The sequence below is a fragment of the Mustelus asterias genome, chromosome 13 (assembly GCF_964213995.1).
Source record: "Mustelus asterias chromosome 13, sMusAst1.hap1.1, whole genome shotgun sequence".
Classification (NCBI taxonomy): Eukaryota; Metazoa; Chordata; class Chondrichthyes; order Carcharhiniformes; family Triakidae; genus Mustelus; species Mustelus asterias.
Window position 1 is genome coordinate 75,457,896 of NC_135813.1, and position 144,179 is coordinate 75,602,074.

The following is a 144,179-nucleotide window of genomic DNA, read 5'->3' on the forward strand; positions in this document are numbered from 1 at the left end:
TCCGCTGCCACTCTGCCTGAGATCAGTGAGGCGGAAGGGGGGAGGGGCCCCCGTTTGGTCTGGGTGGCGGAGGGGGTGGAGGGGATAACGGGGTCAGTAATGTTGTGGGGGTGGGGCAATGTCTGTGGGGGCCAGGGGAAGACATTCTCTGGCCCGGGAGCAATGTGGCAGGGGAGCTGCATTCTATCATTGTTTTTTGAGCATGCGCAGTTGGAGGTGCCGATTGGAGTTGCAGGATTTTGGGCGCGTTAAGCCCCGCCCACAGGCTTCTGCAGCGCGATTTGGAATCGCTGATATTTTTTCAGGCGGAGTGCATATGGGGGTGCCTGAGAACGGGTCTAAAAGTCGGATCTAAAACACTCCCAGTTTCAAGTCCGCCCAGCACTTAGAATCAAAATGGTAAAATAGGGCCCATATCGCATTTCCTATCTGTACATAGCTGTGCTTTTCCTACATTACAGCAGTGACTACACTTCGAAGGTACTTGGCTGTAAAACAGCTTGGAGGTAAACTGATCATAGAATCCCTACACTGCAGAAGGAGGCCATTCAGCCCATCGAGTCTGCACCGACGACAATCCCACCCAGGCCCTATTCCCGTAACCCCAAATATTTACCCTGCTAATCCCCTAACACTAGGGTCAATTTAGCATGGCCAATCAACCTTATCCGCATATCTTTGGAGTGTGGGAGGAAACCGGAGCACCCGGTGGAAGCCCACGCAGACATGGGGAGAACATGCAAACTCCACACCGACAGTGACCGAGGCCAGAATTGAACCTGGGATTCTGGCGCTGTGAGGCAGCAGTGATAACCACGATGCCACTTTGCCACCCTAATGATGAAATGAAAAGCATTATATAAATGCAACTTTATTTAATTCTTTCCTTGCCTTCATCCTGTTTGCTACCTTTCCTTATTAGAAAGGAGGGCTGCTATGTTGTACAATGCACAATGTTATCAGGGTTACCGTTTTGCAGTGACCAGCGGTGAAATTCTGTTCTATTACAAGGCATCCTAACGTTTTTATTTCTGCTTTGAGAACTAAATTCCTCCACAGTTCATCTTTCGGCGTGGACTATAACTGCTGCAAATTCCAGGCCAATATATAATGATTAATATATAATTGCTCAAAAGAAGATATCTTAAGGGTGTAATCAGAGTTCAGAATATACTTAGAAATTGCCACCACTCTTATATCTTCTTAATTAGATTTGCAAGACAGTCTCAGGTATCCATCAGTCTCAAAGTAATTCAGGACGATGACAAGTTGAGGTTGAAATGAAGACCTCGAGGATATCTGTGCAGAATCCAAATATAATTAGAAAGAAAAACTCCGACCTACAAAATTTTCAAGCATTCGCTTCTTGCACATTTTTTTTTTACATGCCCCTAAACACTGGAATTGAAACCATGTTTTTAAAATGGTATCGTAATATGGATTCTCGAGATAAACTCTGCATTAATCTAGTAATCCTAATGAAAAAAAACACACGTCCTAATATGTTAATTTTATTTCAAGGCCATTAATTTCACATTTAATTTTTATTTTTCAGTCTAAAATGTCCACGTTCAGTCTATCTGTTGGAACGTTAAAGATCTTGGACTCTCTCATCTTTTATCTATGTGTTTCTGGTGAAACTTACAAAATGAAATGTATTAACCACGTTTCAAATAAACCGGGAATGAATTGCAGTCTAAAAATAATGTGTCCCATAAATATATGCCGATAGCCAGCACATTTTCATTAATCGAAATGCAATTGTTCTTTTTAAACTTTTATTTCTCAAATATGCAATTAAAGTTAATGCATCACACATATGTTTCCAGCAGTAACACGATAGGTTATGACAATGTCACATTGAGTTGAGTTTTTAGGAGGGAATTGTAACATAATAGTAGCCTGGGACTGGGACTGGGTGAGGTGGGGGTTGGGCTGAGGTAGGGGTGAACACAGTAAGAAGTCTCACAACACTAGGTTAAAGTCCAACAGGTTTATTTGGTAGCAAAAGCCACTCGCTTTCGGAGCGCTGCCCCTTCGTCAGGTAAGACTTACCTGACGAAGGGGCAGTGCTCCGAAAGCTAGTGGCTGTTGCTACCAAATAAACTTTTTGGACTTTAACCTGATGTTGTAAGACTTCTTACTGTGTTTACCCCAGTCCAACGCCGGCGTCTCCACATCATGAGGTAGGGGTGGGCAGAGGCAGGCAATAGTGGAGCGGAATCTGTAAGTAAGTCTATCAGTGGCATTTTAATCCAGCCATTGTCTATGCATATAGGATTTTGGAGTTTCCCAAACTATTAGAGTGGGCAGATGTGATGACAATGTGCATGAGTTAATTTCAGCAGCACTATATAAAGGAAACTGCAAAGCTGACAGCTGATGGATTGTGGAGGTGGGGGCGACAGGATAGTTAAGTGTAAAGTCTGCGCCTCACTTCACTGATGTCTTGCTGGGTCTAATGCAGGGGACTGCCAGGGTCCCCAGAATGGCACTCAATCCATTGACAGAAGGAAGAAACGGGCTACAGAAAACAAATCAGTCTGGCCAGAGATTGCACAAGAGGTCAGCAGCTGGGTTACGTTGGCACAGTCATGGATTCAGTGCCACAAGTGGTCTAATGATAGGAGGGACAAGTATGTTGTCACATTCAACTCCATCCTCTGATTTTGTGTTTAACATCCCTATCCCATCATTCTGCCTTCTCAAGTCTAATGCAGTATGTCACTCCTCACACCAGCTTACCTTTGATATAGCAGTCCTTCTATGTGCACCTACCTCCTCACATCACCATCAGGCCATTCACCACTGGCACTCAGCCTCGTCTTTAAGTAATGTCACACCTATCTCTCCTCAACGAATGCTCTCTATTCTAATATTTCACACAAACCATTACTCTCACACACAGGAGTCTTCTTTCCCCCTTTGCGGGAGGAAAGAGCACAGAGCACCAGGGAGAAACAGTAACATAAGAACATAAGAACTAGGAGCAGGAGTAGGCCATCTGGCCCCTCGAGCCTGCTCCGCCATTCAATAAGATCATGGCTGATCTTTTTATGGACTCAGCTCCACTTACCCGCCCGCTCACCATAACCCTTAATTCCTTTACTGTTCAAAAATTTATCTATCCTTGCCTTAAAAACATTTAACGAGGTAGCCTCAACTGCTTCACTGGGCAGGGAATTCCACAGGTTCACAACCCTTTGTGTGAAGAAGTTCCTCCTCAACTCAGTCCTAAATCTGCTTCCCCTTATTTTGAGGCTATGCCCCCTAGTTCTAGTTTCACCCGCCAGTGGAAACAACTTCCCTGCTTCTATCTTATCTATTCCCTTCATAATCTTATATGTTTCTATAAGATCTCCCCTCATTCTTCTGAATTCCAATGAGTATAGCCCCAGTCTACTCAGTCTCTCCTCATAAGCCAACCCTCTCAACCCCGGAATCAACCTCTGCACCCCCTCCAGTGCCAGTATATCCTTTCTCAAGTAAGGAGACCAAAACTGTACACAGTACTCCAGGTGTGGCCTCACCAGCACCTTATACAGCTGCAACATAATCTCGCTGTTTTTAAACTCCATCCCTCTAGCAATGAAGGACAAAATTCCATTTGCCGCCTTAATTACCTGCTGCACCTGCAAACCAACTCCTTGAGATTTCTGCACAAGGACTCCCAGGTCCCTCTGCACAGCAGCATGCTGCAATTTTTTACCACTTAAATAATAGTCCATTTTGCTGTTGTTCTACCAAAATGGATCACCTCACATTTACCAACATTGTACTCCATCTGCCAGATCCTCGTCCACTCACTTAGATTATCTATATCCCTTTGCAGACTTTCAGCGTCCTCTGCACACTTTGCTCTTCCACCCATCTTAGTGTCATCTGCGAATTTTGATACACTACACTTGGTCCCCAACTCCAAATCATCTATGTAAATCGTAAACAATTGCGGTCCCAACACTGATCCCTGAGGCACACCACTAGTCACTGATCGCCAACCAGAAAAACACCCAGAGCACCCAGAGGTGCTCCTCCAACAATCTCACTATTAATGTTTGCAGAGAGGGAGCCATTGAACATCGATTGAATCTCGGCATGCCTGGCCATTGGACATAGGAGCCTTCCAGCTACCTGGTGCTGGAATGAAATATCAGACGCCAAATAGCACACTGCACTCACTCAGGTTGACTTGATATGAAAGTAATTTGAAGTGATCATTGTGCACGTAATCATATGTGAAATATGATTACTTGCACAATGATCACTTCAAACACTCTTATCTTGGTGGTTCTAATTCATGCCTTTAATCTACCACTGGGTATTCAAGTGTCCTAGGAGGACGATGATGATTCCTCAAAGCTGGTCACTCAATCTGAGGGTGCATAGTCACAGACTCATGCAGACCATGTGCACCAGCTCAGGTACTCTCACTTCAGTGGAACCAGTCAGACGGGTCGTTCGCTTTTCACTGGTGATGCACACGGGTGAACAAGAGCTGATAGGGACAGGCACAGCAGTGAAGGATCTGCATCAGTGGCTCTGCTTGACTAGGCACAGGCTCTGAGCCTCACAGACTGTCAACAAACAGGCTGTGTCTGGAGCAGTTGTAAAGAATGTGCCAGTGAATATGGAAGGGAGCCTCCAAATGAGTCAAAGCTCCTGAAGTGCATCTTCAGCATGCTGATTGTTCGCTCACTAACACATCGGATTGTCATATGGCTTTTATTGTGGTGCTCAGTCCCAGGCCTGATTGATTAGATTAATCACAGTTGGCATCAGCCATGTTTTAAGAGAGCACCACTTGAATCGAAGCAGTAAGTCTGCTTGGAGATGGGAGCTGGCCATGGAGGCTGGACAGCCACAGGAAGAAAGAATCATGGCAGCTGCCTGGGAATCTTGCATACCCCTTTGTATGGTCGTATACCGGCTGTAAACTGATGGAGTAGAAGCCCTGTGAATCACGAAAACCCCTGAGTGATCTAGGGTGCCTGGTCTGTCAATGATGAGCACGTTGTTTTAATAATACAATACAGGAGGAAACCATCAATCCATCATGGCTTAGCTGGCTCTGTCAAAGAGCAATCTAGTTAGTGTCACTCCTCAGCTCTCTATACTATTTGCCTCAAACACTCTCTGTAACAGAGAATTCATATTCTCACCACGCTCCTGGGTGAAGAAGTTTCTTCTGAATTCCATGTTTAATTTTTTGATGACTATCTTATGCTGATGGTCCCTAGTTTTGCTCTTCCCCGCAAGAGGAAACAGTCTCTCTGTGTTTATCTATCCAAACTTTTCATTATTTTAAAGACATCTATTAGGTCCACCCCCGCCTCCCCCTGTCCCCCTACCACTAACTTTCTGTTTGAAAGTAAAATGAGATGCAGCCCATTCATCCTTTCTTGATAGAAATAACCTCACACTTCTGTTTTCATCTTTGTAGATCTGTTTTGTCTCCTCTCCGCTGCCTTTTTTTAAAAATACCCTGTTTCGAAGAGTTTGGAATGGACAAACCAACTGTAATGAAGTTTATGACAAGGAAGAAATCTCGAAGACTTAAAGCAATATTTATTGTGCTCCCTACAAGACCCCGAGCAATTGAATGTGAACGTAATGTCAGTCTGGATGAGTCACATTCCTAAGATGAATCGGGTCAGGAGCGAGATAAAGCCAGAAATTCAGCTCTTCGATGTGGGTTTGTATAAGGCTATCTTTATGGTATATATGCTATCAGAAAGGGCTATAGAGAGGAACAAAGGTGTTTTCACGTGTTTTATTGATTGTAGTAAGGCATCTGATAAGGTGAAGCATGAAGAACTGATAAGCATGTAGAGTCTCTTGAACTTGAAGGTCAAAATCTGAGAGAGATAAGGAATCTTTATTGTGAACAAGCTGCAGATGTAAAAATTGAGAATGATCCAAGTGATGTTGTGAAGATTAAAAGAGGGGTCAGACAGGGGCGCGTTTTCTCCCCTCATCTAATCAATTTGTACAATGAAAATATTCCAGGAGAGATTGAAGACCTTGCTGGATTATTAGTTGGAGGTTCCAACCTGAATCATATAAAGGTATACCGATGACACCGTTCTTATTGCTGACTCTGAAGAGAAACAAAAAACAGACTTTGGATGGAATAGTGAGAGAAAGTGAGAAGAAAGGGCTGAGCATAAATTGTAAGAAAGCAAAATGTCCGGTAGTGTCCAAACAGGAAATCATACCAGGATGTAAGATCACAGTGAAGAATGAAAAAGTCACACAGCTGGACAAATTTTGATACCTAGGATGGTTTCAAAGCATCGAACAGGAAATGTGATGAAGAAATAAGAAGGAGGATTGGAATGGCCAATGATGCATTTCACAAGATGAAAAAGATTATAATCAACTCAAAATTAGCCACGAAAACAAAGCTAAGAATCCTGGAATGCTGCACCACTCAAATTCGGACATATGGAAGCGAGTGTTGGATGGTCAGTGAAGCAATGCAGAGAAGCTGCAAAGTTGTGGTTTCTGAGGTGATTGCAGATATCTCAGACAAGTCACACTACCAATGAAGAGGCACGAGTAAAATCTGAAAGCAAATGAATCCCGCTGACCAAGGTCAGGAAAAGACTGTTAGAATTTCTTGGACACAGCAAGAAATCATGATTTAGAAAGTCTGATAGGAAAGATCGATGGTGAAGAGGTCGAGGTAGACAAAGAAAGATCTTTCTAAAGAACTTTGCAAACTGGATGAATGCGCCACCAGCAAAGATTATCCATGTACCAAAGCAAGATTAGCACAGAGGACCATGGTCTCCAACACTCTCTGAGGGAATGGTAACTGAAGAGAGAAAATACCCGGCATGGCAACTATATCGTGATGTGGAGATGCGGGCGTTGGACTGGGGTAAACACAGTAAGAGTTTTAACAACACCAGGTTAAAGTCCAACAGGTTTATTTGGTAGCAAATGCCATTAGCTTTCAGAGCGCTGCTCCTTCATCAGATGGAGTGGAAATCTGCTCTCAAACAGGGCACAGAGACACAAAATCAAGTTACAGAATACTGATTAGAATGCGAATCTCTACAACCAACCAGGTCTTAAAGGTACAGACAATGTGAGTGGAGGGAGCATTAAGCGTAGGTTAAAGAGATGTGTATTGTCTCCAGACAGGACAGCCAGTGAGATTCTGCAAGTCCTCCACTCCATCTGATGAAGGAGCAGCACTCTGAAAGCTAATGGCATTTGCTACCAAATAAACCTGTTGGACTTTAACCTGGGTGTTGTTAAAACTCTAACTATATCGTGCATAGGTTCAAGAGATTGGACAAGTCCATCTCCTACATGGCTGGCATGAAGTCACAAACATTTCAGATTAAGGGCGGATTCTTACCGAAAAATGGCAAAGTGTCAGGATCTGACTGAAAACCAACGTGTTTCTCTCCCGAGAGAAAAAAAGGGAGACGTGTTTCCCGCTGTCATGTTGAGGGGCGGGGCCTAAACACGCTGGCAAAGCCAGTTGCACTGAGATCGGGCTGCCCCAGTCAGACCTAGAAATAACTTCCCCCCATGACGAGGTCTCAGGGGTTAGCCCCCTACCTCGATAAATGCCATAATCTCCCCAGCCCAGGATCAACACCGGCATCCACCCACCCACAATCAAACACTGGCATCACCTCTCTCTCTTCCCCCATCCCCTAACAGTCATCACTGGCAACACCCTCTCTCGCTTCCCACAAGATCACCAGCAAGGAACGGGGAAAATCACGGAACGCGATCTGTCCAAAGCGAATCACATTCCTCAATTCTCTCCGGATTTTCATCCTGTGTTGCTGTTCTCGTTGAAGGCGAACACAGGCTGAAAATTGCCCCTTTCTGTCTTCATCCCTAAACAGAGAGGCCGCTTTCATTATTATATTTTCAATTTCCAGCCGTTTTTCGATGTTCTCTTTTATTGGATTCCTGTTCTTTTTATCTACCACTGAATGGTCTGAAGTTTCCTGGATATGTTCCATCTATCTTCTTAAATATATATGTATAATATCAACTGTCTGCATGTTCTCTGGCACTACACTTTTCTTCTGATGAATTATTAACAATGTGTAATGGCGATTCTGTTATCCTTTTCTGTAGATTCTTTCAAAATATGTGGAAGCAATTTGTCCGGACCAGGGGTTTAATCCTCTTTAAGCCTGACTACGGTTTATTTAATATTTCTCCTCTTCTTATTTCAAATGAGGTTTTACCATTTTTAAACCCATCTTCCGATGTCTTGTCTGTCAGATCCTTCTCCCTGGTAAGACCAAAAGCAAAGTAATTATTTAATACTTTGACATTTTCACTATCTGTCTATCCCTCAGCGGCCCTATTCCCAGCCCCACTATCCTTTTGTATTTATGTGCCTGTCAAAATATTTCGCTTCTTTTCTTATTTGCAGTCCCTTGATGATTCAATCTCAACCCTTCAATCTATTAAAACATCCTCTTAGCTTTCCCTGCTCTAAGAAGACCACAGCTTTTCCAACCTATCGACGTAATCCCTCTCATTCCAAACCTCTCCTGTTCACTCCTTTCCAGGCGTACATGCGGGGATACATAATTGATTAAGTTGCGCAGAATCAGACGTGACAGTTCAGTTGCAGCCAAAATAATGTTTTCTATAGGTTAAGCATTATTTCTTCTCTTTTGTACTCGATGCTCCTGTTTATAAGGCCCAGGATCCCATTTATTTCATTAATTGGCTTATTATTAATTCATGGGACATGGGCATCGCTGGCTAGGCCAGCATTCATTGCCCATCCCTAGCTGCCCGTGAGAAGGTGGTGGTGAGCTATCTTCTTGAATCGCTGCAGTCCACATGCTGTGTGGGTTGACCCACAATGCCGTGAGGGCCAGGTGGTCTGTCCGGTTTCATTTCTTTGTTAAGACATTGCAGCGATTGATACAACTGAGTGGCTCGCCTGGCCATTTCAGAGGGCAGTTGGACGTCAATCTCGTTGCTGTGGTTCTGGAGTCACATGTAGGCCAGACCAGGTAAGGACAGTAGATTTCCTTCCCTAAAGGACATGAGTGAATCAGATGGGTTATTCTGACAATCGGCAATGGTTTCATGGTCATGATATTTAAATCCAGATATTTTTTAGTGAATTCAAATTCCACCATCTGCCGTGGTGGGATTCGAACCCGGGTCCCCAGAACATTAGTTGAGTTTCTGGATTAATAGTCTAGCGATAATACCACTTGGCTATCGCCTCCCCCTAGCTTTGTAAAGCTGATCTGCCACCATCAAAAATTTATACACAGACACCACCTGCCTGGCCTCCAAGGTTCTTGCACCCCATTTAAACATTGTACCAATTATTTTGAATTGTCTATGTTCATTCTTCCTCCCAGAATGTATCAGCTCGCACTATTCTACATTGAGTTTCTTCTGCCATGTATCCACACATTCCACCAGCCAGTCTATGGCTTGGATTTTCCGATCCGTCCTGTTGCTGGCAGGAACTGAAAATTTGGAGAGGCAGCCAAAAGTCCATTGACGTTTGGAGGGAGCAGGAAATCCTGGCCATATGCAGGAGCCTAAAGTTCTGCTGTATGTCTTTTTGAACTCTATTACTAGCTTCCTCGCTGCTTGCTACATTTCTAATTTTCATGTCATCTGTAAATTTGAAAGTTGTCCCCTGTATCCCCATGTCTAAGTCATTGATGCACATCTAAAGCAGCTTATCATACTGGAACCTGGGAAATGTCACTTTATCTCATTCCAGTCCAGAAAGCAGCCATTCAGCCCAACTCTCTGCTTTCTATCCCTTAGCCAATTTTATATCCACACTGCTACCATCCCTTTTATCCCATGAACTTCAATTTTGCTAACAAGCCTATCATGTGGTATTTTAGCAAGCACCTTTTGAAACGCTATGTGCACGGCATCAACTTCACTGCCCTAATCCATCCTCATTGTTACCTTACCAAAAACCTCAATCAAGTTAGTCAAACATGATTTGTGCTGAACAAATTTATGCTGATACTCCTTTAATTGTGCATGTTTTTTATCCAGCTGGCTGTTAATTTTCTCACAGATTATTATTTTTAAAAGCTTCTCCACCTCTGAAGTTAAACTGATTAGCCTGTGATTGCCAAGTTTACTGTTCTCCCTATTTTGAACAGTGATGTAACCACTGCGCTGCAACCCTACAGTCCACTGGCACAACATCTGTGTCTGAAGAGAATTGGGAGAGTGTAGCAAGCACCTCCACAATTTACTTTACTTCTCTCAACAATATTAATGCATCCCATTCAGACCAGGTGACTTATCCACTTTAAGTACTGCCAGCCTTTCCAGTACCTCCCCTTTATCTATTTTAATTTAATCCGGCAGTGTTTTAACAGCCCCTTTGCTTATGTTGGCTTTGGCTTGATAAACAATGATGCAAAATATTCATTTATTGAATATATCAGCCATACCTTTCTCCTCTTGGGACAAAACAATCTCCATTGTGGTCCCTAGTCAGTCCCCCCATTCCTCTCACAACTATCTTACTGTTAATATGTCAGCAGAAGAACCTTGGCTTATCTTTATATTAACTGCCAATCTATTCTTGTACTCTCTGGCTTTTTCATTCACTCGGTTCTTGTTATATTCAACCTGATTCTCCATTGTTTTATCAAGCTGACATCTGTCATATGCCCCTTTTTTCTCCTTTTCGAACTCTTTCGTCATCCTGTGAGCTTGGCTTCCCATTGCAGGAACATACCAAGATCGTCCCTGAACTATTTCCCCTATAAAGGGTACCCACTGCTCTTCTACATTTCCCCTAAGCCTGTCCACCATCTACAAGGCACAAGTCAGGAGTGTGATGGAATATTCCCATTTGCCTGGATGGGTGCAGCTCCAACAACACTCAAGAAGCTTGACACCATCCAGGACAAAGCAGCTCACTTGATTGGCACCACATCCACAAACATCCACTCCCCCCACCACGACACTCAGTAGCAGCAGTGTGTATTATCTACAACAAGGGTCTCCAAACTACAGCCCGCAGGCCACATCCGGCCCGCAGTTTGGAGACCGCTCCAATGTCTTTTATTAAACAACAGTAATCGTTAGTGCGAAATGTTACTTGTCTCAATCCGTGTTGGTCATTTAGGTTAGCTATATATATCCCAACAAAGTATTCCTGCTCAGTGAGAATCCCGGCATCTTTATGATAAATGTCGTCCAACAGTAATTGTGGGTTGGAATTCAGAACACGGTAAACGCAATGATGTAATTCAGCGGTCTCCAAATTTTGCGGGCCGGATGTAGCCCGCTGCAGGCCGGATGTGGCCCGCGGGTCATAGTTTGGAGACCCCTGATCTACAAGATGCACTGCAACAATTCACCAAAGATCCTTAGACAGCACTTTCCAAACCCACGACCACTTCCACCTAGAAACACAAGGGCAGAAGCTGCACAGGAACACCACCACCTGCAAGTTCCCCTCCAAGCCACTCACCATCCCGACTTGGGAATATATTGCCATTCCCTCGCAGTTGCTGGGTCAAAATCCTGGAATTCCGTCCCAAAGGCATTGTGGGTCAACCCATAGCACATGGACTGCAGCGATTCAAGAAGTCGGCTCACCACCACCTTCTCAAGAGCAACTAGGGTTGGGCAATAAATGCTGGCCAGCCAGCAACGCACATGCCCTACGAATGCATAAAAAAGAATTCTGCCCACTTTGACTTCTATTTATCCGGGTCAGATGTCTTCTCAATTCGTTGAAATTAGCCCTCCTCTGGTTCATTGTTGTTTTCCTAAATTGTTCCTTATTCTTTCCATAACTAATCCAAACCTTATGATTCCATGATCACTGTTTCTGAGGTGCTACCCCACATTGTCCACTTGACTCATTTTATATCCTAGGACTAGGTTCATCAATGTCTCCTTCCTCGTTGGACAGGAAACACTGATCCTCGACACACTTCAGAAAATCAATCTTTCCCCCAACCCTCCCCATCTCTGTCTTTATGACAATCATGCTCCATTTAATATTGGGATCGTCAAAGTCTCCTATTATCACCGCTCTGTAGTTAGTACACTAGATTTATTTTCTTGTGATGAAACGCAACATTGTTGACGTACATATTAGTTTATTCATAATTTTAACAATTTATTCTGAGGGCGAGATGTCTTGATTTCAGACATAACCCATGTTGGATACATTTGCAATGCACCCCAAATCAACTTCTATTATTCATAAATGCATTATTCATCCTGTGATAAATAATGAATTAGCAAAATAATATGACCTATTTGTTGGGCTGTAGAGAAAACCTACCACATGCTTCTGATGCAGTCGTCTGAAGACATTAAGGCAAATTGAATGGAGAGGGCAGCATATATATCTGAGTGCAGCTCTTGCAAATTTGGACAGGACGTGTAAAATGCTGCCACCACAGCCACTTCATAGGCGTTGCTTACAGTTAACCCAGCTGTCCTTCCTCATACCAAGAAAAGGAAAGTACTCCAACATTATTTCAAGTCCCAGAATTTCAAATGGCGGAACCTTCATTCGTCTTTGGAAAGATCAGGATCAACTTAAATTCTGCTTGTTGTTTGAATCCAAATATAAATTTGCCCACCGCTCACTGGAGCATACAGTCCATGGACTTATCCTGTGCCAATCCAACATAAACCCTGCCAATTTATTTTGCAATCTCAACAATCCCCAGGTTCAATTTCATGAGATATCTGACCTCACCGCAGTTGCCTGAGCTGTTATATGGCCTCATATGTAGCACGAAAACAAACCTGCAAATTCTCAACTTCAGGTTACTTTATGTTCATTTATATTATTTGATTCACAATCATAAATATTTAAATAAAATTGCTCCATTCCGTATAAAACTTTTTAAAATATAGGAAGAATTGGTCACAAACTTCTAGTTGGATTTTCTCATTTGTCCCTTCATCAGTGTAAAGATAAGAGCAACGTTCGCCCCTTACCTTGTTCTAGTCTTACTCTTCAAATTAAAGCAACTTGATTAGAATTAAATCACCTATCACCTATAGTTAAAAATTCAATCAGATTATTTTACAATGAAGAAAGCGTCTCTAACAGCAGTTACAGTTCTTAGCAAAAACATACATAAATAGAAACATTGAAACATAGAAAAACTACAGCACAAACAGGCCCTTCGGCCCCACAAGTTGTGCCGAACATATCCCTACCTTCTAGGCCTACCTATAACCCTCCATCCTATTAAGTCCCATGTACTCATCCAGGAGTCTCTTAAAAGTCCCTATTGAGTTCGCCTCCACCACCACTGACGGCAGCCGATTCCACTCGCCCACCACCCTCTGTGTGAAAAACTTCCCCCAATCATTTCCCCTGTACCTGCCCCCCAGCACCTTAAACCTGTGTCCTCTCGTAGCAGCCATTCCCACCCTGGGAAAAAGCCTCTGAGAGTCCACCCGATCTATGCCTCTCAACATCTTATATACCTCTATCAGGTCTCCTCTCATCCTACGTCTCTCCAAGGAGAAAAGACCGAGCTCCCTCAGCCTATCCTCATAAGGCATGCCACTCAATCCAGGCAACATCCTTGTAAATCTCCTCTGCACCCTTTCAATCATTTCCACATCCTTCCTGTAATGAGGCGACCAGAACTGAGCACAGTACTCCAAGTGGGGTCTGACGAGGGTCTTATATAGCTGCATCATTATCCCTGGACTCCTAAACTCAATCCCTCGATTGATAAAGGCCAGCACACCATACGCCTTCTTAACCATCTCCTCCACCTGCGGGGCAGATTTTAGAGTCCTATGGACCCGGACCCCAAGGTCCTTCTGCAAAACTTCTGCAAGAATTTCTATTTAGAAATATATTGTTCAATGAGCACTGGAATGGTCAGCAAGTGTAATTTGGTGTGAATTAGGATCTCTGCAGCCGAGATTAGGAATGATCTGAAGCTTATGGAAGATGGTAGGTGGAGGACAGCTAGAAGAGTATTGGAATAGTCGAGCCTGGTGGTAAAAATGCCTGGGTGAGGGTTTCAGCAGCAAGTGAGCTAAGGCAGAGACAGAGTGGGTCAGTGAAAGAGAGAGGTGGAAGTGGGTAGCATGGTAATGTTGTGCTGGCTGGAAGTGCATCTTCGGGTCAAATACAACACCAAGCTTGTGAATTATCTGGTTCAGTCTCAGAAAGTTGCTGGGTTTTTTTAAATTTGATTTATTATTGTCGCATGTATTGGGATACAGTGAAAAGTATTGTTTCGTGCGCAATACAGACTAAGCATACTGTTCGTAGAGTGCATAGGGGAGAAGAAAATGAGAGAGCGCAGAATGTAGTGTTACAGTCACAGCTAGGGTGTAGAGAAAGATCAACTTAATATGAGGTAGGTCCATTAAAAAATCTGACGGCAGCAGGGAAGAAGCTGTTCTTGAGTCAGTTGGTACGTGACGTCAGACTTTTGTATCTTTTTCCCGATGGAGGAAGGCGGAAGAGATGAGATAGAGCTGGATCTTGGATGCACAGGGAATAGTTCCAAAAGTTAGCAAAAATTCAGAAATATTTTTTAAAAAGAAAAAGATAGTAACAAATTTCACATATGCAGACTCATGAAATGGGCAAAATCCATGGCAGATTACATTTACTTCAGTGAAATGTTACATGATACATTTCAATAGGAAGAGAAAGAGAGGCAATGTAAACTAATGAATACAATCACAATGTGTGTGCCAGAACTGAGACATGGTGGCACATGTATGCAAATCTTTGAATATGGCTGAACAACTTGAGAAGGTTGTTAGGAAAGCATGTGGAATCCATTGTTCCATTAATAGAGGCATGGAATACAAAAGCAAAATGGTCATGATAAACATTTATAAGACAATGCTTACATCTCACCTGGAGTATTGTGTTCACTTCTGGGCACCACATTTGAGGAAGGATGTGAAGCTCTAGAAAGGGGACGGGGCGAGATTCACTAAAATGGAACCAGGGACGGGAGATTTCAATTATGTGGAGAAAAGATTTGACAGAGGTTTGCCAAATCATGAATGGGTTTGGTAGAATGAATAAGGAAAAATTTCCCAATGACAGACAAGTGTACAACTGGAAGACACTTATTTTGTATGGGTATCACGATGCAGAGTGTAAGAAGGACCACAAGTAGGCCTCAAAGGATTAACAATGGGAGCTCTTTATTGAAGGTGTGTGCTGTTCCACATTCAATCCTAGACTGACTCCCTGTGGCTAAACAAGTTGCTAATCCCTGGGGCCACATGACCCACACTCTTAAAGGGGCAGCTTGCACCCCAACCTACATATATCGCAACACCGATTTAAGATGCTTGACGAAAGAACGAGAGGCACCTTGGGATTTTTATCATGCAGAGTTTTTGTGATCTGGAACTTATTGCCTGAAAAGATGGTGAAAGCAGATTCATTAGTGACTTTCAAAAGAGGATTGGGTAAACTTTTGCAAGGGAAAAGAATTGTAGGTCTATAGGGAAAGAGTGGAGGAGTGAGAGTAGTTGGATAGCACTTTTAAAAAGCAGACACAGATACAGTGGGCCAATTGGCCTCTTTTTGTGCTGTATCATTCTATGGCCAGGGTTTTACAACCCCGCCATTGTGTCTCTCTTCCCCGACAGATGCGACAGGCCATTTAAATTCCCGTTTATTTTGGTGGGACTGTATTATTCAGCCAGCGAGACGGGCCATTTAATCCTGGCCCACAATTCTATGAACTTATGTTTCTGATTCATCTCCATGGCCTGACATCCTTCCTAAGGTAGGTTACCCAAAACTGGACATATTGAGAGCAATTTTGAGCCCACACTCTCCGTCTGTGGGAATGGCATCGCATGCTCAAAATCCAGACGGTGCAATTCACGCTGGCAAGTTTCTGAGTTCTGATCTTTCTAGTCCCTCGCCAGTGGAGTTGCATGAAACATGCCAAAAGACCGCAGAAATCTCATTTTAATACATTGATTTGATTTGATTTGATTTATTATTTTCACATATATTAGCATACAGTGAAAAATATTGTTTCTTGCACGCTGTACAGACAATGCATACCGTTCATAGAGAAGGAAAGGAGAGTGGAGAATGTAATGTTACAGTCATAGCTCAGGTGTAGAGAAAGGTCAACTTAATATAAGGTAGAACTATTCAAAAGTCTGATGGCAGCAGGGAAGAAGTTGTTCTTGAGTCAGCTGGTATGTGACCTCAGATTTTTGTATCTTTTTCCCAAATGAAGAAGGTAGAAGAGGGAATGTCCGGGGTGCGTGGGGTCCTTGAGTATGCTGGCTGCTTTGCCAAGGCAGTGAAAAATGTAGACAGAATCAATGGATGGGAGGCTGGTTTGCATGATGGACTGGGCTTCGTTCATGACCCGTTGTGGTTTCTTGCAGGAGCCATACCAAGCTGTGATACAACCAGAAAGAATGCGGTCTATGGTGCATCTGTAAAAGTTGGTGAGAGTCATAGTGGACATTCTGAGTTTCCTTAGCCTCCTGAGAAAGTAGAGGTGTTGGTGGGCTTTCTTAACTACGGCGTCAGCATGGAGGGACCAGGACAGGCTGTTGATGATCTGGACACCTAGAAACTTGAAGCTCGCAACAATTTCTACTTCATCCCCATTGATATAGACAGAGGAATGTCCTCCACTACACTTCCTGAGGTCGATGACTATCTCCTTTGTTTTACTGACATTGAGGGAGAGATTATTGTTGTGGCAGCAATTCACCAGATTCGCTATCTCTTTCCTGTACTCCAACTCATCATTGTTTGAGATCCGACCCACAACAGTGGTGTCATCAGCAAACTTGAACATCAAGATGATACTAGCATGTCATTAGCAAGCAATCTATCCAGGAATTACCTCCTCACTAGATATTCACCGGCCGCCAGCATGACGTCATGCCGACATCATTTACAACAGCTCTACATTAGCGTGAATCTGGTGCCTTCATCTCCGAGGGGGAGTTCGGAGATGGATGCTCAGGCAGCCAGCATTCTCTGGGGTGTGCACTGCTCAGGGGGCACTGGAGAGGACTTGGGGGAAACAATTAAGTGCAACCTGGGGCTGAGGGTGGGAGTCCTACGAGTGTCATATCTAGGGCAGGGACAAGAGTCACCTAAAGGCCTAACCACCCCTTGCTTTAAAGGGGTTGAGAAGGCTGGTAGGAAGGCTGAAGAAGTGGTCTTTCTTATTGGAGGCTGGCCAGAAGGTGGGAGGGCTTGAAAACAAGTCGCCCAGCACTGGGGGCGACTGTGAATTTCCTGGGTGGGGTCCCATGCGAGGCCGGGCAGGAGGACACAGCAGGGGAATCAGGAATGGGCTGCATCTCCCCTCATGTGGCCTGAAGGGCCTCACACTCGGGGGAGGATGGCTGCAGTGTGATTGGAACCCACACTCTGGCAGCGGTGTGAGGACAAAGGGGAGAGGCTGCCCAGATGTCCAAAGCCAATTGTCAGGGATGCTTGCGTGGAACGGTAAATCTCAATGGGTCATGGAAGGCTGCTCAACTCTGCACCTCTTGTGACCTGGGGAAAACAGGGTGCCCTCTGGGAATGAGCTGGATATGCTAATTGCTGGCCTCGCATGATCCTTAGACAGCACCTTCCAAACCCACGACCACTTCCATCTAGAAGGACAAGGGCAGCAAATAAATGGGAACACCACCACCGGCAAGTTCCCCTCCAAGCCACTCACCTTCCTGACTTGGAAATATATCACCGTTGCTTAGCAGTCGCAGGGTCAAAATCCTGGAATTCCCTCCCTAACGGCATTGTGGGTCAACTCACAGCATGTGGACTGCAACATTTCAAGAAGGCAGCTCACCACCACCTTCTTAAGGGCAACTAGGGATGGGAAATGCTGGCCAGCCAGCGACGGCTATGTCCCACAAGTGAATTAAAAAAAATTCAGCTGTGCCTTGTCTGCCACAAGAGGAAGACACTTGGCTGGTGTGCAGCCAAAAAGCACTGTTGATTAGTGGAGGCCAACTTTTAACCTTTTGCAAGCATATGTTCCAAGCATTGAGTTGACATTCCCAGTAAGGCTGCAACATCGCACAGGTAACACTGATGTGCCCGCTATGCAAGGCATGATGATGATGTCTATCATCACATACCCCTATCGAGGGCAGGGTGCATCGGGAGGTCCCCCTTCAGGATGCAAACACTGGTCACATGTAGCCACTCGACTGCCCTCTAATGTGATGCCAGGTTTCTTTGGAGTGGTGGTGGGGAGGGGGAGGGGGGGGAGGGGGGGGGGGGGGGAGGGGGGGGGGAGGGGGGGAGGTGAGCAGGGAGTGGTGCTGGGGGAATGTGGCCGTTTGATGCCACTGAGACCCTGGTGGGTCCATGGACTGCATCCTGTTGGAATTGACAGGGACCAATGTGGAGATGTGGCTATAGTGTCTGAGTGAAGGTGTTGAGGCACCGACTGAGTGTGGTGTGATTGGGTGGTAGGCCCAGAGGAATTGTAGGATGAAGGTTGGGACTCTCTGGCAAACCCTTATAGCTCACTGTGGTGTTCTCTTCTCTACAGTGCATGGTCTGGAAGATCATGGAGCCTGTTGAGTTGGCTATCCTGCTTATTGGCATAGAGCACTGGCAGAGACACCGGCGGGCCATGGCACTTGGCCAGCACCAGCGCCCTGTGGAGGAGGGTGAGGCTGGGTCTGTCGCTATTCCAAGAGCAGGACTGCAGAGCGTACCAGCCGAGGCTATTCCAACACAGGTCATCATACCTGTAGATGTTAGTGAATCAGTGCCATAGAAGGCTGCATCTGTCCCGGGGGACAGTGGATCACCTCTGCCAGACCCAGCAGGAGCTGGTACCACATGGAATGGGAGGACATGCACTGTCTGTGGCCCTTAAACTCACACAGCCACTCTGAATCTCAATGGAAGTTGCTCATTCCAAGTTGGCACATGCGACCTCTGTGGTGAGCCAAAATGTCCAGGCCATGGGCTTCGTCACCTTAGCAGGCTTGCCCCAGGTGCAATGTTCACTTGACTGCACCCTGTGCACTCCATGGCACCATGCGGTGCCATTCAAGGACCTCAAGAGATACTGTTCCCTCACTGTGCAGTTCATCAGAGGGTCCAGGCCTGCTTTTGGGCAGTGTAGATGTTTGACCTCTGCCCTCCTCAATGTCAGGGCATGGAGGTGGATAGGGAGAGTGTCGGTGGGAGTGCTGATGTTTAAGTTGGTGATGAGGTGTGTAGGTGTGGGGCTTGGTAGGAGCTGGAGTGTGAGGAGCATAGCAGCTCCTGGGAGAACATGGTGATTGTGGTGGGGGGGGGGGGGGGGGGGGGAACCTTGTGCCTGGTGTTGGCAACCCCCAAGGTGGCTGAGTGAAAGAAAATGTTGGGGGCGCAATGGGCTGCAGTGGAAGACTGGGGGTGGTTCACTTATCCTGGCTGAGCGAAGAAGATCATTTATCTTCTTCCGACACTGTTGTCCCATCCTCTTCTGCAACGTGCTTGCACTGACCAGGGCTACCACTGCATCCCGGGTGGGTCGTCTCCTGGAGCGGGGGTAGAGTGTGTCTCCCCTCTGCTCCGCTCCATCCAGCATCCTGGTGAGGGCTTCCTCTTCTTGGCTGCCAACCTCTGCAGTCGTTGTGGAACAAGTGCTGGGGAGCCGTTTATATGCAGTTCCCCAGTGCTTGCAGCAGCTAAGTTGTTGCAGGGTGGGTGAATCAGAGGGAGCACGCCGCAAGTGCAGCATGATACTCATGTGCATAAAAATTATTGCTAATGAAGCAGAAGATTCGGTCCTAAAACACACTGGTGCTATCAACGGGAAACACTGCGTTTTTCACTGCAGCACCAACACAGTCATCTTTTAGTGAGATTCCGCCCAATATTCTCACTGTGAAGTAAGGTAAAGTTTATTTATTAGTGTCAAGTAAGCTGACATTAACATTGCAATGAAGTTACTGTGAAAATCCCCTAGTCGCCACACTCCGGCACCTGTTCAGGTACACTGAGAGAGAATTTAACATGACAAATTCACCTAACCTACACATCTTTGGACTGTGGGAGGAAACCAGAGCACCCAGAGGAAACCCACACAGACATGGGGAGAACATGCAAACTCCACACAGACAGTGATCAAACCGGGAATCAAACCCAGGTCCCTAGCAATGTGAAGCAGCACTGTGCCACCGTGGCTTAACCGATGGTGTGTTTAGGTTTAATGTTACCACTTTGTTTTTGGGATTGATGTTAAACCAAGCATCCGGTTTGGTTTTCTTAAACAACTTAACCAATTTGCCCTCTCAGTCTGAAAGCCTTTGTATTTGAATCTCTAAAGCCTCTCCATTCTTTACTCTTTTTACTGTTTTGCCTTCCAAATTTTTAAAGAAGTGAAAATTGTGACACTTGTGACAGCTTTGATAGTTGCCACTTCTAAAAATTCAATGAAATAATGAGGCAAAGTTTCCTGTTAAAAATGTGCTTAATAAGAAAATTTGCAGAAAATGTTTACATTGTCAGACTAAAAATAGTCTGAAAACTGCCTCAAAATTTTGTTCGGAATATTTCGATTTGGTTTGATTTGATTTATTATTGTCACATGCATTAGTATACAGTGAAAAGTATTGTTTCTTTGCACGCTATACAGACAAAGCATACCATGCATAGAGAAGGAAAGGAGAGAGTACAGAATGTAATGTTACAGTCATAACTAGGGTGTAGAGAAAGATCAACTTAATCTGAGGTAGGTCCGTTCAAGAGTCTGATGGCAGCAGGGAAGAAGCTGTTTTTGAATACACGCAGAACCGAATTCAAAATCTGTTCACAATCAATACAATTTGAAGATTGAGGTGTACTTTTAAGTTGAATTGGTCACTAATTTACTTCTCATAAGCATGGCTCAATATCATATTATTTAATTTTAAGTTCCTACTCTTCTGGGTTAAGCATATGGTTATGCTATTTTGTTTGTCGGGGGAATTAGGATTTCTTGTGACCTTTTCCCCTATCTAATAGAAATATTTAAAAATAAAACACACTGGTAACCCTTCCTAAACATATCAATGTTAAAGGAACACCAGTTCAGATCAGTCTCTCAAGCATTTATTACAATATTTAGGATAATATAATTTAACTGTAGAAGTATTGCAGGTCAATTAAATAATGTGAATCAAGTATTACTATTCCTGTCAAATGACTGGCTCATAGTTTAGAGATGGGCATCCAAATAGGTCTTTTGACTGGTCTATGTCATTAAGCATTATGGGTGAGATTTTATCGCCTCGCTCGTCCCAAAACCGTAAAGTCCCACCCGAGGTCAAAGGACCTTCCTATGCTTCACCTCTCGCCTGCTCCGATTCCCGTGGCACCCGGGATAGTAATATTTCGGCCTATATATCCCAATCCTCGCCTTAACTCAAATTTATATCAATTCCGACAGTGCAGAAAGAGGCCATTCAGCCCATCGAGTCTGCACGGACTCTCCGACAGAGGATCCCACTCAGGCCCCTTCCTGTAACCCCACATATTTACCCCGCTAATCCCCCAACCTACACATCTTGTGACACCAAGGGGAAATTTAACAAAGCAAAACCACCTAACCTGCAGATCTTTATTGCCTTCTTACTGTCTAAATTATCCTCATAGCGACTTTAATTTTTTAACAGCAAGCAGATAACCCATCCCTATTTATTATTTAATGTTCTAAGAATTAAAGACTTGACTTTATCTGGAAACACATATTTATTTTTTGCCAAAATTGCATTGATCCTGGTTTTAATCTCTTCCTAACCTGGCCAGAAACAATGCTGGTGGTTCAGAAAAATCTAAAACCTGGTCGAAAAACATTGGGATGCATCACAAGCTTCGAGTTGGGTATGACTTGTTTCCTAGTTAGCTTGCTCATTCTAATTCCACTTTGGAAAACCAAGTATGTTACTTCCAAGCATCATTGAAATTGAGTATTACACCAGAGAAGGGATTCAGTGATTTTTTTCATCAGATGAACTATGATCATGAACTGGAGAGATAAAGACAGATATCTCTTCAAGCCTGCCAAACAGCATGGTGACAATAGAATTTGGAGATGATCATGGGTGGCACGGTGGCACAGTGGTTAGCACTACTGCCTCTCAGTGCCAGGAACCTGGGTTCAATTCCAGCCTTGGGTCACTGTCTGTGTGGAGTTTGCACATTCTCCCCGTGTATGTGTGGGTTTCCTTTGGGTGCTCCAGTTTCCTCCCACAGTCCAAAGATGTGCAGGTTAGGTTGATTGACCATGGTAAAATTGACCCTAGTATCAGGGGCATTAGCAGAGTAAAGAAGTGGGGTTGCGGGAATAGGGCCTGGGTGGGATTGTGGTCAGTGCAGACCTGGCCTCCTTCTGTACTGTAGGGATTCTATGATCTATGACCATTCAAAGCTCTGAGAACTATTACCAATCTGAGGTTTTAAATATTGCTATGTTTTGGGACCTGTAATTTAGTGTAAAAAAGAGGAATACAAGGGTTATGTGATTTGTTCAGACAGCACACCTGGGTGGCTTTCTTGTTAAGGGGAGCCAAGGTTGTTTTGCTAGGAAAAAGCAGCAATATATGCACACTATAAGCAATAATCAGGGCAGTGTGTTGATGGTGAATAGACAGTCCATCTCTAGGTCACAGGGAAGTGTTAGGAATGTCAGGTTTTGTAAACTGTTATGCTTTAAACTGTCTTTAATTTCAATGTAGAATTGAGTTGTGAGTTTAAAGAATAACTCATTAGCATTTCTACCTGAATACAAGGCTCGTGTGATTCACATTGTCATGGAGATAGGCTTTGAGAAGGGAAGAGTACATAGGAAGCCATTGCAGGATCGAGTTACAGGTTTTCCTAAAAATGTCACTAAACATCATACATGGGTTCAATCTACCAGAATCAGAGAGAAAGAGAGAGAGCAGAGAGATAGAGGCCTTAAGTCTGTATGGTTCATCATGCAAAAATATTGGTGCATATCCAAGTTTGTGAGGATTTAAGCAAGACTGGAAGATTTACCTAGCTTTGACTAGAGGAAGGGATCTCTAGGTTAAGCGTCACTGTGAAAGCCAGTTTGGAGATTAGAATTATCTGACTGGGAAAGGAAAAGAAAGTAAGCAGCCCTCAGGAGCAAAGAACCACTTTAGGCTGTCTCCGGGGGACTGAAATGGTTTCCTTAAGGGAGAGGGTAAAGTACAACAGTGAGGGGAAATTTTCAGTTATGTGAAAGCATTAAGATATCTTTCTGTAGTTCAGAGTATAAATTATGTATAAAATAGTATTTAGTCAATGTTGCCTTTAATTTATTACAGTAAATGTCTTAAAACTTGAAATCTTATGCAATTCATTAAAATTGGTCACTAGGAATCCAAATTTATTTTTGAAACTCATAGATCTGTCGGGGAATCATAACAGGAGGGAAGCATTTTAAGGACTACAGGACAGAAAGCTTCACGGATCCTCATTTATTGAGTGCAGAATGCTGTCTTAAATAAAAGTTAACATTGTGAATAAATTGAAAAAGAAAATCATCTAAAAGTATGATTTTAGAATCCCGAACAGTGTAGAAAGAACATTCCACCCAGGACCTCTCTCTGCCCTATCTCATAGCCCTGGTGGCACAGTGGCACAGTGGTTAGCACTGTTGCCTCACAACGCCAGGGACCCGGGTTCATTGTCTGTGCAGTGTCTGCACGTTCTCCCCACGTCTGCAAGGTTTCCTCCAGGTATTCCGGTTTCATAGAAATCATAGAAATCATAGAAACCCTACAGTGCAGAAGGAGGCCATTTGGCCCATCGAGTCTGCACCGACCACAATCCCACCCAGGCCCTAACCCCACATATTTACCCGCTAATCCCGTTAACCTATGCATCTCAGGACTCTAAGGGGCAATTTTTAACCTGGCCAATAAACCTAACCCGCACATCTTTGGACTGTGGGAGGAAACCGGAGCACCCGGAGGAAACCCACGCAGACACGAGGAGAATGTGCAAACTCCACACAGACAGCGACCCGAGCCGGGAATCGAACCTAGGACCCTGGAGCTGTGAAGCAGCAGTGCTAACCACTGTGCTACCGTGCCGCCCACAGTCCAAAAGATATGCTGGTTAGGTGCATTGGCCATGCTAAATCCTCCCTCAGTGCACCCAAACAGGCCCCAGAGTGTGGCGACTAGGGGATTTTCACAGTAACTTCATTGTAGTGTTAATGTAAGCCTACTTGTGACTAATAAATTAACTTTTAAAACATGGCTAATCCACCTAACCTGCACATATTGGACAGTAAGGGGCAATGTAACATGGCTAATCCTTATCAACTGCACATCTTTTGGATTGTGGGAGGAAACCGGAGCACCCGGAGGGAACCCACACAGACATAGGGAGAATGTGCAGACTCCGCACAGACAGTGACCCAAGACCAGAATCGAACCGGGGTTGCTGGCGCTGTGAGGCAGCAATGCTAACCACTGTGCCACCCATTTTTCTTGGGTTTTAGTCTGCCCGCTGCCTTCCCACATTTACAATCCAACTGGAAATGACTTTCTCTGTTGGTTCCTCACCTCCCATTTTGATATATCTGTGCCGCTTTGAATTGGGAAGAATCAAATGTCCCTTCTAGTTCTGATCGATTGAGATGGGGGGGGGGGGGGTGGTTAATAATATTGGGGGAGGTGATAATATTCTGCCTCCACCTCAGTTAAAAGGACATTTCAATCCTGCTGTATAGTTCCTGTGACATGTTTCCTCCCCACTCTAGGGACTGGGCTCCCCTACCAACCTTTCCTGAAATAGAATTAGATTTGTACCTTAAAACACACAATGAGAGAAGGGGGGTACATTTCTCAGTCGTTGGTCATTTAATTGCATCCATGGAATTGGTGATCCGATTGATCTGAATTTGATCACCAGTAAATTGGGCTTGAAAATGAATGACTGGTGTTTTGGAAAGCCTCGGGTGCTGCTGTGAAGAGTAGGGTGGGCGGGGGGAGCCGCTGTTAATGAAACCAGAATTCGGGAAGCTAACTACAGATCAAGTAAGTGTGGACCGCTGAGCTGCCGGTTGCGAGCTGACTGATTCAGCAAGCCGCTCTCCCCGGTTCCCTTCCAATGTCACAGAGCGTTTGTCTGAATGAAGCCACGTGTCAGAGAGTGTGGGGGAGCGGGGGACGAGGCAGACAGGGGGTGCACGGAGCTCGGAGCTCCTGGAATCGCAGGGAAATGATTGCAGCGGGCTCCCTCATGCCACACCATCATGTCTCTCGCTTGGCTCCCGTGTGCTGATGCACTGGAAGTGACAGCAAGGCGAGGTTCCTTCAAAGTCGCCGCATGAAGAGCTGCCCGAAGAATCTATCCGTGCTGGAGATTTCAATATGCCAATGCACCCGGTGACTGCGACTTTAATGTACAGGGGGATTTACACCATCCCTGATATTCTCAGCAACCAGGACCCTGTGGACATACCTGAGGATGAACTGGAAGGTTAGTGTTATCCACATCTCTCTTCACACACTGTGTTAGCTACCAGGACATGTTTGTTTAGGGTTTTTTTTTGCTACACCAGTCTAACGGCGTTTGTCAATTCTTGAAAACTGTTGCTGGGAGAGCGAACCCCGCTCTTTTCTCTGTACTTGGGGGGGGAGAGGATTCTGACTGTGGAAATGTGTTGCTTGTGTGAGACCCAGCAGACAGTTGAATGATGGAGTGAGTGCGTTAGAGAGAAGATAAATGCCACCCTCGCCCCCTCCATCAATATTGCCAAACACAGATGGGGCGAATGAAAGCAAAAGCAGAGCTAATAGGAAAAAGGGGGCCGAGTGTCTGGGTTTGGGGTGGAGCTCATTTCTGCTGCTATAGTTTCCACTTGCCAATGGTGGGAGGGGGCACCGACCCCCCCCCCCCCCCCCTCCTCCCTTGTCCATACCCCAGTGCCATTGCTTTTTATTGTTGGGGACGGTGTGCTGCCTTACCTTGAGGGGGCTGAGCTGGGCAGCTTGCATTGGAAGGCTCGATGTCCCTCGCCTCAGACATCAATGTCCCTCGCCTCAGACATCAATCACCCTCCCAGATAATCTAACAGAGATTGAGAGCAATTCCCTGGATGCATTAACAGCCCTTGTTGTGCCAACGTGCGAACGTGTTGCCGGATCTCTGGATTCATCTCTTCCGCACGCTGGGTAACTTTAGACAGTCATGGGATATTTGTCATGGGTTTAAAGAGGTTGAAATGGTGAGATCTCACACTCCAGTCGCCCCATTAATAGTCTGCTGCTAACTATGCACAGGAATATCTGGCTAGGTCGCTTACTTCTTAGAGAATTTTGTCACGATCCGTCCCCTGAATTAGTTGCACACGGATCTGACCCTGAATCTGGTTTGTTTAAAAGTCAACCCGAGACCATTGGCAAGGAAAAGGAGCCGCGCTATGTGGCTGCTCTCTGTGTCTTTCACTTAACTTGCCGAGAACCCCAACATTATGAATGAAGCAAAGTGCCCCCGCGGGGCCATAAACCTCAAATGTGACTGTCTGTAAACCTCGCTTCTCCCAACAGAGATCCGCGAGGCGTTTAAAGTCTTTGACCGCGATGGGAACGGGTACATCTCGAAGCAGGAGCTGGGGATGGCGATGCGATCGCTAGGCTACATGCCAAATGAGGTGGAACTGGAGGTGATCATCCAAAGACTGGATATGGACGGTAGGAGGCAGAATGCAACTTCTTGCATCCCGGCACCCTCTCATCGGGGTGTCAGGATGATCACAATAACCGCTGCCTCAGATTTAAGCACATTGCAATTGGGCGAGATGGTATCACAGGGAGTCTGTTTGCAGTTAGCTCCAGCAGAAATCATTGGTCTAAGATATGGCTTCCTTGTTACCTTCAGTTATTGGGAAAATGTTGGCAGAATTCCTTTATTCCCCCTCCCTCTCTCTCTCTCTCTTAAACCCTGGTCTTCTGCTGCATCAGAATTAGATCCCATCTCATCCTGAGATTCCATTACATACAGCCAAGTGGGTTGTGGAAAGGTTCACATATAAAGATAACGGGGCTTGGGGAAGCAACAGGTTTCACATCAAAAACTATCAAATTAATGAAACTAAACGCAATTTCAAGTGCTGCACTATACCCTAGTGTTGAGCGAACTACATAGTAATTCAGGTGGAACATAATGCACCATACTACCACTTTAAATCCATGCACTCCAAAGATGTGAAGGTTAGGTAGATTGGCCACGCTAAATCGCCCCTTAGTGTCAAGGGGATTTGCAGGGTAGGTAAGTGGGGTTACGGGGATAGGGCTTGGGTGGGATTGTGGTCGGTGCAGACTAGATGGGCCGAATGGCCTTCTTCTGCACTGGAGGGATTCTATGATTATCTGGTAGGTAAAATTGGCTCTTTCTAATGGAAGCAACGGTGGCTGCCTGCAATGTAAAATGCCAGAGTGACTGCTTTCCTACGGCCAGTATTGAGGACGTGGATCCCTAGCTCAGCGACCGAGGTGCAGTGAAGTGTATCTAGGAGGGTGTGGAGGGCGGAGAGTGGTCTTGCTGGAGGTACAACAACCTCAAGCACTTTGAATTGTCCCCATATAATCTCCTCACGTTCCGAGTTAATTGCCCAACCCCGCTGCACATTGAGTTTTTTGAGAATTCCGTCAAGGGATTGACTGGGATTTTAATGTCAAGGGAATAGCGAAGGTGATGGAATTAGTCTCGGAGAAGGACTGTGTAGTATCCTAATGACCGAGGAAAGGGAACCTGAATTTACACCATTGCTCATCAGCTCTGAGCAGCAAATTTGACATCTATTTGATTGTATTTAACATGTTCCCTTTGCCTCTACCTCAACAGAGGGCAACTCTTACGTGCGTCAGTATATACCTATTCATTTTTTTAATGTTGTGTTTTCCAGAAACTTGTGTATATATTTGCGATGTTTTTTTAAAGGATATTATTATAGCCTGTTCATGAGCTGGGGGTAATCTGTTATATCGAACTGGTTGATAGGATAACATCAGACCGCTCTGTACGTCGCAAGGCAAATGGTAGGTGAGGGCACATACCCCTCCCCCCCCCCCACTGGAAATAAAGGGTGAGGTTTGTTGAGGGGGAAATTCTGTTATTGGTCAAAATTAAACTTCAGATCAAGACAACTTAAATTTAAGTGTCACAAGTAGGCTTACATTAACACTGCAATGAAGTTTCTGTGAAAATCCCCTAGTTTTTTATTAGTGTGGCAAGTAGGCCTACATTAACACTGCAATGAAGTTACTGTGACAATCCCCTAGTTGTGTCCCAAGTAGGCTTACATTAACACTGCAATGAAACTTCTGTGAAAGTCTAGTTTTTTATTAGTGTCACAAGTAGGCTTACATTAACACTACAATGAAATTTCTGTGAAAATCTCCTAGTTGTCAGTCTGGTGCATGTTCGGGTACTGAGGGAGAACTTAGCATGGCCAATGCACCTAACCATCAGTCTTTTGAATTGTGGGAAGAAGCTGGAACATCTGGAAGAAACCCATGCAGACACAGGGAGAACGTGTAGACTCCATACAGACAGTGACCCATGCTGGGAACCGAACCCGGATCCCTGGCCCTGTGAGGCAGCAGTGCTAACCACTGTGCCACCCTACTGGTGGGTGTGTGGTAGGAAAATAACACTCCAGAGGAATGAGCTCTTCTTTATTGGGCTAGATTAAGGTTAAGACCCTTCCTCAAAGAAAGGGAAAGAGATGGGGAAGAATGTGCACAAACTGAAGGCAGACTTGGTGATGGATGAATCACAGCATGCACTGCATTGACTGGAGATAATGGGAATCTACAAACCACAGGGAAAATGAAATAGAGATGGATTGGGAAGGACACTGCCAGGATGGGGTTGTGCCAACCCAGAACAGAAAGCAAGATCAAAAAAATCCAACAGAAAGTTCTGTCCCACAGTGAGGGAAAAATCCACTGCATCTTCTCAAATTGAGAGATAGTAGCAGTTACAAACCAGGTAAGTGTGAGCGGTACATCAGAAGCTCAGCCACCTCCCACATTTGAATATCAATGCTTTCTTCAGGAGAAGTGAATGTCGAGTGGGATCATTGGAGACCACGATCATCCATGATCATAATGAATAGGGGAACAGGCTCGAAGGGCCAAATGGCCTCATCCTGCTCCAATCTTCTATGTTTGTATGTTTCTATGAGACAGATCTGTGAAAGTGAGAGTTTGCATTTCTGTAGCATAATTTTTAACATTCACAATGTCCCAAAGAGCTGCAGAATCAATGAATGACTTGTAAAATAGATTTGTTGTACAACAGTCACCAGAAGGGGTGAATTTGTACACCCCAAGCTCCTAGAGGAGAGAAGCGATTAGTTGACCCGCTTTAGCTGGCATTGGTTCAGGGATGAGTGCTGGGCTGCATGCTGGAATAGCTCCTTTTCTCTTAGGAGAACGTCGTTGGATCTTCTGCTTCCACCCTCGGTTTGACAAAATTTACCCCAAAACACACCACATCTGACAGTGCGGCACTCCCTCCGTGCGTGCTGCACCAAAACATGCTCCAGTCCTGACCAGAGGCTTGAACATTCATGATTCAGATGCAGAGTGCTGGCACCACGCCAAGCTGATACATTCAGTGATAAGGCATCCACTCTGTAGAAGCTGGTTCATGTATCATTGTAATTCAGTGAATCGCACAATCCCAAATTATTTTAACCTCCATTCTAGAAATTTGATGGTATAAATTTAAAATGCTACTTACTCATACTTACCGTGCGGACTTTCTAAGACGTACATTCATCACGAATCAATTAAATAAAAATTGCTTCAGCTTTTTAGAAGTCGGAGGCTCGCGTCTTTTGAGTGACTGAACAATAATCTACTTAATGTAGCGAGCAACCAGTGATATTAGGAGCATTTACTCAGATGCCAAGACATAACTCTCAGCCTCTCTCCACTTGGTAAAGGGAACGCATGGAAACATCAGAATGGATTTTGCGTCCTGAGGCACTTGCGCCTCCTTTACATTAATAACCGACATTAAGTAGATTATTGTTCAGTCACTCAAAAGACATGAGCCTCCGACTTAAAAAAAAACTGAAGCAGTTTTCATTTAATGGAATCATGATGAATGTATGTTTTAGGGAGCCTGCAAGGTAAGTATGACTAAATAGCATTTTAAATGTCTATTATTGGCTCACAGGTATTTGAACCTCCTTCATCATTGATGTGGAGATGCCGGTGTTGGACAGGGGTGGACAAGATGAAAGGTCACATGACACCAGGTTATAGTCCAACAGATTTATTTGAAATCACAAGCCTTGGGAGCGCTGCCCCTTCCTCAGGTGATGTGGAGAGAGGTGCACAGGCACAGAACATATAGGCAGAGTGACAATAGCCCCACACTCACAAGTAATTGAGTGTCAGGCTATTGTCACTCCGCCTATATATTCTGTGCCTGCGTGCCTCTCCCCACGTCACCTGACGAAGGAACAGCGCTCCCAAAGCTTGTGATTTCAAATAAACCTGTTGGACTATATTCTGGCGTTCTGTGACCTCTCATCTTGTCCTTTATCATTGGCTCCCAGGTAGAATCACAGAATCCCTGCAGTGCAGAAGGAGACCATTCAGCCCATTGAGCCTGCACCCACAACAATCCCACCCAGGCCCTAGCCCTGTAACCACATGTACTTACCCTGTCCCCTGACACTAAGGGGCAATTTATCATGGTTAATCAACCTAACCCGCACATTTCTGCACTGTGGGAGGAAACTGGAGCAGCCGGAGGAAGCCCACGCAGACACGGGGAGAATGTGCAAACTCCACACGGATAGTCACCCAAGGCCAGAATTGAACCCAGGTCCCTGGCGCTGTGAGGCAGCAGTGCTAACCACTGTGCCACCGTGACAACCTACTTTACTATTGGCTCCCAGTTATTTTTGCATCCTTTATTGGCTCCCAGATACTTGCATCTCCTTTATTATTGGCCCCCAGTACTTATGCCTCCATTATTATTGGCTCCTTCCCTGCCAGGTTCCCCAATACAACACCACCAGCTTTCTTAACTATTCCAAAGTGAGGCGGTAAACGCTGCAGCCCAACCTCCTCCAGAACTTGATGCCGCATAATTTATGAAGTGGCTAAACTTCACTGCATGCACAACACCTGCTCCTAGTAATTGGCTGAAAGACGTACTGCTGGGTTAAACCTGCATTGGAATTTGTTAAACGATCTTAATGCTGCTCAAAGTGTCTTAACATCTGGACTGCTGTTGGCAAGTCACTGTAAAAAGATGACCAGATTTTACTCACTGTACTTTTTTAAAAAATTAAAGCAAAATACTGTGGATGCTGAAAATAAAATCAGAAAATGCTGGATAAACCCAGCAAGAGAGAAACACAGTTAACGTTTGCATATGGCCCTGCTACAGGTCTGTTTCCTCTCTCCTCAGATGCTGCCAGATCTGTTGAGTTTATCCAGCATTTTCTGTGTGCTTTTTTTAGAAGGTAGTTCTGGCTCTACATTGAAAATTACAGGGAGTAATAGGTACCCTCTGGAAGATAATTTGCCTTAAGCATGATTTGAACATGGCCAGAAATCTGATCAACTATTTGACCTTTCACAAATCCAGCATTGTTTGAATTTCAATTGATGAAGGTCAACACAGGAGGGCATTCTGCAATTCTACCAGTGTACCTAATTTGTTTTTTTTGCCCCACTTGTGCACATGCATTATAAATGAACCTGTGGGCATATGATATTGAATACAAGTATTTTTCACTACGATGCCTCATCTCCCTGGTATTGTTTCCTTGTGTGAGTTCATCGTCGAGGCAAGCCATTTAAGGGATTGCATTCTTAACTTTTTTAATCTTAGGAAAAATATAAACATGACTATAGATAGAAAGTGCAAGGAGGACATTGGTCAGTGTTTGCTGCTGTGTTGAGGATTCCTGCTTTCAATTAACAAATATCAGCAATTTCCTTATTAGTTTTGCTTGCTGTAGACTTGCCGAAGGTCATTCTTAGTAGCATAATTAAATAAAAATACAACATTTTAATCAGTCAGACCTGATCTTAATATGCTTAGCAAATAGGAACATTTTGAAATATCACCAAGTTTGTGGCAGAAATAAATAGCCCACAAGAATTTTTTTTTACCGGCACACATAAGGGTGGCTGCCATTGATGGATATATTGCAGTGGATGAGATGCCAGCCCAGGAACATCGGAGCAATTTTAACCTAAAGAGAGATTTGCATTTATATAGTGCTTTTCAGAACCTCAAGGTGTCCCAAAGAGCTTTACAGCCAGGGAAGTACTTCTGAAGTGCAGTCACTGTTGTAATGTAAGAAACACAGCAGTCAATTTGTGCACAGCAAGCTCCCACAACAGCAATGTGATCATTTGTGATGTTGATTTGAAGGCGAGGCATTGGCCAGGACACTTTGGGTAACTAACTCCCCTGCTCTTCTTCAAAATAGTGCTTTGGCTTCTTATACTTTCACCTCCGAGAGCAGACGGGGCATCACATCCAAAATACAGCATCTCCAACAATGTTGCACTCTCTCAGTACTATGCTCATTGTTAAACTTGATTTCTGTGCTCAAGTTTCGGGAGCTGACACGATTGAGTCAGCTGCCTGTTTTACACCTCCCCTGATTCATAATAATAGACCGTAAAATCAGATGGATGTAAGACAGACAGCCTACTCCATCCTATCCATTTTCTGCTCGACAATTTAGGTTAAAACTGGCCCCTAAAAGAGTCCATAAATGAAGGAAGCAGATAATAGCTGAGGCAGTTATGGATTTCACAGTTGAGTCATTTAGTGAGCCATAGAGGTGTAATGTATCTGTGGACTCATATTTTTTACAGAGGCTGGGACTCAGAAATGTGCACAATGATCTGGAGAGGTAGTAACCATCTGCAATAGATTATCACTGTCAATGAAAGGTATTATTGGCCTCAGATGTGATGCTCTGAGTAATTAGGACAGTTAATCTTTTTACATTAGTGCAATGTAAAACCTCAGACTGAGTTAAGATTACTAAGTTGTACTTTGGTTGTGCTGTATGAGTGTAATGTGTCTTTCTGGAATATTTACAATGAATTACGTAGATGTGGATTCAAGACCATGCAACCTGACAAGTCTATGTTGATGTTTATCCTTCACATAGCAACAGTCCGAATCCCATGTGTACATCATTTTCCATTATTTTTTCTTCACCCTAAATGATAGAAACAGAGAAACTAGAAGCAGGAGGAGGCCATTCAGTCCTTCGACCCTGCTCCCCCATTCACCTTGATCATGGCTGATCATCAAATTCAATATCCTGATCCCCTCCTTTCCTCCCATATCCTTTGATCCCTTTAGCCCCAAGAGCTATATCTAATTTCTTCTTGAAATCAAACAACATTTTGGCCTCAACTACATTCAGTGGTAGTGAATTTCACCAAATGATCTTTGCTTCAATCATTAGCTCTAGTCGTGCATGTTGCGTCTCAGAAACCCTTGTTCCTCCTCATCTCAAATTTAATCCTATATTTAGATCCTCCCACTTTGAATCCCAAAGTTACTGAAAACAATTTAGGTACACTTATCCTTCTTGAGTTCTCTTCTCAAAGACAGGTCTGACCCACAGTGTCGCGATCTCCACCACAGATGGGGAAAGAAGGCAGATCCCAAACCAACCCAGCTGGAACAAGGATCAAACTCCATTGCAGTTGGCATCAATCTGATCCACACTGGCCATGCAGCCAACTGAGCCAACCAGCCAACAGAATCGGACAATCGACCGCCTCATTCTCCCAAAGTCCAAGTTGCTGTTGCAACATGCACTTTCACACACATGCATGCATGTTGTAGCCTGGATCTATGCATAGTGATAGAGGCTCCAATTCCTTTCTAATACATGGATGACGAGGAATCTCTCTCACTCTTACCACCTATCATTGGCATATGTTGGAAGGATTTACAAGTTGCTACTCAAGCAATGTGGCCGCATTATGAACACACATTTCCTGGCCCTGACATGGGACTTGAACTCAGTGGCAGGGACATTATCCACTGCACAAAAATACCTCCCATATGTTTATTTTATCCCTTCATAACTTAGAACAGTTCGATCAAATCATCCCTTCATCTGCACTGTTCCCATCAAATCCACTCATGTTTTTCCAGTTGGATTCATATTCTGCCCCAGCTGGAGTTTTGTTTCCAATCCTGGGCACCACTCTCTTAGGAAGGAGGTGAATGCTTGAGCGAGGGTAGAAAAGAGATTTACTAGATTTACCAGACATGAGGGATTAGTTACATCGATAGACTGGAGGAACTGGACTGTTCTTCTTAGAAGGACAAAAGGCTAAGAGGAAATTTGATAGTGGTGTTTAAAATCATGAAGAGTAAATAATGAGAGAGCAGCTAAAGAGAAATGTTTCCAATGGTTGAAGACTTTCAGGGAAGGGATTTAAGGGAATTGGCAAAAGAACCAGAGGCAAGGTGAAAAACATGTTTCACGATGCATGATTAAGATTTGGAATGGATTGTATCTCAGGGGTATTGGATAACTGTTCAATTGTAGCCTTCAAAAGGGGAAAGGATAAATACTTGAAGGAGAATACATTACAGTGATATGGGAAAGAGCCAGAGTGTGAGACTAAACTGGATTGCATTTCTGTTGCAAATCTATGATTCTATGATTTGGATTTTCTCATATTAGACCTACTGTTCAATAAATAGAGGAGATTGGAAACAGGAACGACAGTCAGCAGTAGGGAAAATGCTAGAATCCATTATTATTGAAGCGGTAAAACGGCACTTGGAAAATTGTACTATGATTAAACAGAATCAACATGAAAGGGAAATGTTTGACCAACTTGTTTGAGGTTTTGAGAGTATAATTAGCAGGGTAACTAAGGGGGAGCCAGTAGATGTAGTATATGTGGATTCCCACAAAGCATTCATTAAGGTGCCACATGAGAGGATGTTAGACAACATTAGGGCTCATGGGACTGAAGGTAATATATCAATATGTATTGATTGATTAGTGGACAAAAACCAGAGTAGGAATAAATAGGTCATTTTCAAAATGGTCAGGTTAAACCAGTGAAGTGCTGCAAGGATTAATGCTCGGGCCTAAGGTATTTCCAATGTATATCAATGACTTTGATGAAGGAAACAAGTGTAATATTTTAAAGTTTGCTAATGATGCAAAGCTAGATGGGAAATTAAGCTGTGAGGAAGACACAAAGAAGGTGCGTTGGGATATAGATTGATTAACTGATTGAGAAAGAAGGTGACAGATGGATTAAAGACATTTCGGTAGGAAGAAGAGAAAAGAATAGTACTTTTAAAAATTGAGAGATTTGATGATTGAAATGTTGGTATTCAAAGGGAGCTTGAAGTCCTTCTATACAAATCACTGAAAGCTAGCGAAGAGGTACAGCAAGCAATTAGTGGGGAAAATGCATGGGATTATGGTGATAGGGCGGAAGGGTGGGCCTAGGTAAAATGCTCTGTCAGAGAGTCAGTGCAGACTCAATGGGCTGTATGGCCTTGTTCTGCACTGTAGGCACTCTATGATTGACCGGATATATATTGATAGAAGTTGGGAATCAGGAATATGAGGAAGGGACCAGGAAAATGGTGGTGTAAAAGTTCAGTTATGATCTAATGGAGGAGGTTCAAGGGGTCAGTGATGTACTATGCATTCTTATGTTCAGACAGACAGCATCCTAGTTAATCTGTGTTCTGTTCTATTTATACTGTCAGCATCTTCTTATAGTATGGAGCCCAGTACTGACGTCGTCTTAAGGTTTCATAAAGATCATTACATCTTGACATTTCCATTTCCATGGCTCTTGCCATAAAACTCAGTATTCTATTAACTATTTTACAGCCTTATCCACTGAAAGTAATTCCTTAGCATATAGTGAAGATGAACCATCAAATCTCTCTGCACTTTCATATCACCTAGTTTTCCAATATTCATTTTATCGTTATTCTGGTTTTTTTTGTGAACACATACATTTACTGACATTAAAGTTAGTCTGCCAATTTTGCCCATTTTCACCAATTTATCCATATTCTCTTTTGGCTCTCATTGGTCCTCAGAATTAGTTACTGTGCCTTAAGTTTAGATACCGTTCCCTCTAGCTTGGCTTCAAAATTATTGATTAGACAGTGTCATCCCGGAACTGAACCCTGTGAGACACCACTAAACAATTACAACCACTCAACAGGCCGTAACTGCTCCTCTCTATTCCCTCCCTTCTAACCAGGTTTTAATCCAATTTGCTACTTTTTTGCTCATCTGTGACTATCCCTGATGCACCTATATCTGTACTGGGGATCTCCTGTACTGAAGTTGACAGTTTGCTGTTTACAGATGCCCCTATTGCCTTTTCAGGGTTACCTGATGACACAGAACTGTTGCCAACACGAAGATCAACTTGCAACTGTGTAACTTCACATGTGCTACAACCAGAAAAGCTTTCTTCACTGAGCATAGACCAGCAGGCATCAATGAGATCTCAGAATCCCTCTTTATGAGATAGAGTCATTGAGGTTTACAGCATGGAAACAAGCTCTTCAGCCCAACTTGTCTATGCCGCCTTTTTTCTGCTACTAAGCTAGTCCCAATTGCCTGCGTTTGGCCCATATCCCTCTAAACCCATCTCACCCATGTAACTGTCCAAATGTTTTTTAAAAGACAAAATTGTACCCGCCTCTACTACTACCTCTGGCAGCTTGTTCCCGACACTCACCACCCTCTGTGTGAAAAAATTGTCCCTCTGGACCCTTTTATGTCTCTCCCCTCTCACATTAAACCTATGCCCTCTAGTTTTAGGCTCCCCTACCTTTGGGAAAAGATGTTGACTATTTAGCTGATCTATGCCCCTCATTATTTTATAGACCTCTATAAGATCACCCCTAACACTCCTACGCTTCAGGGAAAAAAGTCCCAGTCTATCCAGCCTCTCCTTATAACTCAAACCATCAAGTCCCGGTAGCATCCTAGTAAATCTTTCCTGCGCTCTTTCTAATTTAATAATACCCTTTCTATATCTTTTCAATCTTCATCCATCAACCATTTCCCAAGCAAGTTGAAGCTGCCATAACAGTGCCATCGGGCAAATTTTTGAACCCGCATTGGGAGTAAGAGCAGAGGATGATGGTGCTAAAAATAGTCCCACCACCAGTTGTAATTTCTAAACGACTGGTGTCAAGCAACAGACACTTCACAATGGCCATTGTGCCTGTCTCCTGGCTCCATCTTGTCCCTAGACCATTTCTGCTGAGGCAGTATGGGGGGTGAGGTGGGGGCGGGGGGGGGGGGGGGGGGGGGAGCGGTGCAACCTGTAATGGGTAGCCTATCCGGCTCATTAAGGACCAATTCAAGTAGGCAGACTGGAGTTTTCCACTCAGCCTCCAGGATCCACAGGCAACAAGGGTCTGATTAGGCGCCTGGAAGCAACTTGCCCATGAGGTAGCAGAGGAGTTTAGTGCTCCAGGTAGAGCTAGAGTCCCTCCCTAGTGTGCATGGTGCAGCAGTAGCCACAGGCTGCCCTGTAGAAGGGTGCTCCATTAATACTGGTGGTCAGTGCAAAATCCAGTTTCCTTTTTAGTTTAAAGTTTAAATAAATTTGGTGAGAGGGTGCCTCCATTTCGAAGCATCTTCTCCCTCACTTTCCAATGTAGCCGGCAGTGCTTCTGAAGCTGGAAGGCTTCTGGCCCTCTAGCTTCTATAGCCTGCCCACCATCCTTAATTGGATACTGAGTCCACCCTCTGGCCTTTAATTAACTGCCCCCAAGAAAATCATAGAATCAATTAATCATTTCTTCTCACACCTTGTGACCTTCTGACCTACGCTTGAGCCTGACAACGGTGTTCAGAAGCAGGGATAGAAATTTCTGCTCATAGATTCAAATCCCCAAAGCTGCTGATCAGCAATTGGAGCATTTGTGGGAAATGTTTCTACTATGTCAGTGGCTGAGTGTCTTGTGTCTCTACTGCAAATGCCTCATGGCAGACTTAATGCAGATAATCATTGCCCTGTGAAGTCACTCGTGGGAGTTGGCAGTGCCTATCTGCATGATTAATTCCATGCTGTCCAGACTAATTTCATGTACAAGTAACAAAGCGACTCCTCCGTCTGCCCTCATGCTCCAATAACAGCCTTCATTTCAAAGGTCTGTTCATACAACTCAGGAGGGACATTAAGCATCTGAAACCTCTGCCCTGAACTGGACAAGCTCAGTAACAATTAGCACCATCCCCTACAAGTGCTCTGCTTCTTCATAGCTAATTCTGAAGTTTAAGTTTATTTATTAGTGTGACAAGTCGGCTTACATTAACATCGCAGTGAAGCTACTGTGAAAATCCCCTAGTTGCCACACTCCGGCGCCTGTTTGGGTACACTGAGGGAGAATTTACCATGGCCAATGCACCTAACTAGCACATCTCTTGGACTGTGGGAGGAAACCTGAGCACCCGGAGGAAACCCACGCAGACACAGGGAGAATGTGCAGATTCCGCACAGTCAGTGACCCAAGCCAGGAATTGAACTCAGGTCCCTGGTGCTGTGAGTCAGCAGTGCTAACCACTGCGCCGCCGTAAGGTTCTGAAGGTTGAGTTGGTTTTTGCCTCAAGTTAGGATGGTGACTACTTTCTGGTGCATAGCATGAGTCCGATTTAGCTGAGCAGTGGCAGTAAATGATGCAGTAAATGATGAGTAAATAAGCACATGTCCGAAAGATGTGCTGGTTAGGTGCATTGGCCATGTTAACTTCTCCTTCGGTGTAACGAGGCACCGGAGATTGGTGACTAGGGGATTTTCACAGTAACTTAATTGTAGTGTTAATGTAAGCCTATTTGTGAACTAATAAATAAACTTTAAACTTAAACCTTCTCCCTGGTGCTCTGTCACATGTTTCAGCATGATTACTTCACTGGGAGAGAATGGTGTGATAGTGGGAGCGACTGGTGTGATTTTTCAATAGCTTATTAACTTTTTACCATGAGTTATGTGCTGTCTTCCAATATTCACAGACTCTGTGCCTTCATAGAATCCCTACAGTGCAGAAGAGGCCATTCAGCCCATCGGGCCTGCACTGACTCTCCGACAGAATATCTTACCCAGCCCCCCTTCCCTGCCCTATCCCTGCAACCCCACACATTTACCATGGCTAATCCATCTAACCTACACATATTCGGACACTAAGGGTCAATTTAGCATGGCCAATCCAGCATACCTGCACATCTTTTGGACTGTGGGAGGAAACCGGAGAACCCGGAGGAAACCTATGCAGACACGGGGAGAATGTGCAAACTCCACACAGTGACCCAAGCCGGGAATTGAAAGGGTCCCTGGCGCTGCGAGGCAGCAGTGCTAACCACTGTGCCACCGTGCCACAAGAAGTGGCACAGTGACACAGTGTTTAACACTGCTGCCTCACAGCATCAGGGAACCAGGTTCAGTTCCGGCCTTGGGTTTCCTCCGGATGCTCCAGTTTCCTCCCACAGTCCGAAGATGTGTAGGTTAGGTGAATTGGCCGTGCTAAATTCTCCCTCAGTGTACCCGAACAGGCACCAGAGTGTGGTGACTAGGGGATTTCCACAGTAATTTCATTGCAGTGTGAGCATAAGCCTACTTGTGACTAATAAATTAACTTTAACTTTGAGGTTGTGCAATCAAAGAGATCAACAGTGGCTCACTCAAACAGCTTCATTGTCTAGAATTCCAACATCTGTTCCATATCATTCCCAATGATTGTGTTCATATTTCTTCATGGCCTTACAGCAACACTTGCAAACTTCTAACAACTTCAGATTTCCATTGTGTGTATAGATATCCCATGCTGCTACGCTATTCACGCAGTACCTTTGTGCTATAATTTAAGGCTTGCAACTCCTTTCCCACTGTCATGGGGTGCCCCTGACAATTGACACAGACTGCACCATGTCTGCTATATGCTCTTCTGCATGTCGCCTCATTTTCATGCTTGGAAGTCATTCTCCCTCATACCAAAATGCGTTATTGCAAAGCTCCGTGCTAGCTTTCTCAGAGCTTGATCTGTAAAATTAGATTTTCTCTGCGGCCACGGTCTATGCCCATTGCATGCTCCACAGCTGAATGACTGAACATTGTACCATTCTTTCGAGTAGGCGATTGCTTTCAGTTGCACCTGCCTGGGCTCACTTGTGCTGAGTAACTCATCCTGTGATGGTCGCCGTAATTCTTAATTAGAACTATGTAAAAGTGCCAAGCTATGTACAGGAGCTTAGGAAGGAATGAGGGAGGAAGAGAACACCTTCAGGATTGAGAATTCCCTTTCTCCAGCTGAGCAGCTGCAGACACCAAATCATCAGAGGACCTAGAAAAACTGGCAGAGCAACTACAGTTAGGAAATGATGGCATTTTTAAGCACCAGCAGTTGAGTGGAGCCCAATTAAGCTCAATGACGCCATGCTGTGTAATGCATGTGTGTAAAGGAAGGAAAATAGTCATATGCGCCACTGTGCTGGCCTTTAGCCTTGCCATCTCCCAATCTGTGTGCCTAACCCAATGGGGTTGATTCTGGTGTCTTCCATTGGAGTGAGAATTTGTAACATGGCATCTTTACTATGCAAGTTGGGCCTGCAGAAATTGTGGGAGTGGAATAGTTTATGGTTGTGAAAAGATTGTGAAGCTGTGTGAGGTGGCTTAGCATAGTGTGTACACAGAGAGGAAGAAACATTATGTGCACATTATGAACAGCAATCGGACATTGGTGATCTATTGATAACCATGCTATGTTGCAACCCAAGGTGACTTTTTTATGGGGAATAATTGCATCAAAAGCCACAGAAAAAGGTAAAAATTGGAATATAATAATGGAAACGTAAATGCTGGACTGTTTGCTCCCAATATCTTACTATTAGAAATCTCTTTATATCGAGATGTCCAGCTAATAAAATAATTTATTTTTGAAAAAAGCTAAGCCATGATATTCCAATTTGTTGTGCAAAATTTACTGTTGGTGCAAATGAAGTAACTTGAATGTTGGTATCAGTTTTAAAGATATATCTCATCTGTACTGTTTTCTGGTGTAGTTCTGAAGACTGTGACCTGACTGTTTTTAAAATTCTTTTCCCAGACTCTGTTCAAGTGGTTAAATTCGTTAGAGGTGAACTTTGAGATATAAATCCCTACTTGTAGTTCGAACAGTTTATTATATATTTAACACCTTGTTTATTTTTATTCATTCACAGGATGTGGCCATCTCTGGATAGGCCAGCATTTATTGCCCATCCTTAATTGCCAGTGAAGTAGGGTCTTGTGTCACAGTGACTAGTGTCCTTGTCTCTGAGCCAGGGGAGGGAGTGAATGTTTGTGGATGGGGGTGCCAATCTAGCAGACTACTTTGTCCTGGATGAGTGTTCTTCTTGAGTGATGTTGGAGGTGCATTCATTCAGGCAATCATATTCCTGACTTGTGCCTTGTAGATAGTAAACAGGCTTTGGGAGTCAGGAGGTGAGCTACTCACCACAGGATTCCTAGCCTCTGACCTGAACTGGTAGCCAGTATTTATATGGCTAGTCCAGTTCAGTTTCTGGTCAATGGTAACCTCCAGGATGTTGATGGTGGGGGATTCAACGATGATAATGCCATTGAATGTCAACAGGGCGATGGTTAGATTCTCCCTTGTTGGAGATATTTTCTGTCACTTGTGTGGCACAAATATTACTTGCCACTTGCGAGCGAAAGCCTGGATCTTGTTGTTGTATCTGAGGAGTCATGAATGGTGATGAACAGTGTGCAATCATCAGCAAACATCCCCACTTCTGACCTTATGACAGAAGAAAGATAATTGAAGAATCAACTGAAGATGGTTGGGCCTAAGACACTCTTGCAGTGATGTCCTGAAACTGATATGATAGGCCCCAACAACCACAACTATCTGCCTTGTAGTAGGTGTGACTCCAACCAGCAGAGAGTTTCCTCCCTGATTCCCACTGACTCCGGTTTTGCTAGGGCTCCTTGATGCCACACTTAGTAAAGTGTTGCCTTGATGTCAAGGGCAGTCACTCTCACCTCACCTCTGGAGTTTAGCTCTTTTGCCCATGTTCGAACCAAGGCTGTAATGAGGTCAGGAGCTGAGTGACCTGGGCGGAACCAGTGCTCCAGTGTTTTCAACATGTATATTTTTTGGGATATGCCAGCCATATCATTTTATTACAGGAAGCCAAATGAATCCTATGTATTAATTTTCACTTATTTAAGATAGAAAAGAATGACAGAATTATAAAGGACTACATGAGCAGGTCTGTCAATTTAACTGTTTAAAATTGTGTTCAAATGTTCACATGTTTTAGGGTAAGGCTTGCAGAGCAAATGGCAAAATATTTGACATTTATAGTTTGATGAGAAAATGCTTCAAAGGTTAATGGTGAATCATCCATAGATTGGTAAGATTGTACAGTATTATCCCAATTTAGCTAAACTCAAAATTCAATTCATTTGGATCAAATAGCTATATTTCCATCCACTGAGTTAGTGTTTGTTCAACCAAAAAAATATATATATTGAGTAAACATGGTGAACAGGATTGATGGAAAACAATGACAAACGTTCCTCCTAATTTTTACCATTTACCCTGAGACTTCCTCCCATGTGAAAATGTGTTTGGGAAATCATCAGTGGGAATGTTTACTTGGTGAGGACTATTAAATCTTTACAGCTGATTTTCATGTATCGAGAAATGTCAGGTCAAGATCTTTTGTCGCACTGAAATATTTTATGAACATAAACAACAATGATTTAAATGAGTTCAAATAAATTCGTTGGGCGTGATTAAGCCTGCTATTCACACTATGCTCCCGCTGCAGCGAGGGGGTTCAGAGAATTTGGCGGCCAGCCAAATCTCCGTCTACTGCTGTGGGATGTGAAAATCCCGCTGGCGTGAACGGTGGTAAGATTCCGGCCATTGATTTTGTGGTTTGCATTTTATTCCCTATTCATTGTAAATTTGTTTGCATGGACCTTCTACTTTAATCAGTCATAGAATCCTGCAGTGCGGAAGGAGGCCATTTGGCCCATTGAGTCTGTATCAACCACAATCCCACCCAGCCCTTTATCCCGTAGCCCCACATATTTACCCTGCTAGTCCCCCTGACACTGGCAATTTGGCATAGCCAATCAACTTAACCCGCCCATCTTTGGACTGTGGGAGGAAACCAGAGCGCTTGGAGGAAACCCACACGGACACGAGGAGGACGTGCAAACTCCACACAGACAGTGGCCCGAGTGATTGAAATGATCCCAGTATGACATGAACATCAGAGAGCTTTTTGTTTTATGTTTTTAAAAACCATGGAATATCAATGGTGCAACTATTAGCTTTCTTTCTATTATAGTTGATCTTTTCATATCTGCCTTTCTGGTTGTGAAAACAATCAATGTTATATATTATTTTCTCCAACTTTGAGCTAATGGACCATAACCCTTCCAGCTTAGCTATCGAATGCTAAAATTTCATTTCTTATTTGCATTGATGCTATTCCTTCAAGTATATATTATACATCTGGCATGTCCTCAAATAGCTTTTACTCGTGCAGATATTTTTTGCAAGGTTATTACTCCCTTTATTTCATGGGGTAAATTTTCTGGAACAGCCCGTCGCAGGGATCATTGCGGGTAGGACGGAAAATTTGATGGACTATTTAAAAGTCCGTTGACCTCGGGTGGGAATTTCTGGTCTTGGGGCAGGCGTGACTGAAAAATCCAGCCCTATGTCTCTGTATCACATCCCAAAACAACAGAAATAGGTGCAGGAAGAGTCCCCCATGGCCCATCAAACCTGTTCTGCCATTCAATAAAATCATGGACGATTTTGGGCTACAACTCCATTTTCCCCATATCCCCACCTATTTCTCATATCCCTAAATTCCCTGCGAGACCAAAACTTTTGTCTATCCTAGCCTTAAATGTATTTAACAATGGAGCATCGTGACGTTAATATACCATTAAGAGCTTTTAAAAATCATGTTCTCTGTAGCTCTCAGCCCTCATTTTTGCCGGGCTGTCTGTAAGAGTCTTTTTATTGCTGCTTCAGTGGTTTAAATGAGGCTTGTTTCTTTTTACTCTGGGTTGTTTTATGGCCCTGCATTGTTAGGAGGAACATCATGGGTTCTGGTCAGTTTTATTTCCTTCCTCGGGAATTCAAGGTTTCGATTTTCTGTTTTTGTCTGGCAGCAGTGCTTAGTTTAAAAGGGAGTGGACATCAGACTGAAAGCAGTGTCTCTCTCTCTCTCCCTGGGTTTTGGAGGTTCTGTTAGTTAGCTGAAAGCAAGGTTTCTTCCCTTCCTGCAGTAGAAAATCTACTGTTGTGACTTGACCAGAGTCTCTCCCTGATGTTCTGGGAAGCTGTTCTGACTTCAAACTGTTCTGAGTGTTTCAAGAGAACTACAGCATTCATCCAAAGGACTCAGTTCCAGTATCACACGAGCATTAGTCTTTGCTATGTTAAACCTGTGGAAGGGTCTTGTTTATGGGATTGGTTTGATTGGAACATCTCAGATATATTTGTTAAGGGTTATACATTATTGTGGTTGTTTTGTTTTATTTGTAATTGATAACAGTTATTGTTAATATTCTTACTATACATGTTAATCATATTCTTAAATAAACTTTGTTTGATGAAAGTTCCCTAGTGGGTCATTTGAATCATACCTGAGGTGAAACATATCATGCTTATCCTAGCCAAATTCAAGATGTAAAACATATGATCCAGGCGGGCTCCATAAAACACTTTGGAGTTTCTGACCTGAACCATAACAGCATCTATAACCCTTTAGGGTAGAGAATTCCAAAAATTCACCATCTTTTGTGTGAAGTAATTTCTCTTCATCTAAGTCCTAAATGACTGGCCGCTGATCCAGAGACTGTGCCTCTGTTTTAAACACCCCAACCTACAGAAACAATCTATATCTGCCATATCAAACCCCCTCAGAATTTTACTGTATTTATTGCTAGGCAGCACAGTGTTACAGTGGTTGGCACTTCTGCCTCACAGTGTCAGGGACCTGGGTTTGATTCCCAGCTTGGGTCACTGCCCGTGTGGAGTTTGCACATTCTCTCCGTGTGTGGGTGTGTTTCCTCCGGATGCTCCAGTTTCCTCCCACAGTCCGAAAGACGTGCTGGTTAGGTGCATTGACCTTGCTAAATTCTCCCACAGTGTACCTGAACAGGCGCCAGAGTATGGTGACTAGGGGATTTTCACAGTAACTTCATTGCAGTGTTAATGTAAACCTACTTGTGACACTAATAAACAAACTTAAACTTAATGTGGTCTCCTCTACATTGGGGAGACTTAATGCAGACTGTGTGACCACTTTGTGGAACACCTTTGTTTTGTCAACCTGTCCCCAACCTTCCAGTCACTTGCCATTTTAACTCAGCATCTTGCTGTTATGCCCACTTGTCTTTCCTCAGCCTGCTGCAATGCTCCAGTGATGCCCAACGCAAGCTGGAAGAACAACACCTCATCCTCTGATTAGGCACGCTATAGCCTTCTGGACTCAATGTTGAATTCAACAACTTTAGACTTTCTTCTCCATTGTGACCCCCTTTTTGTTTTTGGTTTCCTTGGTTTGTCCCAATACATCCCCACCCCTCCCCCAGCCAGCTATCGCTTCCTTGTTTTTCAGTTTTGCTTCTGAGTACTGACTTTTGTTCTGTTATTAACAAGATAAGAGGTCACACGACACCAGGTTATAGTCCAACAGGTTTATTTGAAGTCACAAGCTTTAGGAGCGCTGCTTCTTCGTCAGGTGAAGTTATTAACACATTTTGCTCTCTTATCTTTATGCCACTATTAGCACTTCTTCAGCCTGTAATGCCACCATTTACACCCCCTTTGTCTTATGTCCATGACATATTTGTTAATCTCTCCTTAGCTCCGACCTATCCCTGACCTTCCATTCTGCCCCACCAACCTCTCCAACTATAAAATACATTACATTTTTGTCCTCCTTCAGTTTTGTAGAAGGGTCATAACAGATTCAAAACATTGGGGGGAATTCTCCCGTCCCACTCGCCACAGGAATCGTAGCGGGTGGGGGGGGGGGGTGTTGCGGACCATGCAAAGGTCCATTGACTTCGGATGGGATCCTCCGGTTTTGGGGCGAGCGAGGCTGCAGAATCCCACCCATTAACTTGGTTTCTCCCTCCACACATGCTGCCAGACCTGCTGAGTTTATCCATCGTTTTCTGTTTCCATTTCAAACTTAGACCATCCGCAGTATTTTGCTTCTATTTACCCCGCGGAATTTTGTAGCTTTCAATGAGATCGTCTTTTATTCTTCTAAACGCCAGAGAACATAGACCCAATTTATTTGACTTTTCATCATAGGACAACTCCCTCCTCCCAGGGCCTAATCAAGTGAATCTTCGCTGTACCACCTCCAATTCATGTATATTGTTTCTTAAATGTGAAGACCAAAACCGCCCATTCCAGATGTGGCCTCACCCAAACAACCAAATATGAAATTCAGAGAGTGTTGTTGACTTTAGAAAGTAAACATTTCTACCACCTAGTGGCATATTTCATTCATTCTCACTTTGGAACGACTGTTTACAACATCTCCTTGTTCTAGACTGTCCTCCTTCAGGTCACAGAATTGCAAGGCATTAAAACTTCCTGGATCCTGTGGATCCAATATATTAACAGTAAGAAGTCTAACAACACCAGGTTAAAGTCCAACAGGTTTATCTGGTAGCAAAAGCCACTGGCTTTCGGAACAAGCTGTCCCTTCGTCAGGTGGGTGGGAGTTCTGATCATAAACAGGGCACAAAGACGCAAACTCAATTTACATGAATAATGATTGGAATGTGAGTCTTTACAGCTAATCAAGTCTTAAAGGTACAGACAATGTGAGTGGAGGGAGCATTAAGCACAGGTTAAAGAGATGTGTATTGTCTCCAGACAGGACAGCTAGTGAGATTTTGCACATCCAGGCAGGTTGTGGGGGTGACAGATAGTGTGACATGAACCTAATATCCCGGATGAGGCCGTCCTCATGTGTGCGGAACCTGGCTATCAGTCTCTGCTCAGCGACTCTGCGCTGTCGTGTGTCGTATGTCGTGAAGGCCGCCTTGGAGAACGCTTACCTGAAAATCAGAGGCTGAATGCCCGTGACCGCTGAAGTGCTCCCCAACAGGAAGAGAACAGTCTTGCCTGGTGATTGTCGAGCGGTGTTCATTCATCGGTTGTCATAGTGTCTGCATGGTTTCCCCAATGTACCATGCCTCGGGACATCATTTCCTGCAGCGTCCCGAGGCATGGTACATTGGGGAAACCATGCAGGCGCTACGACAACGGATGAATGAACACCGCTCGACAATCACCAGGCAAGACTGTTCTCTTCCTGTTGGGAAGCACTTCAGCGGTCATGGGCATTCAGCCTCTGATCTCCGGGTAAGCGTTCTCCAAGGCGGCCTTCACGACACACGACAGCGCAGAGTCGCTGAGCAGAGACTGATAGCCAGGTTCCGCACACATGAGGACGGCCTCAACCGGGATATTGGGTTCATGTCATATATCTGTAACCCCCACAACCTGCCTGGATGTGCAAAATCTCACTAGCTGTCCTGTCTGGAGACAATACACATCTCTTTAACCTGTGCTTAATGCTCCCTCCACTCACATTGTCTGTACCTTTAAGACTTGATTAGCTGTAAAGACTCACATTCCAATCATTATTCATGTAAATTGAGTTTGTGTCTTTGTGCCCTGTTTATGATCAGAACTCCCACCCACCTGACGAAGGGACAGCCTGTTCCGAAAGCTCGTGGCTTTTGCTACCAAATAAACCTGGTGGACTTTAACCTGGTGTTGTTCGACTTCTTACTGTGTTTACCCCAGTCCAACGCCGGCATCTCCACTTCATGATCCAATATATTGCCAGGCAGGTTTTGAGACAAAAAGGCAATTTGGCAACCAGGAGAGAGGGCTCCAGCTTCCAGCGGAAGAGGAGTTCTCCCCAGGCCAGGTGTGTCTCTTAGCTAAAACCCATCAATAAGGGTCCAGATTAAGTTGTTGTCGATGAGTAAACATGGCACTCCATGCAAAATTTGCCATCTCGGACACCAAGGTGTTTGGCCTTTTGTATGCCCTACAAGAAATTTTAAATAACTGAGGAAACTCTGAGACTTGGGGCAACTCGGTGGCACAGTGGTTAGCACTGCTGCCTCACAGCACCAGGAACCGGGTTCAATTCCAGCCTTGGGTGTGGAGTTTGCACGTTCTCCCTGTGTCTGCGTGAGTTTCCTCCGGGTGCTCCAGTTTCCTCACACAGTTCAAAGATGTGCAGGTTAGGTTGATTGGCCATGCTGAATTGCCCCTTAGGGTCAGGGAAAATATCTGGGGTTATGGTAATAGGACCTGGATGGGATTGTCATCGGCGCAGGCTTGATGGGCTGAATGGTCTCTTTCTGCACTGTCGGGATTCAATGATTCTATGAGGAAACTCTGAGACTTGAGAGAGGAAAGCAGCTGAAAGTTGTGACCTGGAGATTGGTTATGAGAGCACACTCATCTATTCAGGGCTTAGTGAATATTGTGATTTCATTGCAAAGAATCAAGCAGATGCTCCTGGAGTTCACCAAGCAAGAGAAGGATTTTATAATAGGATATGGTATATATAAAACTCTTTCAGAGGATGATGGTGATGCATTCACGGATATTATGCTGAATTGTGCTATTTAGAATTTGTCTGTAAGGCGCTTCTAGCACCTGCTGCCCATCTAGAAAGGTAAAATCTGCACTTGTCAGCTGTCTGCTGGGAAATAAACACCATGGCTGGGATTCTCCCCAAAAATTTCAAAGTCCCCAATTTGCAGGAAAATGGGAGTAACTCCCATTGCTTTTCTAGCGTGATTTCCAGAGCGAATTTCCGACACTCTGTGCATTGCAGAGTGCCTCAGCGGGATTCCACCTAGAATAGGCCTGGGGGCCTATTCCCGCCTGAGAGGCCAACAACATAATGCTGAGCGGGCCACTGCACATGCGTCAACCTGTCAGAGCGGAGAGCAGCGCATGCGCACTGGACTCGCACTGACGGCCTCCCGATCGCTGGCTAGTCCCACAACTCCCCATTGCTGGCCTTGTGAATCTCCCCCACCACACGATCACTCCCTGATGTCCTCCCTCATGACCAGCCCCGATCTCCCTGGCCCGACCCCATCTCCCACCACCATCTCGGCTAGCCCCGATCTCCTGACCCCCGACCCCCATCCCCGACACCCCCCACCCGGATGGCCAGCCTGGATCGCTGTCCTCCCTCCTTCTGCCTGCAATCCCGAGTGCAGACTGGCAACAAGACCCCCCACCTATTGTCCAGCCAGTAGGCCCCTTCTCCGGCTGTCCCTGTCCTCTTGGCACTGCCTGATGCCTGGTGCGCAGTGCCAGTTTGCCCCTTGGACAGTGCCAGGGTGCTAAGCTGGCACTGCCATTCTGGCACTGCCCAAGGGCCACAACTCCCCCCACCGCCGACTTTCTGTGGGGGGCCTCAATGGCCTCGTTAGCTCCAGCAGGGTCGGCCGCCTGTTCCCCGTTAGTGGGGAGCAGGGGTAAACCCTGCTGGAGTGAAGCTCTCCTGGCTGGGTGGGAGACATGAGCAGGCCCGGAGACTTCAGTCCCGGGCCTGCTAATGACATGGAAATCCCAATATCCATATTGTAATCAGCTCCGCACCGATTTCCAGCATGGAGCTGATTACTCTCGAAATCTTTGCCACAAAGACTCGCGGAGGCCGTGGTGTCCAGTGGGAAGCCCGTGAAACAGCCCTACTGATGTCTCCCAGCCCGCTTTGCTGCTCGAGCAGTGCAGCGGGCTGGGAGAATCCACCCCCCCCCCCCCCCCCCCCCCCCCACCCCCACCTCCCCCATTATTTTGGAGCCAATATCAAAATGGCTCCAAGAATACATGCTTGCGGTGGAAGCTTATATCCAGTTCACCCTCTTGGATACTTGTACAGCAGTACACTATTAATGATTATTCATCCAATCTGGCTCACTAATTCAAATTGGAGAGGTAAATTTGTTGTTGGGGACAGGATTAGGTTCAAGATAACCCTGAAAGCCAGTGTCCCAAAACGTAGGGTAGACAATCATAGAATCCCACAGTGCAGTAATGAGGCCATTTGACCTATCAAGCCTGCACCAGCAACACTATGGCACTATCTCCGTAACCGCATGTATTTACTCTGCTAGTCCCCTTGACAATAAGGGGCAATTTAGCATGGCCGGTCCACCTAACCTCCACATCTTTGGAATGTGGGAGGAAACTGGAGCACCCGGAGAAAACCCACACAGACATGGGGAGAATGTGCAAAACTCCACACAGGTCGGAACTGAACCCAGGTCCCTGATGCTGTGAGGCAGCAGTGCTAACCACTGTGCCACCGTGCCGCCCTAAATTGAGAAACATCATTCTCTGCACAGGTACATGGTGCAGCTTTGGTTGGCTGAACTCTAGTTCGATCATTGCTCACAGTTTGAGTGTCTGTATTAATCTGCTTAAGCTGCTTCGGGTCTGCCAACCTGCATTTGAATTGGCTGGACCTTGGATCAGTATGATGTGCCTTGGGCTGTTTTCACTCTGTTAAAGTCCACCACATAATTAAAAGTTGTTATTGGAGGTATCCCTCAGGGAAGAGAGTGTCCATACAGATTGGTCCAAACAGAACTCTGCAAGACGATATAGAATGCTAGGTAACTTGAATTAGAATATTCTAAATGTGATGCGCTCAGAAACCTGATTGACCAAACTTTTCAAAATACTCTCCGCACTTTATCTCATTAGCAGAAAAATTAGCGCAGGTAAAAGCTGAGCTCTTTATTTTCTATTTATTTCTATTTTAAAAGTTAATCAATTTAGTGCATATTTATTTGTCTAACAATATAATGCGCCAAATAAAATACTTCTATATCATACAGTTGCAATGTCATTATTTATTCAAATGTAAATATACCACAATTGCTTCTATATTTATATATTTGCTCAAGTCTTCTTTAGAATAGAAATTCAATGATGCAGCTCCCATTTTTGGGGAGCTAAATGGCCACCTAAGCTTCCAAGGTGGTGAGCAGGAACATAGGAAATACAGGAGCTGAAATATCCAGCCACCTTATTGGTTTAGGTAAAGCAAAAAAGCATCCGGGGCCAATGCCTGAAATTTGCATATCCAAATCAACCTTGTTTGAGGCTTCCTGTGTAAAATTGGGTTTCATATATTTGATTTTGATTTATTATCATCACGTGCATTGGTATAGTGAAAAGTATTGTTTCTTGCGCACTAAACAGACCAAGCATATCATTCATAGAGTACATAGGTGAGAAGGAAAGTAGAGGGTGCAGAGTGCAGTGTTACAGTCATAGCCAGGGTGTAGAGAAAGATCAACTTAATATAAGTTAGGTCCGTTCAAAAGTTTGATGGCAGCAGGGAAGAAGCTGTTCTTGAATCAATTGGTACGTGATCTCAGACTTTTGTATCTTTTTCCCGATGGAAGAAAGTGGAAGAGAGTAGGTCCGGGATGCGTGGTGTCCTTGATTATGCTGGCTGTTTTTCCGAGCCAGCGGGAAGTGTAGTCAGAGTCAATGGATGGGAGACTGGTTTGCGTGATGGACTGAGCTACGTTAGATATACATAATGCACATGATTGTTGAGCCAGGAGGAATAGGAATGCTTCATCTAACCCCGCATTGAAGCTGTGGGCAGCTGCTAGCCACAGCTGGATTGAACCCTGTTGCTCCAAATTTCCAACGACCCTACCACAAATTTCTAGGCCTACAGCAATGATTTCTCCTAGCTCATTTTCAGTGAGCAGGGATGTTCACAAATTGTTATTCTCATTAAGGAATAGCACCAGGATGTAGAATTTTAAAAAAAGATTTCATAGTCTTGCCCAGTATCCCTTGAAAGATTAGCAAGTATTTTAAGCTTTACTGGTGTTAAAGTGTGCTAGTATTAAATGCAGGGTCTGCATTCCCTATTTATCAATGTGATTGTGTTTAACTTCTACCACATTTCATTTGATCCCATGCGTGGACATTTTCAACTTCCATCTCTTTCAACTATTAAATGGTTTGGACCATTTACTACCATATATCTGCATTAAGCCGCAAGATATTCTCCACAAATCAATGTTGCTTCATGATTAGCTGTCAGGAGGCACTGTTTAAGCAGGACAGCTGCATGATTTTCTTATTCCCCTCAAGGTGGGAAATCTCATTATCACATTATGTTCTAACTTATAACCTAGCTGAGAATGGGCAAAGCTTGCCTGGCTGGTATACCTTGTCTGCCGCAGTCAAACAAGTAGATTTTTACCTCAGAATAGTCGAGAATGAAAGATAGCAGGATTTCTTTCTTCTACCTCTCTAATAACTTCATCGGGTACGTGTGGTGATTGTCCCTTAAATCTGCAGAGTAAGGGTCACATGAGCCAGGGAACCAACCGGGGAGCAGGCTGGGGGATGACCCCGGTAAGCTTGGATTCCTGCTCCTGAACCTTCTCGGGAGCCGAATGCAGCCAGAGTCTACAAGCCTTTGTATAGTCTTTATCTGTAAATAAACATGTTTTTTTCCCCTAAACTGGTGAATAAGAATCATTACAGTACTTTACAAAGGTATGCTCTTACATTGGGCCAGAAATTTCTGCCAATTCAACAGCAAGTTTAATATTCGCAGCAATATTATTAAGGAAAAGAGAGCCTTTGAGTTGTGAATCATCATAAGTTGTTAGACGATTTGTGCCTCTCCCCCTTTAGATTCACAAAAACAGCAGCTTGCCTCAACCATCCTATGATTTTCAAGAAATTGGTGCATTTTCTTATTTATTCAGTCACGGAGTGTGAGCTTCACCAACAGAGCAATATTTACTGCCCATCCCTAATGCCGTTGAAGGTGATGGTGAGCTATCACCTTGAACCTCTCCAATGCATGCAGTCTAGGTACACCTGTTAGAAAGGGAATGCCAGGATTTTGACCCAGTGGCAGTGAACCCAAACCGAGTATCAGTGAGCAGGTTGTTGCTGAGTAAGTGCCACTTGATAGTACTGTCAGCCCCTCTTCCATCATTTTACTGATGGGGCAGTAAATGGCTGGTTAGGATTTGTGTGGACAATTTTCCACATTGCTGGGTTGCGCAATAATTGAAAACTAAACTCACTAAATGTTAGGTCCAGTGACTAAGTAGTGTAAAGATACTTAGAATGACAAGCTATATGTTCCTCAGCAATACTACTAACTATAGAGTCTCATTTTTGCAGGCAGAAAATTGTTCCTGGAGTTTTTAAAATTTATAATGTTTTAATTTTTTTCCTTTAATTTTCCTTTTCACTTTCTCCTTTAATCTAATCTTTTGTTCCTTTGCATTATTTATATATTTCTAACTGATTTGACTCTAATCCACCCTCCTCCTTTTAAATGTCATTGATTAAGGAGAGAGACTGCTGATCCCAATGTTCACTCAGGTCCCAGATGCCCTGTTGCCCTCATTGCACTATTATCAACTCACATTTCCAGGGTGAGGGGTAAAGTGTAATTACAACGGAGTCTCCCACGAGAGGTCCTACTCCAGCAAATTCTGAGCCATTTTCAGGACACGTTCATTCTTTTGTGTTCCATTAACTTTTATACTCACTGATCATTCATGTACTACTGAATAAGAGATTGTGCATTTATTTTTTTCAATTCAGTTCACATTATGGTTTCAATATCAGAAAATGTAAGAGTCCCTGCTAACTGGAAATGAGCTACAGTGGCTTCATGAAGTAAGATAAAAAGTATATCAAATGTAATTGTTACAACCCCCATGGGGACCAATAACACGAAAGAATTGAACTTCCCAAACGACCTCATTGGAAAGATCCAATGGCGCAGATTTCACTTTTTAAGACATTTACTGCAACAAACAAACCAAAACCAACATAGATTAAGCATGGACCAACAGGTAAATTGTACTTAACAGAAACTGTAAATTACAATTTTATATAGCCGATAAGACAAAGGTAAGTTTCACACATGGACAGTCCACTCGGTGTAAGTGGCACTAACTTCAGCCACAAAGTCCTTCAGAACTCTGAATGTTCTCCAGTTCCTTATCTTTCAATATTTAGTCCAATCCCCAGCTGACTGCATCACTCAACCAATCCCAGTTCTGTGGACACGATTACCGGTAAAATGGCACAGATATGCAGAACTTCCTCAACTTTGCCCACAGTGGTCTCGATGGCGTGCATCCACCAATTCTATCTTCAAGTAACAGAAACAGCCGCAGCAACTGTATACTTGTCTATTCTCAGCTTCTGGATCCAATATCCATCATCTTCAGCCTGCCCATGCCACTGAGATCTGAGCGCTCCACTGGCCATGTATCTTTTCATCTAGTTTCAAACATGTCAGTTTCTATTTCCCTTTCAGCTTTCCTAGAAAACTCAAAGTTCAGTTTCCCTTTCAGTTGACTGAAGTTTACATTTCAGTTCCAATTAGAGTCTGTCTGAAAACACAGGCTATGCTGACAAACAGATTGTGAACTATGGATTTCACCACATACTGTAAAAGCAATTAAAGTTTATTTGCAGTTGAACAGATATAATTGGATTACATATACATGGTAGAAAACCCTTTGAAGTATTTGGTTATATTATAATTAAGTTTTGAGCAGAATTATTTTTAACAGACAGGGAACCCGGCAGAAATCTGAGCGCAGGGACAAGCCGGGAAATGGACAACAGTTGTCTTCCCTACTGAACTGGCAACTGCTGTCATTGGGCTTCATTAACCCCTCCAATTCCAATGAGACCTGATCTATTTTCATGTTTGCTTACTGAGAAAACAAACTTCTGCTTAAAAATCAAAACTTTGCCATCATTAGGAAAAGTTAATGATGTCAAAAAGGCTATCATTGGTTCGATTTAAGAAAATAACCCAGAATAATTTAATATTACTGTTTAGCATTGAAGAGGACTTGCCAAAACTGTGGGATGGAATCCTCCAGTCTCGTACTCTCAGCCAAATCTCCATTTACTACAGTGGGACCGGAGAATCCCAGCCGCGGCTGAGATTGGAGAATTCCAGCTATGGTAAACAAAAAGGCTGGTACTGGATGTGGTGGCACAGTGGTGCAGTGGTTAGCACTGCTGCCTCACCGTGCCAGGGACCTGGGTTCGATTCCTGGCTTGGGTGACACTGTGAGGAGCTTGCACATTCTCCCCGTGTCTGCGTGGGTTTCCTCCAGGTGCTCTGGTTTCTTCCTACATTCCAAAGATATGCAGGTTAGGTTGATGGACCATGCTAAATTGCCCCTTAGTGTCAGGCTGATTAGCAAGATAAATACGTGGGGTTATAGGGATAGGACCTGGGTGGGATTGTTGTCGGTGCAGGCTCGATGGGCCAACTTCTGTACTGTAGGGATTCATTCCCAAAGAGCACTGTGGGTGTACCTAAACCGTGTGGACTGCAGCGGTTCAAGAAGGAAGCTCACCACAACCTTCTCGAGGGCAATTAGGGATGGGTAATAAATGCTGACCTAGCGCGCGACGCCCACACCCCATGAATGAATTTTTTTTTTTAAACAAGCTGGTTTGGGAGAGAGATGTTAATTTTTTTTGAACTTTAGTCCCAGATTTTCCTTTCCTTTTTAAACTCCTACAGTCATTTAGAGACTACATGATTTACTTTGCTCTATTTTATAGAGTGCATGGATATTTCTGCTTTGGGCATAATTGTCCCAGTTGGATCCAGATGCAAGTTCTAACTGAAATTGCACTGGTTTTCAGAATTTTCTTTTTCACAGGTTTCTGCTCAAACTTATTTGCATATCACAGAATGCAAAAACTGCCATAAATTAGTGCAATATTTTATAACAATTATTTGTTTAAGAATTAAAATTGCATTAAAAAGTATCCTTTGATATAGTTGTAACTTGGTGCAGTTTTATTCATACCTGAGAATGGGTTTATCACAAAACATAAACATTTATTAAAATCAGTATGTGTGAATAACCCAATTTTAAATAACTGAGAAGGTGTTTTAAAAATCTATACAGAACAATTTATTAATTATATAAATGTACAGCAGTCAGTTTCTTAATAAATGTGGAAAAAAGTAGTTTTGAAACTTGTCTATTATCAGCATCCTTGCACTTAAGAGAATCAGCTTCATGTTAAGAGACTCCCCTGTAGGCATGCAAATTAGCAGAAGGTTAAAATGCTCATTAATTTACTCGTGCCATATGACCACTTTTGCATCTAGAGTCAACTTCTAGTGCAGTGTTTTATGAAACCGGCAAAAAAAAGTCACGTAATCTCATTTTGTGCTTAATTCTGTGTTCATAGAAATCATAGAAACCCTACAGTGCAGAAGGAGGCCATTCGGCCCATCGAGTCTGTACCGACCACAATCCCACCCAGGCCCTACCCCCACATATTTACCCGCTAATCCCACTAATCTCAGGGGCAATTTTTAACCTGGCCAATCAACCTAACCCGCACATCTTTGGACTGTGGGAGGAAACTGGAGCACCCGGAGGAAACCCACGCAGACACGAAGAGAATGTGCAAACTCCACACAGACAGTGACCCAAGCCGGGAATCGAACCCAGGACCCTGGAGCTGTGAAGCAGCAGTGCTAACCACTGTGCTACCGTGCCGCCCAATTCTTTTGCGCTAGTTTAACCAATTTCCAGCTACTTGCACTGAATCAACCAGCGCAAACTAGTGGAAAGGCAAAAGTCCAACTCTTTAAAACAATGGATATTTATAATGTCTTGTAGATATTATTTACCATGGTTATGCAAAACCAGAAGCTCCATTTATATGGCATATTTAGTGCATATTAAAAAAAAACTTGGGGCTTCACAATTGAGATCTTTGGGGGTAGAATATTGAACTATGAGGAGTGGGATGATCTAAAGGGCTGGTGTGAGTAGTTTTCTTCTTTTAAAGTGGGGCGGGGGGGGAGGAAGAAATGAAGAGTTGGAGGGTTTTAAGGAAGGGGTCTTCAGCTTATAGGACTGAAGACTGGGTGCAATAAAGGGATCAGGGAGGGAGTATTCAAAAAGTCAAAATCAAAGCCATAATTGTATTTATTTTACATATTAATAGCTATCTGGTAACCAAGAATAGTGTTCAGAAAGATTTATGGTGATTAATCTTGGACTCTGAAATTGGGTTATATAATCTGATTCTGCTCCGAGGTCAAGGTTGTCCGTCACAACCTTTGCATTTACTTTTCCTTGGTTGCTGAACAGTTAATGATAGCTAATAATCAGGTGAAGTTTTAAATTTATTTATTAGTGTCACAAGTAGGCTTACATTAACACTGCAATGAAGTTACAGTGAAAATCCCTTCGTTGCCACACTCTGATGCCTGTTCGGGTACACGGAGGGAAAATCTAGCATGGCCAATGCACCTAACCGGCACAATTTTCGGACTGTGGGAGGAAACCGGAGCACCCGGAGGAAACCCACACAGACAACGTGCAGCCTCCACACAGACAGTGACTCAAGCCGGGAATCGAACCCGGATCCCTGTCACTTTGAGGCAGCAGTGATAATCACTGTGCCACCGTGCTGCCCATGTCGGGTTTTAAATACGAGTGAAAGCTTCAGCTTTGCTTGCAGTCCAAAAGTACTTGTCAAACATGATCTATTTCTTCCTTTTCATGTAATATTAATGGTCAGGAGACTGAGAGGATTGCCACCTTTTTGCAGAGCTAGATTAAAATCTAGCCCACTTTCATGTCATAAAATCTCCACCGTTTGCCACATTTAAGGATCCTACAAGAGGTGAGTCCAACCATTTGAACCCAGTTTTGGATCAAATGCCTGGAGTTTAGTTTAAAAAAAACACTTGAACTGGTAATCTCACTGCAAGGAACTAGAAGCACAGTTGATGCTGAAAATGAAAACATTTCCATAGAATCATAAAATAGAATTATAGAATCCCTACAGTGCAGAAAGAGACCATTCGGCCTATTGAGTCTGCACCCATTCTCCAACAGAGCACATTACCCGGGCCTACCCCCTGCTCTATCCCCGGAACCCCACACATTTATCCCACTAATCCCCCTAACCTACACACCTTTTGGACACTAGGTGGGAGGGGGAGGGGCAAGGCAAGCCGGTAAGATTGAACAAGAGCCGAGAAATCAGGTTCGCGCCCGATTTACTGCCTCTCGCAACCTTACCAGCATCAGATATCTGGCGAGGTCAGCCTTGCAGCCATTTCCAATTCGAGGCTGAAGAAATTATTTCAATTTATTTTAAACATATTTTGCATTGATTTAATGAGCTCAGGATGCAATCGTCCAGGCTCACGCCTCTATGGCCTCGCGTGAGATGTTCTCTCCGGCGAGATCACAGCTAGTGCCCAGCAACGTGGACCAGTCGTGATGGTCTCGCCAGTAGAACCAGAGGCCATTGATGCCTCCGGGGAGAGGTCGGGGCAAGAGAGTTGCCAGCCTGGCATTCTGGCACTGCCCACTGGGTGTCCTGGCACTGCTCACTGGGCATCTTGGCACTGTCCACAGGGCTATGCCCAGGGGGTGAGGCCTAAGAGGTTGGGGGCTCATGGGGGGGGGGGGGGGGGGACTACCAGTTGGTGGTGGTGAGGGGGGGGGGGCGCTATACACTCTGCATTGAGATTGGTAGCAGGAGGGGGAGGGACCCGCTTACACTCTGCATAGAGATCAGTGGGGGAAGGGAGGGGGATGATGGGGGCTGGTCATGTGGTGGGGGGTCGGGCAGCCGATAGTCGCAGGGGGTGGGGAAGGGAGAGGGGGGATCGGTCCGTGTGGGTGGAGCCACGGGCCTCTATCATAGCTGGTGGGGGGTGGGGGTGGCTATGTTTGTGAGGCTGGGTGCTTTGTTTTTGCCATGGAGGCTAGCTGAAAGCAGTAAAGGCAGACAGATAGGTCTCTGCTGCTAGAGACCTGCGCATGCGCATTAGCGCCCTCTGCTGTTCTCAGCCAGCGTTCAGGTGACTTAAGCCCCGCCCCCCTCCCCTACAGGCGAGAAACCATTTCTGCAATTTTTCAGGCTCTGAGTGCATAAAATAGCAGCTTTGAACTCACCCAAACAGATCGGAAACTCTCCCGTTTTCCCGCCCTGTCCTGGACTTAGAATCTTTTTGGTAAGATTGACCCTGAAGGGTCAATTAAGCATGGCCAATCCACTTAACCTGCACATCTTTGGACTGTGGGAGGAAACCAGAGCACCTGAAGGAAATCCACGGACTCACAGGGCGAACATGTAAACTCCACACAATCACCCAAAGCCGGAATCAATCACGGGTCCCTGGCGCTGTGAGGCAGCAGTGCTAACCACTGTGCCACCTGTAGTGGTACTATAACTTCTCATGTTGATAGTAAAGCACATGTCGGGGTGGAGAGGCAAAATCATAAACCTGTTCTTCAAGAATGCAGAAAGGATCTTACTAGAAGTAGGGAACAGATGAAATCTCAATGAATACATGTCACTGAACATATAATAAGCAGTAACCTGAGCAATTCTTCCCCAATTGTTGACATAGATTAGAAGATCTTTACAACAGAGTTGCACTATCTCTGAACAAAGACTGTTTGATTCTGACACCACCTGACTAAAGTGTAATAAATGTTCCATTTTCAAACAAAAAATTCACCAACCAGGGAATGCATGTACTAAATAGAACAACCAACATTCCGCAAGTTAAGATAGAGTTTTCACTGGCATTTTTCTCCCAGTAAATCAAAAAGACCATAATGTCGGTGCGAATTATGGCAAAAAGTGTTTTTGCTGCGCACATCTGTTCCTGCTTCCCATTAATTGCATCATACACCAGGGATCCAGGTTCAAGTACATTCTGAATCCTTCCTAATGGTGATCTGGAGTCTTAATAATACATTGCAGCTGTTCAACAGAGAAAAAGATTCATGAGTGACATGCACGTATCACAAGACCATCAAGAACTTTCGACATAAAACCACAACATGTCTCTTCTGGCTCAAAGTCAGGCACCTGCCATTTTGAAGGTGGAACATGCATAATGGGACATTTTGCCCTTGGTGCGTTCATTGTAAAGCTCAAATACCTAAAACAAAGTCTGCAAAATTCAGAAAGAGGCCAATTCAGACTATTTTGGATGATCATTTTTGCCTCATTCGTAATGCATGCAGTTATGTTCAAGTTGCTTCCTCCTAACGACATAAAATATTCAAAGATTGCCAGATGGATTTATCAAGAATTCATTAAAATCATTATAATTGAGTTGGCAGAGATTCGATCACTTTCAAATAACTCTTTAGACATGAACCTGCACTTTCTGAAGAGTGAAGGCATGTGCTCTTTTGCTATTACTTTAATGGGTCACTAATAATTGTATCCAGTAATTGCTTGTGTTGTCACTCACTTCTATAAATTGCTCATTAGTCAGTTACTGTAGCTCTATTCTGAGATTCACTGGCTATATGATTACTTTCTACAATTTGGATCTTAAATAAAATGGATAACAACAATCTGTGGCAAAGACTAGCTGCACAGAAAGCTAACGTAATGAGCATTTACTAATAGGCTCAATGGTACATTAGCAAGTCAGATTTGTACTCCTGTTCACAGATCCAAAGATGGTTGGTATATGTACTGCAGATGTGTAAGTCGATACAGGTACAAACCGGTGATAGGTTTCCATCATGAATTAACAGTATACAGAAAGTGGAAGCTTAAATGCATTGGGGCTACTGACATTTGTTCTCAAATGCTCATGTGAATTTAACATGGTGATAGTCTTATTTGCTAGTGGAATAAAAATAACAATTTAACCTATTGTTCGAGTATGGCTACTTTTAATATATTTGCACTATGAGAATCTCATCTGGGCCTAATCATAGAATCTATACAGTGCAGAAGGAAGCCATTCAACCCATCGAGCCCACAACAATCCCACTCAGGTCCTATCCCTGTAACCCCACTTATTTACCCTACTAATCCCCTTGACATTAAGGGGCAATTTTGCATGGCCAATCAACCTAACCCGCACATCTTTGGAGTGTGGAAGGAAACCCACGCAGACACAGGGAGTACATGCAAACTCCACACAGTCACCCAAGGCACTGTGAGGCAGTGTTGACTACTGTGCCAAGATGCTACACGTAAGTAATTTCTGGAATACATAGAAACATAGAAAATAGAAGCAGGAGTTAGTCTTTCGGCCCTTCGAGCCTGTTCCGCCACTTATTTTGATCATGGCTGATCATCAAATTCAATATCCTGATCCCCCCTTCCCCCCATATCCCATAGAAACATAGAATTCCTCATGACCTTGTCACTGTGGCAGGGATAGAATGACGTCAGCTAAAAAAAAACTTCCTCAATGTCTGGAATATAGGATTTAACTCCAACAGAGTAGAAATTCAGCAGAATCAAGATCCACCCCATATCTGTTATTACTTGGTGACAGAAATCCCTCTTTCCTTCCTCCCCAACCCAAGCATTTTGGTCATTTTTATCATGTTACAAGAATGTGCTTTTGTTTCTCAAAAAAAATACAACTTCTCTTTTTTTTCTGCACATTAATGCTGTGTTTTTTTATTAACAGTGGTCAGCACTGCTGCCTCACAATGCTAGGGACCCGGTTTCGATTCCTGGCTTGGGTCACTGTCTGTGTGGAGTTTGCACGTTTTTCCTGTGTCTGTGCGGGTTTCCTCACACAATGCGAAAGATGTGATGGTTAGGTGCATTGGCTGTGCTAATTCTCCCTCAGTGTACCCAAACAATGTGTCGACTAGGGGATTTTCACAGTAACTTCATCGCAGTGTTAATGTAAGCCTACTTGTGACTAATAAATAAACTTAACTTGTTAAGACAATGGAGGACTGCTGGCCAGCCAGAATATACAAACTTGCATTCCACCAAGGGGGATATAAAGGAAGAAACACTCAAATCCCTGGGAAGCACAAAGCATCCCATCACCTTTTGGCTTTCACAAACATGCCTAAGATGAGATATCAAAATGCAATTACATGTTCTAAAAACAATGACAGAGCAGACATGGGTTAATCAAATTACTCTGGAATATTTTTGATTTGATTTATTATTGTCATATGTATTAGTATACAGTGAAAAGTATTGTTTTTGTGTGTGTTATACAGACAAAGCATACCGTACATCGGGAAAGAAAGGAGAGAGTGCAGAATGTAGCATTACAGTCATAGCTAGGGTGTAGAGATAGATCAACTTAATGCGAGGTAGGTCTATTCAAAAGTCTGATGGCAGCAGAGAAGAAGCTGTTTTTGAGACAGTTGGTACGTGATCTCAGACTTTTGTATCTTTTTCCCGACGGAAGAAGGTGGAAGGGAGTATGTCCAGGGTGCGTGGGGTCCTTGATGATGCTGGCTGCTTTTTCGAGGCAGCGGGAAGTGTAGACAGTGTCAATGGATGGGAGGCTGGTGTGAGTGATGGACTGGGCTTCATTCACGATTCTTTGTAGTTTCTTGTAGTCTTCAACAGAGCAGGAGCCATACCAAGCTGTGATATAACTGGAAAGAATGCTTTCTCTGGTGCATCTGTAGAAGTTGGTGAGAGTTATAGTGGACATGCCAAATTTCTTTAGTCTCCTGAGAAAGTAGAGGCATTGGTGGGCTTCCTTAACTATAGCGCCCACATAGGGGGACCAGGACAGGTTGTTGGTGATCTGGGTACCTAAAAACCTGAAGCTTTTGACCATTTCTCCTTTGTCCCCACTGATATAGACAGGGGCATGCCATCTACTATGCTTCCTGAAGTCAATGACTATCTCCTTTGTTTTGTTGACATTAAGGGAGAGATTATTGCCGCACCAGTTCACCAGATTCTCTGTCTCTTTCCTGTACTCCATCTCGTCATTGTTTGAGATCCGACCCACAACGGTGGTATCAGCCAGCAGGACTTTAAGAACTGATCACCAAACCAGAGAGATCAGAATTCTGTACTGAACAATTGCAAAGAAGCTTGATTCTAAATTTGCAAGAATATAGACAAAAGCAGAGATTTGTTTTTCTATGCTTTTTTCTCAGCATGGAAAATCACAGTATGGAATGAGCCTATTTGGCCCATTGTGTGTATGCTGGCTCCTTGAAGATTAGTTGCGCTCAGTCCAACATCTTCACTTTTTATCCATAACCTTGTAAGCTTCTCACCCTCAAGTGTAAGTTCGAGTCCTTAATGGAAACAGCTACCACCAAATTTTCAGGTAGCGTGTTCTAGGTTCTGACAACTATCTTGAGTTTCAAAAAGCAATCTCCTTTTCCCCTTCTAAATCTTTTGCCAGTGACTTTGAACATATGGTCATTAACCCACTTGCCAGAGCGAATAATTTTCTCTCTCTATGCTGTCAAAATCTCTCAGCAGCTTGAAAACATCCATTAGACTATCTCTTAATCTTCTCTACTCCAAGGAGAACAATCCTGACCTTTTGACAAACATTTTTCAAAAGTTCTCCTTGTAACTGCCACATCCCTGGGAATGTAGTGGAAAACTCCTCTGTACCCTTTCTATGGTCTTTCATGAAGTGTGATACCCAAAACTGCCCACAACACGCCTGACTAGTGATTTATAAAGTTCTAGAATGAATCATTTGCTAAAACCCCAAGGGTTGTAAATTGAGGCATAAGATGTAAAGGTATGGGGATGCAATGGCCCAGTGGTATTATCGCTAGACTAATAATCTAAAAACTCAGCTAATGTTCTGGGGACCTGGACTTGAAGCCCGCCATGGCAGATGGTGGAATTTGAATTCAATAATTTAAAAAGAAAATTGGATTTAAGAATCTGCTGATGACCATGAAACCATTGTCAATTGTGGGAAAAACCCATGTGGTTCACTAATGTCTGCCATCCTTACCTGGTCTGGCCCACCTGTGACTCCAGATCCACAGCAATGTGGTTGATTCTAAACTGCCTTCCAAGGGCAACTAGGGCGACACCCATGTCCCACAAAGGAATTTTAAAAAAAGAAACACATATGATTTTTTTAACCACCTTATTAACTTGCTGTGCTGCCTTTTTAATGATTTGAGTGTGTGGACACCAAGGATTCTCCGCTCATTTACATTTTCAAAATCATGCCAGTTTATAGTACACGTGCTGTCTTTCCATACTAGTCATCCCAAAATGCATCACTTCACATTTCACCGCTTTGAATTCCATCTGTCATGCGCCTGTCAATTTTGTCATCTTGTCAGTCAACCTGAAGCCTATAACTATCCTCATCACCATCTACCACTTCTAAGTTTCATATCATCTAAGAACTTTATAATGTTGCTCCCTATGCTCAAATCTGGGTCATTTATAAAAATTGAAAGGAGTATTGGACCCAAAATTGTCCTTTTGGAGAGCACCATTGCAAACCACCTCTAAGTCTGGAAAGAACAAAGAACAAAGAAAATTACAGCACAGGAACAGGCCCTTTGGCCCTCCAAGCCTCCACCGACCATGCTACCCGACTTAACTAAAACCCCCTACACTTCCGGGGACCATATCCCTCTATTCCCATCTCATTCATGTACTTGTCAAGACACCCCTTAAAAGTCACTACTGTATCCGCTTCCACTACCTTCCCCGGCAATGAGTTCCAGGCACCCACCACTCTCTGTGTAAAAAATCTGCCTCGCACATCTCTTTTAAAACTTGCCCCTCGCACCTTAAACTTATGCCCCCTAGTAACTGACTCTTCCACCCTGGGAAAAATCTTCTGACTACCCACTCTGTCCATGCCTCTCATAATCTTGTAGACTTCTATCAGGTCTCCCCTCAACCTCCGTCGCTCCAGTGAGAACAAAATCCATTCATCACCACCCTTTCTGTCACACTCTTATCACTGAGCCAATTTTTAACATTACTGCAACTTTTCACTCAATTACTTGAGTTTCTATTTTCTTAATTAGCCTTCAGTGTTAGTCAAATGCCTTCCAAGGGTCTATATACATAACATCTACTACACTATCCTGATCAACCTTCTTTGCTCCCTTATCAACAACTTCCAGCAAGTTAATCAGGCACATTTTGCCTTGAACAAATCTCCTTGATTAACCCATGTCTTTCCAAATGGAAGTTTACTTTGAACCTGGTTTCCACTAATTTATCATCACTGATGTTAGGTTAACTGGCCTGTAGTTTCCTGATTTATTCCTCGCCTCTTTCCTAAATAATCATACAACATTACCAATCCCCCGGTTCTCTAGCATTACTTTGGTAGCTACTGAGGATTGAAAGATAGGGACTAATGTCCCTGATATTTCTTCTTTCAGCGACCTAGGACGAAGCTTAATGCCTCCCCCATGGCGAGTTTGGTAGCAAAGTGGGTAATTAATGTTCATTTAAGGACCTCATCCTACCATGTCTCTACTAATCCAATTCAACCATAATTCCATGTAGCATTTTGTTTCTGAAGCTCACCTTGTTAGTTACACAACAGACATTGGCATATATAAAATGTAAAATCTCCTTTGTCACTTCTATTACCTTCCTCAATCTGATCCCTGCTATTTTTGGTATATTTCTCAATTTAGAATCATAGAATCCCGACAGTGCAGAATGGGGCCATTCGGCTGACAGCAATCCCACCCAGGCCCTATTCCCAAGTAATTATCCTGCTAATCCCTAACACTAAGTGGCAATTTAGCATGGCCAATCAACCTAACCCGAACATCTTTGGACTGTGGGAGGAAACCGGAGCACCCGGAGGAAACCCACGCAGACACGGGGAGAACGTGCAGACTCCACAGACAGTGACCCAAGCTGGGAATCAAACCCTAGTCCCTGGTGCTGTGAGGCAGCAGTGCTAATCACTGTGCCACTGTGCTGCTTATTTCTTTCATAGAAAATCTTGTAGGGCAGTGGTACCATCCATATCTCTAGGCCAGCAGCAGCAGGCTCAAGTCCATCTTGACATGTCCATCAGCAGGATCAAGGTCGTTGGCTGATTTGATCCTTACTGATCAAAATCCACCTATCTCAGCCTTAAATATACACAAGGACTCTGTCCCCACAGCTCTCTGGGGCAAGGAATTCCAAAGACTCACAACCCTCTGAGGGAAGAAATTCCTCCTCATCTCAGTCTTAAATTGGTGCCCCTTTATTCTGAGACTATGCCCTCTGCTCCTAGACTCTCCCATGAGGGGGAACATCTTCTCAGCATTTACTCTTTCAAGCCTCTTAAGATTCCTGTATGTTTCAATGAGATCAACTCTCATTCCTCTAAATTCCAATGAGTAGAGTCTCAAACTGTTTAATCTTTCCTCATAAGACAATCCCTCCATACAGGGGATCATCCTAGTGAACCTTTTCTGAACTTCCTCCAATGAAATAATATCTTTCCTTAAATAAGGGGACCAAAACTTCTCACAGTACTCCAGATGTGGCCTCTCTAGTGCATTGCACAGTTGCAACAAGATTTTCCTACTCTTATACTCCAACCTCCTTGAAATAAGGGCCACATTCCATTAGCCTTCCTGATTACCAGCTGCACCGGTGTGCTAACTTTCTGTGTTTCATGCACAAGTACCCTCAAGTCCCTTTGTGTTGCAGATTTCTGCAGTTTTTCTCCATTTAAATAATACTCTGTTCTTTTGTTCTCCCTTCCAAAATGAACAACTTCACATTTTCCCACATTATACTTCATTTGGCAACCTTTTTGCCCACTTACTGAACCTATCATTATCTCTTTGTAAACTGTTTGGGCATTGTCGGGCAATACAGCAGGATATAGATAGGCTGGAAAATTGGGCGGAGAGGTGGCAGATGGAGTTTAATCCGGATAAATGCGAAGTGATGCATTTTGGAAGAAATAATGTAGGGAGGAGTTATACAATAAATGGCAGAGTCATCAGGAGTATAGAAATACAGAGGGACCTAGGTGTGCAAGTCCACAAATCCTTGAAGGTGGCAACACAGGTGGAGAAGGTGGTGAAGAAGGCATATGGTATGCTTGCCTTTATAGGACGGGGTATAGAGTATAAAAGCTGGAGTCTGATGATGCAGCTGTATAGAACGCTGGTTAGGCCACATTTGGAGTACTGCGCCCAGTTCTGGTCACCGCACTACCAGAAGGACGTGGAGGCGTTAGAGAGAGTGCAGAGAAGGTTTACCAGGATGTTGCCTGGTATGGAGGGTCTTAGCTATGAGGAGAGTTAGCTATGAGGAGAGATTGGGTAAACTGGGGTTGTTCTCCTTGGAAAGACGGAGAATGAGGGGAGATCTAATAGAGGTGTACAAGATTATGAAGGGTATAGATAGGGTGAACAGTGGGAAGCTTTTTCCCAGGTCGGAGGTGACGATCACGAGGGGTCACGGGCTCAAGGTGAGAGGGGCGAAGTATAACTCAGATATCAGAGGGACGTTTTTTACACAGAGGGTGGTGGGGGCCTGGAATGCGCTGCCAAGTAGGGTGGTGGAGGCAGGCACGCTGACATCGTTTAAGACTTACCTGGATAGTCACATGAGTAGCCTGGGAATGGAGGGATACAAACGATTGGTCTAGTTGGACCAAGGAGCGGCACAGGCTTGGAGGGCCGAAGGGCCTGTTTCCTGTGCTGTACTGTTCTTTGTTCTTTGTTCATTGTTTGTATCTCTCTCGCAACTTGCCTTTCCATCTAATATCTCCTTGTGTAGTTAGTGATGGCTTCAGACTTCCGAACCATTCTGGTTAGACAAAGCCAAGTCGTGTGATGGAAACCAGATTGAGATAAAACTCATTATCTACAGACTTGGTGACCAGGGCAGTCTGCAGAAGAACACACTAAGCACAGCAGCTGCAAAAGATTTGCCTTTTAAGAACTGGGAGTGTCTTCCAACCTGATTCTAAAATTCCAAACAAAGTTAATAAGAGCAAAATACTTTTTAATTAGTTCATGGGCTACAGGCATCATGGGGTGGCACGGTGGCACAGTGGTTAGCCTCACAGCGCCAGGAACCCAGGTTCAATTCTGGCCTCGGGTCACTGTGTGGAGTTTGCACATTCTCCCCATGTCTGTGTGGGTTTCCTCCGGGTGCTCCAGTTTCCTCCCACAGTCCAAAGATGTGCAGGTTAGGTTGATTGGCCATGCTAAATTGACCCTAGTGTCAGGGGATTAGCGGGGTAAAGGGAATAGGGCCTGAGTGGGATTGTGGTCGGTGCAGGCTCGATGGGCCGAATGGCCTCATTCTGCACTATAGGGATTCTATGATCGCGAGCTGGGCCAGTTGTATTGCCCATCTCCAGACCAGGTAAGGACAACAGATTTCCTTACTTAAAGGACATTAGTGAACCAGATGTGTTTTTAAAACTACGGTTTCATGGTCATTATTAGACTTTCAATTCCAGATTTGTTTTTATTGAATTCAAATTTCACCATCCGCCATGGTGGGATTCAAACCCAGGTCTCCAGTAATCACTGGATTACCAGTCCAATGACAATACCACTGCGCCACTGCCTCAGCTGCTGGCGATCTGAAATAAAAACAGAGTGATGGAAAAACTCAGCAGATCTGGCAGCATCTCTGGAGAGAGAAGCAGAATTAACGTTTCAAGTCCAAAATGACTCCCCTTTAGAGGTCCATTATGACCTACTTAACCTGCTGAACATCCATCTCTTTGAGGGAATTCTGCATCAACCCAGATATCTGGCATCAGTAATTTTGGACCCATTGGAACTGTACTTCAAGAGTGGGAAAAAAAACTCCTCTTTACCAGGCCCACGCTGATTGATCTTCCTCAACAAGCCAAGCCAACTATTCTTTTAATTTAACACTATCTTCTTTAGTTGCATAATTATTTGGTGTAACTTTTTTCAGGATGAGTGTGTGAATAAATAATGTCCTTTATTTTTAAACCCATGAAATTCTGATGCTGTTTCTTTGAGGATTGTTGTCCCTTGAGTTTGAAGAAGATGATAGATGTGCAGACTCATCAATGATGAACATGGCGATGGTTATGTTGTCCCATTCTGGATGCACAGAGCTGGAAACATTTGGAGTATTAGAACTCTAATGTTGTGACATGGACAGATGCTGCTCTATGACACTGTTCACGGGAAGCGGTGAGATGTTGACGTGGATCCTGTTTAAAAGTGACAGCAGGTCTACGGGTCAAGGATCTCCAGTGAATTCCTTCTCGCATTGATTCTTCCAGCTCATTAGGCTTGATGCTGCACCACTTCAGATTTACCTTAACCATGTCTTTGTAGTGTTTGCGTGGCTCTGACCTTGGGTTTTTTTTGCCAGGTGCTGGCTCTTCACGAGGCTGCGGTCTCAGAATGCAACTAGAAATCCACATATCTACCTTTCCAAAACAGCCATCGTGATTGCCAACAGTAAGAGAAGGGAGTTAGGGGGGTTTCAGTTTATCTCTCCTTCCTGTCCGTAACAATTGTAATGGTGCTCATTTTACCAGTGTCAAATAGGTGCCGAAGGGAGCAAAATGGAAGGTGCACTTCTCTGTCTGTCCCGCACTGGAAGAGCGGCACCAACAATGTTGGATTGGGTGAATCTGGGAGCACAGCAAACAACTTTTAAGCACTGGGAATGGGTCCCAGCCTGATTCTAAAACGCCAAACAAAGCTAATAAAAGCAAAATACTTTTTAATTAATGCATGGGATGTGGCTGGGCCAGTTGTATTGCCCATCCCCAGACCAGGTAAGGACAACAGATTTCCTTCCTTAAAGGACATTAGTGAACCAATGTGTTTTTCCGACAACTGACAATGGTTTCATGGTCATTATTAGACTTTTAATTTCAGAGTTTCCTCCCACAGTCCAAAGGGCATGCAAGTTAGGTGCATTGACCATGCTAAGTTCTCCCTCATTGTACCTGAACAGGCGCCAGAATGTGGCAACTGGGGGATTTTCACAGTAACTTCAATGGAATATTAAAATAAGGATCCTCTGCTTGTTTTCTGATTTTTTTTAAGGAGATTGCCGCAGAGGCTCTAACAATTGGCAAGAGCCCTGCAAAGATGCTATGTAAATGGGTCATCCACTTGATAGTTGCTGGTTTGTCCTCTTGCTCCAAGTTAACATCAGAGTCCATTTTATAGTGTTCAGGAGGAACCTGGGTGTATTGATGCATGAATCACAAAAAGCTAATATGCGGATACAGCAAGTGATCAGGAAGTCAAAATGGAATGTGGTTGTTTGTTGCAAGGGGAATGGAATATTAAAGTAGGAGTCTTTTGCTACATTTGTACAGAGTATTGGTGAGACCTCATCTGGAGTACAGTTTACAGTTTGGCTCTCCTTATTTAAGAAAGGATATACACGGCGTTAGAAGTAGTTCAGAGAAAGTTCACTCAAGTTTCACTCAGGGCTGCACGGTGGCACAGTGGTTAGCACTGCTGCTTCACAGCACCAGGGACCTGGGTTCAATTCCAGCCTCAGGTGACTGTGTGGAGTTTGCACGTTCTCCCCATGGGTTTCCTCTGGGTGCTCTGTTTTCCTCACACACTCCAAAGGTGTGTGGGTTAGGTTAATTGGCCATGTTCAATTGCTGCTTAGTGTCAGGTTGATTAGCAAGGTAAATACATGGGGTTACGGGGATAGAGCTTAGGTGGGATTGTTGTCGGTGCAGGCTTGATGGGCCGAATGGCCACTTTCTGCACTGTAGGGATTGTATGATTCGATTAGCTGATGTGGGGTGATCTAACAAGGAAAGGTTGGACTGGTTGGGCCTATATCCATTGGGACTTTGAAGATTAAGAGGTGATCTTACTGAAACATATATGATCTTGAGGGGATTTGACAGGGTGGAGGATTTGACAGGGTGGAGGATTTGAAAGGGCGGCACGGTAGCACAGTGGTTAGCACTGCTGCTTCACAGCTCCAGGGACCTGGGTTCAATTCCCGGCTTGGGTCACTGTCTGTGTGGAGTTTGCACATTCTCCTCGTGTCTGGGTGGGTTTCCTCCGGGTGCTCCGGTTTCCTCCCACAGTCCAAAGATGTGCGGGTTAGGTTGATTGGCCATGCTAAAATTGCCCCTTAGTGTCCTGAGATGTGTAGGTTAGAGGGATTAGCGGGTAAATGTGTAGGGATATGGGAGTAGAGCCTGGGTGGGATTGTGGTCAGTGCAGACTCAATGGGCCGAATGGCCTGTTTCTGCACTGTAGGGTTTCTATGATTCTATGAAAGGAGGTTAGAACTAAGGGATACAGTTTCAAAATAAGGTGTCTCCCATTTAAGACAGAGATGATTTTTTATTCTCTTGGGGTTGAGAGTCCTTGGAACTCTCTTCCCCAGAGAACGGGGCGGAGTTGGGGGGGGGGGCGGGGTCAGGGAATATTTTTAAGGCATAGATAAATTTTTACGTAACAAGGGATCAAAGGTTATCAGGGGACAGGCAAAATGTGGAGTTGTGGCTGGAATCAGATCAGCCATTATTTTGTTGAATGGCAGAGCAGGCTCGAGAAGTTGAATGACCAAACATTGCTCCTAATTCATATTTACAGATGTATGTAATGACATTCAAGTTACGGTATCATTAGCTGCTGTTGTGACAAATTTAAAATATTCAAAACTAACTTTGTATTATGACTTCAGGTGATGGACAGGTGGACTTTGAAGAGTTTGTGACTTTACTAGGACCCAAGCTGTCATCAGCTGCAATTCCAGAAAAGTTCCACGGGACCGAATTTGATAATGTTTTTTGGAAGGTAAGGCATCAGGGGAACAACGTCAACATAAATACCAGCAAACCTTGTGCAACTGAGGGAAATGCCCAAACGTTCAATTTGTTATTATAGCTGTGAGTTGGGGCACACCTTTTCCCCACGCTTGGCCTGAACATACCCTGTTGTACAAAATTCATTCCTCTGATATTTTAACACAGGCATTTGGGGCAATAGAACAACTTCTAATCCAAAAAAGTATTTACTCACTTCTGCATTCTCAGAAAGTCTCAGATGAATGCGTCATCGAGTGGTTTATGCAAGGATGTCACTTCAGGCACTGGCTGCTCTACCACAGAGGATTCCCATTTCCCGCAACCTTTCTCTAGGGCAGCTTTGTAGCAACTTCTTTTGCCTGAATACACGTACACCTCTGTCGAGGGCAATGTCACACATCACGCAAGATTCTGCAGTCATTCTGCCAACTTGCTCTAAATCAAACTGCAACACCACCTCCCACCCCCACCAACTGTGTAATGTTGCTATTGCAATCATTGTTTCAGGAATTAAAGTGTGTGCTATGCTGCTTCAATATTGTGCATCATTACATGATTTATTTTCTTGGCACATTTGAACATTTCCACAGAAGTGTCATTAGCATGTTTAGATCAAACCCCAGGCTTGTGAACCAGCCTGCCTGAGCCAGGGTGGGAATCGACAACCAGATTTCAGGGTCATCAGGATGTTAACCCCCTGAGTTCATGGCTTCAGCCCACATGTGGGAGGTTGTAACACCTAAAAGAGAGGCTGACCACTCAGATGGCAGACAGCACTCCAGTCTCAGCAGCGCCATTGGGAGTGGTGGTCATTGTTGAAGCTGCAGCCCACTCCGTCCGCTCACAAAGAACAGTGACAGAGGCTGGATCCCAAGTTAGGAAGGCTTCACCTGGTGAAGGGATTGGTGGGGGTGGGGGGAGTGGGGGGCTGAGGGGGGGTTGCTGATCAAGATTATGGCGGGTGGCAAGGTTAATAACGATTAACACTGAACGTGCCTCTGTTGGGCCCAGGAAACCTGAGGAAGACCCTCACCTGAGCCTGTAGACTAGCCGACGCATGTGATGTGGTGGCGAGAGGAGGTCCTTAAGCAGCCTCAATTGGCCCAAGGACAGGCAGGCTACCCAACACCTACCCCACCATTGATAAAATTCCAATGGAGGCAGATAGGCAACAGATATAATGGCCCGCGCCACGCCAGCAAATATAATGCCCCTGCCAACCCACCCATTACTGGGTGAAATGTAAAATTGTGGCCTTTTCCCATTCAGTCTAACATACCCTGTTGTGAAAAATTCATTCCTCTGATATTTTAACACAGGCATTTGGGGCAATAGAACAACTTGTAATCCAAAAACAATTTACTCATTTCTGCATTCTCAGAAAGTCTCAGATGAATGCGTCATCAAGTGGCTTATGCACCTTTCCCACCTCCCCTTGACACCCCACAACTCAAAGCCCTTGATTCCTTCACAATGCGTGAGTCAAGAGGACATTCAGAAAATGAGTCTATTAACTGAATATTGATAGAAGAGATGGCTGTGCCTGTAGACTTATGATAGCAATATTGGTGCAATAGATGTCACATTATACTGAGGGAATGTCTGGTGTCTGGTAAAATCAAAGTTGCATGTCACCGTTGCCCTTGATCTATTATGACACATAGTGAAAAGGATATCTGTTGTCTCAGTAAAGCAGTGGTGAAATATATATGCTGCTCCAAGTGATGTCCCCTGTTGTTGTTCAGAAGCCACAGTGGAATGGACATTACAGGAGCACCACGCTGATACAGCTCTCAGGTCGAATACCTGTCACATTACTTTAGCTACTTGCTGTTCTTCACCGGTTGATGCTGTGCATTGAGTAGTAGCAAACCCTGCCCATCAAAGATCCTTGAGCTATTTCTGTTTCCCCTCCCTCCTCCATTGTATTCAGCACGGAGAGATTTGCTCCGTTACTCCACTGTATAGTTACCTGGAAAGTAAAATCTCCTCCTGTGGGTAACCCGAGTATCTCTGCTGCTACAACTTCCAGCTTTAAATGGAAGAAAGAATGTCAGAATAAAATAAATCATGAACGAAATCTTACCAAAAAAGCAGCAGAGCGTTGGTTCTGATAAGAGAAACAGCCCCCAGATCTTACCGCACTCTGCCACAAAAAACAGGTGGGCGTGTTTCACGCCGTTATGTAGAAAGGTGGGGCCTCAACATGCCAATAAATCCCGACTGCACTGAGATCGGGGCACCATGTTTAAAGGACGCTCCGCTCAGACCAAAGAATGACCTCCATCACCACCCTCCACCCCCTGCCCACCACAGAGGTCTCAGAGGCTGCCCTTCCCATCCCTCCCTTCCTGATCGGATCCACCCCACCCTCAACCCCTTATCGGAGCCACACACCCCCTCCTGATCAGAGCTGGCATTTATTCCCCCCTACCCCCCCTCCATTACCTCAGTAATCACAACGGGCATCAACCCCCCCTTCCACCTACTCTTCCCCCCCCCCCCGCCCCCCCCCCCCACCAGCACCACCACCACCACCACAATGAATGAATCCTCCCCCATGAGGCTCCCACTATGGTCCGCCCCTGGCACTGCCCCCGGCACAGGTTGACATTGCCAGTTTAGCATGGGTGCTAACCTGGTAGTGCCAACCTGTGCAATGTCCCTTTCCCCTGGGGCTATTCTCAACTTTGTGCCCCCAGGGGATCCCCATGACAGGTTCACATCTAGGTACCTTGGCACGGTGACAACAAATCCTAAACCTAAAATTGGTCCAGTTCAGGCTAAAGTTGCCAAATGCTCGGACTGACTACTTTAGGCAGTGAAGGTACATCTCATCCTCTGTGTTTCATTTTTTGTATTCATTCGTGGGACATGGCGTCGCTGGCTGGCCAGCATTTATTGCCCATCCCTAGTTGCCTTTGGAGGGCAGTTGACAGTCAACCACATTGCTGTGGCTCTGGAATCACATGTAGGCCAGATCGGGTAAGGACAACAGATTTCCTTCCCTAAAGGACATTAGTAAAGCAGATGGGTTTTTCCAACAATCGACAATGGTTTCATGGTCAGCAGTAGATTCTCAATACCAGATATTTTTTATTGAATTCAAATTCCACCATCTGCCGTGCCGGGATTTGCACCTGGGTCTCCAGAACATTGGCTGAGTTTCTGGATTAATAGTCTAGTGATAATACCACTCCTCCCCTCAATAATGTTGTGCTGCAACATTGCTTACATCTGTTTGCTCACAGGTGAGCAACGACATCACAACAAAATACTGAATGACTTTTTAATTTCTGAAATGGGATGAAAAATGAAACTGGTGGAGAAGTATTTGCCAGGTATCTTTGAGAGTGCAAGAGGGGGCGGTGTGAGAGAAAGCAGCATCCAACTTCCAACATAGTATGCAGTCTCGCAGCCTAATAGACATTATTATTCAGTAATTCCTTTCAGTCTTGTGAAATAATGGTGAGAGGCCATCCTGAAGATACTTCAGGAAGAGACTGGTCGCTGAATGGAAGCGGGGATGATAATTCCTGTTGAGATGCAGCAGGCAATGTAAGCATAACAAGGTCCCTCCATCATTAATGGGATAGCCATCAGATAATCTGTTCTAATGATGTTGGTGGAACAATTGTTATTGGCCAGGACACTGGGGAGAACCTCCCTGCTCTTGTTTGCAAATAGTGCCGTGGGATCTGGGCCAAATCGCACTGGATCATCGGCCTAAATGTTTGTGCTCTGGTGTCTGAAGCCACAACTGTCTGAAAGAGAGATTTGCTACCCACTCTGATACTTTAAAGAACACTTTGGGCGTCACGGTGGCACAGTGGTTAGCACTGCTGCCTCACAGCGCCAGGTTTGTTTCCTGGCTTGGGTCACTGGCTGTGCGGAGTCTGCACATTCTCCCCGTGTCTGCGTGGGTTTCCTCCGGGTGCTCTGGTTTCCGCCCACAGTCCAAAAGACGTGCTGGTTAGGTGCATTGGCCATGCTAAATTCTCCCTCAGTGTACCTGAACAGGCGCCAAAGTGTGGTGACTAGGGGATTTTCACAGTAACTTCATTGCAATGTTAATGTAAGCCTAATTGTGACTAATAAATAAAATAAATAAACTTTGGCTGGTAAACCGATAACATGCATTACCTAAATTAAATCCTTAATCTATTTATTTTAACTCCTCATCAAAGAATCATTTTGAAGAGTTACCAGGCCAGATCTAGGTGATTATTTATTTATATATTTATTAGCATCACAAGGAGGCTTACATTAAACACTGCATTGAAGTTACTGTGAAAATCCCCCAGTCACCACACTCTGGCACCTGTTTGGGTACACTGAGGGAGAATTTAGCACGGCCAATGCACCGAACCAGCACGTCTTTCAGACTATGTGAGGAAACCGGAGTACCCGGAGGAAACCAGCGCAGACACAGGGAGAACGTGCAGATTCCATCCAAACAGTGACCCAAGTCAGGAATCGAACCTGGGTCCCTGGCACTGTGAGGCAGCAGTGCTAACCACTGTGCCACCGTGATTATTGGTTGCCAGCCAGCACTCAGTTGAGTGACTGATTTAACCTCTTCTTGTCAAGTCAGTGACAAGTCATCCAGGCAACTAAATCATGAACTAATATTCCTTTATTAACACTTGATGAAAACATGTTTAGAAGCGTCTTAATGCTGAAAATATGGCAGGTATCTACAAGAACTTACAATTATAACATATGCACCAACCAGGAGGTGCAAAGCTGCCTGAGATTAGTCCTTAGCCTTCACATGAATGCAGTAGAATGGCAATTTTGTCCAATCATAGGCAAATAGTGGCTGACAAATGAAATTAATATGTAAGGTTATGAATGGGGCAGGTGTGTTAGGTACCACTCCCAATGATGCTGCCATTGTAGGTTGTGTGGAGGATCTTGGGTGCAGTAGCATAGGGAGAGCATTTTCCAGTTAGCCACAAGACACCAGCTACGTCATGCCTCCAATGGATAACTATGCTGCTGCTAACCAGTAGTTTGACAACATGAAGTATGGGTACAAGAAATGAATTGGGGGTACAGATATATCTCTTTTTATTGCTCTTCAGATAAATAGAATTCTCCTGTGAGTTAGTCTGCCATTCAGTTTCAATGGGATATGCCAATTTCAGTCCACCAGGCACCAACTGAAATCCAACCCCTGGTCTGCACTGCCCAAAAAATAACTTTTTCATTTTCTTTTCAATAACAAAGCTCACACCGGAGGGAGAACAAACGTTCTTTGAGAGCAAATGGCTTTTATAAGGGTTGCCAAACACAGTTGTATTGCAGCATACAGATCCGAAACATATTGAGAAAGATTTTCAATGAAACAGAATTTCGCTGAGGTTCAGCGTTTATAGGAATCCAAGCAATTTGCATCCTTGCATTATATCAAAGGCATACATATCAACTGTTATCTCCCAAGAATCATAGAATCATAGAATCCCTATTGCACAAAAGGAGACCATTTGGCCCATAAAGCCTGCACTTACCACAATTCCACCCAGACCCTATCCCCGTAACACCACGTATTTACCCTGCTAGTCCCACTGACACTAAGGGGCAATTTAGCATGGCTAATCAACCTATCCCGCACACCTTTGAACTGTGGGAGGAAATCGGAGCACCCAGAGAAAACCCACACAGACATGGGAAGAACGTGCAAACTCCGCACAGATGGTCACCCAGGATTGAACCCAAGTCCCTGGCACTGTGAGGCAGCAGTGCTAACCACTGAGCCACCATGCTGCCCAGGAATCATGTTCAGGAAGTAATCTGAGGGTTGCAATTCTACTCTTGTCTCACTGGGCCACAAATGGGGGAATACGGACGAGGCAGCTAAATGGAGGTGATTTTAACCGAATACACTTGGCTAGAAGGCATAGCGTTGGGTGGAATGCCAGTTTTACACCCCACCCAATATTAGCTTCAATGGAGAGTAGAATTGGGCATACGACCAGCTTTAGGCCCAATTTTGTCAGTTACCAATGGGCAGATTAAGATAAAATTGTCCCCAAAGTGTTCAAATTCTCACTCAGATTAAAATTCTACATAATTCTCTCTGATTCTGTTACTCTGTTCATTTATTCAGTAGTCCATTCACCAGGATAATGTGTGCTTAGGTGGTAAACCTCAGGTGTAGGAGGTGCTATAGGCGATCAACCAGGAAATTACTTCCTTCTTAATCTTCACCAGTCGGTGTGTGTTTCAATCATGCTCCTGAGGTCAATTTCCCTTTGCATAGTCAATGTCACACGTCATGGCCACTGAATCGATATGGATTGTATTCTTGCATCCAGAACAGGAAGTGCCTTGTCAATTCCTCTGATCTGAATGTACTTGTGTGATCGTTCACTGAATGTGATTGAATGAAAATCGCCAAAGCCACACATCTTTAAGCCTTCCCATCCTCCCAACATTGCTACCAGCCCCGCTGCTGCTCTCTCACAGGGCTGGTAAATGGGTCAATGGTACAAGAATGAGGGAAGTACTTAAACTGAAATTGGAAGCTTGAGTAATCACCAGCAAAGAGACTGAAATACATCAGCACCAAGGGATAATTGCAATACTTAGCTAGGACAAAGGGTAAACAGCAAGCAGGTTTTAGTTACATTGCAGTGATATAGTCAGTGTGCCACTTGAGGATGAATACTCTTGATGATCCAAGTAGCAGAAAGCTTCAGGGTTCTTTACAATTTACACAAGTTAAACAAACATCAATGAAACTGCCAGGGAAAAGAAAAGTCTATGTCAGAAAACCCAAGAACAAAAAGTGTTTTCGATGAAAGTAGGTCTGTAGTTATTCAACATGTGACAAATCATGTTAATATCATGATTTCGGATGGTTCATCAGAACTCACAAAAAGATTTTGTGACCAATGTAAGTGGAAGAATGCTGTAGTCAGTAAATCTATAAACTTGACACGCGATGTTACCTAAACTAGAACCAGATCACTCGTTAACCCTTCACCCCGACTCCTTATCAAAGATCCTTCTGGGGATTTGCCACCCACATGTAGCAGGTTATTGAATACTTGAATTTGCCACACTTGAACAATCTTGCATGACCCAGTCAACATTATATTATCCTTTACACAACCAACCATCCTTCAGATGGCCAGTGCATCTATGAATGAATGAATGCACTTCATTTGACAGTCAGAAATTCAGCAACAAAATCATGAACCAACATTTCTTGACTAACACATTTAATATAATAAAATTAGTAGCACTCTAAACTGTCTACATGAGCACGAAGCCGATTTCGCCGGCAAAACGGGGCCAGCAAGATTGCGAGAGGCAAGAAACTGGGCGCGAACCAGATTTTTCACCTCTTGCCTGATCTTACCGACTCGCCACGCCAATCGATGGTGGGACGAGCCAATAAGATCGCCCCCATAGTGTTCGTTCCTCTTTCCAATATTGATCTTGCCATGTGTTCCATGATACTACTGTTCAGAACCTATCCGTGACAAACAAGTGATACACTGGCATTGAACATCCCACTTTGGAAATCCCATTTCACAAATTATCCCTTTCTCCATTTTTGTAATTTGCCCCAGAGTTTGCACATTCTCCCCGTGTCTGCATGCGTTTCCTCCAGGTGCTCCGGTTTCCTCCCACAGTCCAAAGACGTGCAGGTTAGGTGGATTGGCTATGCTAAATTGTCCCTTCAGTGTAAGGGGACCAGCTGGGGTAAATGCATGGGGTTATGGGGATAGGGCCTGGGTGGGATTGTGGTCAGTGCAGACTCGATGGGCCAAATGGCCTCCTTCTGCAATGTAGGATTCTATGACTCTATGATTTACCCAAGTGACTCCAAATTAATGTATCTTTTTCCCTCTCCCAGGATAAAGAAATCACGAGATTTGTGCCTGGAGCACTTTTTCATAGAAATCATAGAAACCCTACAGTGCAGAAGGAGGCCATTCGGCCCATCGAGTCTGCACCGACCACAATCCCACCCAGGCCCTACCCCCACATATTTACCCACTAATCCCTCTCACCTACGTATCCCAGGACACTAAGGGGCAATTTAACATGGCCAATCAACCTAACCCGCACATCTTTGGACTGTGGGAGGAAACCGGAGCACCCGGAGGAAACCCACGCAGACACGAGGAGAATGTGCAAACTCCACACAGACAGTGACCCAAGCCAGGAATCGAACCCGGGACCCTGGAGCTGTGAAGCAGCAGTGCTAACCACTGTGCTACCGTGCCGCCCCACTTTTTACGGAAAGTTCTTCAACTTGTCTTAATTATTTTGGGCGCATAAGGCACTAGTAGCATGCTTTTAAAGGTTTTCAATCAAAAATATTTCACTTATTAAGGAGTTGACCAGTATATGCCAATTAAACTACTAAATGGTTCAATGTAGCTTTTCACAGTCATTTCCAGTGATTTTAAAATCAGGTTATTCAATTGTAGATTGGCTTGGGCACTTGTTAAAAAAACTTATTTTTAGTGATAAACCCATTTTCAGCTGGATTGATAAAACTGCACTAGGTCATCATTCTTCAATACATCAATGGATACTCTTTAATGAAAAAAAAGAAACTACTGCTTTCTGTTTCACCGCTCAATTGCACTGGTTCATTCAAAAGTTTACATTCGGAATTATGTCAATGAATTCATCAGGAATTGGAACTCAAGGATAATTAGAAAGAGTTTGAGGTTATTTTGGGTATTACTATGTCCCAAGCAAAAGGTCTAACACAAAATAAGGTGGATTGACCACGGTAAATTGCCCCTTAGTGTCCCAAGATGTGCACGTTAGCCATGTGGATTAGCCATGTGGATTAGCCATGGTAAATATGTGGGATTTTGGGGATGGAGCAGGAGGGAAGGCCTGGATAGGCTACTCTGTCAGAGAATTGGTACAGATTTGATGCACCGAATGGCCTCCTTCTGCCCTGTAGAGATTCTATGATAACATCTCTTATTTGTTTGAATCTCAATGTAAACTATCTTCTCCCATCTTGTTCAATCTATATATATTAATGATTTGGAAGAGGGAACTGAATGTATTATCTCCAAATGTGCAGATGATACAAAGTTGGGTGGGAGGGTGAGCTGTGAGGAGGATGCAGAGATGCTTCAGCGTGATTTGGACAGGCTGAGTGTGTGGGCATCTGCATGGCAGATGCAGTATAATGTGGATAAATGTGAGGTTATCCACTTTGGTAGCAATAATAGGAAGACAGATTATTACTTGAATGGGTATAAATTGAGAGAGTTGGATACTCAACAAGACCTTGGAGTCCTCGCGCATCAGCCGCTGAATGTAAGCACGTAGATACAGCAGGCAGTAAAGAAGGCAAATGGTATGTTAGCCTTCATAGCAAGAGGATTTGAGTACAGGGATAGGGATGTTTTGTTGCAATTGTATAGGGCGTTGGTGAGGTCACATCTGGAGTATTGTGTGCAGTTTTGGTGTCCTTATCTGATGAAGGGTGTCCTTGCTATAGAGGGAGTACAGCGAAGGTTTACCAGGCTGATTCCTGGGATGGCAGGTCTGTCATATGAGGAGAAACTAAGTCAGTTAGGATTATATTTATTGGAATTTAGAAGAGTGAGAGAGGATCTTATAGAAACTTTAAAATTCTAACAGAATTAGACTGGGTAGATTCAGAAAGAATATTCCCAATGGTGGGGGAGTCAGAATTAGGAGTTGTAGTTTGAGGGTAAGGGGTAAACCTTTTAGAACTGAGGTGAGGAGAAATTTCTTCACCCAGAGGGTGGTGAATATGTGGAATTCACTACCACAGAATGTAATTCAGGCCAAAACGTTATCTGATTTCAAGAAGAAATTAGATACAGCTCTTGGGGCTAAAGGGATCAAGGGATACAGGAGGAAGGGGGGAAATCAGGATATTGAATTTGATGATCAGCCACGATCAAGATGAATGGTGGAGCAACATGTGATTGGCTCTTAAAGCAATCATGCAACCACTTAAATACACAACAACTGAAGAAGCTCCTCTTTCTATGCACTCACCCCAGTGACTCTGGCGACTTACTGACAGGTTGAGAAACGGGTTCCATAGCTGGGAAATCTAGAATTGAGGACTGAAGAACTTATAATTGGCTACATAATAAGCTCATAATTACTTACCTGACAGATGAGGGCATTCCCCACTTTCCTACAATGCCACCTGGCGAAAAGCTGGAAGAAGGCAATGCCATGTCGGAATTTTTCGTCAGTATTCACGCAGGAAAAAGACAATGTTGTCGAGGAGAAAACTGAGATACAGGCTATTGGACTAGACGGGATTGAGGTTAATAAGGAGGAGGTGTTAGCAATTCTGGAAAGTGTGAAAATAGATAAGTCCCCTGGGAGACTAGGGAGGAGATTGCAGAGCCTTTGGCTTTGATCTTTATGTCGTCATTGTCTACAGGAATAGTGCCAGAAGACTGGAGGATAGCAAATGTTGTCCCCTTGTTTAAGAAGGGGAGTAGAGACAAACCTGGTAATTATAGACCAGTGAGCCTTACTTCTGTTGTGGGCAAAGTTTTGGAAAGGATTATAAGAGATAGGATTTATAATCATCTAGAAAGGAATAATTTGATTCGGGATAGTCGACACGGTTTTGTGAAGGGTAGGTCGTGCCTCACAAACCTTATTGAGTTCTTTGAGAAGGTGACCAAAGAGGTGGATGAGGGTAAAGCAGTTGATGTGGTGTATATGAATTTCAGTAAAGCGTTTGATAAGGTTCCCCATGGTAAGCTATTGCAGAAGATACGCAGGCATGGGATTGAGGGTGATTTAGCGGTTTGGATCAGGAATTGACTAGCTGTAAGAAGACGGAGGGTGGTGGTTGATGGGAAATGTTCATCCTGGAGTTCAGTTACTAGTGGTGTACCGCAAGGATCTGTTTTGGGCCACTGCTGTTTGTCATTTTTATAAATGACCTGGATGAGGGCGTAGAAGGATGGGTTAGTAAATTTGCGGATGACACTAAAGTCGGTGGAGTTGTGGACAGTGCAGAAGGTTGTTGCAGGTTACAGAGGGACATTGATAAGCTGCAGAGCTGGGTTGAGAGGTGGCTAATGGAGTTCAATGCGGAAAAGTGTGAGGTGATTTACTTTGGAAGGAGTAACAGGATTACAGAGTACTGGGCTAATGGTAAGATACTTGGTAGTGTGGATGAACAGAGAGATCTCGGTGTCCATGTGCATAGATCCCTGAAAGTTGGCACCCAGGTTGATAGGGTTGTTAAGAAGGTGTACGGAGTGTTAGCTTTTATTGGTAGAGGGATGGAGTTTCAGAGCCAGGAGGTCATGTTGCAGCTGTACAAAACTCTGGTGCGGCTGCACTTGGAGTATTGCGTACAGTTCTCGTTGCCGCATTACAGGAAGGATGTGGAAGCATTGGAAAGGGTGCAGAGGAGATTTACCAGGATGTTGCCTGGTATGGTGGGAAGGTCTTATGAGGAAAGGCTGAGGGACTTGAGGTTGTTTTCATTAGCGAGAACAAGGTTAAGAGGTGACTTAATAGAGGCATACAAGATGATCAGAGGATTAGACAGGGTGGATAGTGAGAGCCTTTTTCCTCGGATGGTGATAGCTAGCATGAGGGGACATAGCTTTAAATTGAGGGGTGATAGATATAGGACAGATGTCAGAGGTAGGTTCTTCACTCAGAGAGTAGTAAGGGCGTGGAATGCCCTGCCTGCAGCAGTAGTGGACTCGCCAACATTAAGGGCATTTAAATGGTCATTGGATAAACATATGGATGATATTGGAATAGTGTAGGTTAGATGGGCTTTAAATTGGTTTCACTGGTTGGCGCAACATCAAGGGCCGAAGGGCCTGTACTGCGTTGTAATGTTCTATGTGCTATGTTCTATCACGACTCAGCATCACTTTCCGGGACTCTCTCGGCCCGCTTGTCCCCAAAACCACCTTCGATGGCCTGAGTAGATTCTGCCCTTGGCATATTCTCTTTCCCAGACTACAGTCATCTCTCTGCCACTAATATTCTATAATGTGTCTCTAGGCGCACGCAGCAGCAACACAATATCTAGTCATTATTTGTTTCCTGTGGGGGTAGGAGGGGTGAGGTTGGTGAACTTACCTGATCATTATCTTCATTCTCTGTCTGCCAATCACCCCTCAACTCAGATCAGGCCAGTGTCATATAAGAAGTCACGGAACACATTCACATCCTTTTATTCTACAGTGCTATATTTAGACACATTATTTGTTTATGGTGCTATAAATACACTTCTAGATAAGCAGCTCAATGATAAAGAATAACATTAATCCGATCATTGTTGCTGTTTATGTCCAGGTGAAGAGTGTAAGCCGAGCCTTCCCTTAGTGTTATAATGATCCCAATCACAATGGTCTTTGGTACAATAGAACTTTTCTGTAATAAAAACATGAATTCAGTTTAACCATTGGGAACTGTTCATTATTATAGAAACATTGCAGTGGCCAAAATGTCCAGATGAACAGAAAAAGGCAAGAGACTCAACAAAGATTCCAATTCAAGTTACTATGAAGTAATTATCAGAGTGCCATTGGTGAGGCAGATTATTATTGTTATTGCTATCAGGTAATGGGTGTAATTATGTTATGATGAGACTACTCCTGGGGTTATCAACTTTCTGTATGTGGTTTGTCCCACAGTGCGATATGCAGAGAATGACAGTCGAAGAGCTGAAGAGACTTCTTTACGAGGCATTCTGTGAACATTTGTCAATGAAGGACATAGAAAATATAATCATGACAGAAGAAGCGGGCCATGTTGTAAACCCAGATGAATGTCCTGTTGACATTGACAGTAAGTCCAGTGTAACACGGCGCAGTGTGTCTGGCTTCCAGTAAATCGCTACTGCAGTCATAAATCCACCAAGTGCGACTGAATGGATGTCACTTTTTCTGATAAGATGTGATAAATGGAAGAATATTTTTTTTCCCAGCATTTTCTCGTTTTGAAATACTCAGCCGGGCTGGAAGCAGAGAATGAAACAAAGTTAATGGTCTGGATTTTTAACACCTGACCCACCAGAAATGGGGTGGGGTGGGGGGGGGGGGGGGGGGTCAGTAAGGCTTGGGAAACTCAGTAGTTGGGGTTGCCCGCACACATCCCAGTTTTAACTTCACCATGTGCATGCAATGTGACCAAATTGGTTCTCTACCCAGAACCCCACCTGATTGACAGGCTTCCAGTTCTGACAAAATGGCAGCAACCTGAAACAATGGCTGGAATTTTCCCATACTCTTTCAGTGTCAGGCTCTGACTGAAAGCCAGCTCTCCAGCTGCAGCGTCCAATTTCCACCCCAGATCTTGAACTTCCCTGAGTACAAAAAGGGGTGGGGGGAGAGTTTTCTCTATCACTCTGGTAGGGTGGGGCCACCTTTAAAGGGTGCCCTAATCAGATGCACGTATCGCTCAAAATCATCCTCACTAATTCTATTTCTCTTTCCAAGGATTCAGTCAGATCTGATGAGTACCACAAACTGAAGGGCCCCCATTCCCCCCACCCCCCCCCCCACCATGTAAACATTAGGACGCCCCTCATAAACATCAGGGACTAACCCCCTACACCAACCCCCTACCACAGCAGAAGTGATGGAGCTCCCCCATAATGCCAACACTGGGGCACTCCCAACATATCTCCCCCCTCTTCGCAGGCATCGGGCGACCCCCTAACTCCCACCTCCCTTGCAGGCATTGGGGTGACCAATCCCCCCCCCCCGCACCCACTGCAGTCTGGCAGCACACCCCTCCGCCCCCACTCACAGGCATCAGCCCCAACACATAAAAAGGGGAACCCCTCCCATGGGGCTGCCCTGGGGCGGCCCACTCCTGGCACTGCCTCCAGTACAGGTTGGCACTGTCAGCAACCTGGCAGTGCCAACCTGTGCCAGAGGGCACTGCTGAGGCATGTCCCTCTCTCCCGGAGGCTATACTTACATTTGCTACCCCGGGGAGGGGAAGGTGGGGGGAATCTCCTCGGCTGAATCTCGCTTTTCAAAACCTGTTGTAAACCACACCAACAGGACACATGTCACTCAAAATTGTCCTCCCTATTCTATTTCTCTCTCCAAGGATTCAGCCAGATCTGCTGAGTACCCCAACATTTTCTACTTCTATTTCAAATTTCCAGCATTTGCAATCTTTTGCTTCTGGATACTTTCCAAGTGACTTTGAGTACCACTTCAAACCATTAGAATGAGTACTTGCTCCATAAAGAACAGACAATAAGACTTACCTTGTCCCATTTTACAATTGCCTTGCTTCCTATAGGTGTCTTCCACACCATGCGGCATATGAGGGGAATAATTGGCTAATAGCCTTCTCCCCTGCCTTGGCTGAGCTGGGAACTATACAGGAGTAAGCTGCAGTAACTCCCATTCTGATCTGTCATCCCTCAATGTTGACAGCTTCACCTTGCTGGTCACATCACCCTCAGGCATGATTTAAGGTCAGCATGCGAAGTAATACAAGGCTATGCCCACTCCTTACTAGCCTGTAGAATAGTAGAATCATAGAATCTCTACAGTGCAGAAGGAGGCCATTCAGCCCATTGAGTCTGCACCAATCACAGTTCCACCCACGACCTATCCCAGTAACCCCACGTATTTATCCTTGCTAATCTCTCTGACACTAAGGGCAATTTAGCATGGCCAATCCACCTAACCCAGACATCTTTGGACTATGGGAGGAAACTGGAGCACCCGGAGGAAACCCACGCAGACACAGGGAGGACGTGCTAACTCCACACAGACAGTGATCTGAGGCCGGAATTGAACCCGGGTCCCTGGCGCTGTGAGGCAGCAGTGCTAACCACTGTGCCAGCACAGCGTTAACGGCATTGAGATGTTGCATGACCACACTGTTCTGAATAAGTAAGCTTTCAGATAAAATCTCACGTCCCAACAGTAGATTGTAGTATGTAGTAACAATAGAAAACCTCACTGTAGGAATTCTTAGTTGTGGGTTGGAATTGGTAAAGATCCTTTTTTCATTTTCCACTGATACTAAGTCGACAGTAGAAATGTCTTTTGAATCTCCCTGCCCCCCAGTGAGTGAAATTAACAGAATACCTAACATCTCCTTTCGAATATCAAGATAAATGAGGATTTGATGGAAGGATTGAGTTACATTATGTTGTCACTTAAACATTAAATCCAATTTTACCTGAAAGCTTGTTAACTTTGGAAAGTTGGTTCAAAAATAACTTAGTGAAACAATTCCAAACTTATAAAGTATCATAATTCAATGTAAGTCTCTACTTATGTCAACATAATTTAGATGGTCGGGGTCGGCCGGGGCGGGGGTGGGGGGGGGGGGGGGGGGGGGGGGGGGGAGGGGGGGGGTGGGGGAGTGGGGGGTGCGGAAACAGAGTCAGTATAACACTAAAAGCAAAATTGAAAATGATCCCTTGGCAGTCTTTAATGATACAATTCCTCAACATCTGAGTGATAAACTCTTCACTGCCCTAGATTTTATTTGTAATCTATATTTACATGGGTATAATGGTTTTTTTAAAAATTAAACACAATTTGTTTTTCCTGCAGAGTTTGTGGTAGGGAATGTACATTTATTGATTCCAGGGCAAGTGATAGTCCCTCTGGTGACAGGGTAGTATTGACTCTAGAATTACCCCTTCACTTGAAATGTAAAACACTCAGAGTACATTTGAACTTATATACGTGCACCATTATATATTAGTCAATAGCTAAGCATCTTTGTCCTGGTACATAATATACATTTAAAACATGGGCTGGAATTTTCTGGCCATTCACTCCCGCCGCTGCTGCAATCAAGGAGAGAGAATTTGGGACTCAGCCAGATCTGCATCCACTGCAGCGGGACCAGAGAATCCCGCTGGCGGGAACAGCCAGAAAATTCCAGCCATACTGTTAGGCAGGTGAATCTCCAACTGAAGACAGCCTGATGATTCACGACTGTTTTATTTCATAGAATAGAATAGAATCCCTACAGTACAGATAAAGGCCAAAAAGCCCATCGAGACTGCACCGACCACAATCCCACCCAGGTCCTATTCCTGTAGCCCCTTATATTTATCCTTCTAATGCCCTTGACACTAAAGGGAAATTTAGCATGGGCAATTCACCTAACCTGCACATCTTTGGACTCTGGGAGGAAACCCACGCAGACACGGGGAGAACGTGCAAATTCCACACAGAGATGGGAATTGAACCTGGGTCCCTGGTGCTGTGAGGCAGCAGTGCTAACCACTGCGCCACTGTTATTGTGAAACTATAGATCAGTACACACACAAGTTTCCACCCATCCCTTCCGGATCCTCTCCCCGTCCAGAAGCAAGCTTCGATTAGTATTGTCTGCTCTCTCAATTCACTCTGCAGCCGGTCCTGCTTAAATCTTAAAGGGAGTGGCATTTCTAACATTGTCACATACTTGAGTTCCAAGCAGAAAGCCATGGGCGGCACGGTGGCACAGTGGTTAGCACTGCTGCCTCACAGCGCCAGGGACCCGGATTCAGTTCCCAGCTTAGATGATTATCTGTGCAGAGTCTGCACGTTCTCCCTGGAGGGGGAATCTCCTCGGCTAAATCTTGCTTTTCAAAACCTGTTGTAAACCACACCAACAGGACCCGCGTCACTCAAAATCATCCTCACTCTTCTATTTCTCTCTCCAAAGATTCAGCCAGATCTGCTGAGTACCCCAACATTTTCTACCTCTATTTCAAATGTACCCGGTTTACTCCGGGTGCTCTGGTTTCCTCCCACAGTCTGAAAGACCTGCTGGTTAGCTGCATTTGCTATGTTAAATTCTCCCTCAGTGTACCCGAACAGGCGCCGGAGTGTGGCGACTAGGGGATTTTCACCGTAACATCATTGCAGTGTTAATCTAAGCCTACTTGTGACACTAATAATAAATAATTTTCAGTTGGCATTTGAAGTGACTTCCTCTTGCTGGACAGGTTTCATTCACTTCCCAGCTAGGCCTCTGGATAGAGCCCTGAGCAAAATGAAGGGGGTGCTGTTTTCAAGTGAATTCAGAGAACAAAACGATTTTTGTTTTTATCTGCAGCGTGCTCAACACAGCAGATCAAGCAGACGTGTGTAAGAAAGAGTCTCATCTGTGCGTTCGCTATAGCTTTCATCATCAGTGTAATGCTCATAGCAGCAAATCAGGTGCTGAGGAGTGGGATGAAATAAGGGCGCGGCAGCCTCACAATCAGCCCTCACCCCGGACAATTCCGAGAAACTGATAAGACAGCAGCCCAAATGCATGATAGTCCTCTTGATTTTGGAGTCCCTGAAGGAACATCCAGCCTACACAGGAATACAGGAAATTAGATGCATGATGATGCATGGATTCTCAAAATGCACGGTGATGTGACCCACTTTCATTCTGTGAAACTCTTTTACAATGTTGATGAACAGCACCCATAAGGATGTCACTAAGTGCGCTACTGACAGATGAAATCTACGGTATGCAGGACACTATTGCATAGGCATAGCCCTATAACGAAGACTGGAGGAGTTCCTATTTTGGCAGAGTGAATCCAAACAATGTTTGTCTAACGAGAGGGGAAAAAAACCCCAGACTGGTGAGTGAAAGGGTTCTGGATATTGTATTCTCATTTCCTCCGTAAGAAAAACAGTTATGGTGCCGGCTGTTTTTTTTTTGGGGTGGTCAGAATCTGAACTTTCCATGAACATCAAATGTACACCTTGCCCATTCCCTGTCTGTTTTTATTTAACAAAAAGTCAACAATCACTATTGTGTTAGTGTGAAAAGTGAAACTCCACACTTTAATTTGCATCACATGACTCAACATATTACAATTTGATATTATATACAAACCATTAAAGTACACAGTTAATATTTTAGCATTGCACAAATATCATTTTTAAAATGTCAATTGCTAATGTAGGGTAACGTGGCCAGTTTCCGATGGATACTACACCAGTACAGATTTGAGTTTTAAATAGAATCAGTTTGACCCTTTGTAATTATCCCGTTCTTACTCTCAGAATTAAGTGTAAAAAGAACTCTTGCACCAACTGCTGGATGACAGCATCAAATACAATGGTTTTTACAGCAATATTACAGATGTAACTTCCTAGAATGGTAAGGAGCACAAATGCAGGTTGGATGGAAATAAACTAAGTCTATCCTGTTCAAGCCTTGTGCTTAGTTTTGCAATGACCAGCATGAAAACTCGCTTGAACTGAAGCCAAGTTTTCACTCTGTCATCAGTGTTAAGGAGGAAATTATTGGCAATGTTAGAGGTTTGGATTCATTCTCAATTTGTCAGAAGGTTGTTTCCACGCCCCCAGTCAACAGTTTTAAAACAGTTTTACTTTTTTTTTAAAGCAAAATACCTTAACGAGGAAACCTAGCTTGTTGTTTTACTAAAATTGAACAGATATATTTTTACATACTTTACTATAGTAACTTACATTCATTTAGGGAGGATAGAAAAAAAAACATGTTTATGAGGTACAGGGCAATGATATTTCCAGTACTGGATTTTATTGCCACTGTTGATGGTGTTTGCTATGTGAACATGAGGAAACCAAACCAAATTATTGGAGGTTTCAGGGTCCTAACGACTTCTAAGAAGAGAAAGGATTCTTTTTCTTATTAAATTTAATATACACTTGATAGGAAAATATAGTCTGCCTCAGTAGATGGTTGACAGCCAGCCAGTGTCAGTCCTGTGGGATGTATTCAATCATGTTCTGTGGTATTATTATAAGCTTTCTTACGATGATATGAAATGGATTATGTGTGAGATAATAATCTTTCCTTCCACCAAGCCAGTGAGCAATTGATTGTCACTCAAGTGGGTGGAAGTTAGAGATGGCAGGGCAGGAAGTGGTTTGAGGACACAACAGACAAAATTTATATTTGCAAAATGCTTTTTTTATTTTGTATCTCAACAAGACATTAAATGTTTATTAAATTTTAAAGCTAAACATATACACTTTAATTCTATTATTAATATATTTTGACTATTATTAATATTTAACCTATTTACCGTAGTCCTGACAATCTTTGTATTTCAAAGGACATCCGGAGGTACATAAAGGCTAATGAAATAGCACGTTGAGCTGTAGCAAACAACTCAGGTTACCATCACAGTTAATGCTGTGGCTTAGGTTTAAGTATGAGACTCTAGCATTGTCACTGATTTAGTGTAGTTGAACTGTCAATAATCACTCTATAAACTATAGTTTTAATTATATATAAAGAGCATGAATACATTTTTGCTTAGGGATGTAACATCGATTGCATCTTCTAGAACCAATTATGGGGGCAAAAAGTGCACTTAAAAATGAAACCCGATATCCCAGTACGTGTCAAAAGACTTTCAGTAGATTTAAATCTTTCTTTAAAGCCCCAATTTAATTTAACACTTTAAATAAAGCAATCATATCAATGATTTTTTTTGTTCAAATTAAAAAAGCCTGCTGTTCTTCTAAAAGCAAGGTCCAAGATAATGTTGAAAATGTCATAAATTCCAAGTATTCCCCTTTAGTCTACAGCAATATTTCTGATACATCCGATTCTCAATCAGCTGTTCCATGATGTGTGTTGAACTGCAGTCATGACCATTCAATTAACTGCTGAATGTTTGATATGGTCCAATTGAATAGCTTGTATTAAATGAAGTATTATACAACCTGACAGAAAATCAGGATTTTATGCTTATGAACCCTGCGGTTTAATCCTTAGGTCCTGAAAATATGCCACGTGATGCGCATTCATATGTGATTCCTTCCTCTGCTATTTTAGTGGAAGCAATAACCAATTAATTTTGAAGAGATTAATGCCCCTGCTAAAATAGCAGAAAGAGAAAGCTCATACGCACATAATAAGCATTAATATCCCAAGGTGTAAAGGCAGGTGCTGTGAAACCAGAGACTCCCTGTGATGCTTCAAACATCAGTTCACAGACAGCTAGAAGAAACTGTTTCAAAGACTTCTTTCTGAGTGTGTTCCACAAACAAGCCAATCTTTCATACAGTCAGATAAAGAAAACCCCTTGCTTGGAAAGTCATCTCATCAGCAGCCCAGCTAAATCGGATTACATGCTGCTGAGAGAATGGGGCTGTTTTTCCCTCCGAGAGTGGGCTGACGACAGGTGACTGACAGGCAGTGTGCACAGGCCAGCTGCCTAACCATTCCGGTAGGAGGTTCCATTTTCAATGCAGGGACTAATCAGCATTGGGCCATCAGGATGAAAATGGAGAAACGAGGTGCCACCCAAAGCAACCTGCAATATCAGGCAGCGCATGATAGCCTCCAGGCTGATAGAAGGTGGGCTCCAATCGTTGGGGGTGGGGGGGGGGGGGGGAGGTGGATAAAGGGAAGGGATTCTGAAGTGGCAGCACAGCAGCCTTGAGGAGCGCTTCTGTTCCTCTTGGCCTTGTAAATATAAAGTGAAGATAACTCATTGGTTCCTCTTCAGCTCTGCCGCTAGCACATGTTAGGCAGAGCATGCACGCTGCATGTTTAGTCCAAAAATAGTGTCAAGTGTTATTGGCATTGTGGGGGCCTAATTTACAAACATACCTAGACGACCTCTGTCGATAACTGGTCACCTAGGTTGGTTATTCAGAGGACCCTGGCAAAGGGAGATGATGGTGGTAATGAGGCACTAAGTTCTTCCATGCCGTAGGGCAATACCACCCATTTGTGCTGGGCAGTAGACCTCAAAATTCAGCTCAATTTACTGACGTGACATATAGTGTTATTAAGGGACACATAAGTGACCAGAAATTAAAACTGAGCTGTTGGATTGGTAATTTACTTTATTGCAGCAATAGCAACTACACTGTGCAATATCATCACAGCAAACTTAAACAATGTGAACTCATCTATTAAAGGCACTTATAGCTACAATACATTCACATATTTATCAGTTCTTTTTGTTAGATAGCTTTAGATATTTAAAAAAGATCAGGTGTACATATATTTTGTAAGAAAAATATAGAGAGAAAATTCAGATTTAGGGTAACACCCTAAAGTTTGTTCATTCTTCCCATGCTTTAACTGGAAGATTCAGTGACATCCTTCACATGAGGATGTGTTCCGTAACTCCAAAGGCATCTACAGTGGGGCTTACTTACTCTGCTAAGCCACTCTAACTATTGAGTAGGGATATCACAATACAGGTAACACCACAGACAAAGCCCAATGTTTGAACCGTAACCCACCAAAGTGTTTTCTGTGCAATATTTATTTATCTGCATGAATAGATATAAAATACATGCTAGGGAAGTGTGTGTTTCATTTGATGAAATTATTTTGAGTTTACATTCGTTGTAGAAAATGTTACTTTAACTGTATCACAAATGTTTCTTCATCCCAGTGCGGGCTATGACATCAGTTATGAATGCCTTTAATTTTGTACCCTGTCTGTTCTTGTCAATGCATAATGAATAGGAGAACTGTAACACAGCAAAATTACGTTGAAGTTGTGCATAAGTGTGATGTATGAGTTAAAATGTCAATAGATAGTTGAACCCAACACAAGTTCAGGAAACAATCACCCCCATACTGAAGATATGCTGTCTGTGAGTGAGCCATTTCATTGCTCTATAATTCATGAAGTGTGAATTCAAATTTATATTTATAGAGTCGGTGAAAATGTAAAACAAATGCTATTATCCCCCTTTTGTAATTCCTATCTAAATAATAATCTACTTATAATCTATGTTGTTTATGCACATCCAAAGTTCAACTTAATAGAAGTGTTGTTATGTTGTAGCAGTATATATAATCTACATTGTGTCCTGTTTGTGTGTGAGTGTGTATAGTGAACTGTGTCTGATTGAATTAGTGCTGAATTTAGAATTCAGGCCATTCTTCAATCCAGCAAAATCCCATTGAGCAGTGAGAATAGAAGTAATTTAAAGAGTGGTAAAAGCAGCAGACAAGGTCACATGCTTGGCATATGAACTGGAAGTAAATATTCATGTGCAGGAAACTGTATCCGATATACCCTGTCAACTAGCTTAAACCTGTTCCCAAGCTGCGTCATGTTTACAAGACTTGGCAAAAAATAACTGAATATCAAACCAAATCTCAGAAGACTTTGCATTTGATACGTGAGAAACACAGCCACTGACATTTATTTCCTATCGCTGTATGGTCGCTCCTAGGACTTTCTAAAAACAATTTTTTTCTTTCAATTTAGCCGTCTGTTTTTGCTCTTTAGCTCATCTAAACCAAAATAACCGATAAACGCGCTGAATAGCAAAAAGGAACTGTCTTCACTGAGAGCTCATACATTTTATGCCCACTGAGATTTCTTCAATTATCATTATGATTTTGAAGTCTGTAAGAAGAGGCAACTTCTGAGCTTTCCAATTCCTGCTGCACTGCCTGAATTCCACCAGAGACACCAATAAAGACTTTGATGGTCTCGTCAGTGTTGGCTGCATATTAAACAGATAAAGGCTTCAGGCAGAGGTTAACTAGGACTTCAATAACTGTGATTCATCGTAGTGCAAGAGGCCATATGTCAACAAGTAATGTATTCCGAGTCACCCGCAAAGAGTGTTTCATATGGCCTTTTACTATGCAAGTTGCTGCTATAGATGGTATATCTTAAAATGAACAATATGTTGAAAGGGCTCTTCATTATTATTTTCTTAAATAAATAAAGGGACAGGTGTATTAGAAGTTTTTTTAAATGTTGCTAACTAATGGGTAATAAAATGCTTAAAACAAAATGTAGTTTTCAAATATGTAAAAGTTATATTTTTAAAGCAGCAGTAACCTTTTTGTTGGTCTTTGAGGTGGACTCGATCGTAGAATTAAACATCAACAACACAACTCTTTCTTCTTACAAGCCTTTGTTCCATGCAGTTTTTGGTTAGAGCGAGTGGAAAATGCTCACTTGCACTCTCTCTGAGGGAAGAGTTCGGCGTTTGCACATTCAAAAGTACATGTGTGATTTAATGACGTCCTGTGCAATAGTTTCCTTCTACAGGACAGCTGAATCTTCTACCTGTGGATAATAGGTAGCTGCTCTCCTATCACACCAAACATTGTAAATAAAACAACGGCATGGAACACTGGGGAGTCAGAGCTTCCAACCAATCCTCATTGTAAGAGAGAAAATGCTGGAAAATCTCAGCAGGTCTGGCAGCATCTGTAAGGAGAGAAAAGAACTGACGTTTTGAGTCCAGACGACCCTTTGTCAAAGCTGTGTCCATTTCTGCACCCACCTGCCTCCATCCTCTCATGGGGGTGAAAATCCAACCTAAAATTTCAGACTGCTGACCCTTTTTGTCACGTTGGGATTTGTTAACTCCATTGTCACAGATGCTGCCCAATATGCTGAATTATTTCCAGAATTTTCTGTTCTTATTTCAGTTTTCCAGTATCTATAGTTTCGTATCCGTAATTGAAAACCTGCACTTGGCAAGTCCACTTGTGGGTCAGAGGTAGCTGCTGTCCTATAGCTATTCCCATTGACATTGGAATCCAAATCCCAAAGGCAAACTCCATTGACTCCATTTCTCGTTCCACAGATGCTGCTTGACCTGCTGAGACTTTCCAGCATTTTCTCCTTATATATTCAATCACTGAGTCAGCCACAGAGGTTTGGATTGTTTTACCATCTTCTATCTCACCCTCTTACAGTGAGGACAGGTTGGAAGCTCTGGCTCCACAGTGTTCAATACCATCTTTTTAGTTAAAATGTTTGGTGCTATAGGAGAGCAGCTACCTCTGGCCTACAGGGGGACTCACCAAGTGCAGGGGAATGGGAACGACTGAACAACCAGTCAGGCTTGTCAGTGGTTCAGCGGAGGGTAAAATCTGTTATTCGGCCTTAGGTTTTTGTTCCCTTTCGATTTCAGGTAGCTCTGCAAACAATGCAACTGGTAAACTGGCCCTAGCTCGGCAAACAGTGGGAGGCAGCTCCAGGGAGCTGTGCAGTTACAACTGATTGAATTCCTGTACGCACATGTGGATAACTGAGCTTTGGTTTGGGGAATTGTCATGTGTCTCTACAGTAATGGACTTTCCATTCCATAATGGACAATCAAAAACTCTTCGGGCTGTGGTAGATTCCTTGGTGACTTAATTGGAACTTCTTGACTGTAGATTTTCATGCATGTCATTGCTATAAACAGATCCTCATCTTGAAGGTAACACCCGCATTTCTGAGCAATCATCTGGGCCTTTATGCCTGTGAGACCACACACCCCCCAGCACATTGGGACAATTGTCATTTCAGTACTTGGCTGAGAACTTACCTTCTTCATGATATTTTCTTTCCAGTTGGAAGGTCTGTAAAACAAAACCAGTGGAAGCCAACTCCTTGGATTAGTGTCACCAGCAACTGCACATTTTTTGCTGCCTTCGGTTAAGTGATACAAAGAACAACGATCCTATAATGAGCCAAATTTTTTCCCACCGGTGGGATCTTCTGGTCCTGCCAACGGGACCCACCTTCGGCTCCGGTTCCCTGGGAAACCCCATTGACAGCTGGCCAGTGGTGGGCTACCTCCACCACCAGAAAACGCATCATGGTGGGTGGGGAGTGCAGAATTCTGCCAATTTAGCACCACTGTGAAACTCTGTACTATCCTGTTAGTCGTACAGTGTAGTGGGAACCTAAGGTAATTTGTTGGATGGTTTCATATGAATGCTTTCTGTATTCATCTGAAATTCCAATCTCTGCTTTTTCTTTAATGGCGACAATGGGCTCTTTAAGAAAATGGAATGATGCCCTTTCTAGTTTAGTTGAATTTCGGACAATACTTTAGGTGCTAATAAACAATTACTGCATGGTGCAATTTGTAAAGGTCACGGTATTTTCATTGAACTGAGGCAAACAAAACAATATTCATGAACTTGGATGCTACTTTGAACATGCAAAGTGGATGAACTTAAACACCGAAACATACTTAGTAAGCAAATGTTGGATTGATTTGACTCCCAACAAAGACCAAACAAAAAAATTACTCTTTAACTTGTTATGCATGTATTTTAGAAGTCTGGATTTAAAATTTTATTTAAATATATGCAGAACTGATTTGTGAGTTGCTTTTAGTGCATGAACAAACTTTTATTTTTAAATTATTTGCAATACTGAATAAATATATCTATGTTTAATTTTTTTATTAAAATGTTATACGTTTCAAAATTTGGTATAAGAAAATTGTTTAATAAAAGGGCAATTACTTCCTGAAACGTTGTATTTCTTTTTATTTCTTTCAACAGATGCCGACAAAATATTACAATACAAGTTATGTTGGTATCATGGAACATGGGTTTGGGGGGGTATAGTGGCACAGTGATTAGCACTGCTGCCTCACAGCGCCAAGGACCTAGGTTTCAATTCCGGCCTTGGGTCATTGTCCGTGCGGACTTTGTATAGGTGGATAGGGCCTGGGTGGGATTGTGGTCGGTGCAGACTCAATGGGCTGAATGGCCTCCTTCTGTACTGTAGGGATTCTATGATTCTATGAGTCACTAAACTATCAGTACTGTGTAAGCGTAAATTGGCCAGCTAAAAATTTTAGTCCACCTTTTCCCTGTGAATTATATATGGAATATCGCAGTTGTGACGCATATGATGGTGTGGGATAGGTTAGATGGACCAGTTGGCCATTTCATAGAATCATAGAATGCCGACAGAGCAGAAGGAGGGCATTCAGCCCATTGAGTCCACACCGACCACAATCCCATCCAGGCCCTATTCCCATAACCTCACATATTACCCTGCTAATCCCCTGACACTAGGGTCAATTTACCATGGCCAATCAACCTAATCTTTGGACTGATGGAGGAAACCAGAGCACCAGGAGGAAACCCATGCAGACACGGGGAGAATGTGCAAACTCCACACACACGGTGACCAAAGACCGGGTCCGTGGCACTGTGAGGCAGCAGTGCTAACCACTGTACCACCGTGCCGCCGTACATTTGTATGTATGTTTGCACATTTGTATTGAAGCACATTACTGGGAGGACTGATGGGAGGTGTATCCTTTAGGTAATCTATGTTATGCCTGTTTGGAAAGTGCCTGGAGAATAGATCCAAAAAGCTACACAAAAAATTTATTTTCTTGGGTCTACACCGGTAAACAAGTACTCACCCTCTGCACTGTTGAGGAACAGTAAAATATGAACATGGAAGCGATGTCAAATTGGTTTCCTTTCCAAGTATTGACCCGAGGCAACAGCCCTTGTTGTCAGATGAACTTCAACAAAACTGCTGTGAAGTTTGAAAATATGTTGGCCACTGTCTAAGCGGAGAGATGATTATTGTGAGTGAGCAGACATGAATTTGGTTATTGTTGGGACTGACAGTCAGATTCAACGGACAGCTGGTCTTAAAGATAAGTTTCACTGCCATTTTATTTTCCAAATCTAATTACTGTGGCACAGTTAAGGGGGAAAAAAAAGACACAAAATTTATCATTTCATGGTGCATATTTTGTGCAACCCTCCACAGATGATTTGGTTTGTAAGAATAATTGAAACAGATGAAAAAGAGATGATGGATGAGGTTGTTACCTCATCAATAATCTTTCCAACTTGAACATTTTTCTCTTCCCCGCAATTCTCATCCTTTCCTCTCCACAGGGTTTAACATTAGTGGCGGTGCCATCAGCCACTCATTTACTTCCAAGAGGAAATATCAGCCAGAAGTTACAGTCAGTAATGTTGTCATTTAAATGGGTTAAGTATTCATACCATAGTACGGTTCACCGCAATGTTTAGACTATAAGGAAAAGTCAATGGTGATGTTTCAAACATTGTTTCAAGTATTTGTATCTGCCCCTTTACTTACCTCCCATCTCTCATTCATCAGTGCTCCATCTTCCTTTTAACGGGGAATTCAGCCCATCAACCACTGGTGCTGCAATTCTACATTGACACCGTTCTCTTTGTTTCTGTATTTTCCTGTTCTTCTCTTCATAAATCTCTCACACAACAAAAATTTGGCTGAGATCACATCTGGACAACCAAGACCCTTGCAATTCCAGCTCTCTAACCACCGACTGAGAGGTGTGACCACATAAATGGGACAAGCCACTTGCTGATTATCCCTTCCTCCTTCTAGAGAAGCATATGCCTTCATGAGGCTCACCACGTGATGGGAGGTGACAAAATGTGTGATACCGTTTCAGCTGATAGAAGAGTGAGGAGACAATATTGCAAGAGGAGAAAATATCCAGACCTATTGAGCATAGTGATTATGTTTCTGGACCGGTAATCCAGAGGCCTAGACTAATGTTCTGGAGACAGATATTCACATCTCACCACAGCAGCTGGGAGATTTAAATTCAGCTAATAAGTCCCGATCCAAAAGCTCATATTAGTAATCGTTGCCACAAATTGACAGATTGGCCTAAAAATCCATCTGGTTAGCCAATGCCCCTCATGCAAGGAAATCTGCCACCCCTACATGGTCGGGCCTGTGGCTCCAGATCCACAGTAATGTGATTCACTCTTAACTGTCCTCTAAAATTCACTCAATCATGCGGGGATAGGCACCAGTGGCACGATAGCACAGTACTTAACCACTGCTGCCTCACAGCACCAGGGACCTGGGTTCAATTCCGGCCTCGGGTGACTATATGTGTGGAGTTTGCATGTTCTCCCCGTATCTGCGTGGGTTTCCTCCGGATGCTCTAGTTTCCTCCCACAGTCCAAAGATGTGTGGGTTAGGTTGATTGGCCATGCTAAATTGCCCCTTAGTGTCGGGGGATTAGCAGGATAAATATGTAGGGTTACGGGGATGGCACCTGGGTGGGATTGTTGTCGGTGCAGACTCGATGGGCTGAATGGCACTTGTGCACTGTAGGGATTCTATGGATTAGTGACACTCACAGCCTATGAATGAACAAAAAACGTTGAGTGAAGCACACCAACGTGTGCAGTGTCAGATTCAATAAGCTCTGAAGTGGGGATTTGGATACAGTAGTATAAGGATACAATAGTATACACAAGGTTAACATGGGACTCAGTACATTACAGCGCACATAGTGATGTAAGAAGAAGACCCAGACGTAGGGTCAGTGTGCTGTTGCGAAGAGACATGTTGCGACTTAGACATGGAGGGGCTCTTGCCTACACCCATTACTGTATATATGTATGGAGTTGCAAGTAGTTAATAAAGAAGGAAGGTGATGGCCTAGTGGTATTATTGCTAGACTATTAATCCAGAAGCTCAGCTAGTCTTCTGGGGACCCAGGTTCAAATCCCACCACAGCAGATGGTGGAAATTGAATTCAATAAAGGAAAAATACCTGGAATTAAGAATCTACTGATGACTGTGAAACCATTGTCGATTGGTTCACCAATGTCCTTTAGGGAAGGAAATCTGGTGTCCTTACCCGGTCTGGCCTACATGTGATTCCAGGGCCACAGCAATGTGGTTGACTGTCAACTGCCCTCCAAGGGCAACTAGGGATGGGCAATAAATGCTGGCTAGCCAGCGACACCCATGTCCCACAGATAAATTTAATAAAATAAAGACCTGCTGTTAATATACAGAAGATTTCCTTAACAGACACATTCTGCAATCAACACTGTCCCAGCAGATATTAGGATATAAAGCTTCTGACAGGATTGTTTTGGGAAATCATGATCTTCAATTTTGTTTGAAAGCCTGGAACTTTTCTTTTTGTCTCACACTCTATCTTGTTCTCTAATAATTTGCCCACTTTTCAGATGACAGTATGTTAGCTTGACAAGTATGGATAACGCACTCATGAAGAAAATTGAGATTTAAACAGCAGCAACTAGCGCATCTCATTGCAATGGCCATTTCTCCATCACACCACATCACGAGGAGACAGAATCCATAAAAAAAAGCAGGGGTGACAGGATCTAATTTAAAATTTAGGGTATTTCATACGTTACACAGTGACTAAACTTCAGGAGTATTTCATTGGCTTTAAAATGCCTTCCCTGAATCATTTGTAAATTCAAATTCTTTTGATTTGTTCTCGAAGCATCTTAAAGCTATACGGAAATGAAAACTCACTCACAAAAATAAATCGCCAACCCACTTACAACTGCAAGTAATGAAGGTTCCGGTGTGAGAAATGTGGCTGTCAAATTGAGCACAGAGGATAATCTGGCTAATGATGTTGGGTTGAGGGATGAATGTTGGCCAGGGCACAGGGGAAAAATTGCCCTGCTCTTCCGTGAAACAGTGTCAAGAGATAATTTATGTCCATCTGAGAGCACAGGTAAGACCTCGGCTTATTGTCTCATCTGAAAAGCAATATGTCTGACAATGCAACACTCTCTCCATACTGCACCAGAGTATCTGGCCAGATTGTGTGTCGTGCCTCTAAGAGTGGGACTTGAACTCACAACCTTCTGCCTCAGAGGGTAGATTATTCTCAATGAACCATAGTTTGTGGGAGGACAAATGGGGGATTGGTTGGGCCGTGTAGCACCTGTGCTTTTTTTTTTAGATGCATTTTTACCAACTAAAATTTAAGAATGAGGTCCAGGATGTCTGCACACAGATTCAATGGGAAATGCACATACCACAGGGTTGGTAAAGGGGTTTATGTGACCTATTCATCAATGACTTGGATTTTGGAATACAGAGCAACAATTTCTAAATTAGCCAATGATACCAAGCTCAGAGGTGTGACCAACATTGAGAATGATACCAGTTTACTGCGTCAGGGCATAGGTTAGCAAAATGGGTAGATAAGTGGCTGATGGAATAGGATACAGAGATCTGAGAGATGACACGTTTTTGGAAACGGGAGAGACCATATGTATTTAACGACTGTTCTGAAGAATATAAGGGACAGGAAATCAATCTTTGAAGGTGGTAGGACATATTGGGCAGATTATCTGCACCCCCCCATCCCGCCATGTTACATTTTCTGTCGGTGGAGGTGGCTCGCCTTTGCTGGCAAGATCTTCCAGTCCTGCAGATTACTATGGAGTTTGAGTGGCTTGCCCGTCCCACCACCGGGGAATGTTGCAGCAGGGAGGGGTTCACCTTCGACAGAAGATCCCGTCCATTAGGTTAGCAAAGCAGATGGGATCTTGAGCTTCACAAATAAAGGGTATTGAGTACAAAAACAAGGAAGCTGCGCTGAACCTTTGTAAAGCTCTGGTTAGGCCACTAATAGAATCATTGAATCCCTACAGCACAGAAGAAGGCCATTTGGCCCATCAAGTCTGCACTGACCACAATCTCACCCAGGCCCTATTCCTGAAACCCCACACATTTACCTTCCTAATCCTCCTAACACTAGGGGCAATTTAGCATGGCCGATCAACTTAACCCGCACATCTTGGACTGTGGGAGGAAACCGGAGCACCCGGAGGAAACCCACGCAGACACGAGGAGAATATGCAAACTCCACACAGACAGTGACCCGAGCTGGGAATCGAACACAGGTCTTTGAGTATTGCATTCAGTTCGAACCACCACACTTTAGGAATGATGTGAGGTTCCTTGACAACATGCAAAGGAGATTTACCAGGATGGTTCCAGGGATGAGGAAATTTAGCTACAAGGTTTGTTGGAGAGGTTGGGGTTGTTCTCCTCAGAGCAAAGGAGGTTGAGGGGAAATTTGATAGAGGTGTATAAGCTTATGATAGGCTTGGATAAGGAACATGAAGAAAATAGTGGTTAGCACTGCTGCTTCACAGCGCCAGGGACCCGGATTCAATTCCTGGCTTGGGTCACTGTCTATGCGGAACCTGTACATTCTCCCCGTGTCTGCGTGGGTTTCCTTCGGGTGCTCCAGTTCCTCCCACAGTCCGAATAACATGCTGGTTAGGTGCATTGGCCATGCTAGATTCTCCCTCAGTGTACCCAAACAGGCACCGGAGTTTGGCGGCTGGGGGATTTTAACAGTAACTTCATTATTGCAATCTTGGTTTCAGATAAAGCTCGGCACAACATCATGGGCCGAAGGGCCTGTTCTGTGCTGTACTGTTCTATGTTCTATGTTCTATTGCAGTGTTAACGTAAGCCTACTTGTGACACTAATAAATAAACTTTAAAATATAATTTTAGGCTAAAGGGTGGTAGATTTAAAACAAAAATGAGAAGGAGTTACTTCACCCAAAAGGGTCATGTATCTGTGGAATTCACTACCCCTGAGAGCAGTGGACACTGGAACACTAAACAAATTTAAGGAGAGATAGATGGGTTTTTAATTAGCAGTGGGATGAAGGGTTATGGGGAGGGGGCAAGAAGGTGGAGCCAGGATCGGCCATGATCGTATTAAATGGCAGAGCAGACTTGAGGGGCCGAATTGCTTACTCCAGCTCCGAGCTTTTATGTTCTTATGTTGGATTGATTATTTTACTCCGTGATAATAGAATCATTAATATTTCAATTTTCTATTTGTCAGCACCTAATCCTAAGCTGATTTAGAACCTCAGGTGGCCTCTGTCGAGTGCTAAAAATTACAGCGTTTTAATGTTTCTCTGACTGTGGCATATTTCACAGGTGTTTTTTACAGTGGACACTTTAATGAATGTTTCGCACATTATAGCTGAGTTTCAGAGCTTGTTCAGGTCAGATTCAATTCTGTGAACAAGGTCAATTCTGGCACTTCTGTTTTCGCAGTTCTTTCTCTGTAGACCCAGAAGACTTGCCAAGTTCTATTAGTCAAAAGTCACGTCGCAAATTTAACATCAAATGATTACGTTCCCAATATGGAGAATTGATTCAGCTTTAGATTTCTGATAAATGATCCATGACTTTTACGGAAAAAAATCTCTTTGTCACTCCGAGCAGATTCCAAAGGCATCTTCTCATTGCTTCTCTTTATACATGGCACTACTTCAGATGATGGGCAAGGGGCGACCAATAAGTAGTGTAAGTTTATTTATTAGTGTCACAAGGAGGCTTACATTAACACTGCAATGAAGTTACTGTGAAAATCCCCTAGTCGCCACACTCCGGCGCCTGTTTGGGTACACTGAGGGAGAATTTAGCACGGCCAATGCACCTAACCAGCCCGTCTTTCAGACTGTGGGAGGAAACCGGAGCACCCGGAGGAAACCCACACAAACATGGGGAGAACATGCGGACTCTGCACAGACAGTGACCCAAGTCGGGAATTGAACCTAAGTCCCTGGTGCTGTGAGGCAGCGGTGCTAACCCTTGTGCCACCGTGCCCGCCCCCACAACACTGGCCTTGTCAGTGAAGTTCACATCCCATGGAGGATTATTTTTTAAAGCTCTGATGCCATACATTTTCCTTCCACAATAAAATCTTGCGATTTTCTCATTAAATCACAAAGTTTAACATGTAAGAAATATGTTGCTTGTTCACTGATGTATTTCTTTTTGACACAAGTCATGTTAGTAATTCCACCACAGAATAAACAGTCATTGATATCCTTAGTTCTAGTGTTCACTCGAGCTTGTTGACGTGAAGAAAATGTATTGTGACTTCAATCCCAAGCAAGTAACCATCACGCAGTGAGCTGTCATTTCTTGACACGTTTCACATTGAATCCCGGAAACGTCACGGTGAAGTTACTCTGAGGAAGGGAGAAGTTTTTCTTCCTTTGCTTTTATTAATATTAAATGACTGTATTGGTGGATTTTCTGTTTTCTTTGACGATTTAGTCCCTGGTGCCTGAACTATTCACAACATCTGCCATGATGTTCAAAAATGTAATCGTAAACTTATTGCATAAATGAATGAAGTATTTCAATTTATGTATTGCTGACAAGAGAAGGTACCCACATCAGAGGAAAATAAAACTTGCATTTATAGAGCGCCTTTTAAAAACCTAGTGAATAGTGCAATGCTTCGCAGCTCAGGAAGTGCTTTATGAAGTTTAAAGTTTATTTATTAGTGTCACAAGTAGACTTACATTCACACTGTAAGAAGTCTCACAACACCAGGTTAAAGTCAACAGGTTTATTTAGTAGCACGAGCTCTAGGAGCACTTCATCCGGTGATGAAGGAGCAGCGCTCCGAAAGCTCGTGCTACCAAATAAACCTGTTGCACTTTAACCTGGTGTTGTGAGACTTCTTACTGTGCCGATCCCAATCCAATGCCGGCATCTGCACATTATTACATTCACACTGCAATGAAGTTACTGTGAAAATCCCCCAGTCACCACATTCCGGCACCTGTTTGGGTACACTGAGGGAGAATTTAGCATGGCCAATTCACCTAACCTGCACATCTTTTGGACTGCGGGAGGAAACCGGAGCACCCGGAAGAAACCCATGCAGACACGAGGAGAACGTGCAAACTCCACACAGACAGCCACCCAAGCCGGGAATCGAACCCGGGTCCCTGGCGCTGTGAGGCTAACCACCGTGTTACCGTGCACTGTTGTGATGTAGGAAACCCAGCAGCCGATTTGTGTGCAGAAAGGCCGTGCAAAGATAAAAAGCAGGTTTTTTAAAAACTTATGTTGATTGAGGTATGTATGTTGGCCAGGACACCCACTCTTCATCAAATGGAACCAAGGAGTCTTTTATATCCACCTGAGATGGATGTTTAACATCTTATCCAAAATAAAAAATCGAAAAGCTGCAAATAAATGCTGCATATCTTAAAACTAATCCAAAAATAAATGATGAGGTTCAGGGTGAGAGTGTGGTAAGAATGGGCTATTAAGCTTCCATAGGGAGTAAATTCGAGGTACATATGGTACAAGGTGGAAAATCTTGTGATTTTCTCATTAAATCACGAGTTCCAACATATAAAAAATGCGTTGTTTATCCGCTGATTATAAAGTTTAATTCTGAGCACTATTGCAAGTTAAATCACAAACCAGAATATGAAAAATAGCTATATGTGTATCTAGCCATAGTCCCAAGGAACCATAAGCATCTCTCTCCATTAGCGAGAGACATCTTGGCTACTTGTAGCTTGAGGGGTGCCACTCCTCAAGAATGGGGCAAGGCAAGGAGGCAGGGCCTCCATGAAATACCATAACCGGTATAGGGATTGAACACACACTGTTGGTATAATTCTGCATCACACACTAGCCAGCTGAGCTAACCGGCCCCTATGAAAGATAGGCACAAACTAAAACGCTAGCACTGATGTTTGAAAGTGCTTCTTCAGCAGCTAATACAAGAAATAGCATTCTGGATGGGATAGTGGTGGAAAAGGGTCTGGAATCTTTAAAGAGGCAGTTAAAAGCATGAAGAGAGAGATTTAAGGTTTCATTGGAAACAGCTTGTTGGGTTGAATGGCTTCCCTCAATACACTTACCTTTGTGATTACTTTTGCATCTTTGCATAAAGATTTTGAGTCTCCCAAAATTTACTTACAGTCAAATACTCCTAAACCATCATCAATCAGATTTAGCTCGAGCGTGGGATTCAAGTTAGGAAACAGTGGATGTACAAGAGAGATCTTTAACAAGAACCTTCCCTCCCCTGTGTCAGACACACCTGCCAAAAATATATACCACCATAGGCTAAGATCACTCAAGATCGAAATGGTTTGCGATCACCTATACAACTATACTTAAACAAAGCAAACTGATGACTGAACATCTCATAATTACATTTAATCAAATGGCTATTCATCAACAGTGGACAGATAGCCAACGGCAAGGTTGTTTCTGATGAATGTTATGGCACAGGGTTGATTAAACAAGAAACAGGCCAAATAATCTATAGTGTTTGCCCCAGAAATTCGCACCTTGTGGAACCGTCTCCAGCAAACATATCTAGTCTGGGTGATTGATACCTTTCTGTTGAAGAATACTTTGTGTCACTTTGGATTTTAAATTCTTAATATAGTTTTTAACTGCACAAAATACAAGTAAAAATTCAATCCTAACTAAAAGTACATTTTTCTCACAACTAAAAGAATTTTAAAATATTCCTCAAGTGCAACAGAAGTTCTTGTATTTAATTTTTAAACTTCCATTTTTTACACCACAGAAACAGGCCATTCAACCCACCCTACTTTATCTCACATTACCAGAATAACCTTCCATTCCCTTTTCACTCCTAGCTTCCCCTTAAATGCATTTATGTCATTTGCCTCAACTTGCAGTTGTTTACAAGTCAGGTAAAGTCGGCATAGTCCCAGATGACCCTTTGAGGGGAAGAGCTGACTGAGGTGATTTAACCTGACGATCACCACATCTCAGGCGAGGGGCATGATTGAGAAGGTGGGGCCTTCATGAATAACCTCAGCCGGTACGGGAATTGAACCCACAGCATTGGCGTCGCTCTGCATCACTAACCAGCTGTCCAGCCAACTGAGCTAAACCAACCCCTGTTCACAAGTACGAAGCTTGAAACAAGCAGGGCAGGACCACATCATGGGCAAATGCAGTTTGGGATTTTAGCTACATACCTGAGTCACTATGCACCAGAATTCACAGTACAAGAAGAAATGGGACAAAGTGAGGTTATGCATTAACCATTGAGACTGCCTTAAGGATGAGATCCCACCATAAAAATTATATCCAGCCAAGCTTCATTCTTTGCACCAATGTAAAAATGGACAAATTAGTTAACACGCTGTCGCTAGCGTCTTAAAACTATTTCTCCATTCCAAATGTATGTTAGAATTTGATGTAAACACATACGGAGTTACATTTTGCTCCTTACATTTCTCTTGGTCTTACAAACCTTCCTTACTGTATGCTGATTGCAGACCTCGGTTCCCAGAACTGATCTCCAAGGCCCAGCTGACTTACCAAGATTAGTGGCAGCAGCTAGCTCGATGGTTTTGGAGGTCAAACCCACCGCGTCTTTAACTTGGGGTAAGGAAGTTTAAATTCTATGTCATATGTTGCAGTGGTAGCAACATCAACAACAATCTCATTTCTATAGCACCTTTAATGTTGCTCTGCATTGTCTCACTGAAGAGAAATTGAGTTTGAGGGACAGTGGAAGAGTTAGGAGAGAACCGTGTCAAACAACTTTGAGAAAGCTTCGAGAGATTGGAAATGTAGCAGCAAGGTAGAAGTTTTATGAAGTGAGTTCTAAAGAGATGGACCAAAATAGCTAAAAACAGTGGGCTGGGGGGGTGGGAGGGGTGGTGGTGGGGGGTGGGGGGTGGGGGGGGGGGGGGGGGGAGTGGGGGGTGGCAGGGGGGAGGGGGGTGGGAGGGGTGGCGGGGAGGGTGGGAGGGGTGGTGGGGGGGGGGGGGTTGTGGGGGGGGGGAGTTCATTTGGCCTACCAGACTCGCCCATCTGTGTTCCATGACCCCCCTGGTGCTGATGCCATTACTGCTCACAAAACTACTTGCAATTGTTGGATTAAATTCCCTCAGCCTCCCCCACAACTCCTGGCAGCCTTCAGGGTGTTGCCTCTTCCAGTTATAACTCCACCCCCACCCCCCACCCCTGATTCGCAACATGTTCCCACCCGCTCTCTGTGCCAACCAGCAGACCATTACACACTCCACCCACCCCGTGTGATATCATGTTAACTACAGGATCTCAGGCGGGAGTGGGTTTCACATCTGCTCTGTCCGTGCTGACTTCAGACAAAGTCCAAAGATAAAACTTAAGATAGTGAGTTCATGGAGGTCAGCTGAGATTGGTGATTTGGTATGGACAATGGTGAATGAATTAGAATTGGTCTAAATTGAGTCTTGGGAGATCTGCTGGAAGGGTGTTGAAGAAGTCAGATCTGGAGTTAACAAAAGCACGGATAGGATTTCAGTGACGATGTGGATTAGGTAAAAGCAGATGCAGGTGGTATGGAAGAGGGTTCAATGGACAGAGATTCAGTTAATCCTGAAACCTTATTGTAAAAAGGATGGCATGAATGTAAACAAACAAAATCCCACAAACAACAATGCAATCATGATCAGGCAATCTGTTTTTGTGACGTTGGCTGAGGGATAACATCAGAAAGAATTATGCAGTTCTCCTTCCTAATAATGCCATGATAGCTTTTATAATATCCACCTGAACAGGCAGACGGGGCCTTGATTTAATATCACATCCCAAAGATAGCGCCTCCAACAGTTCAGGGCTCCCAAAGTACTACCCTGGTATGTCAACCTCGATATTTGTGTTCAGATTTCTGACTAGGACTTGAAACCACAACCTTGTGACACAGAGGTGAAATCCACACCTGACACTAGCTAGCAGGAGACAGAAACAAAGCCAGCATGCAAAAGGAATAGTTGATATATCCCCAACTACGAATTGGCACCAGCCCAACTAGCTCCACACAGGTGGCATGGTAGCACAGTGGTTAGCACTGCTACCTCACAGCAAGGGGACCTGGGTTCAATTCTTGCCTTGGGTAACTGCCTGTGTTGAGTTTGCACATTCTTCCCGTGTCTGCGTGGGTTTCCACTGGGTGCTCCGGTTTCCTCCCACAGTCCAAAAATGTGCAGGTTGCGTGGATTTACCATGATAAATTTCCCCTTAGTGTCCAAAAGATGTGGGGATTAGCAGGGTAAATGTGTGGGGTTACAGGAGTGCTCTGTCACAGAGTTGGTGCAGACTTGATGAACTGAACACCTCCTTCTGCACTGTAGGGATTCTATGATTTCATACATAGGTTCCTTCATTGCAATCACTCACTTTTGACAATTAGAATTTTTAAAATAATACTGAATTCATACATAGAATCCCATATAATCCCTACAGTGCAGAAGGCGATCATTCGGCCCATTGAGTCTGCACCAACCACAATCCCACCCAAGGCCTATTCCCGTAACCCCTCATATTTACCCTGCTAATCCCCTGACACTAGGGTTAATTTAGCACGGCCAATCAACCTAACCCGCACATCTTTGGAGTGTGGGAGGAAACCAGAGCACCCGGAGGAAACCCACAGAGACACGGGGAGAATGTGCAAACTCCACATAGACAGTGGCCAAAGGCTGGAATTGAACCAGGTCCCTGGTGCTGTAAAGCAGCAGTGCTAACCACTGTGCCACCGTGCCGCTAGCATGGAGGCACAGTGGTACCACCAGAAGTTGGTTCCCAAGCTACTACTGCTCAATTATCTACGCTACTCAAAATCTGCAGACTCAATCGCTCATACCATTCAACACAAAATGTAACCAGTTTCTCTGAAATGATGAAAATTCAATGAGTTTTACCATCACGGATATAGTAATTGATTTGCTATCCATAAAGATTCTATCAGCCATCCTGGCAGAACCTGGAAACGCTCTGTCAATGACCAGAGGGAACGTTCTTCAAAGGTCTTGTTCAGAGCCAGATGCACAAATGTGCCATCTGCTGCATGACAGCTACAGTCCAGCTGGAGTCTGCTACATCCAGTGACAGCAACGGTCGCTGTAATCTGAAACTTGACTCTAATTCCTCGCAGGCAGTCCCTTGCAATGCTGACCTACAGAGATGGTGCCTTGGACTACCACAGACAGCTACTCAGTGCACAACCACCTTTGCAGCATCAAACAGGAGTTGGATACTGAGTTCATCATCTGCCTGCGGACGCACGTTGGGTTTCTTATTTCTTCATTTTAATGTTTCTTTTTCATCCTTTGCCCATTCAGCCTTGGCAAAGGCTGACAATAGAGTGAGGCTATCCAAGGGTTTGCATAATGTTTTGTCCTGGGGATGTTATTTAATTGTATCTTTCCCTTTAATTTACACTAACCTTTCCACTTCCATCAGGATTCTACCCTGATCCTGAGGGTATGCCAATAAGCAGACCTTGGAAAGCGTAAAAATAGCACTCCTATTTGCATCTGAACTCTTTGGCCGGAATTTTAAAGGCACGCCCACCCGAGGCTCATAAGATTGCATCCGAGGTCAACGGAGAATGCCGTTCTGCGAGCCTCTCCTGCCCCGATTTTGGGACGGGCATGCCGGTAAAATCTAAACTATACCATTAGTGATAGATTTATGTTTTTTTATTTGATTTTGATTTGATTTATTATTGTCACATGTATACAGTGAAAAGTATTGTTTCTTGTGTGCTATATAGACAAAGCATACCGTTCATAGAGAAGGAAACGAGAGAGTGCAGAATGTAGTTTTACAGTCATAGCTAGGGTGTAGAGAAAGGTCAACTTAATGCAAGGTAGATCCACTTTTTAAAAATAAATACATGGTAAGATGATTTTATCTGTTGGATACCAAATGGCTTCCTATCGCCACTGTTGTTGACATGTGATTGTTTTAGGATATTCATTTGGGACTATATGGCTATTAAGATTAAACTTAGGCACAAACTCAGGGAACTTCTTATTCAGCAGCTTTGCATTTCTCAGGTACAGTAAATTTCAAATTTTATTTTATTAATTCATGGGACATTGGTGTTGCTGGCTGGCCAGCATTTATTGCCAATCCCTAGTTGCCCTTGGAGGGCAGTTGAGATCAACCACATCATTGTGGATCCAGAGTCACATGTAGGCCAGATCAGGTAAGGAGAGCAGATTTCCTTCCTAAAGGACATTCATGAATGAGATGGGTTTTTCTGACAGTCGACAGTGGTTTCATGGTCATCAATAGATTCTTTATTCCAGATGTTTTTTTTAATTGAATCTAAGTTCCACCATCTGCCATGGTGGGATTCGAACCCGAGCCCCCAGAACATTAGGTGAATTTCTGGATTAGTAGTCCAGCGATAATACCACTATGCCATCGCCTCCCCTAATTAATAATTAAGATCACTGCTGTATTCTTTGTGTTACTTACTTTCTTGAATGAACTTACAGAAGTAATCAACTTCTTGCATTGCAGAAAATGTGATTTTCTAGTCTGCTGTATGGAGTAAATGTAATCAATTAATTTCACGACCTTATCAGAGACCAGAACCAGAAATCATTCCAATCTCAGAGTCAGCGCTATGCTGCAGTTATCCTTACTCACTAAGCCATCACTCAACATGATGTTATTTTAATGACTCTTTCGAATGATAGGTTAGTGACATTATTTTTTATCTGTAAAAACTAACATCCTTTAAATGGAAAAACCTATTAAGATAAACTGCTGCAAGTGTTAATTAATTTAAATGTGACCGATATTTCAATTTTGGTTCTGTGCCTTCATATTGATTACCAACCATGACATTCTAGCAATTTTGAAAGAAAAGCAGGATTAAGTTGACTAGAGAGAACTGTTGTGGGAAAAATCCACTAGTAGTCAGATCTCGAGATTCCAAAACACAGTTTATTCAACGGAGCTCCGTGGAGACAAGGCACAAGTCTGTAGCAAACCTTCTCTCAGTAAAATGACGGGAACGGTCCATCTTTAGTCTGAAGCTATCAAGTTGTTTCCTGATGTCGTTGATGACCTGTGTAATGTTGTAAGACTCATCTGTGACATGGGTTATGCATTTATTGCCTATGATTTCACATACTCCCCCTTGTTGTGCTAACTGGTAGTCCACTGCGTATCGTGTCTGCTGTGCATATAATCTCAGTTCAGCCATTTCTTGGTTAACAGACTCCAGTGCTTTTGAAGTGCTGTTTCCCAGGATTGTTAGTCCACAAACAAGATGGTTTCTATTCTTTGCTCTAATTACCCCGGCTGACCCCCCCCCAGATAAAGCTCCAAGGAACCCATATCCCAGTGAGGATCCCATTGTGCCCGGGGCTTCCCAGTCAGCGCAGAACTCCTTGCTAATAGCCCGACAATGCTGACGGACACACTGTATCTGTACGCAAGAATCATTCTTAGGGACTAAGGCATAGGCACATCCCCATCCCTGCCCCGTAAAACAAAGCGGATAGCTTGCAGTATCTGAACAAGCTTTTCCTCCCACCTGTTGGGACCCCCCGCATGCAGGATCTGTGGGGTTTGCAAGTCCCACACATCTCCCCTGTATACCTCTTTTATATTTGCTAATTTGTCCCTTACAGGGTGTATCTGATGTATCTACAGTATATAAGTCATGAGGGGTCCACTCAGGGGTGGCTACAAATAGGGCTTCTACCGATTGTGTTAACGGGTAACATACAGTTCGATTCCCGTGTAAATGTATGTGAGCTTTGTAAAACAAATTATCTTCCAACCCAGTTAAATTTACAGTCGCAACAACGCAAAATAATAGTTACATACGCGATTACATATGTATCCGCAACAATCATATATCAATCTTAACACTATAATTAAATCTTTACAAGTTATTTTATCTATTAACCCGCGCACGCCAGCCGCTCTTGCTTGCAGTCTTTGCCTGTGTTGAGGAAAGCAGTTCTGTTAGTTCATCAATTTAGCTACTTATCCCCTTTGTATAATTTCAGCTGTGTCCAGTGCTTCCATACACCTTTCCCTCTTATGTCTATACAGGCACAGGTGTCCCCACTAATTATGATTTCATATGGCCCATTCCACTTTGGTGCAAACCCTGGTTTGTCGGGTAATGTTTTCACTAGGACGCGACTTCCCGCTGTTGGGATGTCAGGGAGCATTTCAAGCTCTCTCTCTGCGTCTTTTATTTCCTGATTGTCTTTTACCAATTTGCACATCCCTTTTAGCTGGGTGCTCAGGTCCAGAACGTATCTCCTGATTTTATCTTTTAGTGGACCTACATCGGTCCCACCTGTTATGATGCTTTTGGGTAATTGCATCGTCCGTCCTGTCATTAGCTCATAAGGGGTTAATCCGGTTGTCCGGTTCGTGGTAGCTCTTAATTTCATTAAAATAGTGGGCAATACCTCTGTCCACCTTCTCCCTGATGTTTGTATGGCTTTAGCTAGTGCATTATACATTTAACTATATATCTCCCTTCCATAGAAAGCTTAGTGTGAATTAAATAACACTTTGTACTGGCCTTTTTTGGCTGCAGCTGGACATCCATTCATTTTATGTAATCTTATCAAAAGACATCGCTTTCCCCATTAAAATCACATGCCATACAGCTCCAATCTTTATATGATGTACTCTTACATTATCTCTAATTTGATCATTTGTTTGCGTGCAAGTGCTGCACCACAGTACTTCACAAAATAATTATGTTTTTATCAATACACAATATATAGTATATAAATATATCATACAAAGTTGGTTAAGACTTTTCAGGATTTTATGTTATTCTTGTGTCTATATGGCAGTGCTATACTGTATAATAAAAATAATCAAGCGGCAGTTGTATCATACCACTTTACACATCGTAACCGTGATATCCAAACCCTTTTAATTCAAGCCGTTTCCATTTTTAAACTGAGCCCCAGATCAAAACCCCCATACTCTAGGAAAAATAACAGGCGCCGAATCAAAATCAAAGTAGGTACAATACATACCAGTTATTTGATTAGGAACGTTTTGGTTTGATTCTTAACTGGCTCGATTTTAAGCTTTGCAGTGTTTTTAGATTTGGCAAACCTTGAACAATAAATGGCACATGAAATTCCGACGGCAGTACATAATTTTAACCAGTCCAGAATACTAAACTATCCGACTTTCATAAATCGCGATATTCTGCGATTAATACTGCATTTCACTGACTTGATATACTTTAAACTGACTCATAGACAATATATTTACCTCAGTCTTTTGTTCCTGCTTTTCTACCTTTCCACAAAATTACTTATTTTCTTCTCTTAACTTCTCAACTAACTCTTATAATTTTTACTTCAAGACAAAGGAAAGAGCACATGCTTCCTTCCAAGGTTTAAATCCTTTCTTAACATTAAAACATTAAAGCAAACAACAACAAAACATCCACGCAACCACTATGTTTAAACACACACAGACACACATGGAAGCTTCCAAAAGTCATTCCACAGCACATCCTTTTTCATTCAAACTTAACATTTCAAACTGGGATGAGAGTAAAACATTCAAAGAGAATACGGAATGTTGATTAAGACAGTCGCTTTTATTCTTCTTTCTTCCAGACTGTAATTAACTCAAAACAGAAGTAAATTCAAGAAATCTTATCACTTTAATCTTTAACAGTTTTAACACTCCCCCAGCCCCCCTGAGGCTAAACCAAGGTGCAAATGCACTGCACCCACTGCCTGCAACAAACATTCCACAGGAACAAAAGGCTTCTCCAGTTCCCTGCTCTCAAACTAATACAACAACAACCACCTACATTCGACAAGCTACCAGATCACGCAAACACACTGAAATACAAAAACTAAGATCTCTCCTATCCACCTCCAGGTATGCCACTAGCCCATTCTACCAATTCATCGTAATCTTGGGACATAATCACTCCCATTTTTAGGATGAATTGGTCAGCACTAGGGAGTCCATCCTTAAAAGCCTGGATGAGCGCTCGATCTCCTCGCCCTGGATTCCCTTGTCCTGAGCACTCTTGGTATATCCGGAACAGTCGTTCCCCGTACTCAGAGGCACCTTCTCCTTTTATCTGCTTTGTGGTGGTAATTCTGCTCCAGTTAGTGGGAGCATTCCCTAAGCCCCTCTGAATTTCTTCTTTAAACTGTTAGAAGGGTGCCTGTTGGGCATCTATCTCCGCTGTTAGGGGGATTACATGTGTCCACCGTCCCCCATTATAATCCTGTGCTATAGGGGCGGCGGGTCCACCTGCTACCTGCCTCCACTTATCCACTGGACAGGCTGCCCTGACCAGCTGGTGTACGTCTCTTAGGTGTAATTGGTGTCCTACCCAAATTGTGTCTAATTCTTCCCAGAATTTAGTTTTTGTGCTTCTAGATTGCAATTTACCCAGGGAAGCCATTATCTGCTGTCTCTCACCTGGGGTAAAGGGTTTATAATTTGCCTTTGGTTGCGCTGCTGTTCCCCCTCGGGTTACTGGCGCTAAGTTGTGTTCTAGCGCTTCCCACTCCTCTGAGGGAGCGGTTGGTCCTTGCTGTGTGGACTCATAAGAAGGTAGAGGATCAGTTTCCCCTCCCCACTGTCTTTCTAAAACCTGGTTTTGCTTTTCCAGTTCCCTCACTCGGGATTCTAATTCTCTAATCCTTTCTTTATCTTCACTCCACTTCTTCGTAGAGGCAACTACTTGCTCAATTAGACCTGCTAACTGATGTGTTAACATTACTCCTATTTTCTTTGTCTTGTTTCTCTTTTCTTTATCTATCCACTCTCTCTGCTGCTCTAAGGTTTGAGAAGTATCCCAGCCATCTTTTTGCATTTTCTTTCTTAACTCCTTCCTGTCTGTCATGTACATTTCAATCAGGGAACCTGCAGATCCCCTTTTAACTCCACTATCTGCCATTTCGCAGATTTCACTAACCCCGGCCACGATTACTCTTTAGTAAAGTGTGCTCTCTACCGTAGGGACTTCACTACCCCCGGCCATATTACTATTCTTAGCAAAGTGTGCTCTCTACCGTAGGGACTTCACTACCCCCGGCCACTATTGCTATTCTCACACCGTGTTTCACTGCCGTTACAGGGTTTCAAGTTATACTCACGGCTTCCACGATTACCACCTCGGCAACGTGCTTCTCCACCGTATTCCGGTTTAGGTCAGAGTTGATCAAACTCCTGTTCCGCCCTGCTTTTCACAACATTGACAGTACAGTTCCCAACTTTTCAAACTTTCATGCAATCAGATGGCAACTCTGCGTCTGTTCGCCACTACAGAGTTTGATGTTAAACCAACTTCTGCCCCTTGTGCTTCACAATCCTTAGTGCCCTTGGTGTCTCTCACTCACTTCAATTCCTGACCTTCATGTGGCAGATTTCTGCTCTTAATAGCCAGTCTAAGGCAGAGGTTTTGAGACAGGCACTACCTTGTCCTTTTGTCGATCAGCACAAGTCACAGTTACTTATTACTATCAGCAGTTAGTATTTATCACTATATCAGATACACAGTACAAATACCCTTTAGGTTTCCGCCTTGTAAACTGTATTTTTGATCCGGTCTGACTCTCACAGATTCCGTGATCTCTACCCCGGTTCCGATCGTGGCCAATCGATCTCACCAGTAATAGGATCCTGCTGACTACGCCAAATGTTGTGGGAAAAATCCACTAGTAGTCAGATCTCGAGATTCCAAAACACAGTTTATTCAACGGAGCTCCGTGGAGACAAGGCACAAGTCTGTAGCAAACCTTCTCTCAGTAAAATGACGGGAACGGTCCATCTTTATACTTTCTACACAATAGATGGACCGGAGATTTGAACATTATCATATCGTTATAGGCAGATACAAACAGATACAGACATTTAACATAGTATTGTTCTTATGAATGGGTACATTTCCTATGTCTGTGGCTATCAATGGTTGGTTTCGGCTCATTCAGGTGCTAATCGGTTTTCCTGCATTCATATTTTCCCGCTCTTCCTATGACTAATCTATTCCCTTTGTCTCGGGTTTTTTCCTTCTCTAAAAGATGTCTTGATCCTTGGCTTGGCTTCCTGAGGTGTTTGTTTACCTTAAATCACTGTCTGTGATTTTTAAATGGCTTGTCTGTTGGGTTTGATTTGAAGTGATCTTTGTATAAGTGGAAGCCAGTGTCTGTTTTATGGTTCCTTTCCCAGTTAACTCTTTATGTGCCAGGCAGCTATTTTAAAGTGTGCTTTCCTTACATTTTTCCCCTTACAGAACCAACATGCATTTGTAAAGGGTAAGTCATGTCTAATGAACCTGTTTGAATTTTTTTTTAAGGATAAGGTAGTAGGGAGTGGAATAACTATGGATGTAGTTTATCTGGACTTCTAAAAGGCATTCAATAAGTTACTATATGACAGACTGTTAGTTAGAATGAAAGCTTATGGAATTGAAGGCAAATTATTGACCTGGTTAGATGATTAGTTAAAAAAGACATTTACTCTAATTGGAAGAGAGTGACTTGTCATGTCCCGCAAGGATCTGAATTGGGTTTTAACTTTTGTGTATTAATGGATTAAATAATAAAGAGAGCTATATATTGCAAGTTTGCCCCACCATAGAATCCCCCCCCCCCCCCCCCTCCACCACCTCTCCTGAAACGGTATCCCCAGCATCACCCCCACAGATTCAGACTGCCCCTGGTAGTGCCGGGGGAAGTGGCAGGGTGCTGCCTGGGCAAGACACTCTCCCCCGGAGCTCTACTCACCTGTGCACCCCTGGCAATTGGATTGCACTTATTAACCTCTATTTGCACTATCAGTTCATCTGTTTTGTTTCAAATGCTGTGTGCATCCAGATACAGAGCCTTTAGTTTTGTATTTTGTTACTTTTGTATCCTCCAGCTTTATCTGTTGACTTACTCTTGGATTTGTACTCCCTGTCATAGTTTGTTTATCGTTTCCCATATTAATAATCTCCTCTATTCCCTTGTTTCTTCTCTTTGAAATATATCTGCCCACATTTGATCCCTTGTGCCCACTATTTGGTTTAAAACCTTCTCTTCTTCCCTAGTTGTGCACTTCAAAACAATATTCATCCCAGCATGATTCAGGTGGAGACCATCCCAATGGTACAGCCCCGACTTTCCTCCATCTCACTCGCAGTCACATCCACCTGTCCCTGACCACTGAACACATCAGAAGATTTCTGTAACTGCTGTCTGGTACAAAGCACCCAGGTAACTTTCCCCCCCTCCCTGATGTGTCACAGTGTCTGCAGTTCAGCCTCCAGCTCAGTGACTCTGAGCCAAAGATCTTCAAGCCACAAACATTGGCTGTGGACATGTTTGCCCTGGATCACTGGCATCCAGGAGCTCCCACATGCTACAGCCTTGACACATCACCTGTCCTGCCATCCTTAATGTGTTTTAATTAATTACATTATTCATTCATTTATGTTGCTTGTTTATTTATTTAATTAACTTCACCGCCAGTTTGCATATAATTTTAAATGTTAGGACTGAAACAGACTTGAGCCGCTTACCAGATACTCACCAAACTGTGAACTCCTTCCCCTGTAGTAGAGTAAGAACCAATTCTAAACTCTCAGCTGTTTCCTCAGCTGCACCCATTTGATCAGTGATATTGTGATCAGGTAAAAAAAAATCAAAATGGCTAATAGAATGTTAGCCTTTATACCTAAAGGGCTACAATACAGAAGGGGAGTTTTGTCACAATAATAACTTGTATTAATGTGGTGCCTTTAATACCCCAATTATCCCAATAAAATATCCCAAGGCGCTTCACAAGAATGACATCAAACAAGATTTCACACTGAGCCATACAAGGAGACATTATAAAATATGTGTTAGGAAAGAGATAAGATTTGATTTATCATAGAACATAGAACATTACAGCGCAGTACAGGCTCTTCGGCCCTCGATGTTGCACCGACCAGTGGAACCAATCTAAAGCCCCTCTAATCTACACTATTCCAATATCATCCATATGTTTATCCAATAACCATTTGAATGCTCTTAATGTTGACGAGTCCACTACTGCTGCAGGCAGGGCATTCCACGCCCTTACTACTCTCTGAGTAAAGAACCTACCTCTAACATCTGTCCTATATCTCTCACCCCTCAATTTAAAGCTATGTCCCCTCGTGCTAGCCATCACCATCCGAGGAAAAAGGCTCTCACTATCCACCCTATCTAATCCTCTGGTCATCTTGTATGCCTCTATTAAGTCACCTCTTAACCTTCTTCGCTCTAACGAAAACAACCTCAAGCCCCTCAGCCTTTCCTCATACGATTTTCCCACCATACCAGGCAACATCCTGGTAAATCTCCTCTGCACCCTTTCCAACACTTCCACATCTTTCCTATAATGCGGCGACCAGAACTGTACGCAATACTCCAAGTGCGGCCGCACCAGAGTTTTGTACAGTTGCAGCATGACCTCCTGGCTCCGAAACTCAATCCCTCTACCAATAAAAGCTAACACACCGTACGCCTTCTTAACAACCCTATCAACCTGGGTGCCAACTTTCAGGGATCTATGCACATGGACACCCAGATCCCTCTGTTCATCCACACTACCAAGTATCTTACCATTAGCCTGGTACTCTGTATTCCTGTTACTCCTTCCAAAGTGAATCATCTCACACTTTTCTGCATTAAACTCCATTTGCCACCTCTCAGCCCAGCTCTGCAGCTTATCTATGTCCCTCTGTAACCTGCCACTTCCCTCCGCACTGTCTACAACTCCACCGACTTTAGTGTCATCTGCAAATTTACTAATCCATCCTTCCACTCCCTCATCCAGGTCATTAATAAAAATGACAAACAGCAGTGGCCCCAAAACAGATCCTTGTGTTACACCACTAGTAACTGAACTCCAGGATGAATATTTCCCATCAACCACCACCCTCTGTTTTCTTACAGCTAGCCAATTCCTGATCCAAACCACTAAATCACCCTCAATCCCATGTGTCTGTATTTTCTGCAAAAGCTTACCATGGGGAACCTTATCATTGTCACACGTATTGGGATACAATGAAAAATATTGTTTCTTGTGTGCTATACAGACAAAGCGTACCGTTCACATAGTGCATTGGGGAGTAGGAAAGGAGAGGGTGCAGAATATAGTGTTAGTCATAGCTAGGGTGTAGAGAAAGATCAGCTTAATATAAGGTAGATCCATTCAAAAGTCTGATGGCAGCAGGGAAGAAGCTGTTCTTGAGTCGGTTGGTATGTGAACTCAAACTTTTGGATCTTTTTCCTGATGGAAGAAGGTGGAAGAGAGAATGTCCAGGGTACGTGGGGTCCTTGATTATGCTGGCTGCTTTTCAGAGACAGCGGGAAGTGTAGACAGAGTAAATGGATGGGAGGCTGGTTTGCGTGATGGACTGAGATAGAAAAGGTTTTCGATAGGGAATTCCAGAACTTTGGAAGTTGGAGGCACAGTTGCCTGTGGAATTGGAGGAGCACAGATACCTTGGAAAGTTGTAGGGTTAGAGATGGTTACATAGTTAGGAGGGATGAGATCAGGAAGCGATTCGAATACCAGCGCAAGAGTTTTAAAACTCCAACATTGTTCAACCAGGAACCAATGTAGGTCAGAGAAGACAAAGGTGATGGGTAGAAAAGACTTGGTGTGAATTAAGATGCTGGCAGCAGAGCTTTGTGTGAGTTTAAGTTTACGGGCAGTGGAGGATAGGTGGTTGGCCATGAGGGAATTGAAATATTCACGTCTAGAGATAACAAAGGCATGGATGAGAGTTTCCACAGCAGAGGAACCGAAGTGCAGGCAGAGGTGAAAGTAAGCCAACTTAACAATGGTGCAGCTGTGTGGTATCAAGCTCATCTCAGTGTCACCAAGGTTTCAAGCAGACTGGTTCAATCTCAGAAGTTGCCAGGGAGAGGGCTGGGAGTCGGTGACTGGGCAACAGAATTTGTGATGGCAATGAAAGACGAAGGCTTTATCTTCCAAATACTTAACTAATCAAAGCGCTGCCATACAGTGTACAATTCTGGGCACTGCACATTGGAAAGGATATATTAGCTTTGGAAGAGTACAGTACAGATTCACCAGAATGTTACCAAGATTCCAATGGTTCGATTGAGAGGAGAGATTACAAAAACTAGGCTTGTACTTTCTGGAATATAGTCGTTCAAGTGATGATTTTATTAAGTCATTTAAGACTTTTGGAAGGAACTGACTTGGTAGATTGCGGGAATTACTTTTACAATGGCAGGGGGAATCTAGACCAAGGGAACATAACCTCTAAGTTAGAGTCAGGCCAATGAGAAGAAGAGTTTGGAAATATGACTTCACGCAAAAGTTGGTAGAAATGTGGAATCTGCAAAAAGATAGATTAATTAATAATTTGAGATAACAGATTTTCGCTGGCCAAGGGTGTCAAGGGATTATGGAGCCAAAACAGGTGGATGGAGGGAAGATACAAATCAGCCTTGATTTCACTGAATGGTGGAACAGGATGTTCCTATGCTCTGGTCACAAGAAGTTTCAGGATGATTTTCTGAGTCAGTGAACTGCATTATCGGTAACATAGTTGGAGAACCATCAATTTAACTGGAGAAAGTTGCATATGGAAATGATATTTTGGCAAGATTCAATTTACAGTGATGCAAAATGCAAACTTGCAAATATAATGTGTGCTTGTCTGTGCAAAATAATTGATCATTATATGTCTTATTCATGGACGACACAGTGGCACAGTGGATGGCACTGTTGCCTCACAGTGCCAGGGACCCGGGTTCGATTCCCAGCTTGGCTCACTGTCTGTGCGGAGTTTGCACGTTCTCCCCGTGTCTGCGTGGGTTTCCTCCGCGTGCTCCTCCAAAGATGTGCGGGTTAGGTGGATTGGCTATGCTAAATTGCCCCTTAGTGTCAGGGGGACTAGTTAGGGAAAGGCCTGGGTGGGATTGTGGTCAGTGCAGACTTTATGGCCTCCTCCTGCACTGTAGAATTCTATGATTCTATAAAAGTATCGAAAACACTACAGAGGGTCATTCTGACTTAAAATGGGTGAGGTCGGGCATCCATTATGCATCTTTCCTGATTATCATTTCTGGCTGCTGGCGTTTTGCTGTTAAATGTGGTTTCCATTAATTGGTTCAAAGGTTAGAGTTTCAGGAACTGGGTGTACGACTCTTCCACCCAACTACATGCATTGATGGCTAGAGCGTAATCTTTTAAAACCAAATTATAACTGGAAACTTTGTAGATATCCTTTTGTCGGCAATATAACAAAAATATGTTTACTTTGAAAATTATACAGGAAGTTTAGTAAGAATGAACTGAATTTTGCCAAAAGAATTTCATACTTCACTAATACGTGGGTTACAAAACATTATTGCCACAGTTTTGAGAAGAAAATCAATAAAATACAAGAACTTTATTCGACCGAAACTTTCCAGATTCTTTAAGGCAAACCCCTTAGCGTTATTTCGATACGCTTCCTGCACATAGCAAATATGCGCAGGAAGCAAGGCCCGAGGCTCTCAAAATGGGACCAACAACAGTTCACCAAGTGCCATTGATCATCTGTGCTAATTTCCTGCATTAATGTGAAGGGAGTGTAGGAGTTAGGAGCAAGTGTTGCTGGCACAATCAGTGCAGAAATGGCAGTGCTTCATTTAGCGACAAGTCTTTGGAGATCCTGCTGCAGGAGATACAACAAAGGAGGATGAAGCCGAGCCTTGAGCAAAACCCATCTGTCGAAGTAGAGGTCCAAGCAACACAGATGGTGGCAGCTTCAGCTTCAGGCCAAATAAGTAAGATCTTCAGCTGCATTAGAAGCACCAACATGAATGTGCCCACTATGTTTACACTTCACACATAGAGCATTGGACTAGGAGTCGAGCAGTCAGCTTCTTGAACCTATTCCATCATTTAAATAGACAATGGTTGTCCTGTACCTCAACTCCAACTTTCCCTAATTGTTTTCAAGTGCACAGATTATTTCTTTAAGGACGTGACCCCTTTAAATTTTTGGCACATATGTGCAGTAATTTAAAGAGGCCTGCTTGTGTGTGGCTTGTGCAAGCACTTGGCCTATTGCCTCGCAACTTAGAGACAACGTTTCTCAACACCAGTTGCCTGCCTTTGCGCAATGTGCCTTAATACATTTGTCTAACAAAAATCGATCTTAATTTTGAATTGTTCAATTGATTTGGCCCCAACAGGATGTGAGGAAGTTCCAGATTTCTGCTCCCCTTATGTCTTCCTAATGTCGACTTCGAAAAGCTTAAGTCTATTTTAGAGTCCTCTTGTTCTGAACTAACCAACTCAAATAACTTGTTTCTATCAACCCTATCAAACCCTTGAATCATCTTACACTCCTCAATTAGTTCACTCATTTCTATTCTATACTCAAGGGAATGCAATTTAACCCTTTTAGCCCCAGTATCATTCGGATAATCTGCAATGCACAGATTCCAAAAAAAAATTCCTGGGGTGCATTGTACCCAGAACTGAACATCTTACACAGGCTACAAGATGAAGGCACGTAAAATCTCCGGCACCAATGCACCACTCCCCAATGAGCTCAATGCATTCTATGCCCGTTTTGAGCAAGGGATCAGTGAGAGCAAACCCTCCACCCCGGAAGCCTCGGACGAACCTGTATCTGAGGTCACCATTGCAGACGTCAGTGTAGCATTCTCAAAAGTTAACCCATGGAAAGCGACTGGCCCAGATGGGGTACCCGGACAAACACTCAGATCCTGCGTGGACCAGCTGGCAGGGGTATTCACAGACATCTTCAACCACTCTTTACAACAACCTGAGGCCCCTATCCAGAACAAAGAACAAAGAACAATACAGCACAGGAACAGGCCCTTCGGCCCTCCAAGCCCGTGCTGCTCCCTGGTCCAAACTAGACCATTCTTTTGTATCCCTCCATTCCCACTCCATTCATATGGCTATCTAGATAAGTCTTAAACGTTCCCAGTGTGTCCGCCTCCACCACCTTGCCTGGCAGCGCATTCCAGGCCCCCACCACCCTCTGTGTAAAATATGTCCTTCTGATATCTGTGTTAAACCTCCCCCCCTTCACCACCGACCTGGGGAAAAGCTTCCCACCGTTCACCCTATCTATGCCTTTCATAATTTTATACACCTCTATTAAGTCTCCCCTCATCCTCCGTCTTTCCAGGGAGAACAACCCCAGTTTACCCAATCTCTCCTCATAACTAAGCCCCTCTATACCAGGCAACATCCTGGTAAACCTCCTCTGTACTCTCTCCAAAGCCTCTATGTCCTTCTGGTAGTGTGGCGACCAGAACTGGGCGCAGTATTCCAAATGCGGCCGAACCAATGTTCTATAGAACTGCAACATCAGACCCCAACTTTTATACTCTATGCCCCGTCCTATAAAGGCAAGCATGCCATATGCCTTCTTCACCACCTTCTCCACCTGTGACGTCACCTTCAAGGATCTGTGGACTTGCACACGCAGGTCCCTCTGCGTATCTACACCCTTTATGGTTCTGCCATTTATCGTATAGCTCCTCCCTACATTATTTCTACCAAAATGCATCACTTCGCATTTATCAGGATTGAACTCCATTTGCCATTTCTTTGCCCAAATTTCCAGCCTACCTATATCCTTCTGTAGCTTCTGACAATGCTCCTCACTATCTGCAAGCCCTGCCAATTTTGTGTCGTCCGCAAACTTACTGATCACCCCAGTTACACCTTCTTCCAGATCGTTTATATAAATCACAAACAGCAGAGGTCCCAATACAGAGCCCTGCGGAACACCACTAGTCACAGGCCTCCAGCCGGAAAAAGACCCTTCCACTACCACCCTCTGTCTTCTGTGACCAAGCCAGTTCTCCACCCATCTAGCCACCTCCCCCTTTATCCCATGAGATCCAACCTTTTTCACCAGCCTACCATGAGGGACTTTGTCAAACGCTTTACTAAAGTCCATATAGACGACATCCACGGCCCTTCCCTCGTCAACCATTCTAGTCACTTCTTCAAAAACCTCCACCAGGTTAGTGAGGCATGACCTCCCTCTCACAAAACCATGCTGACTATCTACTTCAAGAAGACGATGCTGACTATCTACTTCAAGGAGACTATCTACTTCAAGAAGACGACCATCACCCCAGTACCAAAGAAAAGTCAGGCAGTGTGTCTTAATGACTATCGTCCGGTGGCTCTGACATCCATCATTATGAAGTGCTTCAAAAGGTTAGTCATGGCACGAATCAATTCTGGCCTCCTAGATTGCCTGGATCAACTACAGTTTACCTATCATCACAACAGGTCCACAGCAGACGCCATCGCCCTGGCCCTACTCCGTGGTCTGGGGCTTGGCTCCTCCCTCTGCATCTGGACCTGAGACGTCCTAACCCACAGACTGCAATCAGTAAGGATAGGCAACAACATCTCCTCCACGATCATCCTTAACACCGGTGCCTTACAAGGCTGTGCCCTCAACCCCTTACTATACTCCTTATATACCTATGACAGTGTTGCCAAATTCCCCCTCAACTCAATTTTCAAGTTTGCTGATGACACCACTGTAGTGGGTCAGAACTCAAACAATGACACGAAGGAGTACAGGAAAAAGACAGAGAATCTGGTGAACTGGTGCGATGACAATAATCTCTCCCTCAATGTCAACAAAACGAAGGAGATAGTCATCGACTTCAGGAAGTGTAGTGGAGGACATGCCCCTGTCTACATCAACAGGGATGAAGTAGAAGTGGTCGAGAGCTTCAAGTTTTTGGGTGTCCAGATCATCAACAACCTGTCCTGGTCCCTCCAAGCTGACGCTCTAGTTAAGAAAGCCCACCAACGCCTCTACTTTCAGGGGCTAAGGAAATTTGGCATGTCAGCTACGACTCTCACCAACGTTTACAGATGCACCATAGAAAGCATTCTTTCTGGTTGTATCACAGCTTGGTATGGCTCCTACTCTGCCCAAGACCGCAATAAACTACAAAGGGTTGTGATCAAAGCCCAGTCCATCACTCAAACCAGCCTCCCATCCATTGACACTGTCCATACTTGCCGCTGTCTCGGAAAAGCGGCCAGCATAATCAAGGACCCCACGCACATACTCTCTTCCATCTTCTTCCATCGGGAAAAAGATACAAAAGTCTGAGGTCACGTACCAACCGACTCCAGAACTGCTTCTTCCCTGCTGCCATCAGACTTTTTTAAATGGACCTACCTCGATTTTTCTCTACATCCTCGCAATGACTGTAACACTACATTCTGCACTCTCTCCTCTCCTTCTCTATGTACGGTATGCTTTGTATAGCGCACAAGAAACAATACTTTTCACTGTATACTAATACATGTGACAATAATAAATCAAATCAAATCAAGATGCAGTCTAAGTGGAGCTTTATATAACTGTAGTATAACTTCCACCCTTTTCCATTCCAGTCCTTTGACATAAGAGGCCATGTTCCATTAGCCATTTCAATTAATTTATGCACCTGTCCACTAGCTTTTAATGAGTTCAGTACATGGCTATCACTTTGCTCCTTCACAGTTCTAACCTTTTACCATTTGGAAACCACTCTGATCTACCTTTCTGAAGTTCAAAGTAGATGATACATGGGCCAAATCTCCATATGCATTTCTCTCTAGGGAATAGCATTTAGAGAAAATTTATCCTTTATCACGTGTAACATGTGTTACAGGGCACTATTTCAATGCAGCCAAGTAATGCCTTGAACATTGCAGTTCAAAGCTCAACTCACAGAGTGCTGCCTGCAGAAAGTAGTGCACCCCTGGCAATTAACTTAAGGAGATAGTTGATAAAAGGAAGACTGGAGTTGTGCTATGATCAGCTAACAATCATGGGTCACACAGTATTATTCTTTTTGCAATGACTCCTTTACAGCCAGAGCTAACTTAATAGGTGCCCACCTTATGATCTTCTCTTTCAGAGTATTGTCTCAGGAAGCATAATCCATCTTTCCTTTCCGCTTCCAATAGGAAACCAAGTTGCCCCACTTGTGCTTGGCATTACTCAACAGATTGCGTCAAGCATTTAAACCATCCCCAAGGATGAGCAGAAGTCCTAGCACCCCATGGAATCTAGGTAATGCATTTGAGGAGGGTACAACTCAAAAATGAGAAACAGCAACTCATGGTGGCAAGAGAGGAATACAAAAAAGAAAATTAAGCAAAAGTTCTATCATAAATCTTTTCTTCAGCAAGGAGTTGGTCTCTATTGGTCTTTTAGGAGGAGTTGACATTGGGCCGGATGTCCTTTCTGACGTCTTTCAAACCAGTTTTGAGCAGCCTGCAGAGAATCTGCACTTTTGTGAACATTTAAGTTTATTTATTAGTGTCATAAGTAGGCTTATATTAACACTGCAATGAAGTTATTCTGAAAATACCCTAGTTGCCACACTCCGGCGCCTATTCGGGTACACTGAGGGAGAATTTAGCATGGCCCATGAGCCTAACCAGCATGTCTTTTGAACTGTGGGAGGAAACTGGAGCACCCGGAGGAAACCCACGCAGACACGAGGAAAATGTGCAGACAGTGAGCCAAACCAGGAATCAGACCCGGATCTCTAGCGCTATGAGGCAGCAGTGCTAACCACTGTGCTACTATGCCGTCCTTGTGGTCATAGAGGTTTACAGCATGGAAACAAGCCCTTCAGCCCAACTTGTCCATGCTGCCCTTTTTTTTTAAAAACCCCAAAGCTAGTCCCAATTGCCCGCATTTGGCCTATATCCTTCTATACCCATCTTACCCATCTGTCTAAATGCTTTTTAAAAGGCAAAATTGTACCCGTCTCTACTACTACCTCTGGCAGGTTGTTCCAGACACTCACCACCCTCTGAGTGAAAAAATTGCCCTTCTGGGCCCTTTTGTTTCTCTCCCCTCTCACCATAAACCTATGCCCTCTAGTTTTAGACTCCCCTACCTTTGGGAAAAGCTATTGACTATCTAGCTGATCTATGCCCTCATTATTTTATAGACCTCTATAAATCACCCCTCAGCCTTCTACGCTCCAGAGAAAAAAGTCCCAGTCTATTCAGCCTCTCCTTATAACTCAAATCATCAAGTCCCAGTAGCATCCTAGTAAATCTCTTCTGCACTCTTTCTAGTTTAATAATATCCTTTCTATAATAGGGTGACCAGAACTGTACACAGTATTCCAAGTGTGGCCTTACCAATGTTTTGTACAACTTCAACAGGATGTCCCAACTCCTGTATTCAATGTTCTGACCAATGAAACCAAGCATGCTGAATGCCTTCTTCACCACTCTGTCCACCTGTGACTCCACTTTCAAGGAGTTATGAACCTGTATACCCCTAGATCTCTTTGTTCTGTAACCCTCCCCAACACCCTACCATTAACTGAGTAAGTCCTGCTCTGGTTCAATCTACCAAAATGCATCACCTCACATTTATCTAAATTAAACTCCATCTGCCATTCGTCAGCCCACTGGCCCAATTGATCAAGATCCTGTTGCAATCCGAGATAACCTTCTTCACTGTCCACTATGGACAATCTTGGTGTCATCTGCAAACTTTCTAACCATGCCTCCTATATTCTCATCCAAATCACTAATATAAATGACAAATAACAGTGGACCCAGCACTGATTCCTGAGGCACACTGCTGGTCACAGGTCTCCAGTTTGAAAAACAACCCTCTACACCACCTGGCTTCTGTCATCAAGCCAACTTTGTATCCATTTAGCTACCTCACTCTGGATCTCGTGAGATTTAACCTTATGCAACAACCTACCATGTAGTATCTTGTCAAAGGCCTTGCTAAAGTCCATGTAGACAACATCAACTGCACTGCCCTCATCTACCTGCTTGGTTACCCCTTCAAAAATCTCAATCAAATTTGAGAAACATGATTTTCCACTCACAAAGCTATGCTGTCCCTGATCACTCCTTGCGTCTCTAAATGCCTGTAGATCCTGTCTCTCAAAATACCTTCCAACAACTTACCCACCACAGATGTGAGGCTTACCGGCCTGTAGTTCCCAGGCTTTTTCCTGCAGCCCTTTTTAAATAAAGGCACAACGTTTGCCACCTTCCAATCTTCAGGCACCTCACCTGTGACTATCAATGATTCAAATATCTCTGCTAAGGGACCCGCAATTTCCTCTCTAGCCTCCCACAATGTCCTGGGATACACTTCATCAGGTCCCAGGGATTTATCTACCTTGATGTGCTTTAAGACTTCCAGCACCTCCTTCGTTGTAATATGTACACTCCTCAAGACATCACTATTTATTTCCCCAAGTTCCCTAACATCCATGCTTTTCTCAACAGTAAATACTGATGAGAAATATTCATTTAGGATCTCACCCATCTCTTGTGGATCTGCACATAGATGACCTTGTTGATCCTTAAGAGGCCCTACTCTCTCTCTAGTTACTCTTTTGGCCTTTATGTATTTGTAGAAGCTCTTTGGATTCTCCTTTGTTTTGGCAGATAAGGCAATCTCATATTCCCTTTTTGCCCTCCTGATTTCTTTCTCAACTCTGCTCCTACACCGTCTATATTCTTCAAGGGATTCACTTGATCCCATGACATGCCTATGCATGCCATGTGCCTCCTTATTCCTCTTGACCAGGGCCTCAATATCCCGAGTCATCCAGGGTTCCCTACTTCTGCCAGCCTTGCCCTCCTCTCTTACCTCCTGTTCCATCTTTCCTATAGCATCTGCACCCTGGAAAATTGAGCTGCCAGTCCTGCCCATCCCTTAGCCATGTTTCCGAAATTGCTATAATATCCCAGTTCCACGTACCCATCCATGCCCCGAGTTCATCTGCCTTACCCATCAGGCCTCTTGCATTGAAATAAATGCAGTTTAATCTGGACTTCCCTTGCTCTCTGCTCTGCTTTTGCCTGATCTGTTTGGTACTAGGATTACTGACACTGCCTTTACTATTTAATGTGCTCTCTTTAACTTCTGTGCTGTCCTCAAACTTCTCTTCTGTCTCCCTATTGCTATGGATCCCACCCCCCTGCCAAACCAGTTTAAACCCTCCCGAGTGGCTCTAGCAAATCTCCCCATCAGTATATTAGTCCCCCTTCAGTTCAGGTGTAACCCGTCCCTCTTGAACAGGTCACCGCTTCTCCAGAAGAGATCCCAATGATCCAAAAATCTAAATCCCTGCCCCCTGCACCAGTTCTCAAGCCACGCATTCATCTGCCTAATCTTCCTATTCCTACTCTCACTAGCATGTGGCACCGGTAGTAGTCCAGAAATTACTACCTTCGAGGTCCTGCACTTTATCCTTCTTACATATGGTCTTACATATCATGGAGTGCCTGTAGGGAACCACAAAGCACAACACAACCTTCTCTCACAATTGTTGTGACTGGTACCATTGAAACTTTGGGCACCCACTTAGGGGGCCTGCCATGACTGGATTTGACATGTTAAATGTTCAGCAGGAAGCGACAATGATAATGGACTTAACCCAACAAGGGACCAATTAGTCTCCATGCGAATCATTGGTTATTCGGGTGCTGGACTGCAGAGTGATTGGGATAAAACAAAAGAGAGATTAGACAAGGAAGCTTCCTCTCTCTGTAAGCATTTCCTCCCAATTCACCTAGGCCCTTCAAAGAATTACCTTCGGGGGGGGGGGGGGGGGGTGGGGGGGGTGGGGGGGGGGGGGGGGGTGGGGGGGGGGGGGGGGGGGGGGGGGGGGGGGGGGGGGTGGGGGGGGGGTGGGGGGGGGGGGGGTGGGGGGGGGGGGGTTGGGGTGGGGGGGGGGGGGGGTGGGGGGGGGGGGTTGGGGTGGGGGGGGCAGTGGTTTGGGGACCTCAGCCATTTCAAGATTCTGCACTCGAGACTTGCACCTTAGTAATACCACATAATATAGCCTGCCTTGTAGCCCTTCCTACTTATCAAAAACAGTTAGACATAACCTTAAATTGTGATAATTGCATTCCTTACTCAATCAGCAAGAGACAGCGCTTACTGACCTGCTGATTAACAGATTTCCAATAGTTGCAGCACTTTGCTTCACATTCTACCCCAATAATGCTCATTTCATGCTTCTAAAGCAGCTAAACGACATTTAGTTAGTCGAGTAATTAGTCAACCACCAGAGCTGTGAATTTAGCTGTGGGTGCGAGAAATTAGGAGGCTGAGCAGAGCTGTAAATTAACAAGCTCAGTTTTTATTTAAACAGCATTTGGATAATCAGCTCAAGGGATAGCATAACTCATTCTCATCTCTTCTCTCCAGGCTTTCAGAAAATACTGTCATCCAAAACTTACTTCCAAAAGGAATCATTTCAAGATGTATTTATTTATGCTAATGAAGTACTATCCTGATGAAATTGTGGATTTGTTTTAAATACATTAATAAAGTTAGACAAGAATCAAAAGTCTGAAGCAAGAGTCTCTATTTAAATATTGTGGTACTGGAGTACAATGCATTCCTTTCAGCTATCGCTCTGTTAAGCCTATAATTAACATCCTCTCATTTGAAAAAGGTCTGAAATAAGAGAAACTGGGATTTACATTTTAGTATTGCTTGAAAAAAAAAAGCATGCTGTTGAAGCTTTTCATCTTGCATTCATCAGGACAATTCGCAAGAATACCACGTGTAAAGGGAACAACAATTTATACTTCATGGGAAGAGAATGCTGATTGTTTGGCAAGTGGACACTGATTGATTGTTGACATGGAGAATGTTAACTGATGACTGACAGTTAATTGCCAAGCTTTGTTTAAATTAAACCATGATGTGGAGATGCCGGCGTTGGACTGGGGTAAACACAGTAAGAAGTTTCACAACACCAGGTTAAAGTCCAACAGGTTTATTTGGTAGCAAAAGCCACAAGCTTTTCATGTCACACTATCTGTAATCCCCACAGCTTGCCTGGACTTGCAGAGTCTCACTGGCTGTCCTGTCTGGAGACAATACACATCTCTTTAACCTGTCTTAATGCTCTCTCCACTCACACTGTTTGTACCTTTAAGACTTGATTAGCTGTAAGTATTCGCATTCCAACCATTATTCTGTAAATTGAGTTTGTGTCTTTATACGCCTTGTTTGTGAACAGAATTCCCACTCACCTGAAGAAGGAGCTTAAGGCTCCGAAAGCTTGTGGTTTTTGCTACCAAATAAACCTGTTGGACTTTAACTTGGTGTTGTTAAACTTCTTACTAAATTAAACCAGGCAGGTTGACTGATAGGTCAAGACATTGCTCTGGGCAATGAACCAGTGAATGACTGTCATCTATTTTGTTTAGTTGAAACGGATGCAATGTGTACATGTTCATAGAATTATAGAGGTTTACAGCTTGGAAACAGGCCCTTCAGCCCAGCTTGTCCATGCTGCCCTTTTTTTTTTTTTAAAACCACTAACCAATTGCCCACGTTTGGCCCATATCCCTCCATACCCATCTTACCCATGTAACTGTCCAAATGCTTTTTAAAAGACAAAATTGTACCTGCCTCTGCTACAACCTCTAGCAGCTTGTTCCAGACACTCACCACCCTGTGTGTGGAAAAAATTGCCCCTCTGGACCCTTTTGTATCTCTCCCCTCTCATCTTAAACCTATGCCCTCTAGTTTTAGACTCCCCTACCTTTGGGAAAAGATGTTGACTAGCTAGCTGATCTATGCCCCTCATTATTTTATAGACCTCTATACAATCACCCCTAAGCCTCCTAAGCGCCTTGGAAAAAAATCCCAGTCTATCAAGCCTCTCCTTATAATGTGCAATGTGTGAAAATGTTCATTATGCAAATATGGCCATGTGTATTTATTAATATATCTAGCTTCTAGCACATACGTGTGCTAGACTGCATGGCAAAATGATTATCTTACATTGGTTGGGAACATCATTCTTAGCACACTCAGCATTGCTTAGCAAATGTTGTCCAACTGCGAAATCATATCTAATGCTGGACATTGTTTTGAGTTTTGCAAGCACTCAAGAATGGGCATAAGGCCTTTGGATCTGAAGTGGCCAGTCTATCTCAGTTGTCCTGGAGCTGTACTCCTGTAGGCAATTGAAGAGTTTTTTAATCAGACTATTGACTTGGATAATGGATCCTTGCTGGAGATAGTCATTGCTTGGCACTTGCGTGGCACAAATGTTACTTGCCACATATCAGTCCCGAAACTATTTGCTGTCCAAATCTTATTGCATGCAGACACCGACTTCATGAGTTGTGAATGATATTGAACACTGCAATCATCATTACACATCCCCACCTCTGACTTGATGACGGAGGGAAGGTCACTGATGATGCAACTGAAGATGGTTCAGCCTATTCTCCAAATATGCTGCCATACCTGCCGAGTACTTCCAGCATGCTCTGTTTGATTTCAAAAAGAAATTAGATAGGGACTTGAAGGAAATAAACTTGCCACAAGAATAGAGGTGGAGAATGGATTGACTTGATTGGTTGGCAGAGAAACAGGGCCAAATGGCCTCCCTCTGCACCGCAATAATCTACGGCTCTGTCCTAAATAACTCATACAGCAATGTCCTTGGACTGGCATCCAACAACCACAACCATCTTCCTTTTTGGTGGTATGTTTCCAACCATTGAAGCATTTACCCAGATTTCCATTGACTTCAATTTTCATAGGGTTCCTTGATGCCACACTCAGTCAAATAATGCCCTAATGTCCAAGGGTAGTTATTCTCCCCTCGAGTTCAGCTCTTTTGTCCATGTTTGAACCAAAGCTGTAATGAGGTCTTGCGCTGGGTTACTGAGCATTGATTAACTTAATCAGCAATAACCTGTTCAAGACAAATTATTGCGGATGCTGGAATCTGAAACCAGAAGAGAAAATGCTGGACAATCTCAGCAGGTCCGGCAGCATCTGTAAGGAGAGAACAGAGCTGACGTTTCAAGTCCAGGTGACCCAAGCTTTGCTTTGACAAAGGGTCATCTCTCTCCTTACAGATGCTGCCAGACCTGCTGAGATTTACCAGCATGTTCTCTATTGCTGATTAAGTGTTGCTCCATGATACAGTTGACAACATCCTCCATCACTTTGTTTATGATTGAGAATATACTGATTGGTGGTAGTCAGTCAGAGTGGAATTGCCCTGCATTTTTAAGAACTGGACATACCTGGGCAATTGTGTTGCAATGGAACAGTTTGGTTGGGAGCATGGTTAGTTCTGAAGTACAAGTTTTCAGTGCTGAGCCAGGATGTTGTCAGGACCCATAGCCTTTGCTGTATCTAGTGCCTTTCGTGGTTTATTGAGGTCAGATGGAATGAATTGAATTTGATGAGGTCTGGTATCTGTGATGCTGGCAACCTCAAGAGGAAACCAAGATGGATCATTCACGTGACATTTTGGTTGAGAGTGGCTACAAGTGCTTCAGCCTCGTCTTTTGTACAAACATGGTGGGTTCACCCGTCATTGAATCTGGGGATGCTTGGGGAGCTTCCTCCTTAATAATGCTGATACTAAATAATGCTTTGACTGATATGGCACCACACTCTTGCCAAATTGTAGTGTAAAGAAGGAAAGACTTGCATTTAGATCATGCCATTCATGACCTCTGGATATTCCAAACCATTTTCTCAGTACTTTTGAAGCATAGTCACCGCTGTAGTGCAGGAAGTGCGTCAGCCAATGTTGCACGCAACAAGCTCCTGCAACCAGCAATGTAATAATAACCAGATTGTGTGACTTATCGAGGAAGGTCAGCAGGGAGAACTCCCCTGCTCTTCTTCAACATAGTGCCATGGAATCTCTTACATTTGCCCGAGAGGGCAGACAAAATCGTGGTTTAATGTCTCATCGAAAAGATGGCACCTCCGACAGTGCAGTAATACACTGGAGTGCCAACCTAGATTATGTGTTTAAACTCACATCCTTCTTACCCTGTTACCCTGCAAGTTAAACCTGATGAAGCCATCAGCTAAAGTGAAAAATTGCCACACAAGTTTCCCATGGCAGTTAAACAATAAGAGATCAAAAGGGGATCTAAGGCTGTGAAGTACAAAATCCATCTGCCGTGTGATCAAACCTTGAAGTACAAAAACACTACTTTCAAAATGTTAAAAATCAGTAATTAATGAAATGGCACACATTTTTATCTGATTATCGTTATCCACATTAAATGCATTATTTTGCCCAACAGGTTATGTATTCATTATTCAAATCTAATATGCATAGAAATTTTAACAGGTTGAAAGCAATGGGTTATTTTGAGAGTAAATGCAAATAAATGGTGTTTTAAAGAGATACTAGATTTTTCATGGCATTATTGAATCGAGAGGTTTTGCAAGAACAGAGGATGCAATCAGCATCACAATCACCTGGAATAGGAACAACAAGGTTAGTGCCCTGCAACTCTAAGCTAGCAGCCATCACCTTCTCATCTCCTTAGCACGCACCTGCACAACATTCCTCACACACATTCATTTCCCTCCAGGCCTCCTCAAATCGGCACCTCAGACAGCAATCATCCACAAACAGTACTCATCCACAATATATTGCCCCCTCGCTCCCATTCCTCAGTCACATCCTGCAAACCTACCCTCCATTGGCAGCAATTAGTTAGCCCCTCACACTGCTAACTCTCTGCCTTTTCTCACTGCAGGAAGAAGAAACCATAACTCCAGAGAGACAAGTTTGGAGCAGCAGCCATGACCATCCTGACCATGATGGAGGAAAGCCTGGAGATTGACAGGGAGGCAACTTTATGGGATATTGTCTATGGGAGTCACCAAGAGATTGGATGACAACATTGATATCACATGACCACCCACCATTTAACTCAAACCCATGTCTAATCTATGCCACCAATACACGAAATGTCATAATCTGCACAATGCTAGGCTGTAGCCCTATTTTGCCTAAATTCACCATGAGCTCATGTCTTTCCACAAGTGCACAGTTGGATGCAGATGAGGAATGAACCCATGGAGTCCTCACAAAAGATCCAGAACTCCTGCACACATTCCACCAGGGCAGGTGTACACATGTCAATGTGTCCAGTGTCTCAGATAGAGTGGCAAATGATAAGTAATATATCACATGGGAGCAGGAATTGGAGACAAGGAAATCAGTGGAGAGTCCCACAAAAACAAAGAACAATACAGCACAGGAACAGGCCCTTCGGCCCTCCAAGCCCGCGCCGCTCCCTGGTCCAATTCTTTTGTATCCCCCCATTCCCACTCCGTTCATGTGGCTATCTAGATAAGTCTTAAACGTTCCCAGTATGTCCGCCTCCACCACCTTGCCCGGCAGCGCATTCCAGGCCCCCACCACCCTCTGTGTAAAATACGTCCTTCTGATATCCGTGTTAAACCTCCCCCCCCCCCTCACCTTGAATCTATGACCCCTCGTGAACGTCACCACCGACCTGGGAAAAAGCTTCCCACCGTTCACCCTATCTATGCCTTTCATAATTTTATACACCTCTATTAGGTCACCCCTCATTATCCATCTTTCCAGTGAGAACAACCCCAGTTTACCCAATCTCTCCTCATAACTAAGCCTTCCATACCAGGCAACATCCTGGTAAACCTCCTCTGCACTCTCTCTAAAGTCCCCACGTCCTTCTGGTAGTGTGGCGACCAGAACTGGGTGCAGTATTCCAAATGCGGCCGAACCAACATTCTATACAACTGCAACATCAGACCCCAACTTTTATACTCTATGCCCCGTCCTATAAAGGCAAGCATGCCATATGCCTTATTCACTACCTTCTCCACCTGTGATGTCACCGTCAAGGATCTGTGGACTTGCACACACAGGTCCCTCTGCATATCTACACCCTTTATGGTTCTGCCATTTATCGTATAGCTCCTCCCTACATTAGTTCTACCAAAATGCATCACTTCACATTTATCTGGATTGAACTCCATCTGCCATTTCTTTGCCCAAATTTCCAGCCTATCTATATCCTTCTGTAGCCTCTGACAATGTTCCTCGCTATCTGCAAGTCCAACCATTTTCGTGTCGTCCGCAAACTTACTGATCACCCCAGTTACACCTTCTTCCAGATTGTTTATATAAATCACAAACAGCAGAGGTCCCAATACAGAGCCCAGCGGAACACCACTAGTCACTGGCATCCAGCCGGAAAAAGACCCTTCCACTACCACCCCTCTGGAGAGCACCAAACACTTTGTTCTGCTCAGTTGTACGTAGATGCTGAACCCTGGAGGGTCAAATAGCAAAAGGTACTTGTGCAGCAGCAACAAGTGTGCGTGTGTCAGAATTTCCTGAGGTAGTGCACACATCGTTTCAGAGAAAATGGAGGAGTCCATCTGTGGCATGTTTCAGGCATTGGCACTGATGGCCACCTCCATTGAAAGAATGGTCAACCGCATGAAGAATCAAGTGCAGTAGGCTATTGAGGCATTCTGGCCTGCTATGGCTGCAATTTTGTACAGCATTGATCGGAGAACTGCCATTGTGGGTGAACACTTTAAAAATATGCTCAACATCCAAATAAAGTGCATAGTAATCTGACACCTGCAGGGAGAGAGATGGCAAAAATCAGCAGCTTTTCAAATGGCAATTATAAACATGAGTTTGATGTCATTGAACCGTATAGCCAAAAATAGGTTGTTATTAAAGAGTGTAAACAAAAACATTTAACATGTAAACTTTCATTATCAAAATATTTCCTTCCTCCCATTACAAAATATGTCACAAATAGGAAAACAAACCTTTTTGTTATTTCACAGGATGTGGGCATCACTGGCATCGTCATAGTTTGTTGCCTATCTCTAATTGCCCTTGAACATAGAGAGATTTTTTCCGGCCATTTCAGATTTTTCAGTTAAAAGCCAACCACAATTCTGTGGGTCTGGAATGAGATATAGGCCAGACTAAGGATGATAGGTTTCCTTCCCTAAAGAATATTAGTCAACCAGAAGGGTTTTTGTGACAATCAATGATGGTTGTCATGGTGACACTTGATTTTTAATTCCAGATTTATTAATTGAATTTAAATTCCACCAGCTGCCGTGGTGGGATCTGAACCCATGTTCCCAGGGCATTAGTCTGGGTCTCTTGATTACCAGTCCCGTAACATTACCACTACCCCACCAGCTCCTCTTGAGATGGAAATATAAATATATTAGGCACAAATTTCTCATACAACTTGTACCGTAGCTAGTTATTTCTGTATAATAAAATTCCTAACCATTTATATCACAAATGCATGTCTTATCTGTGCCTTTAGGCTTAAACCCGAGGTGCTTTGCACAGCACGTCTAAATGGAAAATTCTGAAGAAAATCAAGAACTGTGACAATGCTTTAACTGCTTAAAAATAAATAGCTTTACCATAACCATAAGTTATAATATTTTTCAAAGAATACAATCATCAGCCAGTCTTGTTGCAAGATAAAAATTTGCATGTTGTAAAAAAAAGTAACTACTTTGTTTAGAAACATAGAAATTAGAAGCAGGAGGAGGCCATTCGACCCTTCGAGCCTGCTCTGCCATTCATTATGATCATGGCTGAACATCCAACTCAGTAACCTGTTCCTGCTTTCCCCCCAAATTCTTTGATATCTTTAACCCCAAGAGCTTTTTAAATATATAATGCTTTGGCCATGCTAAAAACAGCCTCTTACTATCCAATGACATGTAGGTTAGGGGGATTAGCCATGGTAAATGTGCAGGGGTATGGGGATGGGGCGGCAGCAGGCCTGGGTAAGATGTTGTTTCAGGGACTGAATCGAGTCTGCATCAGATTCAGCACATCTGGTGCAGACTCGATGTGCTGAATAGCATTATATGCATTGTAGGGATTCTATTGTACCTTTAGACTGTGACCCCTAATTCTGGACTCCCCATCATCAGGAACATCCTTCCTGCATCTATACACATCTCGTCCTGTTAGAATTTTATAGGTTTCCATGAGATCCCCCCTCATTCTTCTAAACTCCAATGAATATAATTTTAATTGACTCAATCTCTCCTCATACGTCAGTCCCGCCATCCCAGGAATCAGTTGCTGGACCTTTGCTGCACTTATTTGATAGCAAGAACATCCTTGCTCAGATATGGAGACCAAACGGCACACAATATTTCAGGTTTCAAACACTTTCAATTAGAATTATTCCAAATTACTACATTTGCTATTAACACTGTTTTGTTGATGATCGACAAATTCTGAAAAATTACAGAACTGGTTGTAATAAATTACACTACAACGCACTGTGTTCAATGTATCACTTCCATATGGCAATAGAGTTACTTAGGAGCCCTTTAGAAATTCAAAGTGTATACTTTAATTAAGGTAACATTCCTCAGTTAAAATAGAATGCCAAGTCCAAGTGCATCATCAATCGTGTTATTTCCCTCCTATTTTTGACAAAAAGTCTTATGGGATATTAACCCCATTCAACATTCAGTGCAGGCTTCCATCCTCCAGGAGGTGGAGGATGTAGTGAAGGAGGTAGCTCATGAATTGCATGATATCCTGGAGGTAGCCAGTAAACAGCAGGTTCGTCATCAACCTCTTTTTCCACTTCCAAGCCACTGTGTAAAAAACAAAAGGATGAAATTCAACATTGTAACATTAAATGATGTGACACAATGAAATCCAACATGAAATAAATTAAACAACGAACATTATTGACATGCTATCACAATGCAACATAAACGTCAGATAATAGAACAAATCACCATTTTCACAAAGAACCTTGGAAAGAGCTGTCTCACTAACGCTTAATTTCCCTGGTGCTTTGGTGCACTTGCTATTTCATCAGTTTAACTGTGGTGCAGTTTAGTTGTTTGTCTGCCTGATCAATTTGGTTCTCCATAAAGTCTACATTCTAGAAAACCTCAGTGTATGTCCAAATAAACACGGCTTCTCAAATAAATGTGTTTTCTCAATGGAGCCTTGGATGGTGTTTTAATAGTTACATTTCTTGACTATGGCAGAGCATAAAATAAACAGAGCAGATATAGATTGCAAAAAGCAACAACTGGATGGATATACAAGCAATTTTTTCTGATGACTGATAGTCAGGCTAACTGGTGTGTAGTTCCCAATTTTTTCTCTCTCTCTCGCGCTCCTTTCATCAATAATGGTATTACATTTGCTACTATCCAATCCACTGGTTCCAGAATCTAGGGAACTTACAACCAATGCATCTATTATTTCTTTTTCCAAGTCCTGGAATGCAGGCCATCAGGTCCAGAATATTTTTGTCTCATTAAATTGTCTTGTACTATTTCTTTACTGTTACTAATCACTTCTAAGTTCCTAGTCTCATTGGACCTTTGGTTCCCTCTATTTCTGGTATGGTTTTTCTGTTTTCTCTGAAATGTTCTGTCTCTGTTGCTAGAAGCGCACATTTACTTTGCTCTTCTCTTTACATTTTTGTGGAAGTTCTTCCAATCTATTTTTATATGTTATTTTTCTCTCATTTTACTTTCATCCTCTTTTAGCAGTCTTTTATTCATGATTTGCTGCTTTCTAAATACCTCCCAGTCCTCAGGGTTACTATACTTCTTGGCAACATTATGGGGGTGATTCCCCCATCCTGCTGGGCTGGTTTTTTAGCACAGCGGGCCGGGAGATTCAAGTGGTGCCCCATTTGCGCGATCCGCGCCGAGTGCTCGAGCCTGAGCACGCCTCCCAGCGCCAGATATCCGGCGCCGTCAGCTCTGCACCAGAAAGCATCGCGGAACTACATAATGTATGTGACCGCTAATTTACATATCATCTCCGTGCCATTAGCGAATAGCTCCCCACTTGCGGGCAGCTTGCAGCCCGATGCCGCTGGAGTGAAGGAGTGGCAGTCGAGGCCCTCCAGAGGGTCGATTGCCAGGAGTCGCGAGGGGTGACCCCTTGGCATTGGCAGTGCCAGCCTGGGCCCCTGGCACTGCCCAAGGGGGCACGGCCTGATTGGGGGGGGGGGGGCGGGATGGTGAGGGTCCCACTGCCACTCTGCAGTCAGGATCGGTGGGAGAGGGAGGGAGACAGCTTGCTGTGAGGGGGAGGGGGAGGGGGGGGGGAGGCATCAGGGCTGGGCCCAGGCATATTTGGGGGGCCAGCAGTTGAGCTGGCCAGCAATCAGGAGGCCGGCAGACAGGGCCACTGCGTATGTGCCAATATCATGTACAGTGGCCCGCTCAGCGCTATGCTGCCGGCCTTTTCTGCAGGGATTTTCAACGGGATTTACGCTGAGGCACCCTGCAGTGCACAGAGTGTGGAAGATTCTTTTTTAAACTCCCACTGAAAAAAACAGCGTGATTTACTCCAGTTTTTATGCAAACTCAAAACGCCCTCCTATAAGTCTGTTTTAATCGAATATCCTTAATTCATTTGGATAGCCAAGATAGATCGCTTTTCCCTTAGACTTCAACTTCTCAATATTATATTCATTGAGAATTATGAATTATTTCTTTCAGTATTTGCCATTGTTCATCTACTGTCATACCTTTTCATCTAATTCCTCATTCTATCATAGCCAACAGTTCTTCATACCTTTGTAATTGCCATTATTTAAATATAATACTCTAATTTTGATCTTAAGTGTGTCACTTTCAAGCTCAATGTGACAGTCTATCATGCTATAATCACTCCTCCCCAGAGATCTCTTACTATGAGACAACTAATGAATCCTGGCTCAATATACAAGATAAGATCTAAAATTGCCTCTTCCTAATTGGTTCCATGATGTATTGTTCCAGGAAACTTTCTTGAATCCATTCCATGAACTTGTCCACCAAACTACCTCAGTTGATTGATTTACCCAGTCTCTATGAAGATTAAAGTCCCCCATGATTATTTAATTACCTTTGTTGCAAGCTCATTTTATTTCTTATTACAATGCCCAACAGTATAGCTATTGCCAGGGGCACATAAACCTCTCCCACCTGTGTTTACATGGTGCATTTTAAAAGTCAGCAGATGCCCTCAGCCCAACAGCACCTAAGGATATCTCAGAGCACTTCCATGGGTTTTGCAATAGATCAATTAATTAAGTTATTGCCAATGTATAATGAGTGTAACTCTACCTGGGGTCATCACAACATATTGGAATCATTTATAAAAAGGTCAAATTAATACCAATTGATTAAAATAAAAGTTCTCCCAAATGCAAAAATGTTTATACTATGTCAAGAATGCAGTCTCTCAGACTAAAACTCCCCTGTCGAAACAACATTCGGACAAACACAATGGCACAGTTGATGCATCACTGGAAGACAGCGGTATTCCTTTAACATAACCACATGCAACTCACCTGACCTAAAAATATTCCATAAAAAGTGTCAAGAATATTTACATACTATATTATTTTGAATGTTGTGCAGTGATGTGATCAAAATAACTCATTGACTTTAATGAAGCATTGGGCAACCATGCACAGTCAATAAAGTCTTGACTGCACTGAGCCAATTCTCTCAGACATTCCACCCAAAGTGTGGCAGGAAAACCAATTGCAAACCTTTACGATCAACACCCCTATTCCAGAATGAAAACTTCAATCAATGCAAAGCTAATAAAAATCTAACCCCTCAGGTTTAATATTTTCAATTAAAATTGTATGATTCAATATGCCAATTTAGACAGACTAACTTAACCATGCTGCATGGTGACAAATTAATTCACTATGTCATTGAATGTTAAACTAGGTTTGTTTCTGTATGTCCCTAAACAGCAAGGTGTTTGATTTGAGCTGTCAGAAAAAGCAGCAAGTGAAAGCAATTGGGAAAAACAAAGTAACATTGCAGAACTCAAAATCTGACAACAAATCAAACCAGATTATTCCCACGGATCAGATTACAAACATAATAAAGGGAAAAATCTTGTAGCTGTGCAGTTTTGGCTGGAGATAGCATATGGCACTGGATAGTTTGCAGGGCAACTCAAGGTTGGAAATGATGTAAAATGAGGACAATCTTTTTTTGTTCCCCACTCAAAGGAAAATTTGCCCTGACCAGAGTCAAATGGCTTGGTTTAAATTGTCAAACAACGCTTGACACAATTAACTGTCACTCACCAATAACTGGTACATTATTCATGGCAATGCCTCTATCAAAGTCCATCTGTCAACCAATCTGCTCTCACTTTTCATACAGTATACAATTGTTGTTTCCCCTGATATTGATCCTGATGAGTGCAAGACTAAAAGCTTTAACAAAATGTCTTTTTTTAAGCAATACTCAAGTTCTGCACTACCAAACGACTATAGGTGAAAAAAGGAGTTTAGATGGAAGCAACTGAATGGGAAAAACCACGGTTAAAGGATTTGATGTGGGCAAATATCTACTTCAGGTCTGCAAGGAATAGAACATGGCACTTTCTAAATGGTGAAAAGACAGAATCAGTGGAGGTCCAGGTATATAGATCATTAAAATGTCATGAAGAAGTACAGAAAATAATCAATAAGGCTAATGGAATGCTAACCTTTATATCTAGAAAACTGAAACACAAGGTGCACAAGTCATGTTTCAGCTATACAAGTCCTGGTTAGACCTTGTCTGAAGAAACTGTAAGCAGTTCTAAAAGTTAAAGTTTATTTATTAGTCACAAGTAGGCTTACATTCACACTGTAATGAAGTTACTGTGAAAGGGAACCACACCTTAGGAAGGATATATTGGCCTCAGAGACTGTGCAGCATAGGTTTACCAAAATAATAACCGGGCGCCAATAATTAAAAGTATGAGGAAAAATTACACAAAGTGGAGTTGTATTTAGAAAGTTAAAGCATGATTTGATTGAAGCTTTTAAGGCATTAAAAGGAATAAAGTAAGGTACATAGAAACGGTCTCTGCCAGTTAAGGACTCTAGGATTCAAGGGTATAGTCTGAAGATTAGAGATGAACCTTTCAGAAGTGATATTTGCAAACACATCGACACAAGGGCGGTTGAAATTTGAAACTCTCTCCCACAAACTGTAATTGAAGTGACATCAATTTGACAATTTTAAATCTGGGATTAATATGTTTTGTTATTCAAGGGATATGGGGTAAAGGTAGGTATATATAGTTAGGTTACAGATCAATCTTAACCTCACTTAAAATGTTAGAATTGGTTCAAGAAGCTGAATGGTTTATTCCTATTCTGGTGTTCAAAAAGGTGCCAAAATACTTTATGTTCCCCAGTTAATCACAGTAAATGTTACCACAAGTTTCACAAGGTCAATTACAAGTGAAACAGAAGAGCAGGTTTGGCTCAACTATTCCTGCCACTTGGGTCAGAAGGTATTGGATTAGAGTCCTGTGCCAGCATCGAGTTCCATCCAAGTGATCATCGTACTACAATGCCAACAGAAATCCTGGGATGTGCATATGAAAGAAAACTGAAGTGTCATCAGCATTTTTTAATAGAGACCATTAAATTATTCAGGAAGCAAGATGCCCTCCCACTTTCGTGGCAAAATATCCCCCTTCAGTTAATAAAAATGGTTCATTGTCAATTTGTTTTCACTTATGTTTGTGGTGCGCTGCCGCTTTGTTTGTCTACTT

At 43.6% G+C, this 144,179-nt stretch overlaps 2 protein-coding genes across 3 annotated transcripts in view; one reads left to right on the top strand and one right to left on the bottom strand.

The window, feature by feature from the left end:
- The first annotated feature begins 25,341 nt into the window (after positions 1 to 25,341).
- Positions 25,342 to 88,840, top strand: LOC144502767 (calcium-binding protein 7). Of its 2 annotated transcripts, none has more exons than XM_078227037.1 (5): positions 25,342 to 25,450; positions 26,521 to 26,664; positions 71,534 to 71,646; positions 84,314 to 84,493; positions 88,736 to 88,840. In XM_078227037.1, the coding sequence occupies exons 1-5, from the start codon at positions 25,342 to 25,344 to the stop codon at positions 88,838 to 88,840; spliced, it is 651 nt and encodes a 216-aa protein (XP_078083163.1). The 2 variants fall into 2 exon arrangements, with proteins under 2 accessions (XP_078083163.1, XP_078083164.1); XM_078227038.1 differs by having other exon boundaries at positions 84,314 to 84,467; positions 88,713 to 88,840.
- Positions 88,841 to 138,780: 49,940 nt separating this feature from the next.
- Positions 138,781 to 144,179, bottom strand: part of zmat5 (zinc finger, matrin-type 5) — a 25,109-nt gene continuing 19,710 nt past the window's right edge. Inside the window, exon 5 of the mRNA XM_078227024.1 lies at positions 138,781 to 139,234. Within this exon, the coding sequence (XP_078083150.1) occupies positions 139,087 to 139,234 (148 nt within the window). The 3' untranslated portion in view covers positions 138,781 to 139,086. The remainder of the gene's footprint in view (positions 139,235 to 144,179) is intronic.

What these genes read in the sequence shown, in the direction of transcription:
- LOC144502767 (XM_078227037.1), top strand. Translation starts at nt 25,342, where the DNA reads ATGCCAATGCACCCGGTGACTGCGACTTTAATGTACAGGGGGATTTAC. An exon ending in CCAAAGACTGGATATGGACG is followed by an intron (nt 26,665 to 71,533) that starts GTAGGAGGCAGA and finishes TTATGACTTCAG; the next exon opens with GTGATGGACAGGTGGACTTT. An exon ending in CCAGTGTAACACGGCGCAGT is followed by an intron (nt 84,494 to 88,735) that starts GTGTCTGGCTTC and finishes CAGCAGATCAAG; the next exon opens with CAGACGTGTGTAAGAAAGAG.